Source organism: Coregonus clupeaformis, chromosome 18, assembly GCF_020615455.1.
Source record: "Coregonus clupeaformis isolate EN_2021a chromosome 18, ASM2061545v1, whole genome shotgun sequence".
In the NCBI taxonomy this organism is placed as follows: Eukaryota; Metazoa; Chordata; class Actinopteri; order Salmoniformes; family Salmonidae; genus Coregonus; species Coregonus clupeaformis.
Window position 1 is genome coordinate 12,956,848 of NC_059209.1, and position 144,179 is coordinate 13,101,026.

The 144,179-nt window shown below is 42.9% G+C and overlaps 1 protein-coding gene and 1 long non-coding RNA gene across 3 annotated transcripts; one reads left to right on the forward strand and one right to left on the reverse strand.

Moving 5' to 3' along the window:
• Positions 1–2,112: 2,112 nt before the first annotated feature.
• Positions 2,113–91,780, reverse strand: LOC121587474 (zinc finger MIZ domain-containing protein 2-like). 2 transcript variants are annotated; one of them, XM_041904434.2, is made up of 19 exons: positions 91,346–91,780; positions 75,312–75,407; positions 64,821–64,935; positions 64,259–64,452; positions 61,963–62,143; positions 61,174–61,398; positions 60,465–60,680; positions 60,212–60,295; positions 53,519–53,693; positions 53,201–53,342; positions 50,438–50,648; positions 50,135–50,240; positions 39,910–40,067; positions 39,482–39,549; positions 39,274–39,342; positions 35,036–35,280; positions 17,347–17,522; positions 8,696–8,911; positions 2,113–2,645 (listed from the first exon to the last, which is right to left on the reverse strand). In XM_041904434.2, the coding sequence occupies exons 2-19, from the start codon at positions 75,350–75,352 to the stop codon at positions 2,538–2,540; spliced, it is 2,730 nt and encodes a 909-aa protein (XP_041760368.1). In that variant the 5' UTR covers positions 75,353–75,407; positions 91,346–91,780; the 3' UTR covers positions 2,113–2,537. The 2 variants fall into 2 exon arrangements, with proteins under 2 accessions (XP_041760368.1, XP_041760369.1); XM_041904435.2 differs by having other exon boundaries at positions 17,356–17,522; positions 91,346–91,779.
• Positions 91,781–96,805: 5,025 nt separating this feature from the next.
• Positions 96,806–100,920, forward strand: LOC121587239. Its single transcript, XR_006004020.2, has 5 exons — positions 96,806–96,992; positions 99,821–99,852; positions 100,325–100,393; positions 100,502–100,626; positions 100,751–100,920. It is a non-coding gene; the product is annotated as an uncharacterized LOC121587239 (long non-coding RNA).
• The last annotated feature ends 43,259 nt before the right edge of the window (positions 100,921–144,179 follow it).

Sequence of the window (144,179 nt, forward strand, 5' to 3'; positions counted from 1 at the left end):
AGGTTGTTAACCATTGTAATGAATATAATGTCAAACATGTATGCAAAAACACGTTAATTTAGAATAGATAAAGACTGAGTTATTGTTTGTGTGCCGGTGCGCTAAATGATCATATCTTGGAATGGTTAAGTAAATGTGGAAATGACATTGCTGTTTTGTGAAGTTATACTGTGCATTGATAAATCACAGTAAAATCGTATATATTTTCTCGTTTTTCGTTTACACACATAGGGCATCATCAGTGTTTTCATCTTCCATTTATTACATTAAAAGGTGTTATTTAATCATACTGTGATGGACATTTCAAACTCACCAAATTCAGTTGGACATAAGCTTGCATCACAACCGCATTGACTAAGAAAATGTGCATTCGGAAAGTATTCAGACCCCTTCAATTTTTCCACATTTTGCTACGTTACAGCCTTATTCTATAATGGATTAAAACACATTTTTCCCTCATCAATCTACACACAATACCCCATGATGACAAAGCAAAAAAAGGTTTTTAGGAATGTGTGCACACTTATTAAAAATAAGAAATTGAAATATCACATTTACATAAGTATTCTGACCCTTTACTCAGTACTTTGTTTAAGCACCTTTGGCAGCGATTACAGCCTTGAGTATTCTTGGGTATGACACTACAAGATTGGCAAACCTGTATTTGGGGAGTTTCTCCCATTCTTCTCTGTAGATCCTCTCAAGCTTTGTCAGGTTGGATGGGGAGCGTAACTGCACAGCTGTTTTCAGGTCTCTCCAGAGATGTTCGATCGGGTTCAAGTCCGGGCTTTGGCTGGGCCACTCAAGGACATTCAGAGACATGTCCCGAAGCCACTCCTGCATTGTCTTGGCTGTATGCTTAGGGTCGTTGTCATGTTGGAAGGTGAACCTTCGCCACAGTCTGAGGTCCTGAGCGCTCTGGAGCAGGTTTTCAGCAAGGATCTCTCTGTACTTTGTTCCGTTAATCTTTCCCTCGATACTGACTAGTCTCCCAGTCTCTGGCACTGAAAAAAAAACCCACAGCATGATGCTGCCACCACCATGCTTCACCGTAGGGATGGTATTGGCCAGGTGATGAACGTTGCCTGGTTTCCTCCAGACGTGATGCTTGGCATTCAGGCTAAAGAGTTCAACCTTGGTTTCATCAGACCAGAGAATCTTGTTTCTCATGGTCAGAGTCCTTTAGGTGCCTTTTGGCAAACTCCAAGCGGGCTGTCGTGCCTTTTACTGAGAAGTGGCTTCCGTCTGGCCACTCTACTATATAGGGCTGATTGGTGGAGTGCTGCAGAAATGGTTGTCCTTCTGGAAGGTCCTTGGCCCTCCCGCAGAGTCCTCCCCTCTCCACAGAGGAACTCTGGAGCTCTGTCAGAGTGACCATTGGGTTCTTGTTCACCTCCCTGATCAAGGCCCTTCTCCCCCGATTGCTCAGTTTGGCCGAGCAGCCAGCTCTAGGAAGAGTCTTGGTGGTTCCAAACTTCTTCCATTTAAGAATGATGGAGGGCACTTTGTTCTTAGGGAACTTCAATGCTGTAGACATTTTTTGGTACTCTTCCCCAGATCTGTGCCTTGACACAATCCTATCTCGGAGCTCTACAGACAATTCCTTCAACCTCATGGCTTATTTTTTGAAGAAGGCACAGTGATGCCGAAACGTTGGTGGTTGCTTACCCAATAAATTACTGGGAGTTTATACATAGAGTGTGCGACTCTCTTTATTTGTTTTTATAGCTTACAGTTTATTCACCATTAGTCAGCACCTCTACACTAAATAATGTTCTCTGGGTGTGCACCAGCTCATGCTTTTTATAGTTTTTTGCTCTGACATGCACTTTCAACTATGGGACCTTATATAGACAGGTGTGTGCCTTTCCAAATCATGTCCAATCAATTGAATTTACCACAGGTGGATTCCAATCAAGTTGTAGAAACATCTCAAGGATGATCAATGGAAGCAGGATGCACCTGAGCTCAATCTCGAGTCTCATAGCAAAGGGTCAGAATACTTATGTAAATAAGGTTTTTATTTTCTTTAATACACTTGCAGAAATGTCTAAAAACCTGTTTTCGCTTTGTCATTATGGGGTATTGTGTGTAGATTGATGAGGGAAATGTTTTATTTATTCCATTTTAGAACAAGCCCGTCACGTAACAAAATGTGGAAAAAGTGAAGGGGTCTGAATCCCTTCCAAATGACATACAATGAATGTGATTCTAATAAGGAAGCACTTAAGTACAATTTGATCACTTGGGCAAGAAAGGTAGCAACAAGGGAATGGATGAGGCAATAGTTTAAAGATATAAATCAAAATATGTTACCAAAGTTCATAGTCAGACAAAGGACATCAAATAATGACTTTCCTCATATTCAAAAGTATTCTTGACATCCCATCTGCTGAAGCCCATTTTCGGCTCAAGGAGAGCTCTTATATTACAATACGTATTTTTTTATACCCACATTGTCATTGGGATACTTATTTTTTGTAGTTTATGTGTTGCAGGGAACAGTGGGAGACCGGAGAGGAGAGAAGCACCGGGACTCAGTTGTTCTCAAAGAGAGAGAGTAGGTCATCATTGCTGTTGTTCGGTAAATCAGGGGGGCCAAGATATAACAGCAGCTCATCAGGATTTGTCAATTCAGGAAGTAACTGCAGAGGAGAGAGAGAGAGAATTGTGAATCCCAAACGATTAGGTACAGCTAGTACTGTGTCATGAATACATTTTGCCTCACTCAATCATTCACAACACAAATATAGTCATTATCATTCACATATGAGCCTGTAGCTATAGTTTTTTTGTAGCTATAGTTTGTTCTTTGGTCTGCATAAAACGTACATCTGTTTGTGACCACTCGTGTGCAGATTTCCTTGTTGAAGTAAGTCATTTGCATTTTACATTTTAGTCATTTAGCAGACGCTCTTATCCAGAGCAACTTACAGTTAGTGCATTCATCTTAAGATAGCTAGGTGGGACAACCACATATCACAGGCATAGAAAGTACATTTTTCCTCAATAACGTAGCTATCAGTAGAGTCAGAGCTAGAAGTGGTGGTGGGGTGGGTTCAAGTGCAAGTGCAGTTTTTTTTTGGGGGGGGTCGAGGTGAGGAGGAGGATTATTTAAGATACTGTTTGAAGAGGTAGGGTTTCAGATGTTTTCGGAAGATGGGCAGGGACTCTGCGGGAGGGCCAAGAGACCTGAGGTGGCATAACGGAGTGCTCAGGTTAGGGTGTAGGGTTTGAGCACAGCCTGAAGGTAGGGAGGGGCAGGTCCTCTTGCTGTTCCGTAGGAAAGCACCATGGTCTTGTAGTGGATGCGAGCTTCTCCTGGAAGCCAGTGGTGTGTGCGGAGGAGCAGGTTGACCTGAGAGAAATTGGGAAGGTTGAAAACCAGGCGGGCTGCTGCGTTCTGGATAAATTGCAGGGGTTTGATGGCACAAGCGGGGAGCCCAGCCAACAGCGAGTTACAGTAGTCCAGATGGGAGAGGACAAGTGCCTGGATTAGGACCTGCACCGCTTCCTGTGTGAGGTAGGGTCATACACTACGGATGTTGTAGAGCATGAACCTGCAGGAGCGGGTCACTGCTTTGATGTTTGCAGAGAACGACAGTATGTTGTCCAGGGTCACGCCAAGGTTCTTTGCACTCTGGGAGGGCGACACTGTGGAGTTGTCAACCGTGATGGAGAGGTCTTTGAGTGGGCAGGCCTTCCCCGGGTGGAAGAGCAGTTCCGTCTTGTCGAGGTTGAGCTTGAGGTGGTAGTGAGAGATGCGTGTCGCCACCTGGGTGTCAGAAGGAGGAAGGGGAAAAGTAGTTGAGTGTCATTCGCATATTAATGATAGGAGGGACCATGTCAGGATATGACAGAGCCGAGTGACTTGGTGTATAGGGAGAAGAGGAGAGGGCCTAGAACCGAGCCCTGGGGTACACCAGTAGTGAGAGTACGTGGTGCAAACACAGATCCTCTCTACGTCACCTGGTAGGCGCGGCCTGCCAGGTAGGATGCAATCCAAGAGTGTGCATAGCCTGAGACGCCCAGCCTTGAGAGAGTGGACAGGAGTATCTGATGGTTCACGGTGTCAAAGTCAGCAAAAAGGTCTAGTAGGATGAGAACAGAGGAGAGAGTCAGCTTTGACAGTGCGGAGAGCCTCCGTGACACAGAGAAGACCAGTCTCGTTTGAGTGACCCGTCTTGAAGCCAGACTGGTTAGGGTCAAAAAGATAGTTCTGAGAGAGATAACAAGAAAGTTTATCAGACAGCACGCTCAAGTGTTTTGGAAAGAAAATAAAGAAGGGATACAGGTCTAAAGTTTCTGACGTCAGATGAGTCGATTGTTGGTTTCTTGAGGAGGGGCACAACTCGGGCCATTTTGAAGTCAGAGGGGATGCAGCCAGTGGTCAGGGATGAGTTGATGAGGGAAGTGAGGAATGGGAGAAGGTCTCCAGAGATGGTCTGGAGAAGGGAGGAGGGGATGGGGTCGAGTGGGCAGGTTGTCGGGCGGCCAGACCTCACTAGTCGCAGGATGTCATCTGGAGAGAGAGGGGAGAAAGAGGTCAAGGCGTAGGGTAGTTCTGTGTGAGTGAGACCAGTGGACTCAATAGGCTGAGTGAATGAGAAGCGGATGTCATCAACCTTTTTTCAAAGTGACTGACAATGTCGTCCGCAGAGAGGGAGGAGGGAGGGGGTGGAGGATTAAGGACGGAGGAGAAGGTGGAAAAGAGTTTCCTAGGGTTAGAGGCAGAAGCTTGAAATTTAGAGTGGTAGAAAGTGGCTTTAGCAGCGGATACAGAGGATGAGAAGGTAGAGAGGAGGGAGTGAAAGGATGATAGGTCCTCCGGGAGTTTAGTTTTCCTCCATTTTCGCTCAGCTGCCCGCAGCCCTGTTCTGTAAGCTCGCAATGAGTCACTCAGCTACGTAGCAGGAGGGGAGGGCCGAGCCGGCTGGGAGGAAAGGGGACAGTGCAAGTCATAAGATGCGGAAAGGGAGGAGAGTAGGGTCGAAGAGGCAGAAGGGAGAAGGATTTAGCAGAAGGGACAGATGATGGGATAGAAGATGAGAGAGTAGTGGGAGAGAGAGAGCAAAGATTGCGACAGCGCATGACAATCTAGGTAGGGGCTGATTGGTTATGGTTGGAGGAAAGGGAGACAGAAAAGGAAACAAAGTAGTGATCAGAGACCTGGAGGGGGGTTGCATTGCGATTAGTAAGCGAGCAGCCTCTAGTAAAGATGAGGGCAAGCGTGTTGCCTGCCTTGTCAGTTGGAGGGCACGGAGGGGAAAGAGAGAGTTGGAAAGAAATTAATCGAAGGCAGACGGCGGGAGGTTGAAGTCGCCAAGTACGAAGAGCGGTGGAGCCATCATCAGGAAATTAGCTTATCAAGGTGTCAAGCTCATTGAGGAACTCTCCAAGGGCACCTGGTGGACGATAGATGACAATAATGTTAAGCTTGAGTGGACAAGTGACAGTGACAGCATGGAATTCAAATGAGGAGATGGACAGGTGAGAGCGGGAGAAAATAGAAAATCTCCACTTAGGAGAAATGAGTAGACCTGTGCCACCACTGTGATGACCAGATGCTCTCAGACTATGAGAGAAAACATAGTCAGATGAAGAAAGAGCAGCTGGAGTAGCAGTGTTCTCTGGGGTGATCCAAGTCTCCATCAGGGCCAAAAGGTAAAGAGACTGAATGGCAGCATAGGCTGAGATGAACTCAGCATTCTTCACCGCAGATCGGCAGTTCCAAACATTGCCATAGTCCCGGAATTCCACATGGGTTGTGCGCGCAGGGTTCACTAAATTGGCAGGGTTGCAGCCAAGGGGTGGGGAGCATCTGTAAAGCCTACAGGGTGAGGTGCGAACAGGTATAGAAAACACACACACAGTTGCCAAAACTACAAAAGAGCCTTCCTCAAATAACTCTGCAGAACAACTCTGCAGAACCGTCTTTGCTTCGGCGACGGTCTTAGTTTTGCGACAAAACCACCACTGACACGACCGCCGCTTACAGCTGCCACTGAGAAACCAGGGAGACTGAATAACTAACAATTGCCTAGCAGAGGTGGAGTGCACACCTCCCTGTACTAATTGCTGATTGCCTAGGAGAGGTGAAACCACTCACCCTCAATACAGCCACTGATTACCAAAACAAGTCACAAATTGCCCTGCCCCTTGATCCTGGTTGATGTGTCAACAACTATCTGCAAATGATGAGCAGTCAGCAGTTCACACACCAAGTAGGCCACAGGGAAGACAGGCAGCACTTAAAGTAGATGGCCCTAGCTAGCAAAAAGACAGTACTAGACCACAACAGATAAAGACAAAAACAAGTTATACTTATCACTCCTGGAGATATCAGGAGTCCTCTAGCTATAGATTGAAGCATTAACCTCTTAAGGATCGGACCCTTTTTTTCCAATTTTTGCCTAAAATGACATACCCAAATCTAACTGCCTATAGCTCAGGACCTGAAGCAAGGATATGCATATTATTGATACCATTTAAAAGGAAACACTTTGAAGTTTGTGGAAATGTGAAATTAATGTAGGAGGATATAACACATTAGATCTGGTAAAAGATAACACAAAAAAAAAAAATATGTTTACGTTTTTTTTGTTCCATCATCTTTGAAATGCAAGAGAAAGGCCACAATATAATATTGCAGTTTATGCGCAATTTAGATTTTGGCCACTAGATGGCAGCAGTGTGTGTGCAAAGTTTCAGATTGATCCAATGAAGCATTGCAAATGTGCCGAATTGGTCAATTGATACATTTTCAAGTACATAACTATAGAGCGGCAGGTAGCTTAGTGGTTAAGAGCGTTGTGCCAGTAACCGAAAGGTTGCTGGTTCTAATCCACGAGCCGACTAGGTGAAAAATCTGTCGATGTGCCCTTGAGCAAGGCACTTAACCCTAATTGCTCATGTAAGTCGCTCTGGATAAGAGCGTCTGCTAAATGACTAAAATGTAAATGATAGAGAACATACAACAATTATATGGTAATACAAAATGTAAGTTTCCACACACAAAATGTAAGTTTACAAACCAAGTTCCTACATTTGAATATAAAAATTGATTTTATAAAAAAAAAACTAAGCTACATTTTATCTCTGGGACCCTCAGGATGACAAATCAGAGCAAGATTACTGAAGGTAAGTACATTATTTACCTTCAGAGGTGAATGCACCAAACCAGTTGCCGTGATAAGTTTTTTGTTGTTGTGCACTCTCCTAAAACAACAGCATGGTATTTTTTCACTATAATAGCTACTGTAAACTGGACAGTGCAGTTAGATTAACAATAATTTAAGCTTTCTGCCCATATAAGACATGTCAATGTCCTGGAAAGTTTGCTGTTACTTACAACAGTCATGCTAATCACATTAGTGCACGTTAGCTCAACCGTCCCACATACGGGACACCAATCCCGTAGAGGTTAAACTTATGTGGGTTTTGCAAATGGGTTTTTCATAAGAGCAAATACAGTGCCTTCAGAATGTATTCATACCCCTTTACTTATTCCACATTTTGTTGCGTTACAGCCTGAATTCAAAATGGATTAAATCAATGTTTTGTATGTCTCTGCATGCAGGTTGAAGGAAGTTGCTAACTAGTGCAATTGCTAACTAGCGTTAGCGCAATGACTGGATGTCTATGGGTATCTGATAGCATGCTAGCAGATACCCATAGACATCCAGTCATTAAGCTAAAACTAGTTAGCATTGGCTTGTCAAACTATACTGAACAAAAATATAAATGCAACATGTAAAGTGTTGGTCCCATGTTTCATGAGCTGAAATAAAAGATCCCAGACATTTTCCATATGCACAAAACGCTTATTTCTCTCAAATTTTGTGCAGAAATTTGTTTACATCCCTGTTAGTGAGCATTTCTCATTTGCCAAGATAATCTATCCACCTGACAGGTGTGGCATATCAACAAACTGATTAAACAGCATGATCATTACACAGGTGCACCTTGTGCTGGGGACAATAAAAGGTCACCCTAAAATGTGCAGTTTTGTCACATAACACAATGCCACAGATGTCTCAAGTTTTGAGGGAGCATGCATTTGGCATGCTGACTGCAGGAATGTCCCCCAGAGCTGTTGCCAGAGAATGTAATGTTCATTTCTCTACCATAAGCCACCTCCAATGTGGTTTTAGAGAATTTGGCACACATGCACGGCCACGTGTAACCACGCCAGCCCACATCCGGCTTCTTCGCCTGCAGGATCGTCTGAGACAAGCCACCTGGACTGCTGATGAAACTGAGGAGTATTTCTGTCTGTAATAAAGCCCTTTTGTGGGGAAAAACGTATTCTGATTGGCTGGGCCTGGCTCCCCAGTGGGTGGGCCTGGCTCCCTAGTGGGTGGGCCTATACCCTCCCAGGCCCACCCATGGCTGCGCCCCTGCCCAGTCATGTGAAATCCATATATTAGGGCATAATGAATTCATTTAAATGGACTGATTTCCTTATATGAACTGTAACTCAGTAAAATCATTGAAATTGTTACATGTTGCGTTCATATTTTTGTTCGGTATACAGTACTTCTAACTTCCTTCATACTGGACACAGATACATAAAAATGGTATCCACAAGTTAATCTGACTCTGGGGAAGTGGATAAAGGGCCTCATTGCCAAAATACCTAAGTATCCCTTTAATAAAGAGAGTGAATTAAGTGAATTAAGATGTTGCTACTCACATCTAAGGAAGGCTCTGGCACCTCAGAGCCAGCGGAACCCCCTAACCCAAAGGAGCGTTCTGTGTGTAGTCTGGTGTTTTGGGAGGGATTGCGAGGCTGCATCATTGGTGCTCCTGGTCCCCTGAGGTGCGAGTTGCCATCGAGGCCTGGATGCTTCTGATGCTGTTGCTGTTGGAGAGAACTGTGGGAGGAGTCCATGCAGCCCGAATGGGGAATCTGATTTGAAAAGAGGGTAACAGGAATATTAGCTCCTGTAATACACGTCTGTGCCATATCGACGTCTATTATGCTTAAATTTAACAATCCAATTCAACTCAAATTCAACTACTATTCCAAAGTGTCACGCTCCTTTCAATTAGAACTCATCATCAATTCTTTACATACTTTATGACTTTGATGGCACCTGTGATTTGTAGAAGGGTCAAGACAACAAAGCAATAAATTATACCATCTTTACCCACACTTAACCTTGAGATATTGCTTATAGTTCAACTTTATCAAACAATTTGTTCAACTTTATATGGTTCTTTCATTCAGATGACATTATGAATTTTATGGATAACTTATGATGAGACACGTCATTATAATAACACTGATAAGTAAACCAGGTTGCACATACAAAAGAGAAAGACCAAGTCTAAAACATGAATAGAACAACACTCCATAGTTTGTTCTCTTAACGAACAAGGGGACATCAACTTTGTCACTTAGCTGGCTACATGACAATTGAACGATAATGCACAAACATGATTATTTTCAGGAATGGGGTGGATTCGTTCATCAAGGCTGCAGACCATTGAGAACAGTAAGGACAAATCACTCAGCAGCGTAGAGGTACAGTGCCTTTTCCACATTTTGTTGTGTTACAGACTATATTTAAAATTGAGATTTTTTTGTCACTGGCCTACACATAATACCCCATAATGTCAAAGTGGAATTATCTTTTTTGAATTATTTTACAAATTAATTACAAATGAAAAGCTGAAATGTATTTATTTGTATTTGTATTTATTAGGGATCCCCATTAGCTGCTGCCAAGGCAGCAGCCACTCTTCCTGGGGTCCAAACATATTAAAACACTTATTTTACATATAAAACAAAATATAAAACAGTACATCATGTGACATTATTACACCACTACATATCTACAATACAAAATGTTTAATACCACCATACAACAATATCACAATGTGTGCGTATGCATGTGTCTATAGACTTGTGTGTGTCTCTTCACAGTCCCCGTTGTTCCATAAGGTGTATTTTTACCTGTTTTTTAAATCTGATTCTACTGCTTGCATCAGTTACCTGATGTGGTATAGAGTTCCATGTAGTCATGGCTCTATGTAGTACTGTGCGCCTCCCATAGTCTGTTCTGGACTTGGGGACTGTGAAGAAACCTCTGGTGGCATGTCTTGTGGGGTATGCATGGGTGTACGAGCTGTGTGGCAGTATTCCAAACAGACAGTTCGGTAAATTAAGCTTGTCAACACCTCTTACAAAAACAAGCAGTAATGAAGTCAATCTCTCTTCCACGCTGAGCCAGGAGAGACTAACATGCATGTCATTAATGTTAGGTCTCTGTGTACTTTTAAGGGCCAGCCGTGCTGCCCTGTTTTGAGCCAACTGCATTTTTCCCAAGTCCCTCTTTGTGGCACCTGACCACATTACTGAACAATAGTCTAGGTGCGACAAAACTAGGGCCTGTAGGACCTGCCTTGTTGATAGTGTTGTTAAGAAGGCAGAGCAGCGCTTAATTATGGACATACTTTTCCCCATCTTAGCTACTGTTGTCTCAATATGCTTTGACCATGACAGTCTACAATCCAGGGTTACACAAAGCAGTTTAGTCACCTCAACTTGCACAATTTCCACATTATTCATTACGAGATGTAGTTGGGGTTTAGGGTTTAGTGAATGACTTGACCCAAATACAATGCTTTTAGTTTTGGAAATATTCAGGACTAACTTATTCCTTGCCACCCATTCCAAAACTAACTGCAAGACTTTAAGTGTTGCAGTTATTTCAGTTGCTGTAGTAGCTGACGTGTATAATGTTGAGTCATCCACATATATAGACACACTGGCTTTACTCAAAGATGGAAAGATGGAAAAAAGCAAGGGGGCCTAGACAGCTGCCATGGGGAATTGCTGATTCTACCTGGATTATGTTTGAGAGGCTTCCATTAAAGAACACCCTCCTCTGTGTTCTGTTAGACAAGTAACTCTTTATCCACATTATAGCAGGGGGTGTAAAGCCATAACACATAAGTTTTTCCAGCAGCAGACTACGATCGATAATGTCAAAAGCCGCACTGAAGTCTAACAAAACGGCCCCCACAATATTTTTATCATCAATTTCTCTCAGCCAATCATCAGTCATTTGTGTAAGTGTTGTGCTTGTTGAATGGTGTAAGTGTTGTGCTTGTTGAATGTTCTTCTCTATAAGCATGCTGAAAGTTTGCTGTCACTTTGTTTACAGTAAAATAGCATTGTATCTGGTCAAATACACTTTTTTTCCAATAGTTTACTAAGGGTTGGTAACAGGCTAATTGGTTGGCTATTTGAGCCAGTAAAGGGGGCTTTACTATTCTTAGGTAACGGAATGACTTTAGCTTCCCTCCAAGCCTGGGGAAGCTACATTCTAGTAGGCTTAAATTGAAAATATGGCAAATAGGAGTGGCAATATCTTCCGCTATTATCCTCATCAATTTTCTATCGAAGTTGTCAGATCCCGGTGGCTTGTCATTGTTAATAGACAACAATAATTTTTTCACTTTACAGAATTCTAAATTACAATGCTTTTCTTTCAGAATTTGGTCAGATATACAGTGAGGGAAAAAAGTATTTGATCCCCTGCGGATTTTGTACGTTTGCCCACTGACAAAGAAATGATCAGTCTATAATTAAAATGGTAGGTTTATTTGAACAGTGAGAGACAGAATAATAACAAAAAAATCCAGAAAAACGCATGTCAAAAATGTTATAAATTGATTTGCATTTGAATGAGGGAAATAAGTATTTGACCCCCTCTCAATCAGAAATATTTCTGGCTTCCAGGTGTCTTTTATACAGGTAACGAGCTGAGATTAGGAGCACACTCTTAAAGGGAGTGCTCCTAATCTCAGTTTGTTACCTGTATAAAAGACACCTGTCCACAGAAGCAATCAATCAATCAGATTCCAAACTCTCCACCATGGCCAAGACCAAAGAGCTCTCCAAGGATGTCAGGGACAAGATTGTAGACCTACACAAGGCTGGAATGGGCTACAAGACCATCGCCAAGCAGCTTGGTGAGAAGGTGACAACAGTTGGCGCGATTATTCGCAAATGGAAGAAACACAAAAGAACTGTCAATCTCCCTCGGCCTGGGGCTCAATGCAAGATCTCACCTCGTGGAGTTGCAATGATCATGAGAACGGTGAGGAATCAGCCCAGAACTACACGGGAGGATCTTGTCAATGATCTCAAGGCAGCTGGGACCATAGTCACCAAGAAAACAATTGGTAACACACTACGCCGTGAAGGACTGAAATCCTGCAGCGCCCGCAAGGTCCCCCTGCTTAAGAAAGCACATATACAGGCCCGTCTGAAGTTTGCCAATGAACATCTGAATGATTCAGAGGAGAACTGGGTGAAAGTGTTGTGGTCAGATGAGAGCAAAATCGAGCTCTTTGGCATAAACTCAACTCGCCGTGTTTGGAGGAGGAGGAATGCTGCCTATGACCCCAAGAACACCATCCCCACTGTTAAACATGGAGGTGGAAACATTATGCTTTGGGGGTGTTTTTCTGCTAAGGGGACAGGACATCTTCACCGCATCAAAGGGACGATGGACGGGGCCATGTGCCGTCAAATCTTGGGTGAGAACCTCCTTCCCTCAGCCAGGGCATTGAAAATGGGTCGTGGATGGGTATTCCAGCATGACAATGACCCAAAACACACGGTCAAGGCAACAAAGGAGTGGCTCAAGAAGAAGAACATTAACGTCTTGGAGTGGCCTAGCCAGTCTCCAGACCTTAATCCCATAGAAAATCTGTGGAGGGAGCTGAAGGTTTGAGTTGCCAAACGTCAGCCTCGAAACCTTAATGACTTGGAGAAGATCTGCAAAGAGGAGTGGGACAAAATCCCTCCTGAGATGTGTGCAAACCTGGTGGCCAACTACAAGAAACGTCTGACCTCTGTGATTGCCAACAAGGGTTTTGCCACCAAGTACTAAGTCATGTTTTGCAGAGGGGTCAAACACTTATTTCCCTCATTAAAATGCAAATCAATTTATAACATTTTTGACATGCGTTTTTCTGGATTTTTGTTGTTGTTATTCTGTCTCTCACTGTTCAAATAAACCTACCATTAAAATGATAGACTGATCATGTCTTTGTCAGTGGGCAAACATACAAAATCAGCAGGGGATCAAATACTTTTTTCCCTCACTGTACTTGGATGTGTAGTGTCAGCAATTGTTGCTGGCATGTCATGCCTAAATTTGCTAATCTTGCCAATGAAAACATGATTAAAGTAGTTGGCAATATCAGTTGGTTGTGTGATGAATGAGCCATCTGATTCAATGAATGATGGAGCTGAGTTTGCCTTTTTTCCCAAGATTTCATTTAAGGTGCTCCAAACCTTTTTACTATCATTCTTTATGTCATTTATCCTTGTTTCATAGTGTTGTTTCTTCTTATTTTTATTCAGTTTAGTCACATGATTTCTCAATTTGCAATACGTTTGCCAATCGGTTGTGCAGCCAGACTTATTTGCCATTCCTTTTGCCTCATCCCTCTAAACCATACACATTTTCAATTCCTCATCAATTCACGGGGATTTAACAGTTTTTACAGTCATTTTCTTAATGGGTGCATGCTTATTAGTAACTGGAATAAGCAATTTCATAAATGTGTCAAGTGCAGTGTCTGTTTGCTCCTCATTACACACCATGGACCAACATATATTCTTTACATCAACAACATAGGAATCACTGCAAAACGTATTGTATGACCTCTTATACACAATATTAGGCCCAGCCTTTGGAACTTTGGTTTTCCTAGATATGGCTCCTACATCCAATGAATTTGGATACTGCTTTCAAACAAATCTCTGCAGCATTAGTAAAGATATAATCAATACATGTTGATGATTTAATTCCTGTACTGTTTGTAACCACCCTGGTAGGATGATTGATAACCTGAACCAGGTTGCAGGCACTGGTTACAGTTTGACGCTTTCTCTTGAGTGGGCAGCCTGATGAAAGCCAGTCAATATTTAAAATCACCCTGAAAGTTTACCTCTCTATTGATATCACATACATTATCAAGCATTTCACAAGTTATCCAGATACTGACTGTTAGCACTTGGTGGTCCATAGCAGCTTCCCACCAGAATTGGCTTTAGGTGAGGCAGATTAACCTGTAGCCATATTACTTTAACAGTATTTAACATGAGATCCTCTCTAATCTTCACAGGAATGTGGTTCTGAATATAAACAGCAACACCTCCACCATTGGCATTTCTATATTTTCTGTAAATGTTATAACCTTGTATTGCTACCACTGTATCATCAAAGGTATTATCTAAGTGAGTTTCAGAGATATTCAGAATATGAATGTCATCTGTTACTAGCAAATTATTGATTTCATGAACCTTCTTAAGCTACATATGTTAATGTGGGCTATTTTCAGCACTTTTCTTCTGGGATGCTTACTTGTTTTTATTGCTTTACTGGGAAGCTTAGCAGCAGCAGATGTGCTCATGTTCTTTATGTTAGTGCAGGGTGAGCTGCACACAGTGGACTGCCTCCTCGGGCACACCGTTTCAGTGCTAATAGCATAAATCTGGTTCTTAGGCACATGATTACAGCACACAATAGCTGTATGATCAGCAGAGGCATTCAGGGCAGTTAGACCGACATAAATTAGGTTACTTATATCTACCGACGTCACTGATGTAATGTACATTTGCTGAAGCATTTTGACAATTCTGCGTCACAATGGTAGGGATTAGCTGAGCTGGGCTTGGGTCATTGCTAAGTCATTGTCTCAACGCAGCCTTATAATGCTGTGAAAGGATCCAGGATCCCAAATGATTTAGGTGGATCCCATCCTCCTTATAAAACGTGTTTTGTTTCCAAAAGGTATCGAAATTGTCAACAAAAGTTACACCCATTGAGCTGCAATAATCACGTAGCCAGTTATGAAGAGCAAGAATCCTGCTAAATCGTTCAATGCCACGATTCAGAGAGGGCGCAGGGCCAGATATGATGGGTTTTTTGTTAGTGTCTAGCAGAGAGTCAATCAGTTCTTTAAAATCCAGTTTCAACTGTTCAGAGCTGCCCTTCATAATGTCATTAAAACCCACATGGACTACGATAGAATCGATTTCCATGTCCTGACGTAGCACATTCGGGAGCAGCTTAGTAATGTCATTTACTCGAGGTCCGGGATAGGACATTGTTTTTCCACCAGGAATGGTCACATTTCTTACCATGGAGCTGCCCAAAAACATGGCTGGTGAGAAGGACGAGGAAATCCGCCCACTCCCACGCTTCACAGGATGCAGGCCTCCGACAGATGGAGAAGCCCTGCTCGATCCAGAGCAGGAACGGAAGGTTGCTGACGTCGACTTTGAAATCATAGTAGTAGGCACTGCGGCCGCAGACACAGGCACCCCCAGCGATGAAGGTGCAGGAAGATCAGGCTCCAGGACGGCGAAACTATTCATTGTTTGTATCCGCTCCGGGGCTCTCGTTGGGAGTGTAGACTGCTTTGCGGGAGGTCGCTGTCTTCGGCTTCCATGGCTTGTGACATGAGACTACCGTTGATTGCCTTTCTCCTCATGCTGTGCTCCTTCGATGAAGGAACTCCGGCCAACACCGGCCAGTCAGATAACAACAAACGACAAGGCGGAGATGCATCCAACAAGCGCGAACGCCGTCCAGCCACCGGCGTAGAAAATTTCAACATTCCACTCCTCGTTTTCCCCAGTTTCTTACGTAGGCTGGCGACCTGCGTGATCAAGGAAGCCACCTCAAGCCTATAATCCTTGGCAAGTAAACAATTTCCGCATTGGAACTCAGAGTGACCCGGTTTGTCCCGAAACAAAGCGTAATAGATACAGCTCGTACAGCGCTGGAACCGTTCATTTAGTTCTCCAGACAAAGAGGGCTCCATTGCAGAACTCATCTGGTACCAACTTCGTTAGCCTGATGGCTAGCAGCTTAGTGTCTCTGTCAAGCAGGCTTCAACCTGTCTCTTAAGCGGGATTCCGGGACAAGAAATAGCGGTCCTAGCTGTTAAAAGCTAACCGCGTTGTGGAATCCATGCAAAAACAAGTTCTGTATGTCATGAGTCAATAAGTATTCAACCCCTTTGTTATGGCAAGCCTAAATACATTCAGAGTAAAAATGTGCTTAACAAGTCACACCTACCTCATCTCTGTACCCCACACATATAATAATCTGTAAGGTCCCTCAGTCGAGCGGAGAATTTCAAAAACAGATTCAACCACAAAGACCAAGGAGGTTTTTCAATGCCTCGCAAAGAAGGGGACCTATTGGTAGATGGGTAAAAAAAAAGCAGACAATGAATATCCCTTTTAGCATGGTGAAGTTATTAATTACACTTTGGATGGTGTATCAATACACCCAGTCACTACAAAGATACAGGCGTCCTTCCTAACTCAGTTGCTGGAGAGGAAGGAAACCGCTTAGAAATGAGGCCAATGGTGACTTTAAAACAGTTACAAAGTTTAATGGCTGTGATAGGAGAAAACTGAGGATGGAACAAAAATATTGTAGTTACTCCACAATACTAACCTAATTGACAGAGTAAAAAGAAGGAAGCCTGTACAGAATAAAAAATATTCCAAAACATGCGTCCTGTTTGCAACAAGGCACTAAAGTAATACCACAAAACATGTGTGAAAGCAATTCACTTTTTGTCCTGAATACAAAGTGTTATGTTTGGGGCAAATCCAATACAACACATTACTGACCACTGTACCACTCTCCATATTTTCAAGCTTAATGGTGGGATGCATCACGGGTATGCTTGTAATCATTAAGGACTTTAGATTTTTTCAGGATAAAAAAAGAAACGGAATTGAGCTAAGCACAGGCAAAATCCTAGAGAAAAACCTGGTTCAGTTTGCTTCCCACCAGACACTGGGAGATGAATTCACCTTTCAGCAGGACAATAACCTAAAACACAAGGTCAAATCTATACTGCAGTTGCTAACCAAGAAGACAGTGAATGTTCCTGAGTGGCCGAGTTACAGTTTTGACTTAAATCTGCTTGAAAATCTATGGTGAGACTTGAAAATGGTTGTCTAGCAATGATTAACAACCAATGGGCAAATATTGTACAATCCAGGTGTGCAAATCTTTTAAGACTTAGCCAGAAAGACTCACAGCTTTAATCGCTGCCACAGGTGATTCTAACATGTATTGACTCAGGGGCGTGAATACTTATGTAAATGAGATATTTTTGTATTTCATTTTCAATAAATTTGCAAAAAAATCTAAAAACATGTTTTCACTTTGTCATTATTGGGTATTGTGTGTAGATGCGTGAGATTTTTTATTTATTTAATCCATTTTGAATTCAGGCTGTAACAAAATGTGGAATAATTCAAGAGGTATGAATACTTTCTGAACGCACTGTAAGTACCTGGGATGACATGGTATGTCCCAAGGGCTTGTCTGGAGTGAGGAGTCCACTTGGCAGGTCAGCCTGGTAGGAGAGGGGGAGTCGTCCCGAGGAGAACTCCCCAACATTAGGGGTGCCAGGGGCATTTGGGAAGACTGAGAACCCATGCTGGTTAGGGTATCCCGATCCTGGACAGAAACAGACAGAGACACAGACACTCTTGTTACTCCAAAATGTTTACTATCAATTTACATGACAAGAAAGTTTGTTTTTTTGCAAAGAGAGCATTTGCTAATTCAGCTATTTCTAATTCTTGACTATCCAATACTTTAATTGCAACTTGTAAATAATAAGAGTAATGCTTTAGCAGGTAACTGCTATGAAATGTGATTTAGCTATTGGCCAACCAGTCAAAAACCTTTTTTATATTTTCTAGGGCTGTCAAAGTTAATGAGTTACTTATAGTTAACGTTTGACATTTTTAAAGCCATATATTTTTTGGACGGAGTTAATCGCATCTCCACTTCTCTACGTGTAGCTTATTTGATCAAATAGAAAATACAGAAATCTGGCCCGTATGATTCATTTTTAAAACGCAGAATCATATGATGCAAAAGCCATCTTACGAGACAGATTTCTGAATTTTGAATGTTACATAGATTGAAAACTTGATTGCTGACATGCAAACATTTTGGGACTATATCAACAATGGACTAATGAAACAAATACCAAAATATAGTTTTTGGTTGGAGTTTTCCTTTAAATTAAGGCCAAAAAGCACATTTTAGTTTTTATGATTTTTTATGATATAGCCAATTTTTACTTTGTGGCTGTGGCAACTAGTGGAAACTGTCGTGCCTGTTGTTCACATGCGTATTTGCCCTCTCAATGGTCCCACCTGATCTTGCCTCCAACCGACTGCCTTCCATTTTGAAGATATTTATTTTCATTAGCTAGGTTTCCATTCAGTTGGCGACAGATTTTCATGCGAATATTAAAAAATCTGCATAAAGAAAATATGTGCATTTTCCCGCCAGTGGTGTTTCCACCAAACTGACTTGTTGCAGATAAAAATATGTGTGTGATGACATAGTGCACACAACATTTACTTTTTCACTTAACTTTTCATGTATGGAATACAAAATCTAAAGTTCAATGTGTATCAATCCAATTTTCAACTCTACCGATAGTCTTGTCACAACAACTGTTGCGTTAAATAGCAAATGTGCCTACTCTGGTCTTGGCACGTATGCTCTAGACAACAGCTCGCAGAGTGTGGGTATGTGCAGGTAGGCTAGTCTACATGATAACATTATTATGGATAAGAGTGAGAATATATATTTTTGTCAAACGGCAGTCAAGCATCGATCATCATGTCACAAGAATAAGACCCTCGATATTTATTGTAAAGGAGCATCAAAGCTCATCACCGTGCACTTTCACCACCCAGTGAAGTTCATCATAATTTATTTAATCTGTAGCCTAATAAACTGCATGATTTCCTGAGTCCTATTGGGAGGACAACACACCATATTATCGCATGATTAAACGTTTACTTCAATATGATGGTTATTATATCAATATTTGCGCATAGAGGCGTTTCCACTGCCATTTCTAGCATAATTAAATTTTACAGACAAAAAGATCCCACCATGTTGACCGAACAAATTGTACTGAAACTTCCTGTTTCCATAACAGCTTTCGTTAAAAAAAAATGTATACGGTATGACTTTACTGGCATAAAAACTTTGGATGGAAACGTGGTTGGTGTTAGAGCGATCTGATCAATATAATGGATAATCTGTGGCTGTGTGCTCTCGGTCTGGGCAGTCTAGCAGCTAGTGCTTAAACATCCACTTGTGCGCAGCTTTGAGCAAAAACATTGAAGGAAAACGTACAGAAAGTTCAACCATAAAAACATTCCCAGGCATTTCTTTAAATAACCACAAAAAACGTTATTTGCACAGAAGTATCTAGATAGTTATGCTAACGTTAGCTAGCTAGCTAACCAAATGAGAATGTTTACAATGCCATGGCAGAATGCCTCTTGATAGGTAGGGCAAACCCGTTTAGGTGATTTCTGGTATATCATTGAAATAAATCAAATCGCAGAACGTTTTTGGACTCATTCAGCAGTTTTTACCTGATTAAGTACAATACCATTGGAAATTGATGTTGAAAGTTCAATTTATATTCATAAAACGGAAGACATTTTTAATGTGTCCAAATCAATAACCAGAAACAGTTTGTAATATATTAAAACCTAAAACGTACTATCTGAACATACATGTGCAACAATAGTAATGATATTACTTCTATTTAATTTAAACAAGCATCTTATAAACCGTACACACACCAAAAACCCTGTTTTGACAAGTGGCAATAAATAACCATTATCGTTTAGGGGTAAATCAGGTTGCACGTATTGTTAAAACTAATACAGCTCAAAAAACACACGGAATCTGGGAATAATGTGTACATCACTGGTTAGAGGACAATTTGTAGAAGACAGCTAGATATATTTTGAAGTGCAACACTTTTTTGGTTAATCACTTCCATCAATATCACGCTGAAATCAATAGAACAGAGGGCAAATGTTTGGGGTGTAGAGCGGTTTAAACTAACACTATTCAAAGAACGCACGGAATTAAATGAAAATGCCCTCGAAGCCGGTGTTTGGAGGATATATTAGTGTGACAGGTTAAAGGACATATTCATAGCCTGTTATACACTAAAAAGTATTAGTAAGTTCATGGTATGTAAGGATCTTAAAATATCTAAGGTTAAAAAGATCATGCATCCAGTACTAGTTCATAGAGATTGATAAAATTCATAAATGTGTTAAAATCCGTCAAGTGTAAAAGGGTAAATATTGTAAGAGGAATGTGTAAATGTTATATTGACTACTTTACTTTGTGGTGCCTAATTTAAAGGGTAAAAGTGTTAATCTGTGATCTACTAAATGCTCTTAATCTATGAGCCTGAGATCGATTGCTCTGGTCTCCACCCAACTTTCTGGGGAAATCGCGGTCTTTTTTCCTCATTATACTAAAGTTTTCAGTGAGGAAACAACTGCATCACTCTCGTGATTATTTCTCCCCTTTTTCAGGTACGTTATTGATATAAAACGAGTTAATTTGAATGTAATAACTTGCTAACATGTCAAGAGAGTTTAAGGTATGTGTTAGTAACATCTTGAGTAAGTTAGAGTTAAGTTGAAGAGAGTTATTAGGTGCGTGTGTGAGTGAAATCTGCTTGGTTGCAGCGAAGATTAGCTTCGTACTGAGAGTAGCTGCCATTTTATGCTAATTGTGAATGAACATGTGCGCTGTTAATAATATATTTGGGGTTATTTGTATAATGTGTTTCGAATACTTTGTTGACATGGTTGATAAATGTAGTTATGGGTTACGGAGCTAAAGCTACTTTGTGTTCGACAGTTACATTGAAACATTTGTATATGTTTTAGTGAATTACAGTTTATGCTGTTGTGACTTGAATAAGCTTTGTACCCTACAAAACTCTGGTTCCTGTAGATCTGTTGTTCTGTAAAATGTGGTATTTTTGTAAAAGCATTATACTAAAGTTTTCAGTGAGGAAACAACTGCGTCACTCTCGTGATTATTTCTCCCCTTTTTCAGGGGCGTAACATTTTGGAGGCACCGCTGAGATTGCTGCTCAGATGTCCGGCTTCCACATCCTGGTCGCTGAATTCTGAGCCAGCTAAATCCCTACATAACAACCCAGGCAGGCTGCAGTGAGGAAAGTGTTGCTGTTCGAGGGGAGTTGGAAGTTGGGGGTTAAGTACGTGTCAACTGAGGCCGTTGAGAGACCATCAGAGACAGTAAGGACCATCTAATTCAGAGTCAACTCCTGCACAGTAAAGGTTCCTCCTGTCCTGTCAACATGACAACCGCCTTGGAAGAACTACAGGAAGAGGTAGTAGGAGAATTGCACACCCTGACTAAAGACAAGTTACTAGACGTATGTGATTTCCTTGACATATCAGGCGAACAGAGAAGAGTTATTCAAGACAAATCCCGCATATCATTGATGACTCACATTATGATGTTCCTTGAAAGAGAGGAAGTTGCAGAGTTAGAAGATGGCGGCATGTCGGAATTATTGCTACTTAAAGACAAAATGACAGAGATGATCAGTGGCATAGATAGCAAGACAGGGAAAACTGACCATGATATTGAAACAGCCAGAACACATCACATAATAGAGGGACTGAGAACTGTAACCCCACAACAAGGGGTGGGAAATGAGCAGAGTACTGCAGACAAAGCCAGTGATTCCCCTGCCCATCTTCAGAGGAGCATGCAGCTCTCACCCAGTGCACAGCCCGGCTCATACTGGCGCAAAGAGTTAAAAATGTCTGGTCAGATAGGTGAACCGGGCCAGAAAGATAAACTGACTTTTTCCAGCCTTGCCCATCAGATTGAGAATGGACTTAACAGAGGCTATCCTGAGGTAGAAATAGTAGACGCAGTAATCAGGGCTATTTCTCCAGGCTCACAGCTACGCAGCTACTTGGAAGGTAAACCCCAGCTAACTCTTCCCACACTTAGATGCATCCTGCGTTCCCACTTCCAAGAGAAGAGTGCAACAGAGCTTTACAAACAGCTAGCTTCAGAAGCACAGCATAGCAAGGGAGACCCCTCAAAGCTTCCTGATGCGCGTCTTAGATTTGAGGCAGAAAGTACTATTTGCGTCCCAGGAGTCAGAATCAGGGCTTAAGTATGACCCTGCTCTAGTCCAGCGCATGTGTTTACACACAGTCCTTACAGGTCTCCAGAGTGACAGTATCAGGATAGACATGCAGCCTCTCCTGCTTGATAGCGAAACATCAGATGAGGTTTTGCTAGAGAAGCTTAACATTGCTTGTGCTAATGAGATAGAAAGACGAAACAAAAAGCGTTTTAATGCCCCACAGCCTGCTACAACCGTAAGTGTAGTCCAGTTAGAAGATACGCCATCTGCAAAGTGTCCTGTGAAGGAAGCAAAAGCTAAGATACCCGCAGAACTGTTAACAGAGTTAGCTGAACTTAAGACAGGTGTAGCTTCCCTAAAAGGTCTCAGTGCAGAGATTGCTCAGATTAAGGAGACATTACAGCAGCCTATGTTTCAGTCATCGCCTTATGCCCATGCCCCGCTTCCAGTTAGGAGGCCAGATAGGGACCCCCAGCCACCTGTTTCCCAGCAGCAGTATTACAGCAACTACAGTCAGCCCCAATTCCAAAGGATGTCAAAACCAACATTGGACTAAACATAAGGAAAAATGCACTCACCTGAAAATTGACTCTACCTGTGAAAAGCTTTCCTGTACAGAAGAAAATGCCCACTCTTTACCATCCCTAGCTCAAGGTTGCCACCCCCATAAGGTCACCTCGCTAGTCGGTAGACAGTGCCTTGTTGAGTGTCACCTGAATCGCCACCACCTCCAAGCTCTATGGGACACAGGCTCTCAGGTATCGGTCATTGATGAACGATGGAAAGCGGAATCTCTCCCAAACGCAAGGCTGAGGGATGTTTCAGAAATTCTGGACTCACCTGATGATCTAAGATTGACGGCAGCAAATGGGACTGAAATGTCGTACCTGGGATGGATTGAAACAACTTTTCGGCTAGCCTCTGAAACTGACCAAACGAAGGAACTGATCATCCCAGTGCTGGTAATGAAAGGCTGTCACCTATCTCATCCCATCATAGGTTTCAATGTTATTGAGCACATCCTGACAAGGACCGAAAAGACTAAACGGTACAGTACAGTGAAAAAAGCTTTCCCAAGCCTCAAAATAAATAAGGTGAGGGCTTTTATACAGGCTGTTAGCACAGAACAGACAGATGAATACGCAGTGAAAACCAAGAAAGAGAAGGTTGCTGTACCAAAACACAGTAGCATTCAGATTGAGTGCCGTGTAGCTTCCCAGCCTTTCAAAGATGACATGACAATGCTTTTCCAGCCAGACCTGAACCCGCAGTGGCCAGATGAACTTGAGTTCTTTGACAGACTAGTCAGAGTTAGGAAAGGTGTTTTTCCAGTTATCATGCTTGATGTCTCTAACCCCACTGACCACGACATTGCCCTGCTAGGACGCACCATAATCGGTACAGTACAAACCATTATGACTGTGTTACCTGCCCAAGTCTTTGAAAAAGCTGTCACCCCAGCCACAGTGAATCACACTAGTGTTCAAACTCCATGTACTGCTACTGAACAGTGGGATCCACCAGTAGGTTTAAGTCACCTAACCGAAGAACAGAGAGAGGTTGTTAGGAAAATGCTTAGAGAAGAGTGTCACTCCTTCTCCAGATCAGACAATGACATTGGCTGCATTGAACGATTGAAAATGACTATTTCTCTAAAGGACTCTGAACCAGTCAAGCGCACATACATGTCAGTGCCCAGGCCACTGTATCAGGAGATGAAGGGTTACCTTCATGACCTCATAGCCCAGGGTTGGGTTAGGAAGTCAAACTCTTCATATTCTTCACCTGTCGTTTGCGTTAGGAAGAAGGACGGGACCCTCCGGTTGTGTATAGATTACAGAGACCTGAACAGAAAGACACATCCCGACCGCCAGCCCATCCCTCAGGTCCAGGACATCATGGACAGTTTAGGTGGTAATTCCTGGTTCTCCCTTTTAGATCAGGGAAAAGCATATCACCAAGGGTTCATCTCTGAAGAAAGCAGATCACTGACAGCATTTGTGACCCCATGGGGACTCTGTGAGTGGATACGTATGCCATTCGGCCTCATGAACGCTCCTGCAGCTTTTCAGCGTTGTATGGAGGAATGTTTGGAAGGGCTCCGGGACAACATCTGCATTCCTTATCTGGACGACACGCTAGTTTTCAGTAAAACTTTCGACAGCCATGTGAATGATGTGCAAAAGGTTTTGCAGCGTCTCAGAGAGTATGGCATCAAACTCAAGCCAAGTAAGTGTGATCTCTTTAAACCCCAGGTCCGTTATTTGGGCAGAATAGTGTCTGCAGACGGCAGCAAAGTTGACCCAGCCGATTTTGAAGCAGTAAGAGCATTGAAAGAGATCAGACCACAGACTGTGGGCCAGCTCATAAAAATGCTTGGTTTACTCACTTACTACAGACAGTACATCAAAGACTTTTCTAGGAGGGCCAGCTGTCTGTATGACCTCCTGAAAGCAGATTCAGAGAAATTACCTGACCACCCACGGAAAGCAAAAACAAAGAAAGTAAGTCATGTGGTGCCCTCAAACAAGCCAATCCTGTGGACTGACCAGCATCAACAGGCACTTGAACAGCTGATTGAGTGTCTGCTTCACCCACCAGTCTTAGGTTTCCCTGACTTCACTCAGCCATTTGTTGTACACACTGATGCGTCACACCAAGGCTTGGGAGCAGTTCTTTATCAAGAGCAAGATGGGAAACTTAGGGTCATTGCTTATGGCTCTCGAACCTTAACAGCAGCTGAGAAGAACTATCACTACCACTCTGGCAAGCTAGAATTTCTAGCTCTAAAATGGGCAATCACTGATAAGTTCCATGATTATTTGTACTATGCTCCGACCTTCACTGTATACAGTGATAACAACCCGCTCAGCTACATTCTGTCTACTGCAAAACTGAACGCAACCACTTCCAGGTGGGTTGCAGAATTGGCTGATTTCCACTTTACAATAAAGTACAGGCCAGGCAGAGAGAACAGTGATGCAGATGCTTTGTCGAGGATGCCACTGGATGTAGAGTCACTGATGAGAGAATGTTCTGAGGAGCTTCCACCAGACACCATTGCCGCCACGATACAAGCAGTAGAGGTACAGAAAGAGCCTTTTGTGCCTTGGTCAATTTCAGCTGCATCTATGTCAGTATCAGCTGAAGGTGAGACAACTACAGCAACAATCAGCTCGATCCCAAAAGAGGGGATAAGAGAGGCACAAGAGTCTGATCCGGTCATCCGTCCTGTGCTCGATTTCAAGCTGTCTGGTTCCAAACCGCCAGTTAAAGAGCAAAAGGAATTCAGTCCAAAGACAAAATGCCTATTCAGAGAATGGGACAAATTGACAATCGACAGTGATGGTATTCTTTACAGAATCACTACAGCCCGCAAGCAGTTAGTTCTACCAGAGCAGTACAAAAGTAAAGTGATGGAAGAGTTGCACAATAACATGGGACACCAAGGTACTGACCGCACTGTATCACTAGTACGTGACCGCTTCTTCTGGCCTTATATGCAATCTGACATTGAGCACTATGTGACTAAAACTTGTAGCTGTGTCAAGCAGAAAAAGCCAGGCCATGAAACAAGAGCTCCTCTGACAAACATTGTGACAACACAGCCATTTGAACTGGTATGTATAGATTTCCTCCATCTCGACAGATGCAAAGGGGGGATATGAGTACATCCTCGTGATTGTTGATCATTTTACACGTTTCACTCAAGCCTACGCCACCACATCAAAGTCAGGAAAAACTGCTGCAAATCTCATCTTCAATGACTTTGCCCTGAAGTTTGGGTTCCCCTCCCGCATCCACCATGACCAAGGGGGAGAATTCGAAAATCAGTTGTTCCATCAGTTAAAGAAACTCAGTGGCATGGCGGGGTCCAGAACAACACCCTACCACCCGATGGGGAACGGTCAAGTGGAACGAATGAACAGAACATTGTTGCAAATGCTAAAGACACTAACTGAGACACAAAAGTCAAACTGGAAGGAGTCTCTAAACAAACTGGTTTATGCCTATAACTGCACCCGTTGCGAAGTGACTGGCTATTCACCATTTTATCTTCTGTTTGGGAGATCACCCAGGCTTCCAGTTGATATGTTCTTTGGATTGTGCACAGAGGCAGGTTCCAGTAACCAGCGAGACTACGTGGAGAACTGGAAACGAGGAATGGAAGAAGCATACGCCATTGCAAATGAAAATGCTCAGAAAGCTGCTGAAAGAAGTAAGAAGTACTATGACACTAAAGTTAGGAGTTCAAAGCTACAGCCTGGCGAGCGAGTTCTGATTAAAAACCTGACACCAAGAGGAGGACCAGGCAAACTCCGTAACTATTGGGAAGATCAAATTCACACAGTAGTGAGACAAATGGGTTCAGACCTGCCGATTTATGAGTTGAGACCAGAAAAGGGTAGGGGACGCTCCCGGGTCCTGCACAGAAACCTGCTCATGTCCTGTGACCACTTACCTTTTGAGAGACAACCAGAAATGACTAAAGATGACAAAAGTAAGAAAAAGAGACATCAGCCTGGATCACAGCCTCTAGATTCTGATGAAGACAGCGGGGATGAATATGACCTTCATCATGAGCCGCTACAGGTCCCCACATCTCCTACAGTACCTGAGAGGTATGCTGAACCAGCGAGAGAGTCGGAAAACAGGCCCCCACCAGTGAAACAGACAGTTGCGGTGCCAGTTCCTGATACGCTACCAGCACAGCCTCTTGTTGAAAATCAGCTGGAGGAGAAAACAACAGTTAAAGAACTGCCTGCTGAGGAGATGAACTTGCCTGCTGAAAATGTGCCTGATGATCGTCCACTAAGTGCCTTTCCTTCATTAACTGCTGCTGCTGAACCTGAGGAACCAGCTTACCAGCTGCCACAAAGAGAGAGACACCCTCCAAGACGTATCACCTATGATCAGCTTGGTATCCCTTCCTGCTACAGTATCCAGCCACAGCCACAGTTGTTCCCTGTCTACCCTGCACCAGGACTGGTTCCATGGCTGCCATCACTACAGCGATATTACCTTCAGCCACCCTACATGTATGGACTTCAGCAAACTTGAGGCTACAGAGTTGACATGTTTGACCATGGACTACTGACTGATTTCACAGACTTTCACGAGACAATTAGCAGACTATGCATATAGATCATTAAAACTGATGGACTGTTGACAATAGTATGAGAAAAGACTGCTTATGGACTGTTTATACAGCTGGTCAACAGATATGGACTGTGAATATAACTTCTTGGTTCTATTTGAACTGTGAACTTTGACCTCTGCTCAAGGACTAGCTTACAGAAGAGGATTTTCTACGTCCAGTGCTTATAGACTGTTTAAGAAGACAATGTTGGTAATGTTGGGACAACATTTATTTTGTCGGGGAGAGTGTGACAGGTTAAAGGACATATTCATAGCCTGTTATACACTAAAAAGTATTAGTAAGTTCATGGTATGTAAGGATCTTAAAATATCTAAGGTTAAAAAGATCATGCATCCAGTACTAGTTCATAGAGATTGATAAAATTCATAAATGTGTTAAAATCCGTCAAGTGTAAAAGGGTAAATATTGTAAGAGGAATGTGTAAACGTTATATTGACTACTTTACTTTGTGGTGCCTAATTTAAGGGTAAAAGTGTTAATCTGTGATCTACTAAATGCTCTTAATCTATGAGCCTGAGATCGATTGCTCTGGTCTCCACCCAACTTTCTGGGGAAATCGCGGTCTTTTTTCCTCATTATACTAAAGTTTTCAGTGAGGCAACTACTGCGTCACTCTCGTGATTATTTCTCCCCTTTTTCAGGGGCGTAACATTAGCACGGGTGTTGTTTATGAATTTATTCATACAATTTCATCCTTCCACAAGATATAGTCCCGACACAAATCTAGGGTTGCTACCCAAGCCGGCTGGTCGTTCATTCTATCGGTTCCGTTGCCAGAGACGCGACCCAGTCATTCAGTCTTTCGTTGTAAATGTTCCATTGCCATTCTGGCTGGCAACGTTCTCATCCCTTGCTTGCTAGCTAGCCAACTACGGCTAACTTACAGTCACATCAAAAAGTGCAGCCAGAATAACAACAGTAGCATCATTTGTATTTGTTTAAGCTGTTTTCTAGTGACATTTATTTGGATACATCCATAACAATGAGCTAATGAGGCGCGATTTCGCCTGGCATAGAAAATGTGCTCACTCGTCAGAACACTGTTGGTCAGAGGAGCAAGCCAATAACACAGCTAACAACACAATCACTTAAAATTGAAGGTGGAAAGACTGCAAACTAGCTGCACTTCATTTCGTTTGACCTTTTTTCAATTGACATTTCTTTGTACAGTAAGGGAAAAAAGTATTTGATCCCCTGCTGATTTTGTACGTTTGCCCACTGACAAAGAAATGATCAGTCTATAATTTTAATGGTAGGTTTTTGTGAACAGTGAGAGACAGAATAACAACAAAAAAATCCAGAAAAACGCATGTCAAAAATGTTATAAATTGATTTGCATTTTAATGAAGGAAATAAGTATTTGACCCCCTCTCAATCAGAAAGATTTCTGGCTCCCAGGTGTCTTTTATACAGGTAACGAGCTGAGATTAGGAGCACACTCTTAAAAGGAGTGCTCCTAATCTCAGCTTGTTACCTGTATAAAAGACACCTGTCCACAGAAGCAATCAATCAATCAGATTCCAAACTCTCCACCATGGCCAAGACCAAAGAGCTCTCCAAGGATGTCAGGGACAAGATTGTAGACCTACACAAGGCTGGAATGGGCTACAAGACCATCGCCAAGCAGCTTGGTGAGAAGGTGACAACAGTTGGTGCGATTATTCGCAAATGGAAGAAACACAAAAGAACTGTCAATCTCCCTCGGCCTGGGGCTCCATGCAAGATCTCACCTCGTGGAGTTGCAATGATCATGAGAACGGTGAGGAATCGGCCCAGAACTACACGGGAAGATCTTGTCAATGATCTCAAGGCAGCTGGGACCATAGTCACCAAGAAAACAATTTGTAACACACTACGCCGTGAAGGACTGAAATCCTGCAGCGCCCGCAAGGTCCCTCTGCTCAAGAAAGCACATATACAGGCCCGTCTGAAGTTTGCCAATGAACATCTGAATGATTCAGTGGAGAACTGGGTGAAAGTGTTGTGGTCAGATGAGACCAAAATCGAGCTCTTTGACATCAACTCAACTCGCCGTGTTTGGAGGAGGAGGAATGCTGCCTATGACCCCAAGAACACCATCCCCACCATCAAACAGACCTCCTGTAGCTCAGTTGGTAGAGCATGGCTCTGGCAACACCAGGGTTTTGGGTTCGATTCCCACGGGGGGCCAGTATGAAAAATTTATGCACTCACTAACTGTAAGTCGCTCTGGATAAGAGTGTCTGCTAAATGAGTAAAATGTAAAAAATGTCAAAATGTCAAACATGGAGGTAGAAACATTATCCTTTGGGGGTGTTCTGCTAAGGGGACAGGACAACTTCACCGCATCAAAGGGACGATGGACGGGGCCATGTACCGTCAAATCTTGGGTGAGAACCTCCTTCCCTCAGCCAGGGCATTGAAAATGGGTTGTGGATGGGTATTCCAGCATGACAATGACCCAAAACACATGGCCAAGGCAACAAAGGAGTGGCTCAAGAAGAAGCACATTAAGGTCCTGGAGTGGCCTAGCCAGTCTCCAGACCTTAATCCCATAGAACATCTGTGGAGGGAGCTGAAGGTTCGGGTTGCCAAACGTCAGCCTCGAAACCTTAATGATTTGGAGAAGATCTGCAAAGAGGAGTGGGACAAAATCCCTCCTGAGATGTGTGCAAACCTGGTGGCCAACTACAAGAAACGTCTGACCTCTGTGATTGCCAACAAGGGTTTTGCCACCAAGTACTAAGTCATGTTTTGCAGATGGGTCAAATACTTATTTCCCTCATTAAAATGCAAATCAATTCATAACATTTTTTACATGATTTTTTTGTTGTTATTCTGTCTCTCACTGTTCAAATAAACCTACCATTAAAATTATAGACTGATAATTTCTTTGTCAGTGGGCAAACGTACAAAATCAGCAGGGGATCAAATACTTTTTTCCCTCACTGTAAATATCCATAAACATGATGCCAGCTGATTCATGATTTCGACTGGCTAAGAAACGCTGCCTGCCTGTCTGTCTCGTTCCGACACGTTCATTACTATGGGACACCTGGAGATCAGATTTGAATATTGAAACACTGTTGCAAATGTCGGAGACAGACAGCAAGGTTGATACAAATCTCTGCTGTTGAAAACTAAATGTTAGTCTAAAAGAAATGTGAGATCATGTCTAGATGCTTTTTATAGTGGAGATCAAGTTTATTAATTGCTTGCCTGGGCTGATGAAACAGTGGATTGCAGGATGGAACAGAGTAAATAGGCATTTTAACGTCATAGATTTAGCCAGAGGTAACTTGTGGAATAGACACCGTCTGGAATGCAGTTTTAACCAATCAGCATGGTTAGATGAGAACTTGAAGTAGGCTTTTATCTATATTTTGGAATGTCGGATGTTGATTTCGGGAGTGTGCCATCACGGAACACCACTTTTTCTGTTAACTTACACAAATCACGATGCGGCATAGGATATCAACAGCTATTTAAGTGATAGTTTGACTGTCAAAATCCATGTATTGGTGTGTGACCAGCGACTTTTATAGAGAGATCGCCCCGAGTTTTCCCTGCCATTTAATTAACTCTGCGTTCTAAGTGGTTCTAATTCCAGAGCGTGTTACAAAATCAACGGTACAAAAAAAGATATTCATCTGTTTTAAGCAATCATCATTGTGATGACTATAAACGTATCGAGGTAAAAACGACGTGTAATTCCACTCAATTTTATGGGATGAAAACGCAAGCTTGTGTAAGGTAGTAACAAACTGTCCACATTAGGGAAATTAGCACAATATACAATAATTTAAAATGACAAAATAATTAAACATGTCAATTTAAGATGATAGTATATGTTGCCCACTCACAAACTATTGCAACAATGACATCTATTTATCACTAATTTAACCATTTAGAGAGTTAAAAAATTAAATGCTCTCAAACATATTATACCTACAACCCAATGTGATGTTTTTTTTTATGGAAACATCTTTAATTAGTCCAACTATTTCAAAAAAGGTGATTAATCGAGTTATTCGCACACAAAAAAAAACATGCAATTAACTCAATAATATAATCTATACAGTCGTGGTCAAATGTTTTGAGAATGACAGAAACACTAATTTTCACAAAGTCTGCTGCCTCAGTTTTGATGATGGCAATTTGCATATACTCCAGAATGTCATGAAGAGTGATCAGATGAATTGCAATTCATTGCAAAGTCCCTCTTTGCCATGAAAATGAACTTAATCCCAAAATAAACATTTCCACTGCATTTCAGCCCTGCCACAAAAGGACCAGGTGCCATCATGTCAGTGATTCTCTCGTTAACACAGGTGAGAGTGTTGACGAGGACAAGGCTGGAGATCACTCTGTCATGCTGATTGAGTTAGAATAACAGACTGGAAGCTTTAAATGGAGGGTGGTGCTTAAAATCATTGTTCTTCCTCTGTTAACCATGGTTACCTGCAAGGAAACACGTGCCGTCATCATTGCTTTGCACAAAAAGGGCTTCACAGGCAAGGATATTGCTGCTAGTAAGATTGCACCTAAATCAACCATTTATCGGATCATCAAGAACTTCAAGGAGAGAGATTCAATTGTTGTGAAGAAGGCATCAGGGCGCCCAAGAAAGTCCAGCAAAGTGCCAGGACCGTCTCCTAAAGTTGATTCAGCTGCGGGATTGGGGCACCACCAGTGCAGAGCTTGCTCAGGAATGGCAGCAGGCAGGTGTGAGTGTATCTGCACCCACAGGGAGGCGAAGACTTTTGGAGGATGGCCAGGGGTCAAGAAATGGCAGCAAAGAAGCCACTTATCTCCAGGAAAAACATCAGGGACAGACTGATATTCTTCAAAAGGTACAGGGCTAAAGGGTAGAGCTGCCGCTTTCAAGGAGCGGGACTCTAACCCGGACGCTTATAAGAAATCCCGCTATGCCCTCCGACGAACCATCAAACAGGCAAAGAGTCAATACAGGACTAAGTTTGTATCGTACTACACCGGCTCTGACGCTCGTTGGATGTGGCAGGGCTTGAAAACTATTACAGACTACAAAGGGAAGCACAGCCGCGAGCTGCCCAGTGACACAAGACTTCCAGACGAGCTAAACCACTTCTATGCTCGCTTCTAGGCAAACAACACTGAAGCATGCATGAGAGCACCAGCTGTTCCGGATGACTATGTGATCACGCTCTCCGTAGCCAATGTGAGTAAGACTTTTAAGCAGGTCAACATTCACAAGGCCGCAGGGCCAGACGGATTACCAGGACGTGTACTCCGAGCATGTGCTGACCAACTGGCAAGTGTCTTCACTGACATTTTCAACATGTCCCTGACTGAGTCTGTAATGCCAACATGTTTCAAGTAGACCACCATAGTCCCCGTGCCTAAGGACCCTAAGATAACCTGCCTAAATGACAACCGACCCGTAGCACTGACGTCTGTAGCCGTGCTTTGAAAGGCTGGTCATGGCTCACATCAACACCATTATCCCAGAAACCCTAGACCCACTCCAATTTGCATACCGCCCCAACAGATCCACAGATGATGCAATCTCTATTGCACTCCACACTGCCCTTTCCCACCTGGACAAGAGGAACACCTACGTGAGAATGCTATTCATTGACTACATAGTGCCCTCAAAGCTCATCACTAAGCTAAGGATCCTGGGACTAAACACCTCCCTCTGCAACTGGATCCTGGACTTCCTGACGGGCCGCCCCCAGGTGGTAAGAGTAGGTAACAACACATCTGCCATACTGATCCTCAACATGGGGGCCCCTCAGGGGTGCGTGCTCAGTCCCCTCCTGTACTCCCTGTTCACCCATGACTGCATGGCCAGGCACGACTCCAACACCATCATTAAGTTTGCAGACGATACAACAGTGGTAGGCCTGATCACCGACAACGATGAGACAGCCTATAGGGAGGAGGTCAGAGACCTGGCCGTGTGGTGCCAGGATAACAACCTCTCCCTCAACGTGACCAAGACAAAGGAGATGATTGTGGACTACAGGAAAAAAAAGAGGACTGAGCACACCCCCATTCTCATCGACGGGGCTGTAGTGGAACAGGTTGAGAGCTTCAAGTTCCTTGGTGTCCACATCACCAACAAACTATCATGGTCCAAACACACCAAGACAGTCGTGAAGAGGGCACGACAAAGCCTATTCCTCCTCAGGAGACTGAAAAGATTTGGCATGGGTCCTCAGATCCTCAAAAGATTCTAAGGTTGCACCATCGAGAGCATCCTGACTGGTTGCATCACCGCCTGGTATGGCAACTGCTCGGCCTCCGACCGCAAGGCACTACAGAGGGTAGTGCGTACGGCCCAGTACATCACTGGGGCCAAGCTTCCTGCCATCCAGGACCTCTATACCAGGCGGTGTCAGAGGAAGGCCCTCAAAATTGTCAAAGACTCCAGCCACCCTAGTCATAGACTGTTCTCTCTGCTACCGCACGGCAAGCGGTACCGGAGTGCCAAGTCTAGGTCCAAAAGACTTCTCAACAGCTTCTACCCCCAAGCCACAAGACTCCTGAACAGCTAATCATGGCTACCCGGACTATTTGCACTGCCCCCCCACCCCCACCCCATCTTTTTACGCTGCTGCTACTCTGTTAATTATTTATGCATAGTCACTTTAACTCTACCCACATGTACATATTACCTCAACTAGCTGGTGCCCCCGCACATTGACTCTGCACCGGTACCCCCCCTACTGTTATTTTATTTTACTTCTGCTCTTTTTTTCTCAACACTTTTTTGTTGTTCTTGTTTTATTTTACTTTTTTATTAAAACAATTAATGCATTGTTGGTTAAGGGCTGTAAGTAAGCATTTCACTGTAATGTCTACACCTGTTGTATTCGGTGAATGTGGCCAATAAAACTTGATTTGATTTGAACAGTTTTGTGACGAACAATGCCTTTTTCAGCATGATGGAGCTCCTTGCCATAAGGCAAAAGTGATAACTAAGTGGCTCGGGGAACAAAACATCGACTTTTTGGGTCCATGTCCAGGAAACTCCCCAGACCTTAATCCCATTGAAAACCTGTGGTCGATCCTCATGAGGCGGGTGGACAAACAAAAACCCACAAATTCTGACAAACTCCAAGCATTGATTATGCAAGAATGGGCTGCCTTCAGTCAGGATGTGGCCCAGAAGTTAATTGACAGCATGCCAGGGCGGATTGCAGAGGTCTTGAAAAAGAAGGGTCAACACTGCAAATACTGACTCTTTGCATTAACTTAATGCAATTGTCAATAAAAGCCTTTGACACTTATGGAATGCTTGTAATTATACTTCAGTATACCATAGTAACATCTGACAAAAATATCTCATAACACTGAAGCAGCGAACTATGTGAAGACCAATACTTGTGTCATTCTCAAAACTTTTGACCACGACTGTACACTACGGGAAAGACGGCAGAACTGTTCTCTAGTGAATAAACTCTAGGTTGTGTTCATTTATTTTCTTCCATTTCATGCCTACTGGACACGACCCTGGTTTGTGGGTTGTTGTTGGCTGGGAAAGTGACGTCTATTTCCACCTCCACTTCCGTATCCAGTCCATACTGTCCATATATAATAAAATTCATGAAAATGCAGTCATTTAAGATACTGTCTATATAAAATTACTTTTATTGTGGATCAATTGACTTCTACCCAATGCCTTTGATGAAGGTTTTAGATTGTGATTTTGTGCTTGAAGTAGCCTCGGTATACCAGTCTCTTTGTGCCAACTTGCCACTCCTTGTCATGCAAAACAGGTTTGGCAATGACACAGAGTACAAGGAGTGGAATGTTGGCACCAAACATATTTAGAATGAGAGGAGCTAGTGAGTCTACCTTGGCTGGGGTAGTCCGGAGTGCTGCCATTTACCCCTGCTGGCATGGAGGGGTAGGGCGACGAGGCTCGGCCCAGGGTGGCGATCATCTCCATGACACTAGGCAGGATCATGTGACTGGGGCTCAGGGTGCGGCAGCGCTTCAGTGCTGGCCCATCCGGCTCCTCTTTGATGTGAAGGTCGGGTTTGATGGGAATGGGCTTCCAGCTGCACACCGGGTCAATAGAGATCTCCTCATATTCCGAGCTGCGTGTACAATTCAGAAGTGAACGTTTTAGATACATGGCTGCGTATGAAATAGCACCGTATTCCCTATATAGCGCACTACTTTTGACCAGGGCCCTATGGGCTTTGGTAAAAAGTGCAGTGCATCATATAGGGAATAGGATGCCATTTGGGATGCAACTGTGGTGTGGTGTTTTGTGAGAGATTTACAGTGGGGTCCGAAATTGAAACTCTTGATGAAAATGAGCAATAATGACTGAATAAAATAAATACACTGAACAAAAATAAATGCAACATGCAACAATTTCAAAGATTTTACTGAGTTACAGTTCATATAATGAAATCAGTCAATTGAAATAAACTCATTAGGCCCTAATCTATGTATTTCACGACTGGGAATACAGATATGCATCTATTGGTAACAGATACCTTTAAAAAACTTAGGGGCGTCGTGGATCAGAAAACCAGTCAGTATCTGGTGTGACCATAATTTGCCTCATGCAGCGCGACACATCTCCTTCGCATAGAGGTGATCAGGCTGTTGATTGTGGCCAGTGGAATGTTGTCCCACTCCTCTTCAATGGCTGTGCGAAGTTGCTGGATATTGGTGGCAACTGGAACACACTGTCGTACACGTTGATCCAAAGCATCCCAAACATGCTCAATCTGTGACATGTCTGGTGAGTATGCAGCCCATGGAAGAACTGGGACATTTTCAGCTTTCAGGAATTGTGTACAGATCCTTGCGACATGGGGCCGTGCATTATCATTCTGAAACATGAGGTGATGGCGGCGGATGAATGGCACGACAATGGGCCTCAGGATCTCGTCACGGTATCTCTGTGCATTCAAATTGCCATCGATAAAATGCAATTGTGTTCGTTGTCCGTAGCTTATGCCTGCCCATACCATAACCCCACCGCCACCATGGGGCACTCCCTTCACAATGTTGATATCAGCAAACCGCTCACCCACATGACGCCATACATGCGGTCTGCCATCGGCCTGGTACAATCGAAACCGGGATTCATCCGTGAAGAGCACACTTCTCCAGCGTGCCAGTGGCCATCGAAGGTGAGCATTTGCTCACTGAAGTCGGTTACGACGCCGAACTGCAGTCAGGTCAAGTCCCTGGTGAGGACGCCAACCATGTAGATGAGCTTCAATGAGACGGTTTCAGTTTGTGCAGAAATTCTTTGGTTGTGCAAATCCACAGTTTCATCAGCTGTCCAGGTGGCTGGTCTCAGACGATCCCGCAGGTGAAGAAGCCGGATGTAGAGGTCCTGGGCTGGCGTGGTTACACGTGGTCTGCGCTTGTGAGGCCGGTTGGACGTATTGCCAAATTCTCTAAAACAACGTCGGAGGCAGCTGATGGTAGAGAAATGTACCGTATTTTCCGCACTATAAGGCGCACTTAAAAGCCTTTAATTTTCTCCAAAAACGACAGTGCGCCTTATAATCCGGAGCGCCTTATATATGGATCAATTGGTTAATTGGTTGATCCATGCTGGTTGTACACGCCGCTCAAGGCGCTCTGTCAAAATGTTTCAGTATGAAAAACCAATAAAAACAATTTAATAATAATGAAATGTTTCAGTACGACTGGTACACTACAAAGCCGCACCGCTTGCAGCATTACGGCTACCGTTGTCAGTAAACACTGGTACTGTGCTTACTCACAGTCCCACACCACTTGTCTGTGTATAAAGACCCCAAAATGGCAGCTTTCAAGACACACGCTTACGACGCAGAGTTCAAGCTCAAGGCTGTCGGTCACGCAGTAGAATATGGGAATAGAGCAGCAGCGAGAGAATTCAACATTAATGAATCAATGGGCTGATATATCAGTCTCAACTGTGGTCCAAGCTTTCACGAAGGCAGGAATAATCTCTAAACTGCCAGGCAACAGCAGCGACACTGACTCGGATAATGACGAGAGGGAGCCGGGCAGGTTGGATGCCGTAGTCGCCCAACTGTTCAATTCGGACACTGAAGAAGAAGAATTCGAGGGATTCGTGGACGGGGAATGAACTGAAAAAGTGAGCTTTACGTGTTATACGTAACTGAACAATGTTGAGTTATGCACTAACGTTTGATTTAGTGGTATCAGACTGTTTCTTTTACTATGTGTTTACTGAATCAGGGAAAAGTTCCCCTCCACGTTTGGGAGAAGAGTGAGCAAGGCTGGGAGATATTGTTAATATGCACATTAACGTTTGAACAACGTTACCATGGGAGTGAACGGAGTTGTCAGAACGCTTAATCCAGGCTCTGTCGTAGCTGGCCGCGACCGGGAGACCCATGGGGCGGCGCACAATTGGCCCAGCGTCGTCCAGGGTAGGGGAGGGAATGGCCGGCAGGGATGTAGCTCAGTTGGTAGAGCATGGTGTTTGCAACACCAGGGCTGTGGGTTCAATTCCCACGGGGGGGTATACAAAATAATGTATGCACTAACTGTAAGTCGCTCTGGATAAGAGCGTCTGCTAAATGACTAAAATGTAAAATGTAAATGTTAATAAAGTTTAACTTTATCTGACTGTTTTGTTGACATTCCCTTTAGCACAGCTCCATCTAGTGGATGCATAACGCAACCCCAGTCAATCGTTTCACTATCTTCTATTCTATGCGCCTTATAATCCGGTGCGCCCTATATATGAAAACAGTTCTAAAATAAGCCAGTCATTGAAGGTGCGCCTTATAATCCGGTGCGCCTTATAGTGCGGAAAATACGGTACATTCAATTCTCTGGCAACAACTCTGGTGGACAATCCTGCAGTCAGCAGGCCAATTGCACGCTCCCTCAAAACCGGAAGCATCTGTGGCATTGTGTTGTGTGACAAAACTGCACATTTTAGAGTGGCCTTTTATTGTCCCCAGCACAAGGTGCACCTGTGTAATGATCATGCTGTTTAATCAGCTTCTTGATATGCCACACCTGTCAGGTGTATGGATTATCTTGGCAAAGGAGAAATGCTCACTAACAGGGATGTAAACAAATTTGTGCATAACATTTTAGAGAAATACGCTTTTTGTGCGTATTGAAAATTGCTGGGATCTTTTATTTCTGCTCATGTTGTGTTTATATTTTTGTTCAGTGTAATAAACATTTATATGCGATCAAAAAGATCATACCCCCAAGACATGCTAACCTGTCACCATGAACAATAAAAGAGGAGGTTAGCATGTCTTGGGGGTATGATCTTTGACCCTCTAACTTTTTACTACTTTATAAAAATCTTTAGCGGTGTCAATAGTTTTGACCCCTACCTTTTCTATAAAAAAATAATATTACTTGTTGAGCAATTGTGTTAGTATAAAATAATATAATTACTCACATTTTAGAGGGTCAAAGATCATAGACATGCTAACCTCCCCTGTTAATGTTAATGGTGAGAGGTTAGCATGTCTTGGGCATTTGATGAATCATGGTAACATCCACATTAATGTAGAAGTGTTTAGAAACATATTATATTCTTATTTACAATAAAAGTGACTCCAAAATGACACGCTACATTATTTACCATTAATTTCAATTGGTAACAAAATCATCTTTAAAAAAATAAAAACAAACTGCAAAATCATTCAACAAGTTTGCAGCGTCACAACCTTGATGTAGTCATTACGTGCTAGGAATATGGGACCAAATACTAAACTTGACTACTTTATTTCTAAGAATAATTTTGACCCCTACCTTTTTGATAACATATTACTTGTTAAACAAAATATTTTTCTCTGAGCAATTGTATTAGTTTAAAAAATAATAATAAACAATAAATGTAAAATGATATAATTTCCCAAAAAGTATTTTGTATACAGCTCAGTATTTGAATTATTTATTTTATACAGCCATTATTGCTCATCTTTATCAAGGATGTCAATAGTTTCGGACCCCCCATAAGTGAGAGGATTGGGGGGGAAAGAATAATAGAGAAAGGGAGAGTAATATGGGAAAAGGAATATAAAGCACAATTGATCAGCTACAAGTCAGCATGACATGGGGGAGTTGTTTCTTACTTCTGAATATAGATAAGAATCCCCAACATGTACTGGTCCACCTCTAGCCCCTCCAGTAGAGCTGTCTTACTGCAAGGGGGAAAGGACAGATTTGATTTGATTCAACATAGTAGTAGTGAGCTTACATTTTCCTGAACCCTGCAAGGTTTATTCCCCATCTCATTACAGATCTCAGGGCATAGTGGAGTAGTCTAGTATTCTAACTTACTTGCACACAGGACAGCGCCAGGTCCCCCTCTCACAGTTCAGCTGCAGGTAGGACTCAAGGTCGAAACACTACAACCAGGTCGAGAGAGAGAGAGAGATAGTAGCTTTAGCTGGAAAATCTTTAGCTTCATCGTCATCACCATCCTGATACGGCAACATAATATTGATCCGTCTCTCACAACCCCTCACACCTCATGTGTAGAGCTCTGACATGTGACTTCCTCAGCACTCAAGCGCTGGATAGCCTACCTCCCTACCTCCAGGGAACGGGGGGGGGATCAACACTGGCTGCTTCTGAAATTACACCCTGGTCAAAAGTAGTGCACTATATAGGGAATAGGGTGCCATTTCAGATGCAACAACTATGTTGTTTTTCCATTCGGAGGGGGCAGTGTTAGTGGAGCCGAGCTGTGTCCTGCGAGTACTGACCTGTATGTGCCTGCAGTAGTGGCCCCGCGCTGGCAGCTGAATGCGGCGGAAGGTGATGGGGCACTTGAGGGACACCCTGATGGCCGTCTGCTCCACCCCATCTTCCCCGTTCAGCCCCGGCGTCCCTGGGATGGTGCCACTGCTGAAGGTCCTCTTGACTGCAATGGGGAAGGGAGAGACAGTGAATTTAGAGACCCAGAGGCTATGCGGCATGATTATTATAGTAAACTAAAACTAATCACGAAAAAACGATTTAGCAAACTGAAATAAAATAATTAACAAACCCGTTTGAAAAACAAAAGCTATACTTTGACTCCAAAACGAACTAAAATAAAAACCATCATGAACTATTTTCAGTTTTAGTTTTCTTTCTAAACTTAGGGGGGGTTTCAAGCTACTGAATCTGGCAGGTAAATGCTGCCAGGAGATGGCGATGTTTCAAACAGGCCTAGTTTGTGTATCACTATCACTAGCTAACAGGGGAAGAAATCTTCTAGGAAGCTAACTTGATTCTTCTTACATGTAATACTAAAGTTAACAAGTTTTGGATTGATGTAAACATGGGCGAGAGAGAGTTTCCTTCCACCATATTTTTTGTACCAGACTCAGTGCTATTCCTTTTAAATCAAAGTCACATTGAGATTGACTTTATCATTTAAACCTAACCTATGACCTGACCTTACGTATTAATGCCCCCCAGTTGCAAGAAGTGACAGCTGGTAAACGGTGGTACCAGCTGTCAGAGACACACACACACACACCACTCTCTCTTTCTCTCACACTCACTCACACACACTGCTCCCAAAAGTTAGGCACCAAACTGAATTTAAGGAACACCAGAAGAAAAAAATAGATATCTGATTCAGATATAGCTTAGAATTACATTGATTAGGAATATGCATCCTACCCTTGAAGCATCTCTTGAGTAGGCTATCTATTCCTTTTCCGTTTTTCCTATGCCATCCAAATTTGTGCATAGCTAAGTTACCAGGTTGTTAGCTAGCTAGGTAACAAACATGACTAAACAAGATTGTTTGTTATCAAACCAAACATTTGCGGCCCGCGAGTAGTTTAAAACAGCCTGCGAGATGAACGTACTAGAGATGAACGTACTTTGGTGCGAAATGTCAATCCCAGAACAACTGCAAAGGACCTTGTAAAGATGCTGGAGGAAACAGGTACAAAAGTATCTATATCCACAGTAAAACAAGTCCTATATCAACATAACCTGAAAGGCCGCTCAGCAAGGAAGAAGCCACTGCTCCAAAACCGCCATACAAAAGCCAGACTACGGTTTGCAACTGCACATGGGGACAAATATCGTACTTTTTGGAGAAATGTCGTCTGGTCTGATGAAACAAAAATAGAACTATTTGGCCATAATGACCATCGTTATGTTTGGAGGAAAAAAGGGGAAGCTTGCATGCTCCCTCAAAACTTGAGACATCTGTGGCATTGTGTTGTGTGACAAACTGCACATTTTAGAGTGGCCTTTTATTGTCCCAGCACAAGGTGCACCTGTGTAATGATCATGCTGATTAGCTTCTTGATATGCCACACCTGTCAGGTGGATGGATTATCTTGGCTGCTCACTAACAGGGATTTACACAAATTTGTGGCCAAAATGTGAGCGAAAAAAGCTTTTTGTGCGTATAGAACATTTCTTGGATCTTTTATTTCAGCTCATGAAGAATGGGACCAACACTTTACATGTTGCGTTTATATTTTTGTTCAGTGTAGTTATTATTATTAATGGGACTTGAAAAGCAAACGTCCCATTCTAAATCTTTGACTCTTCTTCTGCTTGTATACAACTTTTTTATATATTTTATACTTTTGATGTTATAAATTTTTTTGTCCTAATTTTTTTCCTCCATCCACTTACATGGGATTTCCTCAAGATTCTAAAAGGCCCCATTGTGACATTACTTCCAATTTCCATTCACTGTAAATGCAATCATGCAACTTTTGACACAAATCAGCTACTTTGCCCACTTTGCAACAACTTAAACACAAAAAGCCAGAGCGTTTACATCTTCTACCTTTCTGCTACTCAAATCAGGCGTTTGAACAAAACATTGTATTCTGATCAAAAGTTACAGCTGTTTAGTAACCGCATCAACAACATTTTCTGTAACTTTTTTGCAAACAACTGCCGTTTTGTCCACTGCTCCAACAAGTTCGACAAAAAGTTAGAGCGTATGAAATCTTCTTCTACTTCTCTGCTATTGAAATCTGTTTGCTGATCCAAAATGTCCACTATGGATCTAACAATACAGCTGTTTTACTAACTGCAGTACCACATTTTCCTAACCTTTTCCCCTACTTCTCCGCTTTTCAAATCCGAAAACGGATTAGGAATAGCGTCTACCAACCAGTAGATAGAGCGGTTTTAGTAACCCATCAACTGCTCTCTTTCTAGCAGCATTAAGTCATGTCAGAAGCTGGCAGATTAATTATTTACCAACAACAGCTGCAAATTCCAATAAAACTACATAATGTTTTGTCTAACAACACTATCATGAATCTAACAAATACGTTTTGTGGGTCAGAGTGCAGTATTTAGTTACTACTAAAGCACAAATGTACTGTATGTTACCATGTTTTTCACACTTGCTTTAGCCATAAGGGAGCTGTGACTCGCGGGAGAGAATGTCTTCATAGCTCCACAAATTCCCATGATTTGTGAATCTGTTTCAGATTGAACAGCTAGCGCTAAGATTTTGAATGCTTCCCCAGTCTGGCGACCTAGAATGATAAAGAGAAGATTTCTAATACTCACTAGCTTCATCCTCCTTCTCAGGATTATGCTCCGTGCTCTAAATAACTCAACTGGCTAGTTTCTCTGTCTCTAAAGAGGAGGGCGGGCTGTAACCCTCTGATTGGATAGAGCAGATTAGGAATAGCTTCTACCAATAAAAAGTTACAGCTGTTTGTCGGACTTTAGAGTGACAACAAGTGGCTAGCTAACGTCTACGAACAGCTCTCTGTGTCATTATTTAGCAGCCCAAACAGATATGGACACACACAGACTCGGGGGGCAAAAATTATGACGAGGGTGAAGAGTGACCACAATTACTGACCACAACCACACAAATATTGATCACACAAGAACTGAACCACACAACTACAGACCACAACCACACAACTACTGACCACAATTACTGACCACAACCACACAACTACTGACCACAACCACACATCATCTGACCACACAACTACTGACCACAACCACACAACTGCTGACCACATCTAGTGACCACAACCACACAACTACTGACCACAACCACACAACATCTGACCACACAACTACTGACCACACATCTAATCAATATAACTACTGACCACAACTACCTGGCCACAACTACTGACCACAACCACAGAACTTGTGACCACAACCAAACAACTACTGACCACACAACTACTGAACCACAGCTACCGACCACAAAACTACTGACCACTACTGACCACAACTACTTAACATTACTACTGATCACAACCACACAGCTACTGACCACACACCTACTGACCTAACCTATTGACCTAACCTACTGACCACAACCACACAACTACTAAACCACACACCTACTTACCAAAACTACTGACCACAACTAAACAACTACTGAGCACAGCTACTGACCAGACAACAACTGAACCACACAACTACACAATTACTGACCACAGCCACACAACTGCTGACCACACAATTACTGACCATAACCACAAAACTACTGAACATAACCACAATTACTGACCACAACCACACAATTACTGACCACAACCACACAATTACTGACCACAACCACACAATTACTGACCACACTACTACTGACCACAACCACACAAATATTGACCACACAACTACTGAACCACACAACTATAGACCACAACCACGCAACTACCGATCACAACTACTGACCACAATTACTGACCACAACCACACAACTACCGACCACAACTACTGTCCACAACCACACAACTTCTGACCACAACCACTGAACCAAACTACTGACCACAACTACTGACCATAACCACACAACTACTGACCACAAAATTACTTATTATTATGATTTCGCACGCTACTCCTCTTACACCATTTAAGATAGACACGCTATTCAAACGTTATAACGTGTAGACTGTTCTGGGTTAGGTTGCTTGAGATTTTTTTTGTTGAAATAATTTATTATTTTTGTACTACAACAATATTTAAATGAGCTCTCTATGAATATCAATGGCAATAAAAGTGCCATAGACTTACAAGCGGGAAATGTGTAAATGTATCTCCTCCTACATAATTTAGGCTATCAACGCCAAACTAACGTTGAGATGTTCACAATAACCCAATTAAAAAAGATTGCATTCAAAATTTTGACAACATTTATACTTTTTGAACTATAACCATTTTAGTTGTTAATAAAAAAGCTCCATAGGCTTGAATAAGAAGTGTTTACATTCACCATTGTTCTTACACTGTTTAAGCTATGAACGCCAAACAAACGTTCAGACTGACCCAACTTAGATTGCTTGCATTCAGATTTGTTATACTTTTAGAATTATAACCATTTTACATTTGCATAAATTAACATGGGTTTGAATTAGAACCACAGTAATACAGTGGTGGTTATTTTAAATGGTCCTGCTCCTTTGCCAATTAAGCTATAAGACCAACTTTAAAACATTCAGGCTATCCTAACTTCAGATTATTTACAACTTGTATCAACTATAACTATATGAATGTGCTTAAATTAGCCCACCAACAGTAAAATAACCCACCAACAGTAACTCTTGAACCGTTCAATCTACATACACCAAACAATCTTTCACATGTTCAGGCAATCCTAACTTCAAGTTATTATTTTTAAATCAACTGTATAAATTAGCATAATATAGCTCATCAAACATACATTCTTGAACCATTCAAGCTAAAGACAACAAACCAACTTTCACATGTCCCGCTATCCTAACTTGAAATTCTATTTAAAAAAAGATCAACTAGAACTGTATAAACTAGCATAACTTTGCATAAACTTTGCATAATATAACTTACTTTCATATGTTCAGGCTTTTCGAACTTTTCATCTCCCTATTTTTTCAACTACAACCAGTGTCCACCATTACTACTGCAGACACTACCACTACTATAACGTTTTTCAAAACAATACATACTTTAAAGCTGCTTTGATTTAAATAGTATAACTTCTACCACAAAAATTATTTTAAAGAGTTAAAGCAAGTCCCATCAATTGTACTACATGTGCAAATACCATCTAGTTATTATTATTATTTGGAACGCTATTCCTCCTACACCGTTTCAGCTAGAAACTTTATTCAAACTTTAAAACATGCAAATTGGTCCAGAATAGTCTCACTTTTGACACAAATCAGCTACTTTGACCACTTGGCCAACAACTTAGACAAAAAGTTAGAGCGTATGAAATCTTCATCTACTTCTCTGCTATTCAAATATGTTTGCAGAACCAAAATATATTGTACAGATCTAATGATACAGCTGTTTTAGTAACTGCATACACAAGTTTCCGTCTCAACCTTTACAAACAACTGCTGTTTTGACCACTTTCCAAACAAGTTAGACAAAAGTTTTAAATCTAAACAGAAATATATACTACCAATAAAAAGTTACAGCTGTTTGTCTGAGTTTAGAGTGTCAAAAAGTAGCTACAGTGAGGGAAAAAGTATTTGATCCCCTGCTGATTTTGTATGTTTTCCCACTGACAAAGACATGATCAGACTATAATTTTAATTGTAGGTTTATTTGTACAGTGAGAGACAGAATAACAACAACAAAATCCAGAAAAACGCATGTCAAATATGTTATAAATTGATTTGCATTTTAACGAGGGAAATAAGTATTTGACCCCTCTGCAAAACATGACTTAGTACTTGGTGGCAAAACCCTTGTTGGCAATCACAGAGGTCAGACGTTTCTTGTAGTTGGCCACCAGGTTTGCACACATCTCAGGAGGGATTTTGTCCCACTCCTCTTTGCAGATCTTCTCCAAGTCATTAAGGTTTCGAGGCTGACGTTTGGCAACTCGAACCTTCAGCTCCCTCCACAGATGTTCTATGGGATTAAGGTCTGGAGACTGGCTAGGCCACTCCAGGACCTTAATGTGCTTCTTCTTGAGCCACTCCTTTGTTGCCTTGGCCGTGTGTTTTGGGTCATTGTCATGCTGGAATACCCAACCACGACCCATTTTCAATGCCCTGGCTGAGGGAAGGAGGTTCTCACCCAAGATTTGACGGTACATGGCCCCGTCCATCGTCCCTTTGATGCGGTGAAGTTGTCCTGTTCCCTTAGCAGAGAAAACCCCCAAAAGCATAATGTTTCCACCTCCATGTTTGACGGTGGGGATGCTGTTCTTGGGGTCATGACAGCATTCCTCCTCCTCCAAACACAGCGAGTTGAGTTGATGCCAAAGAGCTCGATTTTGGTCTCATCTGACCACAACACTTTCACCCAGTTCTCCTCTGAATCATTCAGATGTTCATTGGCAAACTTCAGATGGCCCTGTATATGTGCTTTCTTGAGCAGGGGGACCTTGCGGGCGCTGCAGGATTTCAGTCCTTCACGGCGTAGTGTGTTACCAATTGTTTTCTTGGTGACTATGGTCCCAGCTGCCATTGACAAGATCCTCCCGTGTAGTTCTGGGCTGATTCCTCACCGTTCTCATGATCATTGCAACTCCACGAGGTGAGATCTTGCATGGAACCCCAGGCCGAGGGAGATTGACAGTTATTTTGTGTTTCTTCCATTTGCGAATAATCGCACCAACTGTTGTCACCTTCTCACCAAGCTGCTTGGTAATGGTCTTGTAGCCCATTCCAGCCTTGTGTAGGTCTACAATCTTGTCCCTGACATCCTTGGAGAGCTCTTTGGTCTTGGCCATGGTGGAGAGTTTGGAATCTGATTGATTGATTGCTTCTGTGGACAGGTGTCTTTTATACAGGTAACAAACTGAGATTAGGAGCACTCCCTTTAAGAGTGTGCTCCTAATCTCAGCTCGTTACCTGTATAAAAGACACCTGGGAGCCAGAAATCTTTCTGATTGAGAGGGGGTCAAATACTTATTTCTCTCATTAAAATGCAAATCAATTTATAACATTTTTGACATGCGTTTTTCTGGATTTTTCTGTTGTTATTCTGTCTCTCACTGTTCAAATAAACCTACCATTAAAATTATAGACTGATCATGTCTTTGTCAGTGGCAAACGTACAAAATCAGCAGTAGCTCTCTCATGTCTCATCATTGAGCAGCCCAAACGGAACCGTTGCTATGTATACTCACAGACACAGAGGAGCACGTGGCATTTTAGGCAAAAATGTTGACGAGGGTGAAGAGTAACCACAATTAATGACCATAACCACACATCTACTGACCACAACCACACAACTACTGAACCACACACCTACTTACCAAAACTACTGACCACAACTACTGACCACAACCACTGAGAGAAAAAAACTACTGACCACACAACTAACGACCACAACCACACAACTGCTGATCACTACTGACCACAACTACCGACCGCAGCTACTGAATACAACCACACACCAACTAACCACAGCTATTGACCACAACTAGGGGTGCGAAGGTGAACGGAAAGGCACTGGAGCGACAAACCGCCCTTGCTGTCTCTGCCTGGCCGGTACCCATCTCTCCATTGGGATTCTCTGACTCTGACCCTATTACGGGGGCTGAGTGACTGGCTTACTGGTGCTTTCCATGCCATCCCTAGGAGGGGTGCGTCACTTGACTGGGTTGAGTCACTGACGTTGTCTTCTTGTCCGCTTTATCGCCCCCTCAGGCTCGTGCAGTGGAGGAGATCTTCGTGGGCTATACTCAGCCTTATCTCAGGGTAGTAGGTTGGTGGTCTGTTGCTATCCCTCTGGTGGTTTAGGGGCTGTGCTTTGGCAAAGTGGGTGGGGTTATATCCTGCCTGGTTGGCCCTGTCCGGGGGTATAGTTGGACGGGGCCACAGTGTGTCCCGACCCCCCCTCTCTCAGCCTCCAGTATCTATGCTGCAATAGTCCATGTGCAGGGGGGCTAGGGTCAGTCTATTTTTTCTGGTGTTATTCTCCTGTCTTATCCGGTGTCCTGTGTGAATTTAAGTATGCTCCCTCTAATTCTCTCACTCTCGCTCTCTCCCTCCCCTCCCGGACGACCTGAGCCCTAGGACCATGCCTCAGGACTACCTGGCCTGATGAATCCTTGCTGTCCCCAGTCCACCTGGTTGTGCTGCTGCTCCAGTTTCAACTCTTCTGCCTGCGGCCTGGTTAACCGGACGTGCTACCTTGTCCCAGACCTGCTGTTTTCAACTCTCTCTCTCTACCGCACCGGCTATTTCAACCTCTAAATGCCCGGCTATGAAAAGCCAAGTGACATTTACTCCTGATGTACTGACCTGTTGCAACCTCTACAACCACTGTGATTATTATTTTATCCTGCAGGTCATCTATGAATGTTTGACATCTTGGAGAAAATTCTGGCCTTAATGGCTAAGTACTGTTATAACCTCCACCCGGCACAGCCAGAAGGGGACTGGTTCCTCTCTAGGTTTCTGCCTTTTCTTATGAGTTTTTCCTAGCCACCGTGCTTCTACATCTGCATTGCTTGCTGTTTGGGGTTTTAGGCTGGGTTTCTGTATAGCACTTTGTTACATCTGCTGATGTTAAAATGGCTTTATAAATACATTTGATTGATTGATTAATTGTTGGTAGGAATTATGCTAATGTATGCATTTTTAAGTAGTTATAATTTATAGCACAGACCAGAGCTAGACCATAGTTAGTGCGAGACAGAGATAGCTATTTACACCCAGGACCAGAGCTAGTGCAGACCAGAGCAGTAGTTGTGGTCAGCAGTTGTGGTCAGTAGTTGTGGTATGTAGTTGTTTGGTTCAGTAGTTATGGTCAGTAGTTGTGTGGTTGTGATCAGTAGTGGTGGTTTAGTAGTTGTGGTCAGTAGTTGTGTGGTTGTATTCAGTAGCTGTGGTTGGTAGTTGTGGTCAGTAGTGATCACCAGTTGTGTGGTTGTGGTCATTAGTTGAACGTGATTAAGTTTTATTGGAATTTGCAGCGGTTGTTGGTAAATAATGTATCTGCTAGCTGACATGACATGACTTACTGCATCTATGAAGAGAGCATTTGATGGGTTACTAAAACAGCTCTATCTATTGATTGGTAGAAGCTATTCATATTTGAAAACCAATGAAGTAGAGGAAGATTTCATACGCTCTAAGTTTTTGTCTGACTTGTTGGGGTAGTGGTCAAAATGGCAGTGGTTTGGAAAAAGTAGGAAGAAATGTGTTAATGCAGTTACTAAAAGAGCTGTATCGTTAGATCCATTACATATACTATCGTTCGGCGAACAAATTTGAATAGCAGAGAAGTAGAGGAAGATTTCATATACTCTAACTTTTGTCAAGGTTTTTGTCAAAGTGGTAAAAGTAGCTGATTTGTGTCAAAAGTTGCATTGTTGCATTTACAGTGAATGGAATGCTGGAAGTGACTTCACAATAGGGAGATTTAGAATGTTGAAACAAAGTCCCATGAAAGTAAATGAAGACAGGCAAAAAGGACAAAAAGTTGATTCGTTTAAAAAGTATACAAGATATAAAAAGGTTGAATGCAAGCAACTTGGTCCAGATCAGTCTACACGTTTTAAAGTTTGAACAGCATTTCTAGCTTAAATGGTGTAAGAGGAGATGAGTGCTAAAGAATAAGACACGCAGTTTCCAACGATGTAAAAGCGCAAGCATGACAGTCACTATGCTCAATTATTCCTATGGCAGGCAGTGGCACTCACAGGCTGCGTGACAGCGAAGCCTAGTCAGACTGGCCTGTGGTATGTTCTTACAGGCTAAATTAAAATATACAATCTATCCACTACGCTCGCGCTGCGAGCTGCTCCAATAATTAAACAAATGTAACAGAAGCCCAATCACTCTCTGCACACCACAGCTCGCCATTACGTAGAGAAGCAGCTGAGTAGGCTATTGGCTGGTTAGGGCATGCAGCTGGCTGATCACTGCAGTCACACGTGACATTGGATAAAGCACTCCTTCTGATATGACATCACGCTCTGAAGTGACGAGTTTGCATCCCTGAGTGGTAGTCCTAGTTCCAACGGCAAAAAGAGATGATATAGCTCAATGGGTCTGGTAAAATAAAGGTTCAATACATAAATGCTCCACTACTCACTCTTAGTAACACAGTGTTCCGCTGGCAACAGCCTCTTCTTCATCAAACCCTGCAGCACTGAGTGCACTGACGGCTGGTGGACCAGCTGGAGCACAAACAGGTGAGACTGCAGGTAGAGAGGGGGAGGGAGGTAGAGAGAAGGAGAAAAAGAGATGGAAAGATGTTTAGGATTAGAAATTACCATTGCAATAGTGAACACTTGTCTGTATATAGAGGGCTACAGGTTTGATGTGACGGTTACAATGGTGAGACTCCATTCAACGGAGGTGTGTGTGTGCGCGAGCGTGGTTGCAGGACACTCACACAGCAGCAGGCGGTGACAGTGATCTGTATGGTGTTCCTCCCAGGCTGGCACACTTGCTTCAGGTACAGGGGCTTGTGGGAAGTCTTATTGTCGCCGCGCTGGATGGTGAGGGGCGTGGCGTTGACGCTCACTTGCACTGACACTGGCCAGTTGGTGTTCATCTGAAGGTCCTCGTGGTGGTAACACTTAAACTGGAGCTCCAGGTCAGGCCTGCGTATAGTTACACACACATCAGGGTTTCCGTTAGGAAAATGTGGCACCAGACAGAATGACAGAAATCACGGTAATTCATATAAACAGAACATGAAAGTCGAGGATGCAACAATGTGCGGTCCTTCTTACCAAATTCTGATCCGCACTTTGAAGATGTTAACTGTCCACATTTACTTTTCCTCAGCCAACTAGACGAGTAACAAACAGCAAAATCACTAGCCTATGTCAATCTATTATCCCCCATATTACAAAAGTTTACCTAATCTATTGATCAACTTATCAAGAAAGAAATTGCCTATTCCAAACAGACTCTGGGACAGTTGTGGGACAATAGATCCCGAATTCATACAACCACTAGGCTACATAAAAAAAAACTGTTAAAAAGCAATGAGGCTGACGCAACAGATCAGGACGTTTAGCATAAAATGTTGATAAACTATTATTTATTCACGTTATAAGCGCAGCAATGTGCACAAGGCAGCAGGCTACGTGCAAATGTTTTTTCCATAATGCACTTAGTGGGAAAACACAGTTTTCATGTGCCAGAGATAAAATATCCATTAGAAATTTAGATAGAGGAAAGACCTAATATGCAACACCTAGCATTGGTTAGCTTATGACTAGGATTGTGCCTTTGGCTACTGAACAATGAAAGAAAGTTGATATTAAATACACTGCATGGCCAAAAGTGTGTGGACTGAACATCTCATTCCAAAATCATTGGGCAATAATATGGAGTTGGTCCCTTCTTTGCTGCTATAACAGCCTCCAATCTTCTGGGAAGGCTTTCCATTAGATATTGGAACATTGCTGCGGGGACTCGCTTCCATTCAGCCACAAGAGCATTAGTGAGGTTGGGTACTGATGTTGGGCGATTAGGCCTGGCTCGCAGTCGGCGTTCCAATTCATCCCAAAGGTGTTCGATGGGGTTGAGGTCAGGGCTCGGTGCAGGCCAGTCAAGTTCTTCCACACCAATCTCGACAAACCATTTCTGTATGGACCTCGCTTTGTGCACAGGGGCATTGTCATGCTGAAACAGGAAAGGGCTTTCCCCAAGCTGTTGCCACAAAGTTGGAAGCACAGAATCATCTCGAATGTCATTGTATGCTGTAGTGTTAAGATTTCCCTTCACTGGAACTAAGGGGCCTAGCCCGAACCATTATCCTCCTCCCCCTAACTCTACAGTTGGCACTATGCATTTGGGCAGGTAGCGTTCTCCTGGCATCCGCCAAAACCCATATTCGTCCGTCGGACTGCCAGATGGTGAAGCGTGATTCATCACTCCAGAAAACACGTTTCCACTGCTCCAGAGTCCAATGGCGGCGAACTTTACACCACTCCAGCCGATGTTTGGCATTGCGCATGGTGATCTTAGGCTTGAGTGCGGCTGCTCGGCCATGGAAACCCATTTCATGAAGCTCCCAACGAACAGTTATTGTGCTGACGTTGCTTCCAGAGGCAGTTTGGAACTCGGTAGTGAGTGTTGCAACCAAGGACAGACAATTTGTACACGCTACGCGCTTCAGCACTCGGCGGTCCTGTTCTGTGTAGCCTACCACTTCGCTGCTGAGCCGTTGTTGCTCCTAGATGTTTCCACTTCACAGTAACATCACTTACAGTTGACCGGGGCAGCTGTAGCATGGCAGAAATTTGACAAACTGACTTGTTGGAAAGGTGGCATCCTATGAAGGTGCCACATTAAAAAGTCACTTGGCTCTTCAGTACGGGCCATTCTACTGCCAATGTTTGTCTGTGGAGATTGCATGGCTGTGCGCTTGATTTTATACACCTGTCAGCAATGGATGTGGCTGAAATAGCTGAATACACTAATTTGAAGGGGTGTCCACATCCATCAATCAATCAATCAATCAATCAAATGTATTTATAAAGCCCTTTTTACATCAGCAGAAGTCACATCCTTTTGGCCATTGCCTCCATGGATATGGTCTGATTTTGGCTAGGATACTTTGAAGCAAGGTAAGACATGCCTCATAATATGTAGTAAAACGTTTAGGTTTCAAACAATTAAGTATATGTTTTCAAAATGCATACTGCCTCCAGCTCATTACAAAGTGAGCTGAAGCCTGCCTTCCGTTGTCTATGCATCTGCTGTTTGAGATGCTGTAGCAGCAGCTCTCGTGCCGTCTGACAGATTTTCCACGTAAAGGTTCTGTATCTGTATGGTGTACGCGTGTGATAAATAAGATGCATAACGAATATACTGTACACGCGCACCAATCGAATTCCACTAAAATATGCAAATTAACCTATAGACTGATAAGAATGACCAGTCAAATATAGGTTATTTAAATCAAATGGTATTTCCATCAATGAATAGGCTCAAAAGCATTATTTCGCAATGGGATTTTTTCTTCTTCTCCTGGACAATTGGCCGGCGCTAATTAAATATTTTCCTCTGACAAAAGCTGGCTATTACCGGCTAACGGAAACCCTCACACACACACGAGCCAAATAATCTCTATAGTAGTTTAGTACAGCATAGCATAGTACATTACAGTATATTAAATGCAGGGCAGAGGAGCTTGGACCTCATCATGAGGGTCTTGTAAACAGAGTCGCGCAGCTGGAAGACGTGGTTGCTAACGGCCAAGTTGTGCTCCAGGCGGAAAGGCTCCAGCACCACGCCGTCTCGTACAGGGAAGGTCAGCCGCAGGTCATTGCTAGGGTTACCTGTGGAGTGCCAGGCGCAATCAATCAGTCATCATGTCTCATTGTTAGACCGTCCAAACACACAACACTGGTCTCTGTTTTCTGGAGATAAAACTGTGAAACCAAAGACTACACTGAGAGACAGGGAATTTCCAAAGCAAAATATGTGTGTGTGCATGAGTCATGTTTGGGTTTACCTGTGGGGGGTGGTGGCGGTAGGGAGTTCATGTTTGGTTTGATGTCAGGCAGGAAGGAGGGCTTGACGTCATGGCCAGGGGATATGTAGGGGGGCACTGCACTCCCCGGGGTTATGGGAGGGGTTGGGTTTCCAGGAAGGGGAGAGCTTGGATAACCAGGCATTGGCCTGCCAAGCTGGCACACAAAGACAAGGAGAGCAGGGTTAGGAATAGGTCAACATCTCTACACCCAAAGATGAGTCTAGTCAAATCAAATCAAATTTGCCACATGCGCCGAATACAACAGGTGTAGACCTTACAGTGAAATGCTTACTTACAAGCCCTTAACCAACAATGCAGTTTTAAGAAAATACAAAATAAAATGTTAAGTAAAAAATATGTTACAGACTCAGTCAGGGACATGTCAGTGAAGACACTTGCAAGTTGGTCAGCGCATGCTCGGAGTACACGTCCTGGTAATTCGTCTGGCCCTGCGGCCTTGTGAATGTTGACCTGCTTAAAAGTCTTACTCATATCGGCTACGGAGAGCGTGATCACATAGTCATCCGGAACAGCTGATGCTCTCATGCATGCTTCAGTGTTGCTTGCCTCGACGCGAGCATAGAAGTGATTTAGCTCGTCTGGTAGGCTTGCGTCACTGGGCAGCTCGCGGCTGTGCTTCCCTTTGGAGTCTGTAATAGTTTTCAAGCCCTGCCACATCCGACCAGCATCGGAGCCGGGGTAGTACGATTCAATCTTAATCCTGTATTGACTCTTTGCCTGTTTGATGGTTCGTCAGAGGGCATAGCGGGATTTCTTATACGCGTTCGGGTTAGAGTCCTGCTCCTTGAAAGCAGCAGCTCTACCCTTTAGCTCAGTGTGGATGTTGCCTGTAATCCATGGCTTCTGGTTGGGGTATGTACGTACGGTCACTGTGGGGCCGACGTCATCGATGCACTTATTGATGAAGCCAGTGACTGATGTGGTGTACTCCTCAATGCTATCGGAAGAATGCCGGAACATATTCCAGTCTGTGCTAGCAAAACAGTCCTGTAGCTTAGCATCTGCGTCATCTGACCACTTCCTTATTAACCAAGTCACTGGTGCTTCCTGCTTTAGTTTTTGCTTATAAGCAGGAATCAGGAGGATAGAGTTTTTTATCCTCTGGTTGCACATTTAACATGCTGGTAGAAATGAGGTAGAACTGATTTAAGTTTCCCTGCATTAAAGTCCCCGGCCACTAGGAGCGCTGCCTCTGGATGAGCATTTTCCTGTTTGCTTATGGCCTTACAGCTCATTGAGTGCAATCTTAGTGCCAGCATCGGTTTGTGGTGGTAAATAGACAGCTACGAAAAATATAGATGATAAATTGTGTGGTCTACAGCTTATCATGAGATACTCTACCTCAGGCGTGCAAAACCTCGAGACTTCCTTAGTATTAGATTTTATGCAGCAGCTGTTGTTTACAAATATGCACAGACCGCCACCCCTTGTCTTACCGGAGTCAGCTGTTCTATCCAGCAAATGTAGCGTATATCCCGCCAGCTGTATGTTGTCCATGTCGTCGTTCAGCCACGACTCGGTGAAACATAAGATATTACAGTTTTTTATGTCCCGTTGGTAGGACAAGCTGGCAAATGATTGAACATTGGCTAATAGGATTGATGGAAGAGGCAGTTTACTCGCTCGCCGTCGGTTCCTTACAAGGCACCCAGACCTACAGTTGAAGTCGGAAGTTTACATACACTTAGGTTAGAGTCATTAAAACTAGTTTTTCAACCACTCCACAAATGTCTTGTTAACAAACTAGTAATTTTTCCAACAATTGTTTACAGACAGATTATTTCACTTATAATTCACTGTATCACAATTCCAGTGGGTCAGAATTTTACATACACTAAGTACACTGTGCCTTTAAACAGCTGGGAAAATTCCAGAAAACGATGTCATGGCTTTAGAAGCTTCTGATAGGCTAATTGACATCATTTGAGTCAATTGGAGGTGTACCTGTGGATGTATTTCAAGGCCTACCTTCAAACTCAGTGCCTCTTTGCTTGACATCATGGGAAAATCAAAATAATATCAGCCAAGACCTCAAAAAGAAAATTGTAGACCTCCACAAGTCTGTTTCATCCTTGGGAGCAATTTCCAAACGCCTGAAGGTACCACGTTCATCTGTACAAACAATAGTACGCAAGTATAAACACCATGTGACCACGCAGCCATCATACCGCTCAGGAAGGACACGCGTTCTGTCTCCTAGAGATGAACGTACTTTGGTGCGAAAAGTTCAAATCAATCCCAGAACAACAGCAAAGGACCTTGTGAAGATGCTGGAGGAAACAGGTACACATGTATCTACAGTGGGGAGAACAAGTATTTGATACACTGCCGATTTTGCAGGTTTTCCTACTTACAAAGCATGTAAAGATCTGTAATTTTTATCATAGGTACACTTCAACTGTGAGAGGCGGAATCTAAAACAAAAATCCAGAAAATCACATTGTATGATTTTTAAGTAATTAATTTGCATTTTATTGCATGACATAAGTATTTGATCACCTACCAACCAGTAAGAATTCCGGCTCTCACAGACCTGTTCGTTTTTTTCTTTAAGAAGCCCTCCTGTTCTCCACTCATTACCTGTATTAACTGCACCTGTTTGAACTCGTTACCTGTATAAAAGACACCTGTCCACACACTCAATCAAACAGACTCCAACCTCTCCACAATGGCCAAGACCAGAGAGCTGAGTAAGGACATCAGGGATAAAATTGTAGACCTGCACAAGGCTGGGATGGGCTACAGGACAATAGGCAAGCAGCTTGGTGAGAAGGCAACAACTGTTGGCGTAATTATTAGAAAATGGAAGAAGTTCAAGATGACAGTCAATCAACCTCGGTCTGGGGCTCCATGCAAGATCTCACCTCGTGGGGCATCAATGATCATGAGGAAGGTGAGGGATCAGCCCAGAACTACACGGCAGGACCTGGTCAATGACCGGAAGAGAGCTGGGACCACAGTCTCAAAGAAAACCATTAGTAACACACTACGCCGTCATGGATTAAAATCCTGCAGCGCACGCAAGGTCCCCCTGCTCAAGCCAGCGCATGTCCAGGCCCGTCTGAAGTTTGCCAATGACCATCTGGATGATCCAGAGGATGAATGTGAGAAGGTCATGTGGTCTGATGAGACAAAAATATAACTTTTTGGTCTAAACTCCACTCGCCGTGTTTGGAGGAAAAAGAAGGATGAGTACAACCCCAAGAACACCATCCAAACCGTGAAGCATGGAGGTGGAAACATCATTCTTTGGGGATACTTTTCTGCAAAGGGGACAGGACGACTGCACCATATTGAGGGGAGGATGGTTGGGGCCATGTATTGCGAGATCTTGGCCAACAACCTCCTTCCCTCAGTAAGAGCATTGAAGATGGGTCGTGGCTGGGTCTTCCAGCATGACAACGACCCGAAACACACAGCCAGGGCAACTAAGGAGTGGCTCCGTAAGAAGCATCTCAAGGTCCTGGAGTGGCCTAGCCAGTCTCCAGACCTGAACCCAATAGAAAATCTTAGGAGGGAGCTGAAAGTCCGTATTGCCCAGCGACAGCCCCGAAACCTGAAGGATCTGGAGAAAGTCTGTATGGAGGAGTGGGCCAAAATCCCTGCTGCAATGTGTGCACACCTGGTCAAGACCTACAGGAAACGTATGATCTCTGTAATTGCAAACAAAGGTTTCTGTACCAAATATTAAGTTCTGCTTTTCTGATGTATCAAATACTTATGTCATGCAATAAAATGCAAATTAATTACTTAAAAATCATACAATGTGATTTTCTGGATTTTTGTTTTAGATTCCATCTCTCACAGTTGAAGTGTACCTATGATAACAATTACAGACCTCTACATGCTTTGTACAGTGGGGGGAAAAAGTATTTAGTCAGCCACCAATTGTGAACGTTCTCCCACTTAAAAAGATGAGAGAGGCCTGTAATTTTCATCATAGGTACACGTCAACTATGACAGACAAAATAAGAAAAAAAATCCAGAAAATCACATTGTAGGATTTTTAATGAATTTATTTGCAAATTATGGTGGAAAATAAGTATTTGGTCAATAACAAAAGTTTCTCAATACTTTGTTATATACCCTTTGTTGGCAATGACACAGGTCAAACGTTTTCTGTAAGTCTTCACAAGGTTTTCACACACTTGATGGTATTTTGGCCCATTCCTCCGTGCAGATCTCCTCTAGAGCAGTGATGTTTTGGGGCTGTCGCTGGGCAACACGGACTTTCAACTCCCTCCAAAGATTTTCTATGGGGTTGAGATCTGGAGACTGGCTAGGCCACTCCAGGACCTTGAAATGCTTCTTACGAAGCCACTCCTTCGTTGCCCGGGCGGTGTGTTTGGGATCATTGTCATGCTGAAAGACCCAGCCACGTTTCATCTTCAATGCCCTTGCTGATGGAAGGAGGTTTTCACTCAAAATCTCACGATACATGGCCCCCTTCATTCTTTCCTTTACACGGATCAGTCGTCCTGGTCCCTTTGCAGAAAAACAGCCCCAAAGCATGATGTTTCCACCCCCATGCTTCACAGTAGGTATGGTGTTCTTTGGATGCAACTCAGCATTCTTTGTCCTCCAAACACTACGAGTTGAGTTTTTACCAAAAAGTTCTATTTTGGTTTCATCTGACCATATGACATTCTCCCAATCCTCGTCTGGATCATCCAAATGCACTCTAGCAAACTTCAGACGGGCCTGGACATGTACTGGCTTAAGCAGGGGGACACGTCTGGCACTGCAGGATTTGAGTCCCTGGCGGCGTAGTGTGTTACTGATGGTAGGCTTTGTTACTTTGGTCCCAGCTCTCTGCAGGTCATTCACTAGGTCCCCCCGTGTGGTCCTGGGATTTTTGCTCACCGTTCTTGTGATCATTTTGACCCCACGGGGTGAGATCTTGCGTGGAGCCCCAGATCGAGGGAGATTATCAGTGGTCTTGTATGTCTTCCATTTCCTAATAATTGCTCCCACAGTTGACTTCTTCAAACCAAGCTGCTTACCTATTGCAGATTCAGTCTTCCCAGCCTGGTGCAGGTCTACAATTTTGTTTCTGGTGTCCTTTGACAGCTCTTTGGTCTTGGCCATAGTGGAGTTTGGAGTGTGACTGTTTGAGGTTGTGTACAGGTGTCTTTTATACTGATAACAAGTTCAAACAGGTGCCATTAATACAGCTAACGAGTGGAGGAAAGAGGAGCCTCTTAAAGAAGAAGTTACAGGTCTGTGAGAGCCAGAAATCTTGCTTGTTTGTAGGTGACCAAATATTTATTTTCCACCATAATTTGCAAATAAATTCATTAAAAATCCTACAATGTGATTTTCTGGATATTTTTTTCTCAATTTGTCTATCATAGTTGACGTGTACCTATGATGAAAATTACAGGCCTCTCTCATCTTTTTAAGTGGGAGAACTTGCACAATTGGTGGCTGACTAAATACTTTTTCCCCCCACTGTAAGTAGGAAAACCTGCAAAATCGGCAGTGTATCAAATACTTGTCCTCCCCACTGTATATCCACAGTAAAACGAGTCCTATATCGACATAACCTGAAAGGCTGCTTAGCAAGGAAGAAGCCACTGCTCCAAAACTGCCATAAAAAGCCAGACTACGATTTGCAACTGCACATGGGGACAAAGATCATACTTTTTGGAGAAATTTCCTCTGGTCTGATGAAACAAAAATAGAACTGTTTGGCCATAATGACCATTGTTATGTTTGGAGGAAAAAAGGTGAAGCTTGCAAGCCGAAGAACACCATCCCAACCGTGAAGCACGGGGGTGGCAGCATCATGCTATGGGGGTGCTTTGCTGCAAGAGGGACTGGTGCACTTCACAAAATAGATGGCATCATGAGGAAGGAAAATTATGTGGATATATTGAAGCAACATCTCAAGACATCAGTCAGGAAGTTAAATCTTGGTCGCAAATGGGTCTTCCAAATGGACAATGACCCCAAGCATACTTCCAAAGTTGTGGCAAAATGGCTTAAGGACAACAAAGTCAAGGTATTGGAGTGGCCATCACAAAGCCCTGACCTCAATCCTATGGAAAATTTGTGGGCAGAACTGAAAAAGCGTGTGCGAGCAAGGAGGCCTACAAACCTGAGTCAGTTACACCAGCTCTGTCAGGAGGAATGGGCCAAAATTCACCCAACTTATTGTGGGAAGCTTGTGGAAGGCTACCCGAAACATTTGTCCCAAGTTAAACAATTTAAAGGCAATGCTACCAAATACTAATTGAGTGTATGTAAACTTCTGACCCACTGGGAATGTGATGAAATAAATAAAAGTTGAAATAAATAATTCTCTCTACTATTATTCTGACATTTCAATTTTTTTAAAATAAAGTGGTGGTCCTAACTGACCTAAGACAGGGAATCTTTACTAGGATTAAATGTCAGGAATTGTGAAAAACTGAGTTTAAATGTATTTGGCTAAGATGTATATAAACGTCCGACTTCAACTGTATGTCCACGATATCTCCGCAGATCTGTTTGTGATGTCTTGCCAACTCCTATGGTCATTGGAGAGTCTGCACAACCAGATCTGACACCAGGTTACACAAATACATGATGAATGTAGAATGAGCTGTGTGTGTGTGTGTGTGTGTGTGTGTGTGTGTGTGTGTGTGTGTATGTGTGTATTTCTCTCACCCTATTGACTGCAGCCTGGTTGAAGGTGTTGTAAGCTCCCCCGTTCGCATTCAGAGTGTTGCCCTGTCCGTTGAACTGTTCCGACTGAATGGCAAAGCACACAACAAGACTGATTTGTCCTCAGGACTCCAGTTAACATCAATACACACACATAGTGAGTGTGCATACAGCACAGGCCACCAGGCTGTGAAACAGACAGACAGGAATAGGGGGTCAACAGATGGTGAACACTGGACAGCGTAGGAAGCGTTACCTTGTTCTCCTGTCCTGGGTTGGCTGGTCCCGAAGGGTACTGGCCCATGTTGCCCTGCTGGATTGGCATCTTGTGGCCTTGGTAGGATGGGGAGGTGTCTGGGCGCTGGGGCCCTGGACCGCCGTGGTACTGCATGGGCTGCCCAGGATAGGGGCTCTGACCAGGAGCGGGGCCAGGGCCCACCATGCCTGGACCATACTGCTTCCCGGGAAACCCCTGAGGGAGGGACACAGAGAGTGCAAAATTGGAAACATATATGTTGACCTCAAAACAAATCTGGGCACACAAATACATTTGTGGTATGATAAGGATACAAACAAATTAAAGCTATAACATTACTGAGCTAAACCTCACCAAATAAGAAAGTTGAGCTTACTTGAGTTTTAGGCTCGTGAAATTAGGCTACACTTAATATCCAGCGTTTATTAGAGACTAGCGATTACTAAAAATGTGAAGGAATACCTTGCTATTATAAGAGAATGGCCCATGTTGGTCATGTTGGATAGTGTAACCACAAACTACATTAAGGCAAAGTCAATATTAACACAAGCTCAAGCTCAATAAAATGAAATGAAATATTACTATGGATGTACTATGTAGGTGTTAACATAGTTTTATAATTCACACGGTATATTTTCAACTTATGGCTGTCAGTCTACAAAAGGTTTGCATTAAAAGTAGGTGAGGTCCTTCGCCGGGAGATACTCACCTCAGCGCTGTATGGGCGTTTGAGTCCCTGCTGCGGCCTGGGGGGTCCCTGCTGAGCCCCGGTGTAGCCTGGATGCTGAGGCATCCTCTGGACCTGAGGGGCCCCGTACATGGGCCCCATGGACGGGGGACGAGCGGGACCCATACCTGCCGGAGACATGCCAAGGGGACCCCTGGTGCCCAGGTGTTGCATGAACTGGCTGTTGTAGCCCACACCACCACCCATCTGAAAAGTACTCTAGGTTAGTGTGGGCATGACATGGGGGATGTCAAGTTTGAGATGTCACAAACAGTTGTCACTTCGATGTTCTCTGTTCTATGTTTTCTCTTGGTTACATGGTTATAATAATGTATAAATACAGTCCATGTTGAGTGATGTCCCTAATAAAGGAGCAGTGTTGCAAAGTCAAATAACTTCCCTCAGTTTAACATGACAAAAGCCACTAACACCTACCACCAGCAGGGGGTGCAGTATCCACACTGACCCACAGAGAGGCCACCATTTTCGTAGGATTATTTAGCACAATACATGGGTCTGGCAGGCAACTCCCTTAAGGCGTATGTGTCTCAAACCCTGGCTTGTGGTCATCCTGAGAAGATAATGTCCTACTACAAACAGTATGCACTACGGTGTAGGGTGAAGTTGCCCCTAGATGCTGATCTTGGGTCAGTGTTGCATTTCCCCCAATAATGGTTACGGTCAGGATTTGGGGGAAGCTGATCCTAAATCTGTACCTAGGGGAAACTTCACCCTAGAGCATGTACTAACATGGCTGCCCTCCCTCCTTACCTGGCCATAATTCATCTCCTGGTTCTGCTTCTCCTGGATGGCAGCAACTGTTGCCGTGGCAGTGGCCGTTGCTGTGGCAGCCGCTGTGGCCACTGCTGCCACCGCCGCCTGTGTGAAGTCGGTTTGAGGGTGGATGCTGTGAGGGGGCATGCCCATAGACCCCCCTCCGTTATTGGGGTAACTGAGGGGGCAGAGAAAAGGTTGCTTCAAAATAGGGCAAGCTGAAAATACAGTATTTCACAAACAGGTACATTTTCCCCCTGTAAAACAATAAGCTGTTGCATGCAAACAGAAACCATCATCGTCTTCACTATTTAAAAATCAAATTGAATTGCGACTCCACTTTGTCTCTGTCTTTAAAACCTATCCTATAGTCTCTGTACTGACGTTTTGCCTGTTTGATTGCCTTACGGAGGGCATAACTGGACTGGTTAAATGCGGTGATTCGCGCTTTCAGTTCTGCGCGAATGCTGCCATCTATCCACGGTTTTTGGTTTTGGATAGGTTTTAATCGTCACAGTGGGAACAACATTCCCTATACACTTCCTGATGAACTCAGTCACTGTGTCAGTGTATAGGTCAATGTTATTCTCAGAGGCAACCCGGAACATATCCCAGTCCGCGTGATCAAAACAAAAACTATTGGAGGACTACTATACAACATTTACAGTACCAGTCAAAAGTTTGGACACGCCTACTCATTCAAGGGTTTTTCATTATTTTGACTATTTTTTACATTGTAGAATAATTGTGAAGACATCGAAACTATGAAATAACACATGGAATCATGTAGCAACCAAAAAAGTGTTACACAAATCAAAAAATATTTTATATTTGAGATTCTTCAAATAGCCTCCCTTTGCCTTGATGATAGCTTTGCACATTCTTGGCATTCTCTCAACCAGCTTCATGAGGTAGTCCCATGGAATGCATTTCAATTAACAGGTGTGCCTTCTTAAAAGTTAATTTGTGAAATGTATTTCCTTCTTAATCCGTTTGAGCCAATCAGTTGTGTTGTGACAAGGTTGGGGGGGTATACAGAAGATAGACCAAGTCCATATTATGACAAGAACCGCTCAAATAAGCAAAGAGAAATGACAGTCCATCATTACTTTAAGACATGAAGGTCAGTCAATCCGGAAAATTTCAAGAACTTTGAAAGTTTCTTCAAGTGCAGTCGCAAAACCATCAAGCGCTATGTTGAAACTGGCTCTCATGAGGTCCGCCACAGGAAAGGAAGACCCAGAGTTACCTCTGCTGCAGAGGATAAGTTCATTAGAGTTACCAGCCTCAGAAATTGCAGCCCAAATAAATGCTTCAGAGTTCAACTAACAGACACATCTCAACATGAACTGTTCAGAGGGGACTGTGTGAATCAGGCCTTCATGTTCGAATTGTTGCAAAGAAACCACTACTAAAGGACACCAATAAGAAGAAGAGACCTGCTTGGGCCAAGAAACACGAGCAATGGACATTAGACCGGTGGAAATTTGTCCTTTGGTCTGGAGTCCAAATTTGAGATTTTTGGTTCAAACCTCTGTTTTTGTGAGACGTGGTGTGGGTGAACGGATGATCTCCGCATATGTATTTCCCACCATAAAGCATTAAGGGCTGGAGGTGTTATGGTGTGGGGGTGCTTTGCTGGTGACACTGTCAGTGATTTATTTAGAATTCAATTTAGAATTTTCAACAGGACAATGACCCAACACACCTCCAGGCTGTGTAAGGGCTATTTTACTAAGAAGTAAAGTGATGGAGTGCTGCATCAGATGACCTGGCCCCCACAATCCCCCGACCTCAACCAAATTGAGATGGTTTGGGATGAGTCGGACAGCAGAGTGAAGGAAAAGCAGCCAACAAATGCTCAGCATATGTGGGAACTCCTTCAAGACTGTTGGAAAAGCATTCAGGTGAAGCTGGTTGAGAGAATTGCCAAGAGTGTGCAAAGCTGTCATCAAGGCAAAGGGTGGCTATTTGAAGAATCTCAAATATAACATAATTTTGATTTGTTTAACACTTTTTTGGTTACTACATGATTCCATGTGTTATTTCATAGTTTTGATGTCTTCACTATTATTCTACAATGTAAAAAATAGTAAAAATAAAGAAAAACCCATGAATGAGTAGGTGTGTCCAAACTTTTGACTGGTAGTGTATGACTGACAGCCAATTCATTCTGTTTTGGTATGTACTCATGTCCCTGTGCTCAAAGGGAATGGTTCCAGCTATTCAAAAAAGTATGGTGCATAGTGATTACAGTGTCACCGGGGGCTGTGTCTGCCTGTCTGATGCTTACCTTCCCCCGTAGCCAGGTCCAGCTGGGTAGCCCCCGTTGCCCCTGCCGTACATGCCCTGATGCATGTAGGCCTTGTTGGGCTCTGGGTATCCCTGTTGACTCATAAACTGCTGGCCCATCCCAGGGATGTTGCCGCGAATCATGTGGCCCCTGCCAGAGTTCCCACCTGGACCCATCGGGTTCCCACCCAGGCCCTGAGAGGGGGAGGAGAAACAAACAGACGAGTGTTATGAGTTGAATCACTATTAACCTAGTTACAATACAGGATAATTATTGTATTGGAATATTGATCTATCGCCCTGTGGTGGAAGCGGAGGAAAGATAGGGTGACATTGTATTGCAGCTGTAGCACGCGTCCCAAATGGCACCCTATTCCCTATGTAGTGCACTACTTTTGATCAGGGCCTTTGGCAAAAGTAGTGCTCTACATAGGAAATAGGGTGCCCTTTGGGTAGTGCACCACATAGGGAATAGGGTGCTATGGGCCCTGGTCAAAAGAAGTGCACTACATTGAGATGCAACCATAATGTTTGCTTTCATGGAGTCACGGGTCCATTCATACCTGGCTGGGTGAAGGATTGGTCACCCCCCACACAGTAGTTACCACAGACAAGGAGCCTGCCGGCTGATTGCTGCCTTGCTGCCAGGACACAGGGTCATAAGGGTAGGAGCCTTCACTGAGGAATACGAGGAAAGATAGATATAGATTACTGACTGGAGAACTGGGTCGTGGCTAACCCTTCCTCTACGGCCCTTCGGGGACCTCATCTATGGATGGTGGATAAGACGGTGGAGCTTTGACGGGGTGCTGGACCTTTGCTGTGTCAGGAGAGAAACATTGACACGTTTTTATACACATCGTGCCTGGGGATTCTGGCTTTGCCATACCACTTGCATATTTAAAATCTGTGCTGGGCTTGTGTGCTTTACTCTGTGGATATGCCTTGTTGCCTGTCAGTCACATGATCACACGGCACTGCACTATTCTTCCATGGAGACAATGCAATCACTTAGATACGGGTAAAAGCAGCAGTGCCAAGACAGAATTTACGTGTGTGTGTGTGCGTCATCATACTGGAAGAAACAGGACTGCTCTAGTTATTCCTGTTTGCTTTACATAATTAGCCTTGCAGCGCACATCTTGTTGAGTCTGACACGGTGGTCCACCATGCTAGCAGTGGAGTCTGCACTCAACCATGCACAGATTCAAAACCCAGGCATTGGAATTTTGCACAGATTCAAAACTCAGACATTTGAACTATATTGGGAGGAAGAATGTTTATCATGCTTTTTACATTTGTATCACAAACCATTATTATTTATTTTTTTATCATGATGACATTTTTAGACCTAGACATGCCTCTTGTAAGACCTTACGATCTGTGAACCGTACATGATACAGACAACATATTGGTGACATACTCCTTATAGTGTGTTCTAACATATGAAGTATGTCTAGATTCTGAAATACAAATGTTCACATCAATTTATTCAACATAAAAAATATGAATATGAATATTGCAAAACTACCCTTTTTGATTTTGTTAATTTAAAGAAATATTGTTTGGTTCAATTTCAAATAAAATAAAATAAAATTGTATTGGTCACACACATATTTAGCAGATATTATTGCGGGTGTAGCGAAATGCTTGTGTTCCTAGCTCCAACAGTGCAGTAGTATCTAACAATTCACAACAATATACACAAATCTAAAAGTAAAAGAATGGAATTAAGAAATATAGTAATATAAATATTAGGACAAGCAATTTCGGAGTGGCATTGACTAAATACAGTAGAATAGAATACAGTATATACATATGAGATGTGTAAAGCAGTATGTAAACATTATTAAAGTGACTAGTGTTACATTATTTAAAGTAGCCAGTGATTCCAAGTCTATGTATATAGGGCAGCAGCCTCTAAATTGGTACCCGGCTAGTGATGGCTATTTAACAGTCTGATGGCCTTGAGATAGAACTGTTTTTCAGTCTCTCGTCTCAGCTTTGATGCACCTGTATTGACCTCGCCTTCTGGATGATAGCAGGGTGAACAGGCCGTGGCTCGGGTAGTTGATGTCCTTGATGATCTTTTTGGCCTTCATGTGACATCAGGTGCTGTAGGTGTCCTGGAGGGCAGGCAGTGTGCCCCCGGTGATCCGTTGGGCAGACCGTACCACCCTCTGGAGAGCCCTGCGGTTGCGGGCGGTGCAGATGCCGTACCAGGCGGTGATACAGCCCGACAGGATGCTCTCAATTGTGCATCTGTAAAAGTTTCTGAGGGTCTTAGGGGCCAAGCCGAATTTCTTCAGCCTCCTGAGGTTGAAGAGGCGCTGTTGCGCCTTCTTCACCACACTGTCTGTGTGGGTGGACCATTTCAGATTGTCAGTGATGTGTACGCCGAGGAACTTGAACCTTTCCACCTTCTCCACTGCGGTTCCGTTGATGTGGATAAGGGCGTGCTCCGTCTGCTGTTTCCTGAAGTCCACAATCAGCTCCTTCATTTTGTTGACGTTGAGAGAGAGGTTATTTTCCTGGTCCCACTCTGCCAGGGCCCTCACCTCCTCCCTGTAGGCTGTCTCGTTATTGTTGGTAATCAGGCCTACAACTGTTGTGTCGTCTGCAAACTTGATGATTGAGTTGGAGGCGTGCTTGGCCACGCAGTCATGGGTGAACAGGGAGTACAGGAGGTGGCTAAGCACGCACTCGTGGGGGCCCTGTGTTGAGGATCCGCGTAGTGGAGGTGTTGTTTCCTACCTTCACCACTTGGGGGCGGCCAGTCAGGAAGTCCAGGACCCAGGTGCACAGGGCGGGGTTCAGACCCAGGGCCTCGAGCTTAATGATGAGCTTGGAGGGTACTATGGGGTTGAAGGCTGAGCTATAGTCAATGAACAGCATTCTGATGTAGGTATTCCTCTTGTCCAGATGGGATAGGGCAGTGTGCAGTGCGATGTCAATTGAAGTGGGTCTAGGGTGTCAGGTAAGGTAAGGGTGATATGATCCTTAACTAGCCTCTCAAAGCACTTCATGATGACAGAACTGAGTGCTATGGGGCGATGGTCATTTAGTTCAGTCACCTTTGCTTTCTTGGGTACAGGAACAATGGTGGACATCTTGAAGGAAGTGGGGACAACAGACTGGGATAGGGAGAGATTTAATATGTCCGTAAACACTCCAGCCAGCTGGTCTGCGCATGCTCTGAGGACGCGGCTAGGGATGCCGTCTGGGCCGGCAGCCTTCGAGGGTTAACACGCTTAAATGTTTTACTCACGTCGGCCACGGAGAACGAGAGCCCACAGTCCTTGGGAGCGGGCCGCGTCGGTGGCATTGTGTTATCCTCAAAGCGGGCGAAGAAGGTGCTTAGCTTGTCTGGGAGCAATACGTCGGTATCCGCGACGTGACTGGTTTTGCCTTTGTAATACGTGATTGCCTGTAGACCCTGCCACATACGTCTCGTGTCTGAGCCGTTGAATTGCGACTCCACTTTGTCTCTGTACTGACATTTTGCCTGTTTGATTGCCTTACGGAGGGAATAACTGCACTGTTTGTATTCAACCAATTTCCCAGTCACCTTGCCATGGTTAAATGCGGTGGTTCGCTCATTCAGTTTTCGCGAATGCTGCCATCTATCCACGGTTTCTGGTTTGGGTAGGTTTTAATAGTCACCTTTGGAACAACATCCCCTATACACTTCCTGATGAACTCAGTCTCCGTGTCCGTGTAAGCGTCAATGTTATTCTCAGAGGCTACCCGGAACAAATCCCAGTCCGCGTGATCAAAACAATCTTGAAGCATGGATACGATTGGTCAGACCAGCGTTGAATAGACCTTAACACGGGTACTTCCTGTTTGAGTTTCTGCCTATAGGAAGGGAGGAGCAAAATGGAGTCTTGATCTGATTTGCCGAAGGGAGGGTGGGGGAGGGCCTTGTAGGCATCTCAAAAAGGTGAGTAGCAGTGATCTCCCTAAACAAGTACCACAGTCAATGTGTTGATAGACCTTTGGTAGCGTTTTCCTCAAATTTCCTTTGTTAAAATCCCCAGCTACAATAAATGTGGCCTCAGGATATGTGGTTTCTAGTTTGCATAAAGTCCAGTGTAGTTCCTTGAGGGCCATTGTGGTATCGGCTTGAGGGGGAAAATACACGGCTGTGACTATAACCAAAGAGAATTCTCTTGGGAGGTAATTTGGTCGGCATTTGATTGTGAGGTATTCTAGGTTGGGTGAACAAAAGGACTTGAGTTTCTGTATGTTATGACAATCACACCATGAGTAGTTAATCATGAAGCATACACCACCGCCTTTCTTCTTCCCGGAGAGTTCTTTATTCCTGTTTGCGCGATGAACTGAGAACCCAGCTGGCTGTATGGACAGGGACAGTATATCCCGAAAGAGCCATGATTCAGTGAAACAGAGTATGTTATAGTCCCTGATGTCTCTCTGGAAAGAGATCCTCGCCCTGAGCTCGTCTACTTTATTGTCTAGAGACTGAACATTAGCGAGTAATATACTCTGAAGCAGTGGATGGTGTGCACGCCCCAGGAGTCGGACTAGAAGTCCACTCCAAATACCTCTTCTCCGCCGGCGGCGATTTGGAGCAGCCTCTGGGATAATTTCAATTGCCCTGTGGGTTACGAACAAAGGATCCAATTCAGGAAAGTCGTATTCCTGATCGTAATGCTGGTGAGTTAACGCCGCTCTGATATCCAAAAGTTATTTCCGGCTGTATGTAATAACACAAAAAAACATTCTGGGCTAATAATGTAAGAAATAATACACAAAAAAACTAAATACTGCAAAGTTGCTTAGGAGCTAGAAGCAGAGCTGCCATGTCTGTCGGCGCCATCTTGCTCATAGGCCTACTCTACAAGTACAACAAATTTCCAGTGGGCTCTCTTCTATTTCTGAATTGATAATCAATTTTATGAGCACCACCAACACAGTGAATGGTAAATAGATTCAAAGGGAACTCCTTCTGCTGGTGATATGCTGAATGTGCTGTTTGAGAGTAGGTCTGAAGCCTAATCAACCCATCCAATGTAAGTACATCTGTTCTTGAAGTACAGTAGATCAATAAAGCTACAGTACTCTAGCAGTAATCAAGCTGCTTATGCTGAAAAGCCTTGTTAGTGCATAGGTCAAATTAGCTTTTGAATTTCCAGTTTTTTTCGGCTTCAGATAAAAACGTATATTTCACATAAAACATTGTTTTTGGTATTCATTTCCAGGGTTTTTCCCCGGAAGGTATGATAATAGCACAAGTCCTGCCACCAAACATTATTACTGTGCATGATAACATTTTGAAATTGCATAAAACAACATGGCTATCAATGGCAGCCTAAAGCGGTTGGTTTTATAAATGGTACAGCTCTTTAACAGTTTAAGCTACAGACCAACTGTAAAAGGGTCTTACAATTACATAACTAGTTTATGAACTATAAATAGTGCATTTGGAAAGTATTCAGACCCCTTGACTTTTTCCAGATTTTGTTATGTTACAGCCTTATACTAAAATTGATTAAAATGTTTGTTTTTTCCTCATCAATCAAAAACTGAAATATTACATTTACATAAGTATTTAGACCATTTACTCAGTACTCTGTTGAAGCACAGCACCTTTGGCAGCGAATACAGCCTCGAGAGTGTCACTGAACAGCTATTTTCAGGTCTCTCCAGAGATGTTAGATCGGGATCAAGTCCGGGCTCTGGCTGGGCCACTCAAGGACATTCAGAGACTTGTCCCGAAGCCAGTCCTGCGTTGTCTTGGCTGTGTGCTTAGGGTTGTTGTCCTGTTGGAAGGTGAACCTTCGCCCCAGTTTGAGTTCCTGAGCGCTCTGGAGCAGGTATTAATCAAGTATCTCTCTGTACTTTGCTCAGTTCATCTTTCCCTCAATCCTGACTAGTCTCCCAGCCCCTGCCGCTGAAAAACATCCCCACAGCATGATGCTTCCACCACCATGCTTCACCTTAGGGTCGTTGTCCTGTTGGAAGGTGAACCTTTGCCCCTGTTTGAGGTCCTGAGCGCTCTGGAGCAGGTATTCATCAAGTATCTCTCTGTACTTTGCTCAGTTCATCTTTCCCTCAATCCTGACTAGTCTCCCAGCCCCTGCCACTGAAAAACATCCCCACAGCATGATGCTGCCACCACCATGCTTCACCGTAAGGACAGTGCCAGATTTCCTCCAGACGCAACACTTGGCATTCAGGCCAAAGAGTTCAATCTTGGTTTCATCAGACCAGAGAATCTTGTTTCTCATGGTCTGAGAGTCTTTAGGTGCCTTTTGGCAAACTCCAAGCGGGCTGTCGTGTGCCTTTTACTGAGGAGTGGCTTCCGTCTGGCCATTCTACCATGAAGGCCTGATTGATGGAGTGCTGTAGGGACGGTTGTCCTTCTGGAAGGTTCTCCCATCTCCACAGAGGAACTCTGGAGCTCTGTCAGAATGACCATCGGGTTCTTGGTCACCTCCCTGACCAAGGCCCTTCTCCCCCGATTGCTCAGTTTGGCCGGGTGGCCAGCTCTTGGAAGTGTCTTGGTGGTTCCAAATGTCTTCCATTTAAGAATGATGGAGGCCACTGTGTTCTTGGGGACCTTCAATGCTGCAGAAATATTTTGGTACCCTTCCCCAGAGCTGTGCCTCGACACAATCCTGTCTCGGAGCTCTACGGATATTTCCTTTGACTTCATGGCTTGGTTCTTGCTCTGACATGCACTGTCAACTGTGGGACCTTATTTAGATAGGTGTGTGCCTTTCCAAATCATGTTCAATCAATTGAATTTACCACAGGAGGAACTCCAATCAAGTTTTAGAAACATCTCAAGGATGTTCAAATGAAACAGGATGCAGCTGAGCTCAATTTTGAGTCTCATAGCAAAGGGTCTGAATACTTATGTATATATGGTATTTCTGTTTTTTATTTGTAATAAATTAGCAAAATATTCTAAAAAATTGTTTTCGCTTTGTCGATATGGGGTATGTGTGTAGATTGATGAGGAGGAAAATTATTTGAATCAATTTTAGAATAAGGCTGTAACATAACAAAATGTGGAAAAAGTCAAGGGGTCTGAATACTTTCCAAATGCACTGTATGCTATAATGATTTAAATGTGCATACATTTACATGAAATTAATACATTTACCACAGTACCTAACTTCTCCCATGATGGAATTTCTGAATATCGCATTGGGCCAAACAACGCCATTTACCTGTTTATTTGTTTATTTGGATCCCCAATAGCTTTTACAGAAGCAGCAGCTACTCTTCCTGGGGTCCACAAAAAACATGACAAGTAACAAAACACTAATAGACAAGGACAGTCACACAAATAAAAAATACAACATACAAACAATACAAGAAAAAAATCAACCCCCCCGTGGCCTTCTAGTTGGGTAACCCTGATACACAGTCAAGTTTGTTCAGACAGTTTGACCATGAGAGGTAGTTGAGGCAAAATGTAAGATTACAGCCATTATGACATACAGTACGAGTCAAAAGTTTGGACACACCTACTCATTCCAGGGTTTTTCATCATTTTTTAAAACTATTTTCTACATTGTAGAATAATAGTGAAGATATCAAAACTATGAAATAACACATATGGAATCATGTTGTAACCAAAAAAGTGTTAAACAAATCAAAATATATTTTGGATTTTAGATTCTTCAAAGTAGCCACCCTTTGCCTTGGAATTCTCTCAACCAGCTTCAGCTGGAATGCATTTCAATTAACAGGTGTGCCTTGTTAAAAGTTAATTTGCGTTTGAGCCAATCAGTTGTGTTGTGACAAGGTAGGGTTGGTATACAGAAGATAGCGCTATTTGGTAAAACACCAAGTCCATATTATGGCAAGAACAGCTCAGATAAGCAAAGAGACACGACAGTCCATTATTACTTTAATAGGTCAGTCAATCCGGAAAATTCCAAGAACTTTGAAAGTTTCTTCAATTGCAGTCGCAAAAACCATCAAGCGCTATGATGAAACTGGCTCTCATGAGAACCGCCACAAGAAAGGAAGACCCAGATTTATCTCTGCTGCTGAGGAAGCTATGAAGGAAAAATACTGTTTTGGTGCAGGTACAGCCAACTAGCGCAAACATAATATTGCGATATTGTCAAAATGATATGATATATCATCAAATAAAATCCCGATATGTAACTCTATTGTTATTTTATTTTACTACTGCTCTTTAATTATTATTTTATTTATTTGTTTAACTTTTTTCTTAAAACAGCATTGTTGTTTAAGGACTTGTAAGTAAGCACTTCACTGGAAGGTCTACACCTATTGTATTCGGCGCATGTGGCAAATAACATTTTATTTTATTTGTATTGATTTCGTCCCCCCCATCACATTGCGAAGAAGGGCTTTGTGACCTTCAAGGCCTGTATTCACGCGTCTCAGAGTAGGAGTTCTGATCTCTTATTAATTATGACTTAAAATGCGAAACAGGTCCTATATCAGCAGTCATACTCTGAGATGCTTTGTGAATACGGGCCCAGAAATACATCACATTTGTGGATTTCTATCAAGGAAGCAAGGGAGAGTCGAGGGGAACTGATGTCAGGCTAAACGTGGGAGTTGAGAGAATGATTTTCAAATTGGTAGGGTTTCTCTTGTCGGTAGAAATACTCAGATATCAGTTAAATTAGCCTACCTTTTAAAAATGAATATTATAGCCGTATCAAGTGTAGGCTATTGTTATTTCATCTTGGTCATCTGGTAATGCGCATTTGCGACATTCGTTCTTCCATTACGCTACTTTACGACAGGATTTCACTTAGTTACTATAGTATAGCCTACTTTAGCTAAATCAGAAAAAAACGATGGCTGACTTGGTGGGAAAGAAAAGCATGTCTTTGCCTGTTTGGCAGTTCTTCCGTTTCAGGCTGAATGATAAAGGTGAACAAACAGACTGAAGTCACTTGCAGAATATGCAAAAAGATTATCAGGGCAAAGGATGGACAGACTACAACCCTGAGTCTAGGGATGGGCACGGTTATTCGAGTATCCGAACATTAGTATTTGATTACTTGGGAGAGTTCATTTTTGAAAAAAATTATACAAAATAGGCCTATTTTCATTTTTGGGCTTTGTCCAGAAATTGTAATTAATCTATGTGACATTGCTACATAGCCTACAAAGATAGACCATTTACGTTATAATTTTTTTATAAAATAGTTTTTTTTAGAGTGCACCCCATAAAAAAAGATGCACCGGTAGCCTTCACACGTGTAGCTTGTTGTTATTGTCGGTCAATCAAGCGGCGCTACAGTCAGAGGCTCCATGTGTAGCAGGTGAAGTGGGAGATTTCTAATCAATGGAAAATTTAATTTAAATTGAGGAATTAAGTCGGCTAAATGAGAAGTAGTAGGCTACAATGATCAACCAACAGGTAAGGCTTGCTAATTTAGCTAGCTACACAGCTGATGCCTGCTGGACTGTTCCTTTACACAGTACCCCAACCTGTTTATCTGTCCTGTTTATCTGTTTAGCCTCAGCCCAATCTTTCGTCGCCATTACCAGTTGTTGTCTTAGCTCTCTCGAATAACACCTGTGATTGCTTTATGCCTCTCTCCCATGTCAATATGCCTTGCCTATTGCTGTTTCGGTCAGTTCTTATTATACAATTTCACTGTAGAGCCCCCAGTCCCGCTCAACCTGCCTCAGATAGCTCCTTTGTCCCACCCCCCACACACGCGGAGACCGGCTCAATCGGTGCCTCCAGTGATGCTCTCTTTCATCGTTACCCAACGCTTAGGTTTACCTCCACTGTACTCATATCCTTCCATATCCTTGTCTGTACATAATGCCCTGAATCTATTCTACAACGCCCGAAAATCTGCCCCTTTTATTCTCTGTACCCAACACACTAGAAGACCAGTTCTTAAAGCCTTTAGCCATATCCTTATTCTACTCCTCCTCTGTTCCTCTGGTGATGTAGAGGTTAACCCAGGCCCCGTAGCCCCCAGTATCACTCCTACTCCCCAGGCGCTATCATTTGTTTACTTCTGTAACAGTAAAAGCCTTGGTTTCTTGCATGTTAACATCAGAAGCCTCCTCCCTAAATTTGAGTTATTCACTGCGTTAGCACACTCCGCCAACCCTGATGTTCTAGCAGTGTCTGAATCCTGGCTTAGGAAGGCCACCAACAACTCTGAAATGTCCATCCCCAACTACAAAGTTTTCCATCTAGATAGAACTGCCAAAGGGGGCAGAGTGTGCTACTGTAGAGATAGCCTGCAGAGCTCTATCATACTATCCAGGTCTGTGCCCAAACAGTTTGAGCTTCTACTTCTAAAAATCCACCTTTTCAGAAATAAGTCTCTCACTGTTGCCACTTGCTACAGACCCCCCTCAGCCCCCAGCTGCGCCCTGGACACCATATGTGAATTGATTGCCCCCCATCTATCCTCAGAGTTCGTACTGCTTGGTGACCTAAACTGGGATATGCTTAACACCCCAGCCGTCCTACAATCTAAACCAGATGCCCTCAATCTCACACAAATTATCAAGGAACCTACCAGGTACAACCCTAAATCCGTAAACATGGGCACCCTCATAGATATCATCCTGACTAATTTACCCTCTACATGATTCCATATGTGTCTTATTATGATGTCTTCACTACTATTCTACAATGTAGAAAATATTAAAAATAAAGAAAAACCCCTGAATGAGTAGTTGTGTCCAAACTTTTGACTGGTACTGTATGGTGAGCAATATTTTTACATCGAAACGCAATAAAATCATAGTATCATATACATTTTAGTCATTTAACGACTTACAGTAGTGAGTGCATACATTTTCATACTTTGCTCATACTAGTCCCCCGTGGGAATCGAACCCACAACCCTTGCGTTGCAAGCGCCATGCTCTACCAACTGAGCTACATGGGACTATCGAATAGCAATACATATCGTATCGGCACCTAAGTATCATGATAATATCGTACTGTGAGGTCCCTGGCAATGCTCAGCCCTTTATGGAACCATCCATATCAAATGGAGAGGGAGGAGAGATAGGCTGGATGTCTGGCTGGGTGGGTAGTGGGTACACACCTGTGTGGATTAGGAGAAAGGCCAATTTTCACTGAGTTCATTGGAGGGACGTTGGGGTCAGCAGGGAGCCCCAAAACTCCTCAACCAGCAGGGAGCCTGAAAACAAATAACACGTTATTAGACATGAGGCCAACTATTAAGACATCAGTCTACTGTACCATGTTGGAGAATAGACGGGCGGCAGGTAGCTTAGTGGTTAAGAGCATTGTGCCAGTAACCGAAAGGTCGCTGGTTCTAATCCCTGAGCCAACTAGGTGAAAAATCTGTCGGTGTGCCCTTGAGCAAGGCACTTAACCCTAATTGCTCCTGTAAATCGCTCTGGATAAGAGTGTCTGCAAAAAAAACAAAGAGAAAAAAAACAAACAGACATGACAAAAGTTCCTGCGAAGTTGCTCTCATTTGCATATTCTGAAAGACTATTTATAAGAGGAGAAACTACAGAAACAATGATCGGCAGATGAGCGCAGCATTCCGCAGCTACTAGAGGGGCACTACTGAGAAAATCAACATCTAGGATTACACCACAATGTTGTTGTTACGTATAGCAAGACAGTAGACAGACACATGATCTATTTCAGCATCAGGCAGATCAGATCAAGAGGAGATTTGTCCACGATCAAAGTCATGATGTACATCATCAGGCCAAACCAAAACTTCCTTGGAGGCGGGAGGGGGGGGTATGGTATAGAGCTTAGTTGTTGGAAAACTGGTCGTTTACTGAATTGATGGGCAGCCAGGAAGTGAGTGAGATGGTATCAAGAGGAGACAAGGCTGCCTGTTAATTGTCTGGGGTGTCTTCATTTGTGCACACTGTAGCAAACCAAACAACAAAAATAAGACAAATTCAGGTTGGTCCCTCCCAGTCTCTGCCCGTTTGCTTCCGTTTGGTTCCTAGTGAATACACCTTTGAGCATGACAAGCCTTGAAGGAATTTGAGGTGTGGACAGAACTGGGTTGAACTAATGCAGTGCAAAAACATGTCAGTAACCTAAGATGACTGAAACAGCACATTGGAAAGGCTGTCTTAGTAACCCATATTATTTTATGAGGTGGTGGTGGGGTTATGTCGCTCTGGTCAGCATTCCTGCAGGTAAGAAGAATCTCAAACTGAGATTAATCCTTTTAGACAGATAGCCTGACACAAAAGGATATGTGGATCTTGCCCAAATCCCAACATAAGCACATGTAATTTTCCTCATGCAGCCCAAACAAACTATCAAAGCAGTGGGCTATGTTAGAGTCCTGCACGGGTCAGTTTTTTGGTGCCGCACCCGCCCCACGCGGCCACATCAATTCCGAGCCCCACCTGATATCCGACATCAGGACAGATTTTTCTCTGCAACCCGACCCACCCGCATAGAATTGTTCCAAGAGCTGATCTGTGACCCGCCAAATAACATCAATTTGTTTATTGTTTTTATGCAGTCTTGTGTTCGAGACCACATAAAGCGAGACCGGAGCAAATCGAGTCCAGTCAGTTAAGACTGAGACCGGGAGGGGGGCGAGTGGCCGAGACCAACAGAACAATGCGAGTCCAATTCAAGACCATGATTGTAATTGTGTCAAATCGCCACCATAATATGAGTTCAAAATGTCCAGTATTTCTGTGTTCATATTTCAGAAAAACATATCGATTCTTTAGACATTCAGAATGGTGAAGAAAATGCATGCTGAGGGAAAATATAGAACCACTCTACAAATTATCACTAACCCAAACGGGTCTTTAAATAATACAGTGAGGGAAAAAAGTATTTGATCCCCTGCTGATTTTGTACATTTGCCCACTGACAAAGAAATGATCAGTCTATAATTTTAATGGTAGGTTTATTTGAACAGTGAGAGACAGAATAACAAGAAAAAAATCCAGAAAAACGCATGTCAAAAATGGTATAAATTGATTTGCATTTTAATGAGGGAAATAAGTATTTGACCCCTCTGCAAAACATGACTTAGTACTTGGTGGCAAAACCCTTGTTGGCAATCAAAGAGGTCAGACGTTTCTTGTAGTTGGCCACCAGGTTTGCACACATCTCAGGAGGGATTTTGTCCCACTCCTCTTTGCAGATCTTCTCCAAGTCATTAAGGTCTCGAGGCTGACGTTTGGCAACTCGAAACTTCAGCTCCCTCCACAGATTTTCTATGGGATTAAGGTCTGGAGACTGGCTAGGCCACTCCAGGACCTTAATGTGCTTCTTCTTGAGCCACTCCTTTGTTGCCTTGGCCGTGTGTTTTAGGTCATTGTCATGCTGGAATACCCATCCACGACCCATTTTCAATGCCCTGGCTGAGGGAAGGAGGTTCTCACCCAAGATTTGACGGTACATGGCCCCGTCCATCGTCCCTTTGATGCGGTGAAGTTGTCCTGTCCCCTTAGCAGAAAAACACCCCCAAAGCATAATGTTTCCACCTCCATGTTTGACGCTGGGGATGGTGTTCTTGGGGTCATAGGCAGCATTCCTCCTCCTCCAAACACCGCGAGTTGAGTTGATGCCAAAGAGCTCGATTTTGGTCTCATCTGACCACAACACTTTCACCCAGTTCTCCTCTGAATCATTCAGATGTTCATTGGCAAACTTCAGACGGGCCTGTATATGTGCTTTCTTGAGCACACTGCAGGATTTCAGTCCTTCACGGCGTAGTGTGTTACCAATTGTTTTCTTGGTGACTATGGTCCCAGCTGCCTTGAGATCATTGACAAGATCCTCCCGTGTAGTTCTGGGCTGATTCCTCACCATTCTCATGATTATTGCAACTCCACGAGGTGAGATCTTGCATGGAGCCCCAGGCCGAGGGAGATTGACAGTTCTTTTGTGTTTCTTCCATTTGCGAATTATCACACCAACTGTTGTCACCTTCTCACCAAGCTGCTTGGCGATGGTCTTGTAGCCCATTCCAGCCTTGTGTAGGTCTACAATCTTGTCCCTGACATCCTTGGAGAGCTCTTTGGTCTTGGCCATGGTGGTGAGTTTGGAATCTGATTGATTGATTGCTTCTGTGGACAGTTGTCTTTTATACAGGTAACAAGCTGAGATTAGGAGCACTCCTTTTAAGAGTGTGCTCCTAATCTCAGCTCGTTACCTGTATAAAAGACCCCTGGGAGCCAGAAATCGTTCTGATTTAGAGGGGGTCAAATACTTATTTCCCTCATTAAAATGCAAATCAATTTATAACATTTTTGACATGCGTTTTTCTGGATTTTTTTGTTGTTATTCTGTCTCTCACTGTGCAAATAAACCTACCATTAAAATTATAGACTGATCATATCTTTGTCAGTGGGCAAACGTACAAAATCAGCAGGGGATCAAATACTTTTTTCCCTCACTGTAGATATAGGCAAAATATGTTACAACTTCCTTGGTCTCCCCTTACTAATAGTGAGCGTGCAACTTTCAAACAATTTCCCCCACACTTCCCTGTTAGTGGAGCAAGGAAATTCTGACGAGCGAGACAAGGTTTGAGGATATTTTTCAACAAAAGTGAAGGACAGTAATGTTACGAGTAAAGTAGGAAGCCCAGGTTTCAATAGGCGATAAGATATTAATGTATCATGAAAGGAGTGTGAATATTTGGCCTGGCAAAGCACTTTTACACGCTGACTGAATGGGAGCTGATAATTATGAGTTTTTTACTCCACTGGTCTCGAGAAGAATTTACGAGTCCTCATTGTCCGAGACCAAGTCAAGACTGACTTAAAATGTATCCGACACAGACAAGACTGAGACACTCAATATGGGTGTCGAGTAGGGATGCAGCGATATCAAATTTTTGGCTGATACCGATATCTGAGATTTTCCTTGCCAAAAAAACAGATACCGATCACCGATATTAAACATTTTAGCAGCCTTTTAAGCATTCTAGACAGTTAAATAGTTTAAACAAAATGTAATATGTTAATTTGTTCAGTTAGGAACAGATTGTTTAATAACTTGTAAATGAGAAAAATTACAAATCCATGAATGTATTTTATCACACAACAGATAGTCATGACACAAATATTTTAGCTTCCCCGCGTTACAAAGATGGTTCAGTTGTTGGTGGCTCTTCTTACTATCCAACCTTGACTGTATGGAGAAATGTAAAAATGCTTTGAAATAAATATTGGTTTAAACTAAAATGCAGTTAATCATTTTAGCTTTAACTGCCTGAAGAAACTACTGTCTCTAGGCTATGTCATAAACTGCTATAAATGGCACAACTTAAACTTTTCAAATGTGCTTAACTAACTTGAGTAGTAAAATGCGAGTAAATTTACAACACATCATCTCATCTTTCATTTAGGAAATTATTTTTTTATACAAAAAGAACAAAACTGCTTTGTTTTAAATTATATGAAAATCTTGACCTATACCAGCCATGAATAAACAACAGAAAAGCCATTGGGCTTAATAATTATTTTCCATTGACTCTAGATGGCTGGGTTACAATATGACTGCCCATTTACAATTTTAACATTTGGGGGAGGTTTTTCTTCACAAAGAGGACCTGCTCGGCTTTGTCACAAGAGTGTCCGTTTCTTTTTTTGTCTACAATGTGTGAAGCTGCACTGAAAAGGCGCTCAATGTCCACACTAGTACAGGGAGCACCAACATACTTGCGCGCAGCTTTAGCTAGGATGGGGAAACGGTGCTTGTTACTTCTCCAGTATCCAAGTGCATCTTCATTCCTGGGAATAGTAGGTTCTGTCAGGTATGCAGTAACAGAAAATGAAAATGCAACGTGTGTCTCTCTCTCACAGAGATATACAGTCGTGGTCAAAAGAGAATGACACAAATACTAATTTTCACAAAGTCTGCTGCCTCAGTTTTGATGATGGCAATTTGCATATACTCCAGAATGTCATGAAGAGTGATCAGATGAATTGCAATTAATTGCAAAGTCCCTCTTTGCCATGAAAATGAACTTAATCCCAGAAAAACATTTTCACTGCATTTCAGCCCTGCCAAAAGGACCAGCTGCCATCATGTCAGTGATTCTCTCGTTAACACAGGTGAGAGTGTTGACGAGGACAAGGCTGGAGATCACTCTGTCATGGTGATTGAGTTAGAATAACAGACTGGAAGCTTTAAAAGGAGGGTGGTGCTTGAAATCATTCTTCTTCCTCTGTTAACCATGGTTACCTGCAAGGAAACATGTGCCGTCATCATTGCTTTGCACAATAAGGGCTTCACAGGCAAGGATATTGCTGCTAGTAATCAGGGCGCCCAAGAAAGTCAAGCAAGCACCAGGACCATCTCCTAAAGTTGATTCAGCTGCGGGATCGGGGCACCACCAGTGCAGAGCTTGCTCAGGAATGGCAGCAGGCAGGTGTGAGTGCATCTGCACGCACAGTGAGGCGAAGACTTTTGGAGGATGTCCAGGAAACTCCACAGACCTTAATCCCATTGAGAACTTGTGGTCGATCCTCAAAAGGCGGGTGGACAAACAAAAACCCACAAATTCTGACAAACTCCAAGCATTGATTATGCAAGAATGGGCTGTCATCAGTCAGGATTTGGCACAGAAGTTAATTGACAGCATGCCAGGGCGGATTGCAGAGGTCTTGAAAAAGAAGGGTCAACACTGCAAATATTGACTCTTTGCATAAACTTAATGTAATTGTCAATAAAAGCCTTTGACATTTATGAAATGCTTGTAATTATACTTCAGTATACCATAGTAACATCTGACAAAAATATCTCATAACACTGAAGCAGCAAACTTTGTGAAGACCAATACTTTTGACCACGACTGTGTACACACACACACACACACACACACACACACACACACACACACACACACACACACACACACACACACTGACCAAAAAGTTATTTTGTTGGCATTTACGTATGTCCCCATTACCAGTAAAACATAATCAAAACCTATTTTTTTCACTTACTTGCTGTGCTGTTTCGTTGTTCATTTCTTCAGTCGTTCCATTCTCAACCAGGATTTCATCATACATGTCAAGCAGTGAAGTTTCAGCTCTGTCTGTCCGTGGCCTCTTCTGTCGTAGGTCCTCTTCCTCTGTGTCCGTTTCCATCTTGTCCAGCTGTGTCTGTAACATTTCACGTAAACCCTGTTTCTTGTCTGCATTGAAGTAGCGGTCCTTGTACCTAGCATCGAGCATGGTGGCGACACAGTAAAGAGGCTCAGAAAGAATGCCACCGAATCGCTTGTTCACAGCCTCTAGTAGAGTACTTTTGCACGTTTTAACCCCACGGTCTGTGTCGGCAGTTTTGTTGAGCAGGCGTTTCAATGCCATGACAGAGGGTATCACGACTGCTGCAGACGCAGTTGATTAGCTTATTTCTCGAGTCAGTTGTTCGAATGGAGCTAGGAGTGTGTTCATGTTTTCAATGAGAGTCCACTGGTTTGTACTGATTGTTGCAGGTAACTCATAGTCGGCTGCGTACACACCAAGCACTCGTTTCTGTTCCAGCAGGCTCTCCATCATGTAAAAAGTACTGTTCCATCTGGTGGAAACGTTTTGCTTAAGCCTTTTCATTTACACTCCAAGCTGCTCCTGTATTGCTTGCAGGCGGCTGTATGCCAGTTGTGAGTGTTTAAAATGACCCACTATCTTCCTACCTGTCGCCACTGTGTCAGATATACTTTGTTTGTGACAAAACACATTCGTGCAATTTCTGAGGCTGGTGACTCTAATGAACTTATCCTCTGCAGCAGAGGTAACTCTGGGTCTTCCTTTCCTGTGGCGCTCCATAGAAAGTACATTGTAATTACACATATAGGTGCTGTAACAACAGTTATTCTACATTTAAGTGTATTTTCCCAATGATTGTAATAAGAAGGTTTACCCTTCTGTGTTTCACTTTACTTTATATACTGCTCAAAAAAATTAAGGGAACACTTAAACAACACAATGTAACTCCAAGTCAATCACACTTCTGTGAAATAAAACTGTCCACTTAGGAAGCAACACTGATTGACAATACATGTCACATGCTGTTGTGCAAATGGAATAGACAACAGGTGGAAATTATAGGCAATTAGCAAGACACCCCCAATAAAGGAATGGTTCTGCAGGTGGTGACCACAGACCACTTCTCAGTTCCTATGCTTCCTGGCTGATGTTTTGGTCACTTTTGAATGCTGGCGGTGCTTTCACTCTAGTGGTAGCATGAGACGGAGTCTACAACCCACACAAGTGGCTCAGGTAGTGCAGCTCATCCAGGATGGCACATCAATGCAAGCTGTGGCAAGAAGGTTTGCTGTGTCTGTCAGCGTAGTGTCCAGAGCATGGAGGCGCTACCAGGAGACAGGCCAGTACATCAGGAGACGTGGAGGAAAACAACCCAGCAGCAGGACCGCTACCTCCGCCTTTGTGCAAGGAGGAGCAGGAGGAGCACTGCCAGAGCCCTGCAAAATGACCTCCAGCAGGCCACAAATGTGCATGTGTCGGCTCAAACGGTCAGAAACAGACTCCATGAGGGTGGTATGAGGGCCCGACGTCCACAGGTGGGGGTTGTGCTTACAGCCCAACACCGTGCAGGACGTTTGGAATTTGCCAGAGATTGCCAAGATTGGCAAATTCGCCACTGGCGCCCTGTGCTCTTCACAGATGAAAGCAGGTTCACACTGAGCACATGTGACAGACGTGACAGTCTGGAGACGCCGTGGAGAACGTTCTGCTGCCTGCAACATCCTCCAGCATGACCGGTTTGACGGTGGGTCAGTCATGGTGTGGGGTGGCATTTCTTTGGGGGGCCTCCATGTACTCGCCAGAGGTAGCCTGACTGCCAATAGGTACCGAGATGAGATCCTCAGACCCCTTGTGAGACCATATGCTGGTGCGGTTGGCCCTGGGTTCCTCCTAATGCAAGACAATGCTAGACCTCATGTGGCTGGAGTGTGTCAGCAGTTCCTGCAAGAGGAAGGCATTGATGCTATGGACTGGCCCGCCCGTTCCCCAGACCTGAATCCAACTGAGCACATCTGGGACATCATGTCTCGCTCCATCCACCAACGCCACGTTGCACCACAGACTGTCCAGGAGTTGGCGGATGCTTTAGTCCAGGTCTGGGAGGAGATCCCTCAGGAGACCATCCGCCACCTCATCAGGAGCATGCCCAGCCGTTGTAGGGAGGTCATACAGGCACGTGGAGGCCACACACACTACTGAGCCTCATTTTGACTTGTTTTAAGGACATTACATCAAAGTTGGATCAGCCTGTAGTGTGGTTTTCCACTTTAATTTTGAGGGTGACTCCAAATCCAGCCCTCCATGGGTTGATAAATTTGATTCCCATTAATAATTTGTGTGATTTTGTTGTCAGCACATTCAACTATGTAAAGAAAAAAGTATTGAATAAGATTATTTCATTCATTCAGATCTAGGATGTGTTATTTTAGTGTTCCCTTTATTTTTTTGAGCAGTGTATTATTTTGTACAACATTTCACTTACATTACACCTTTGAAGCCAGATAAATAAACCCTTACATCCCTTTTCAAAGGCAGGTACATAGTATTCACAAAGGTTATACCATAATGTGGTTCACTTTACATTAGGTTGCTTGCTCCTGGGTAGGTACGTTATAGTTACATACATATCCATTGTAAATACATTGCTCTTACATATAATTCAGTACATCCTTTAAGCCAAATAATATGGAAATAAGATAACTGAAGCTGTAGTTAATTATAGGGCGTGCAGCTGACGGAGTGCTAGCCTACCTTATTTTTGTGGCAGTGATTTATGTAGTTACATGTAACAAGGTTACATAACAGGATGCATTGTTAACATGGTGCGACACAGGACACCGCAAAAGTGTAATTAGAGAACACGTTAGTTACATTTGGAACAAGACATCTTGTAATGACATATACACAAATCATGAGTAATTACACGTGGAATAACTTCCGACAAGCTGATTTGTAATTACATATCCTTGTTCCACTTGTGTAATTACCTATTGCTAAACCCTTATTACAGTGTAACTACTATGTTATAAATACATTTATTACTATTTAGTTACATATTCATTAATATACACTTGCGGTAAAGTGTTACCAGTTTTTCCTGTCAGCAAACACAAAGTTATGTTAGCTAACTAGACAGTTATTTAGCCAGCTAGCTAGCTATTTATAGCTATGACTATACATTGGCTTTCACCTAGCTAGTTAATGTTATCAACCAGAGAGACATTCAGGTCTTAGCTACGATTCCTAGCTAGTTGACTAACTCCAGCTGTAAAAACAGTTGAGTTGAATTCTTATTTGAAAAGGCCTTGAGTAGAATAACTAGCTAGCTAGCTAACATTAGTATTTGAAACCATCCAGTCTTATAATTACATTTACATGTTAGTGTTTTAGCAGACGCCCTTATCCAGAGCAACTTACAGTTAGTGAGTGCTTACATTTTTTCATACTGGCCCCCCGTGGGAAACGAACCCACAACCCTGGCGTTGCAAGCGCCATGCTCTACCAACTGAGCTTCAGGGGACTATTAATTAAATGTCATTTATCATTCAATATCATTTCTAAAAATCTAAACTTTATTTGTTTCTGGCAGTGTAGATCTGATGTTTTCTTTTAAAATAATTTTCTAGACCAATGATCCACCTGTAATCTGCCAACACATTTGAAAATACAGTACAACCCCAATCAAAGTACAGAATATATATTTTTTGTACATTTACCCTTTTCTCGATATTGTAAAATTGTAATACCATGTTGTTCTACTGGAAACATGCCTTTATCTATGTACGTGGGTGTGTGTAATGATGTGTACATCTCCCGCCAATGCGACACCCCCAGGTGTAAGCCCGCTTTGAGAAGATTCTGGAGGAGGTGACCCACTACGCCCCTCGCTACATAGAGTCTATCTTTGACCAATCACAGGAGGAAGAGGATCACCAATAACGAGAGGTACGCTACACCTGCAATCAGACTATTACTAGAAGGGTGTGTGTAGTTTTTCTTTGGGAAAGGGAAAGAGGATACCTAGTCAGTTGCACAACTGAGTCAGTTGCACAACGTCCTTTCGGTTCCTGGCCCAACGCTCTTAACCACTAGGCTACCTGCCGCTCTACTCAGCTCTCACTGTTAATATGTATGTCATGATCTCTCAATCCCCCTCTACCGCTTTCCCTCCATTTCTCTTTCCCCTTTTTCTTCCTCGCTCTCCTAGTGTGAAGGCTGTGTCTAATGAGCTCCACAACACTCATTGCCATCAATGACCAGGACAAACTGCGCTGGTGGAAGAACACCACAAACCGGGCATGCCCACTGACCGGCCTCAGCTCCAGGTGCAACACACACACACACACACACACACACACACAGCGGGCTAATGGAAGTTAATGGGGCTTAATTGAGTGTACTCTAATATGGGATGATGTAAACTTTAGCCCCTTTGTTTTTGTCAGCGTTAGTCTAATGTAGTGAACAGTGTACAAGCTAATGTAGCAGACTGTTTAATTGATAATGCCAGAGAAGCTGGTGTTTGGAGGATATATTCACACGGCAAACCGTGCCAATATATCCTCCAAAACACTTGCTTCGAGGGCATTATCACTTTTATACAACGGGTTACCAACATATTAAAATAATGATTTACATATTTTCATTAACATTATTTTGATGAATTTATTCAAAACTATTTCATCCTTCCACAAGATATTGTCCCGTCACAAATCTAGGGTTGCTACCTAAGCCGGCTGGTCGTTAATTCTATCGGTTCGGTTGCCAGAGACGCGACCCAGTCGTTTAGTCTTTTTGTTCTGTATCTATGGACGCAACCCAGTCGTTCGTTGTAAATGTTCCATTGCCATACTGGCTGCCAACGTTCTTATCCCTTGCTTGCTAGCCAGCCAACTACGGATAACTTACAGTCACGTCAAACAGTGCAGCCAGAATAACAACAGTAGCTGCAATTGTTTAAGCTGTTTTCAAGTGACATTTATTTGGACACATCCATAACAATGAGCTAATGAGGCGCGATTTCACCTGGCATAGAAAATGTGCTCACTTGTCAGGACACTGCTGTTCAGATGAACTAGCCAAAAACACAGCTAACATAAACACCTTTTTTCAATTGACATTTCGTTGTATATACCCATAAAAATGATGCCAGCTGAATCATGATTTCGACAGGCTGACAAACGCTGCCTGCCCATCTGCCTCTTCCCGACACGTTCATTACTATGGGACAGCTGGAGATCGAATTTGAATATTGAAATAATGTTGCCAATGTCGAAGAAAAACAGCAAAGTTTATACAAATCTCCGCAGTTGAAAACGAAATGTTAGTCTAAAAGAAATGTGAGATGATGTCTAGATGCTTTTTATAGTAGAGATAAAGTTTATAAATTGCCTGGCTGGGCTGATGAGACAGTGGATTGCGCAGTCAGATGGAACAGAGTAAATAGGCATTTTAACGTCATAGATTTAGCTGGTGGTAACTTGTGGAATAGACACCGACTGGAATGCGGTTTTAACCAATCAGCATTCAGGATTAGACCCACCCGTTGTGTAAAACAGTGTATGGTCCAACAATGCAACCATTATTAGAAACTGCTGGAGGGTAATATACTGGACCGGTCTGCCTTGTTGTTCAAAGGAGTCTAATGAAACATCTCTTTCAGGAGTGGGCACCAGAAAATAAAATAAAAAAAGGGAAGAAAGAGGTAGAGGCACAGCAAGGCACAATAGAGGTAAGCATGTCTCCATCTGTCTTTATGACCTCCTGCACCAAAGACAGCACTTCTAAAAGCCTATTTCACACCATCAGGGCCTAAAACTAAATGTTTTGTATACCAGCCAGTGTGGCAAATAGATTTAAAAAATCTACCAACCACTCCACATTTTTACCAGCAACATAATTTGTATTGTTTTACAACAAATGAGCATGCTTAAAGTTTCTAATACAATAAATGTATTACTTATGGTATATTGCTCAATTTAATTTAATACTCTGTGACCGGAGTCAAAATATCAGAGACAAAAATGTTCAGCTGCCCCTTTAAGGTTACATTGGTAACAGGGCTACTCCCAGTTGTCATGTGTGCCTGTAAGAATCTCACTAATAGAGGCTGACAATGTCTCTTTTTGCTAGCAGTGGAAGCAAACTCAAACATTGAAAAGTCTTACTTTAGTAGGCTTGAGTAAATTAGACCAACTTTTATACCTGTGCGCATTGCTTTTAAAAACAAATCTTTCATTATAGACTCAGACAGGGAGAGGTTGAAAATGTCAGTGAAGACACTTGCCAGTTGGTCAGCGCATGCTCGGAGTACACGTCCTGGTAATCCGTCTGGCCCTGCAGCCTTGTGAATGTTGACCTGTTTAAAGGTCTTACTCACATCGGCTACGGAGAGCGTGATCACACAGTCTGATGCTCTCATGCATGTTTCAGTGTTACTTGCCTCGAAACGTGCATAGAAGTAATTTAGCTTGTCTGGTAGGCTCGTGTCACTGGGCAGCTCGCGGCTGTGCTTCCCTTTGTAGTCTGTAATAGTTTGCAATCCCTGCCACATCTGATGAGCATCGGAGCCGGTGTAGTACGATTCGAAGCCGGTGTAGTACGATTCGACACCATTACATCATTTAAAATAAAGTGAATAATCTCTGTTACATATTGTTGTTTGTTTGTGTTTAGGAGGTCCAGTAGGTTAATATGAATGGTACTGATGACTATTACAATCATGATGATAAGGTTGACTTGAGTGCAATATTATGTTTATGTTTTGATATTGTAATAATTTACTTTCTGTAACTGGTCTCATCACTTGCTGCTTGCATTTCAATAGCTAAGATGTTTATGATTTACATAATTGTCAAAAAGTGAGGATAAATCAGGCTAAGATGATGCAACATCAGTCAACAGCCATCTTAGTGCAGAACAACATTGCCTGCACACATACAGTGCATTCGGAAAGTATTCAGACCCCTTGACTTTTTCCACATTTTGTTACGTTTCAGCCTTATTCAAAAATGAATTAAACTGTTTTTTTCCCCTCAATCTACACACAATGCCCCATAATGACAAGGTGAACAGGTTTTTTGAAATTTTTGCAAATCCTTTACTCAGTACTTTGTTGAAGCACCTTTGGCAGCATTTACAGCCTTGAGTCTTCTGGGGTTTGACGCTACAAGCTTGGCAAACCTGTATTTGGAGAGTTTCTCCCATTCTTCTCTGCAGATCCTCTCAAGCTCTGTGAGGTTGGATGGGGAGCGTCGCTGCACAGCTATTTTCAGGTCTCTCCAGAGATGTTCGTTCGTGTTCAAGTCCGGGCTATGGCTGGGCCACTCAAGGACATGCAGAGACTTGTCCCGAAGCCACTCCTGCGTTGTCTTGGCTGTGTCCTTAGGGTCGATGTCCTGTTGGAAGGTGAACCTTCGCCCCAGTCGGAGGTCCTGAGCGCTCTGGAGCAGGTTTTCATCAAGGATCCCTCTGTACTTTGCTCCGTTCATCTTTCTCTTGATCCTGACTAGTCTCCCAGTCCCTGATTTTCTAAAATGGTCACTCATTACTTTACAGTTAGCTGGCCTCTTTTGGGAGAGCAAAAAATTGTAACTATAGCAGGTATTGATCCCCGACCAAATAATCACTAACCTCAACCCTAGTATACATGTATTATAAAATCATCTTACATTTTACATTTTAGTCATTTAGCAGACGCTCTTATCCAGAGTGACTTACAGTTAGTGAGTGCATACATTTTCATACTGGCCCCCCGTGGGAAACGAACCCACAAACGCGTTGCAAGCGCCATGCTCTACCAACTGAGCTACAATAATAACTCATATGACAGTGAGAGTAAACAGCCTCGGAATAGAAAAGACAAAAGAGTGGATCTTCCACAGCCCGCCAATAAATTACATCATGCAACCCTCGTGGTTATTACATTTACTTCAGGGGCCTCCCGAGTGGCGCAGCGGTCTAAGGCGTCACTACAGACCCGGGTTCTATCCCAGGCTGTGTCACAACTGGCCATGATCAGGAGTTTCATAGGGCGGCGCACAATTGGCCCAACGTCGTCCGGGTTAGGGGAGGGTTTGGCCGGGGGGCTTTACTTGGCTCGTCGTGCTCTAGTGACTCCTTGTGGCAGGCCAGGCACCTGCAGGCTGACTTCGGTTGTCAGTTGAACGTTGTTTCAGCCGACACATTGGTGCAGCTGGCTTCCGGGTTAAGCGGGCGGGTGTTAAGGAGCACGGTTTGGCGGGTCATGTTTCGGAGGACACATGATTCAACCTTTGCATCTACTGAGCTTGTTGGGGAGTTGCAGCGATGAGACAAGATCGAAATTGGAAGAAAAAGTAAAATAAATATTAAATGTTTTACCTCAAGGCAGAGTTGCCACTACCGGCACAAGCTTTTGGCGGGGCTTGTTGAGTTGGCTACTTGTGCGAGAGAGCAGCTGGATGCTGGTTGATGAATTTGACAATGAATGTACTAGGAAAATACAGTTTTCTTGACCAGAGGTGACTGAATTCATTTTCAGGATTATTGATAATCGTTATTGAAATAGTAATCAAGTATAACTTCAAAACATGAGCATAAAAACAGGTAATAATAAATATGAATCATCATTATAGTAATTCACAATAATCTGTTAAAATTATGTATCAGTCCTTCCTCTTGCGTCAACAGTTTGGAAAGGGACAGAAAGGAAGGGTGGGGGGGGGTGTACCCAGGGAAGACTCATCTTCAGAAATGTCATTCACGGTCTTATGCTGCCATCTATTGGAAATATTTAGCAGTACCATAAACAATGTGTTGATCATACCATCAACAACTTTTTATAGCCAAGGTCACCGATTTAAGTGTATAGTAATCCTTAAAAACTTTCTTAAGATGGGTAACTTTATCTGCCAAAGTAACTCCCCCTTAAAGCGGCAATCAGCAGTTTGAAACAATAACAAAGTGGGCTCCCGACACTGTTTTGGTAAAAAGCTGGGATGGGGCTGTAGAAATGTAACCACAAAAATGTATAGACAGGGTTATGGATGCAAGGACTGATCATCCATGGTATAAAAATGAGCTTTAACCATGTTTTGAGGCTTTAGAGTGTTGTTGTTTTTTTACAAACAAGCTTGTATTTATGGTTCTGATAGAGAATGACAGTTCAACTCAGCTCATGATCTTAAGAGCCTTTGCTTTGCTGAGCAGTTCATTTTCAGAAGTTTGCTGCCTGCCATGCCATGCTATGCTATCAGTGAATTAGACCTGTGAATAATGAAAAGTGAAGTTTATAGGGGAAATAGGGGTATGACTGTCTATTTCGCCAAATATCTCACAATGTGTATATTTTGATTTTTTTCAAGTCGGACACCATTTTAATCAGGAGAATCTCCTTTTTGTAATGATGTAAATCTGGGCAGCAATCTCGGTTGTCATCAAATGCTAGCCCCAAAATACTTTTTGCCATTGGAACCCTGAGCTCCGCCCATTGTTTTCCTATAGATTCACATGCCGGTTTATTTCGCCAAATATCTCACAATGTGTATATTTTGATTTTTTTAAGTCGGACACCATTTTAAATCAGGAGAATCTCCTCTTTGTAATTATATAAGTCTGGGCAGCGAGCTCTGCAGTCATCGATCACTAGACCAGAAATTGTCAGAAGTTTACATTTTTTCCCCTACTGCCTCATTACGCAGATGTAACGTTAAGCACAGTATACATCATCGAGGTGCGGATGTTTACTTTCTACACGAGTTGTTCTTTTTCAGTTTCGTCCTAAGAACAGATTGTAGTGATAAAATAATAAATTTTTTGGATACATTTTTTGGTGCCATTTAGCATTTAGGGGAAATTGAATTCTAGGCATCACTCCACTCCAGTCAGAAGAGGCTCAGCGAAGGTTCGTTTCAATTTATTTGCTATTGCCTCGTGCTAGTGTTCCAGCTCAATCAACATTCTTTGGCCGTTGTTCAGCTTGGGTGAAATTTGACTCGTTCTATTGTCCAGCCTAGCATTGATTGTGAAGCCTGCTCCCTGGTTAGCTACATGCTAGCTAGCAGGCTTGTTAACGTTAGCTAAGTGACAATGGAGTGACGTGAAGTGACTGCTGCCGGTGCTGGCTTACCTTCAACTTCAACTGCCTGGGGTTAGTCTGCGTGGCTGCAGTCTGAGCTCCACGGCAGTAATGCGCAAACACACCAGTTTTCTGGAAGCTTGGGACCCGGTTTCATTAAGATAAATTGTATTGATAAAATAAATTAGCTTCCTAGATTGCAGGATAAATTGTCTAGGTAGCTAAATGTCTAAAGGTTGTCCTGGCTGGTCTATCCAGTAAACGTGTTTAGGCTAACCAGCTACCTTCTGCAGCGCTCTGCACCATTCGTGCTATTTAAATAAAGTACAGCTTTTATTCGATTAGTTTTAAAAGCGTGTAACATTGTCCATCTCCCAAGCTTGCTAGTTTGATGGAGAACCCTGCCCTAGCCTCTCACTAACGTTGCTTACTGGCTTCATAATGTCGAGTTCAGAACAACTGGGAAGTCGGAAATCTCCGACTTCAGTGCGTGCGTTCAAGACAACTGGGAAGTCGGGAAAAAACGAGCTCCGACTGGGAAAAATATTTTGAACGGTCATCCAACTAGGAATTCCAAGCCGGAAATCGGGCCTCTTTCTAGAGCTCCGTCTATCCGACCTGAATATCACTGACGTCATGATTTGATCTCGTTTTTTCCCGACTTCCCAGTTGTCGTGAAAGCACCATAACTGAGGGCAGCGTAGTCGGCTTGCCTGCTTCTTCTTCTTCTTTGTGTGAATTTCCGGCAGACTAGACGCTGTATTGCATATTGCTGCCTTTCGCAGGTCGGAGTGCAGATTGCACATTTTGGTGACAAGAAATGGCAAAAGGGGAGGGGGAAATGTTTTAATTGCACCACCATCTAACCTTGCACCTATTTACGAATGGACAATCTGACAACGCTCTGAATTTACAACCCAGTCTCTCATGAATTATGTACTATATGTACATAGTTAATGAGAGACTGGTTGCAATTTACGAACGGCCCAGAGCACACTCTTCTTCTTCTATGGTATATTGGCGATGGCACAATTTAATGTGAATTGCCAACCACCTACTGCGCGGGATGGAAACTGGATTCCCCAAAATGGAACAAAATACCCCCAAAAAAGGACTATACTACCCAAATAAATCAAAATAAACTAAACTAAATCAAACAACTTTTATGTACAAAAATATATACAAAAATATCTGATCCCTACACAGGCTCAAGGGGAACCTGGGAGGGCGGGTCTTCCGGCGCCAGTACTCCTTGCAAGTCTTCAGATGTAATATCCTTCAGTCTCAAAAACTTTTCTGCTGCAGCCACAATGATGTCCAGTTTCTTATACTTCTTTAAGACTTGTGCCATACAGTTTATAATAAAATATACATTTTTAACACACTGTTGACTAGCAGCAAACATTTACTACAGGCTGTGGTGCGTCTACTACCATATCTTCACTAGCATCACTTGGGATGGTGTTCTCGGGGTGATGAGAGGTGCTGGGTTTGCGCCAGACATAGTGCTTTCCTTGATGGCCAAAAAGCTCAATTTTAGTCTCATTTGACCAGAGTACCTTCTTCCATATGTTTGGGGAGTCTCCCACATGCCTTTTGGCGAACACCAAACGTGTTTGCTTATTCTGTTCTTTAAGCAATGGCTTTTTTCTGGCCACTCTATCGTAAAGCCCAGCTCTGTGGACTGTACGGCTTAAAGTGGTCCTATGGACAGATACTCCAATCTCAGCTGTGGAGCTTTGCAGCTCCTTCAGGGTTATCTTTGGTCTCTTTGTTGCCTCTCTGATTAATGCCCTCCTTGCCTGGTCTGTGATTTTTGGTGAGCGGCCCTCTCTTGGCAGGTTTGTTGTGGTGCCATATTCTTTCAATTTTTTTATTTTTTTATTTATTTTTAATAATGGATTTAATGGTGCTCCGTGGGATGTTCAAAGTTTCTGATAGTTTTTTATAACCCAACCCTGATCTGAACTTCTCCACAACTTTTTCCCTGACCTGTTTGGAGAGCTCCTTGGTCTTCATGGTGCCGCTTGCTTGGTGGTCCCTCTTGCTTAGTGGTGTTGCAGACTCTGGGGCCTTTCAGAACAGGTGTATACAGTTGAAGTCGGAAGTTTACATACACTTAGATTGGAGTCATTAAAACTCGTTTTTCAACCACTCCACACATTTCTTTTTAACAAACTATAGTTTTGGCAAGTCAGTTAGGACATCTACTTTGTGCATGACACACGTAATTTTTCCAACAATTGTTTACAGACAGATTATTTCACTTATAATTCACTGTATCACAATTCCAGTGGGTCAGAAGTTTACATACACTAAGTAGACTGTGCCTTTAAACAGCTGGGAAAATTCCAGAAAATGATGTCATGGCTTTAGAAGCTTCTGGTAGGCTAATTGACATAATTTGAGTCAATTGGAGGTTTACCTGTGGATGTATTTCAAGGCCTATCTTCAAACTCAGTGCCTCTTTGCTTGACATCATGGGAAAATCAAAAGAAATCAGCCAAGACCTCAAAAAGAAAATTGTAGACCTCCACAAGTCTGGTTCATCCTTGGGAGTAATTTCCAAACACCTGAAGGTACCACGTTCATCTGTACAAACAATAGTACGCAAGTATAAACACCATGGGACCACGCAGCCGTCATACCGCTCAGTATGGAGACGCGTTCTGTCTCCTAGAAATTAACATACTTAGGTGCAAATAGTGCAAATCAATCCCAGAACAACAGCAAATGACCTTGTGAAGATTCTGGAGGAAACAGGTACAAAAGTATCCACAGTAAAACGAGTCCTATATTGACATAACCTGAAAGGCCGCTCAGCAAGGAAGAAGCCATTGCTCCAAAACCGCAATAAAAAAGCCAGACTATGGTTGCAGTTGCAAACATCGTACTTTTTGGAGAAATGTCCTCTGGTCTGATGAAACAAAAATAGAACTGTTTGGCCATAATGACCATCGTTATGTTTGGAGGAAAAAGGGGTCCGCTTGCAAGCCGAAGAACACCATCCCAACCGTGAAGCACGGGGGTGGCAGCATCATGCTGTGGGGGTGCTTTGCTGCAGGAGGGACTGGTGCACTTCACAAAATAGATGGCATTTGAGGAAGGAAAATTATTTGGATATATTGAAGCGACATCTCAAGACATCAGTCAGGAAGCTAAAGCTTGGTCGCAAATGGGTCTTCCAAATGGACAATGACCCCAAGCATACTTCCAAAGTCAAGGTATTGGAGTGGCCATCACGAAGCCCTGACCTCAATCCTATAGAAAATGTGTGGGCAGAACTGAAAAGGCGTGTGCGAGCAAGGAGGCCTACAAACCTGAGTCAGTTACACCAGCTCTGTCAGGAGGAATGGGCCAAAATTCACCCAACTTATTGTGGGAAACTTGTGGAAGGCTACCCGAAACGTTTGACCCAAGTTAAACAATTTAAAGGCAATGATACCAAATACTATTTGAGTGTTTGTAAACTTCTGACCCACTGGGAATGTGATGAAAGAAATAAAAGCTTAAATAAATCATTCTCTCGACTATTATTCTGACATTTCACATTCTTAAAATAAAGTGGTGATCCTAACTGACCTAAGACAGGGAATTTGTACTCGGATTAAATGTCAGGAATTGTGAAAAACTGAGTTTAAATGTATTTGGCTAAGGTGTATGTAAACTTCCGACTTCAACTGTATATATACTGAGATCATGTGACAGATCGTGTGACACTTAGATTGCACACAGGTTAACTTTATTTAACTAATTATGTGACTTCTGAAGGTAATTGGTTGCACCAGATCTTATTTAGGGGCTTCATAGCAAAGGGGGTGAATACATATGCATGCACTGCTTTTCTGTTATTTATTTTTTCAAATTTTTTGAAACAAGTAATTTTTTTCATTTCACTTCACCAATTTGGACTATTTTGTGTATGTCCATTACATGAAATCCCAATATAAATCAATTTAAATTACAGGTTGTAATGCAGCAAAATAGGAAAAACGGCAAGGGGGATGAATACTTTTGCAAGGCACTGTATGTGAGCAGAGTTGAGCGGTTGGAAATCCCGCTCATCACGCACCGCTCCGGTGCTCCATGTCCTTTCCTACCACTCCCCTAAAAACTGCTCCACACTCACAGGAAAAAAAAAACTCCCGCTCCAAATTTGCTCCATTCATTAAAATCACAATTTTGTGACTACCTGGACCTACCAATTGGTTTTAAAGTGTTGAAACCAAACCATTTGGATTTTAATTAAAAGTATTTGAATAAACATGAAAAGGTGAATGTAAGAAGCGAACAGCATTTCAAATAGGATACATGTCATATTAAACAGCATATAAACACTCTAAATAGGTCAGGAGCCAGACAGGGAGCCTAAGGAACGAAAATTAATTATTTAGGCTATATTATTTCAATTATTTCAAGGCTATAGCCTACATAGAAATACATTGTGAAGCATTTGCGAGTGCGACACAATAGCCGGTAGCGACATAAAGTGTGCAGCATTTAATCAACATTTCGTTGTATTAAATCATTATAGTCTATAAATTGCGCATATAGGCTGTGATTTACTTAGAATTAAATACAAATTAAATGAAAATTACTTATTAGTGCCTTTTAATTCATTTTTAGAATTCATTTTTAGAAACACTAGTTTGGCCAGTCTGTGGCTTCAGGCTCATTCGATGGTGCCTGGAGAGCAGGCCAGCAGCGGAGAATATCCTCTCCACACTTGCAGAGCCACTGGGGATGCTAAACGCCCTTTTGGCCAGGCTGGGCAGAGATGCAGAGTTTTTTGTTTTTTTCTATAGGTAGGCCTAAAGGTTTTTAGGCAAAATAACCCAATCAAAACTGAAAGTTTCTTGAACGAGGGAATATGCCAGGCCTATTTGGCCAAAATCAATTATGGCCTATTGTATAGATAATAGAACAAAAATGAACGAAACACTTTGCTACGATGACACACTTAGTTATCTACCCACCTCATTCCTTTCTTTTAGCATGTGCACGTAGTAAGTACACCATCATACCATCTTATTTGGGATAAGTGTATTTTCCAATTCCACAAGGATTCTTTAGTTGTGGATGTTTCATGTAGCCAGCGTGTAACAACTGCCATGTCCCGCACGTAGAACAATGGCATCCGGTCTATACCAGCAGGTGGCATCCAAGCCTTACACATAACAGTGGACACTACATCACCACACTCCCTCTCTTGCTCTTGGTCCTCATCTTTGTAAGTCACCTTGATTTAGCACCTCTGTGTTTTATCATTTTCTTTATGAAAATATTTAGTGAACTCCATGACAGTAGCTAAAGCAAGGGGCTATTAGCAGCACACAAGTAGACTACAAATGCATGCTGGGGTGGGCATGCCCTGAGCTCCCGAAGTGAGCGCTACTGTAATGAAACTGGAGTGGGCGAGAAGGCCGATGCTCCAGCCTTTGGGAATCTCGCTCCACACTCCAGTCAAATTGGGCACGCTCCGCTCCTAGCTCTGCTGCAGCTCCGCTCCTAGTTCTGCTTCAGCTCCGCTCCGCTCACATACTCGGCACTGGAGGGAATTTATGAACGCCCTAACGTTACTGCGCAAGTGCTAGTGGGACAAAAGACTGAGCAAGCCATTCAGGCCATTTGCTCCTCTAGCGACCACACAGCACAGTGCCGACTTTCAAAAGGTTGAGGACAAGCGAGAGTGGGAACTGTAAGTACACATGTTTTGTCAGAATACTTTTCTAAACATTCTGTAATCTGTATAGGTCGCAAACTATTATTTTCTCTAGCAGGCTAACTACCTTGCTTTGGCTAGGTACAAGGCGGGAAAGCATAGCTAACTTAACTGATTTGCTAACTATCTAACTTGCTGTATGGGTTAACTAGCTATCTACAGTAACTAGCTATCAGAGTTTGTGAGAGAGGGGCATTAATAAGCCACTAAGAAGGGGAGATGAGGACAATGATTTGGCCAAATGTAGCTACATCATTAGCTAGCTACTGCTGGTGATTAGCTAGTCATTGGTGTGTGCACGTGTAACTAACTAACTAACGTTAGTTATGTAGCTAGCTAGCTAACATAACAAAAAATCACTAGCAGCTAACGTTAACGTTAGTTACTCAGGGTAAAGTTAGCTACCTGCAGTCAGATGCTAAGTTACCTAGCTAGTAAACAAGACAGGAAAGCATAACTAGCTGGTTTGCTAACTAGCTTGCTGTAGTTATCCAATGATCATACAGTAGTTAGCAAGCTAACTTGTAAGAGGAGCTTAATATGGCGCTAGGGGAATGAGGTTGGCAAAATGTACCTACTGTTGATGTGCCAGCACGCACTTTTCTGCCGTGATACATTTGAATACTGCACCATTTGTATTAGTTTGTTAGTCAAACCTGTTTTAATCGTGCAAAATCATGAATCAGGTCCACATTTTGTTTAAACTTTCACGCCCTCTGTGTGTGCATGTGTCTGTGCGCACTCTCGCTGACAAATGCAGTTAAACAATGAGTGAGATGTGCATTTGTTAGGCTGTGATTTTTTTTATTTTTTTTTAAATTTTATTTCACCTTTATTTAACCAGGTAAACCAGTTGAGAACAAGTTCTCATTTACAACTGCGACCTGGCCAAGATAAAGCAAAGCAGTGCGATAAAAACAACAACACAGAGTTACATATGGGGTAAAACAAAACAAAGTCAAAAATACAACAGAAATACATATATATACAGTGTGTGCAAATGTAGCAAGTTATGGAGGTAAGCCAATAAATAGGCTATAGTGCAAAATAATTACAATTAGTATTAACACTGGAATGATAGATGTGCAAGAGATGATGTGCAAATAGAGATACTGGGGTACAAATGAGCAAAAATAAATAACAATATAGGGATGAGGTAGTTGGGAGGGCTAATTTCAGATGGGCTGTGTACAGGTGCAGTGATCGGGTAAGGTGCTCTGACAACTGATGCTTAAAGTTAGTGAGGGAGATAAGTGTCTCCAGCTTCAGAGATTTTTGCAATTTGTTCCAGTCATTGGCAGCAGAGAATTGGAAGGAATTGCGGCCAAAGGAGGTGTTGGCTTTGGGGATGACCAGTGAGATATACCTGCTGGAGCGCAGACTACGGGTGGGTGTTGCTATGGTGACCAATGAGCTAAGATAAGGCGGGGATTTGCCTAGCAGTGATTTATAGATGGCCTGGAGCCAGTGGGTTTGGCGACGAATATGTAGTGAGGACCAGCCAACAAGAGCGTACAGGTCACAGTGGTGGGTATTATATGGGGCTTTGGAGACAAAACAGATGGCACTGTGATAGACTACATCCAATTTGCTGAGTAGAGTGTTGGAGGCTATTTTGTAAATGACATCGCCGAAGTCAAGGATCGGTAGGATAGTCAGTTTTACGAGGGCATGTTTGGCAGCATGAGTGAAGGAGGCTTTGTTGCGAAATAGGAAACCGATTCTAGATTTAACTTTGGATTGGAGATTCTTAATGTGAGTCTGGAAGGAGAGTTTACAGTCTAACCAGACACCTAGATATTTGTAGTTGTCCACATACTCTAGGTCAGACCCGTCGAGAGTAGTGATTCTAGTCGGGTGGGCGGGTGCAAGCAGCGTTCGGTTGAAGAGCATGCATTTAGTTTTACTAGTGTTTAAGAGCAGTTGGAGGCTACTGAAGGAGTGTTGTATGGCATTGAAGCTCGTTTGGAGGTTTGTTAACACAGTGTCCAATGAAGGGCCAGATGTATACAAAATGGTGTCGTCTGCGTAGAGGTGGATCTGAGAGTCACCAGCAGCAAGAGCGACGTCATTGATATACACAGAGAAAAGAGTCGGCCCAAGAATTGAACCCTGTGGCACCCCCATAGAGACTGCCATAGGTCCAGACAACAGGCCCTCCGATTTGACACATTGAACTCTATCTGAGAAGTAGTTGGTGAACCAGGCGAGGCAGTCATTTGAGAAACCAAGGCTATTTAGTCTGCCAATAAGAATGCGGTGGTTGACAGAGTCGAAAGCCTTGGCCAGGTCAATGAAAACGGCTGCACAGTACTGTCTATTATCGATCGCGGTTATAATATCGTTTAGGACCTTGAGCGTGGCTGAAGTGCACCCATGACCAGCTCGGAAACCGGATTGCATAGCGGAGAAGGTACGGTGGGATTCGAAATGGTCGTTGATCTGTTTGTTGACTTGGCTTTCAAAAACTTTTGAAAGGCAGGGCAGGATGGATATGGGTCTGTAACAGTTTGGATCTAGAGTGTCACCCCCTTTGAAGAGGGGGATGACCGCGGCAGCTTTCCAATCTCTGGGGATCTCAGACGTTACGAAAGAGAGGTTGAACAGGCTAGTAATAGCTGTGATGCACATAACAGGCTGTGATGCACTTCACTTTATTGCTGAGTGACAACTGTAATAGTTAGCTAGTGATATTATTGTCATACCAGTGGCATAACTGTTAACTGTCATGGTAGGATAATATCAACAGAACAGTTTTTACAATATGTTGCCATGCCAAGGCTCATTTTTGCTTTTTTTCACAGATCAGCATGGTGTTTGTGGGCTGTTACACAAGGTATGTCATGTAATAGTTGGGTTTTTGCATAGCTGATGTTAAAACATAAAATAAATTACAATAATTTCCCTTCCAAAACGCTATATATCCACTAGGGGGTATCTTTCCCTTTCAGGACAATCCGATACATATGCAGATACGATACAAGAGTGATACATGTTTATACTGGGGAAAACGATTCAATATGGTTATATTTCACTGACAAGCTCTTAACTTTGCCATTATACGTGTTTGATTATGGGGAGGGGGGACTAAGCATTTAATTGGCTTTTATAAGCTTCCTTAGACTGCACTGGCGAGAACCTGTCAGGCTCAGAGGTTTGTATGTCCATGAGGAAGATAGTAATTATTTAATGCAGTATAGTACATTCTGATTAAGGGCCTATTTATGGCTGTTTTCACTTTCACTGTCTACATCGAACATGTATGTTATTATGTGTCACTCACTGTCAATACACTGTGTTGTTACCAGATGGAAAAGACTGCTTCTTGATTTTTGTGGCCCATGCACTGGGGAATGCTTGTGTTCAGGGACACAATGGTAAGCAAGGCTACATTCAACATGTGTTCCTCCTGCATTGATGATTGTCAACTGCAATACTTTTCCATTCATCAGAAGAGTTACATAATTGATTCACTCTTTCTGCAGGGTTAGTGTTTGAGGTGCTGGCTCCTCGCTTCTCCTCCTGCATGATCTCAGACATAGTGTGGCAGAGGGTGTGCTGGAAGCTGCTGGAGAACATCCTGGAGTGCTGGCTGGAGAGTGCTCACTGGGTTGGTGCAGGCTGTCAACTGGGAAGGGAAGGGGAGATGGCTAGAGGTTATAAAAAGGTGTCAAACTGTCTGCGTCTTTGTCCCATTTCTTTCTCTCGTAATGTAAGTGTTATTTTTCCTGTAGGCCTGTCAGAGGTCCAGGATCATGGGGAACCTGGTGTTCAAGAACAAAAAAGCCCAGTTTGACATCACCCATAAACTGCTTCTGCTCCAATACAAGTATGAGGTGAGACGGTGAACTGATGGTGAACTGATGGTGAACTGATGGTGAACTGATGGTGAACTGATGGTGAACTGATGGTGAACTGATGGTGAACTGATGGTGAACTGATGGTGAACTGATAGTGAACTGATGGTGAACTGATGGTGAACTGGGCAGTCAGTCATTCATTCTGTACTATGCTTTTATTCAATCTATCATTGTTGGAATTGAAAAAGCTTCCGTGATAGCTGTTTTGAGGACGTGTTTTGAGGTGTTAGTTTCTGAACAAACAGAGTAAAAACTCAAACGGATGACTAAAAAAAGCTCAAACCAAGTTTATTCACCCACTGGGTCATACAGCTGCAAAGACAAAGCATGATTATACAAGCACATATATTTATAACTTCCTACTAGGCGGGGTCAACTCCTTACACATCTAGACAGCCAATACATCTCTGTTGCTAGGCAGGAACTTAATTGGTTCCTCTCACTGGTGTGGTCATAGCCCTGCCTGATGCTAGAACCTTTGTGGGCGTGGAAGTGTATGTGTGTGAGATAGGACTGTAGTAGGAGGGTCGTTGTGTTGGGCCCCTCTGGCCCCCCTCCCAGAGGTTTCTTCTCACTTCATCTGTTGACTTGACCTCAAGCCGAATTCCTCGCTCTTCCCTTGTTCCGCAGCTGGCCTGCCTTATCAGAGACAAACTATTGCCTTCACCTCCCTCCTTAGAAACATGGAACAGAATATGAACTTTCTGCACTGCCCCTTGTCTTTCTCAGTAACTTTCCATACACCAAGTTCCTATTCACCCTTCATTGACCCCAACATATACAGTGCATTCGGAAAGTATTCAGACCACTTCACTTTTTCCACATTTTGTTACGTTACAGCTTTATTCTAAAATGGATGAAATCGTTTTTTCCGCCCTCATCGATCTATACACAATACCCCATAATGACAAAGCAAAAACAGGTTTATAGCGATTTTAGCAAATTTATTAAAAATATAAAACGTAAATATCATATTTACATAAGTATTCAGACCCTTTACTCAGTTATTTGTTGAAGCACCTTTGACAGCGATTACAGCCTTGAGTCTTCTTGGGTATGACGCTACAAGCTTGGCACACCTGTATTTGGGTAGTTTCTCCCATTCTTCTCTGCAGATCCTCTCAAGCTCTGTCAGGTTGGATGGGGAGCGTCGCTCCACAGCTTTTTTCAGGTCTCTCCAGAGATGTTAGATTGGGTTCAAGTCCGGGCTCTGGCTGGGCCACTCAAGGACATTTAGAGACTTGTCCCAAAGCCACTCATGCGTTGTCTTGGCTGTGTGCTTAGGGTCTTTGTCCTGTTGGAAGGTGAACCTTCGCCCCAGTCTGAGGTCCTGAGTGCTCTGCAGGAGGTTTTCATCAAGAATATTTCTGTACTTTGCTCCGTTCATCTTTCCCTCAATCCTGACTAGTCTCCCAGTCCCTGCCGCTGAAAAACATCCCCACATCATGATGCTGCCACCACCTTGCTTCACCGTAGGGAGGGTGTTGGCCAGGTGATGAGCTGTGCCTGGTTTTCTCCAGACGTGACGCATGGCATTCAGGCAAAATAGTTCAATCTTGGTTTCAAGTCCTTTAGGTGCCTTTTGGCAAACTCCAAGTGGGCTGTCATGTGCGTTTTACTGATGAGTGGCTTCTGTCTGGCAACTCTACCATACAGGCCTGATTGGTGGAGTGCTGCAGAGATGGTTGTCCTTCTGGAAGGTTCTCCCATCTCCACAGAGGAACTCTGGAGCTCTGTCAGAGTGACCATCAAGTTCTTGGCCACCTCCCTGACTAAGGCCCTTCTCCCCCGATTTCTCAGTTTGGCCGGACGGCCAGCTCTAGGAGGAGTCTTGCTGGTTCCTAACTTCTTCCATTTAAGAATGATGGAGGCCACCGTGTTCTTGGGGACCTTCAATGCTGCAGACATTTGTTGGTACCCTTCCCCAGATCTGTGCCTCGACACAATCCTGTCTCGGAGCTCTACGGACAATTCCTTCGACCTCATGGCTTGGTTTATGCTCTGACATGCACTGTCAACTGTGGGATGTTATATAGACAGGTATGTGCCTTTCCAAATCATGTCCAATCAATTGAATATACCACAGGTGGACTCCAATCAAGTTGTAGAAACATCTCAAGGATGATCAATGGAAACAGAATGCATCTGAGCTCAATTTCGAGTCTCCTAGCAAATGTTCTGAATACTTATGTAAATAAGGTATTTCTGTTTTTTTGTGTTAAAACATTTGCAAAAACCTGTTTACGCTTTGTCATTATAGGGTATTGTGTGTAGATTGATGAGGATTTTTATTTAATCCATTTTAGAATAAGGCTGTAACTTAACAACATTTGGAAAAAGTGAAGGGGTCTGAATACTTTCCGAATGCACATTCCTTATACATGTCAAGTAATTAATACATTCTAGTATGGTACCATTAATAAGTATATTTGAGGCTAGAATCCAACAGTCCCTCCGTTTTGAATAGCAACTCCATACTGTTCAACATAATACAAACTTTGAAATTACTTATAAATGAACAGAAAATAAAACATAATTAATATTCTCAGTTGATTTGTATGTTTACACCTCCGAGACTTATGGCCTGTGACTATGTAATCTGCTTCCATGGCATAAAACCCTGGCCTCAAACCTATAATCACACTATGCATACTCTTCTGCCTGGTTGCTGATAATGGGCCTTTGTACGCTATGTAGATATTCCATAAAAAAATCAGCCATTTCCAGCTACAATAGCCATTTACAACATTAACAATGTCTACACTGTATTTCTGATCAATTTGATGTTATTTTAATGGACAAAAAATGTGCTTTTCTTTCGAAAACAAGGACATTTCTAAGTGACCCTAAACTTTTGAACGGTAGTGTATGTTGCTTTTTCACATTTGTTCATTGGTTTTGCAAAAGTTGGTTGTTTGTCGGTTCATTGGTTTTCCAAAAGAGTAACAATAGGATGCAATGTCCAACCCAAAATATACAATTTTACTCAGTTGGTTGCATAAATAATTATGATTACTAAATGTTACATACAATGTAAATATGAAATATGAAAACCGAATGGAAACACTTTTGTTAATGTGTTGCCAGTAATTTACTTAATGGTGAGACATGGAATAATAAAAAATGTATATTTTGTCACACTGGATGTTTGAAATATGAGTAGGTGATTTGAGTCATGCTTCTTCAGCAGTGGAATAAAGATCATTAGCACTTGAATGTTGTAAATAAATACTGTGTGTAAATACTGGAGTGATGTATGATTGGTAATAAAATTGTTCATAGACCCATTTTTGATACTGTGTCTGTGTATGCAAGTACGTTGAAATTATGTTGTTTTCAAGTCGTTGAAACACCGACCTGAAAAATACGTATTGTCTTTCAACCAAAACCAAACGTCGATTGGACGTCCGGCATAGTCGTCTTTTCAACAACATTTTGCTAGATGGGCTGCTGAGGGCAGGACAGCTCATAATGGCTGATTTGGAGCAAATGGAATGGCATCAAACAAATAGAAACCATGTGTTTAATACCACTTATTCCGCTCCAGCCATTACCACAAGCCATCCTCCACAATTAAGCTACCGCCAACCTTCTGTGCTCTACACTCAACGCCACCACACTGATCACTCCTTTGAGTGGCGCCTTGCTCCGCAACGTCGCGATACTTCCGGGATCGCGTCACGAAGCAGACTCTACAGACCGGTTTGGGGTTTGGCATGTCAATGGGAGAAATAAAAAATGTGTCCTTAGTTGATAATTTTCTAGAATTCTAAAGGCAAAACTTAAGTAGCTCAACCTCTCATTACTACAACCACGTGAAAGTGACAAACTGACACGTTGTAATTTTTGTCAGAAACAACTTTATATCGAAGGAATGCCTTTCATTTGACAACCATGACATGCACAATACGACCATTTGACCAGATGACATGTTTCTGCTCATGAGCTATGCTAGCTAACATCACCATGACATCGCCTACAAGTGTGATTAGGGATTTATATTGGAGAAGCAGTTTCTGCATATCTTCATACTGTACTGTCTTTGACTACAGTGTGTTCTAGTCACCACAGTTCAGCCAGCTTCGTCATTCCTGGTCTGTCCCTAGGAAATATCACTTCTTATTTATGTCACGCCCTGGTTCTGGGGACTCTAGTATGTTGAGCCAGGGTGTGAGTTTTCATTTGTGTTACATTCTGGTATTGTTGTTCTATGTTGGCCAGTGTGGTTCTCAATCAGAGGCAACGTGATTCAGCTGTTGCTTGTTGTCTCTGATTGAGAACCATACTTTAGCAGCCTGTTTCCCCACAGAGTTTGTGGGATCTTGTTTCATGTCTGTTGTGTTAGACCGTGAACTGTCACGTTTTCGTTTTTTTGTTTTTTTTAATCGTGTCTCTAATAAAGAGTATGTTTGCCTGCAACGCTGCGCCTTGGTCCTCATCTGTTCTGTCACGATCGTCTAGAACAGATGAGGACCAAGGCGCAGCGTTGCAGGCAAACATACTCTTTATTAGAGACACGATCAAAAACAACAAAACGAAAACGTGACAGTTCACGGTCTAACACAACAGACTTGAAACAAGATCCCACAAACTCTGTGGGGAAACAGGCTGCTAAAGTATGGTTCTCAATCAGAGACAACAAGCAACAGCTGAATCACGTTGCCTCTGATTGAGAACCACACTGGCCAACATAGAACAACAATACCAGAATGTAACACAAATGAAAACTCACACCCTGGCTCAACATACTAGAGTCCCCAGAACCAGGGCGTGACAGTTTAGTGTAAAATGTGGATTCCAAAATGCTTTAAATATAAGGTCAGGTGTACTTTACCTTAAAAACACAAAAATATGGATCTTGAAATATGGTTCTTGAATTATAGTAAGCGACAACAAAAACGAATCATAAAAAAACAATTTAGTAAACTTGAATAAAATAATTAACAAACCCGTTTGGAAAAAACGAAAACTATACTGAAACTATCTTTGATTCCAAAACTAACTAAAATAAAATCCATCATGAATTATGTTCAGTTGTAGTTTTTTTTTTTTTTTTTTACTTTGGTCAAAAATGTTATAGGGTTTTCTAGCTTTTGGGGAGTTTTCAAGCTACTGAATCTGGCGTGTAAATGCTGCTAGGAGATGGCAATGTTTCAAATAGGCCTAGTTTGTGCATCACTATCACTACCCACTGGGCTCAAACAGATTGAATCAAAGTTGTTTAAGTGTAATTTGTGAACATATTGTGACGTGGAATCTATGTGTAAAATACATAAGATTAGCAAAAAGTCATGAACGTAAACAGTTTTTTTTGGGGGGGTTAAATTTCAATGACAGGTGTTGACCAGGGTCACGCCAAGGTTCTTTGCACTCTGGGAGGGGGACACCATGAAGTTGTCAACCGTGACGGAGAGGTCTTGGAGCAGGAAGGCCTTCCCTGGGAGGAAGAGCAGCTCCATCTTGTTGAGCTTGAGCTTGAGGTGGTGGGTCAACATCCAAGCTGAGATATCTTCCAGGCACGCAGAGATGCGTGTTGCCACCTGGGTGTCAGAAGGGGGGGAAGGAGAAAGGTAGTTGAGTGTAATCCACATTGCAATGATAGGAGAGTCCATGTGAGGATATGACAGAGCCGAGTGACTTGGTGTAAAGAGAAAAGAGGAGGGGGCCTAGAACCAAGCTCTGGTACACCAGTAGTGAGAGTACGTGGTGCAGACACAGATTCTCTCCACACCACCTTGTAGGAGCGACCCTTGACAGATAGGATGGATTCCAGGAGTGTGCGTAGCCTGAGACATCCAGCCCTGTGAGGGTGGAGAGAAGGATCTGATGGTTCACAGTGTTGAAGGCAGTGGATAGATCTAGGAGGATAAGAACAGAGGAGATAGAGTCAGTTTTGGCAGAGTAGAGAGCCTCTGTGACAGAGGAGAGCATTCTCAGTTGAGTGAGCCGCCTTGAAGCCTTACTGGTAAGGGTCAAGAAGAGAGTTGGTCATACACAGCACACTCAAGTGTTTTGGAAAGAAAAGACAGAAGGGATACTGGTCTGTAGTTTTTGACGTCAGAGAGGTCGAGTTTTGGTTTCTTGTGGAGGGGAGGGACTCTTGCCATCTTGAAGTCAGAGGGGACGCAGCCAGTGGTCAGGAGTGAGTTGATGAGGGAAGTGAGGAATGGTAGAATGTCTCCAGAGATGGTCTGGAGAAGGGAGGAGGGGATGGGGTCGAGTGGGCAGGTTGTCGGGCGGCCGGACATCACTAGTCGAGGATTTCAGGGGGAGAAAGAGGTCAAGGCGTAGGGTAGTTTTGTCTGAGTGGGACCAGTGGACTCAGCAGAAGCAGGTGTAGTCAACCTTTTTTTCAAAGTGGTTGACAAAGTCGTCCGCAGAGAGGGGGAGGGAGTGGGAGGAGGGGGAGGGTTAAGGAGAGAGGAGAAGGTGGAGGTTTGAAATTTAGAGTGATAGAAAGCGGCTTTAGCAGATCAGCTGCCCACAGCCCTGTTCTGTGAGCACGCAGTGAGTCGCTCAGCCATGGAGCTGGAGGGGAGGGCCAAGTCGGCCGGGAGGAAAAGGGGACAGTGAGTCCAAGGATGTGGAAATGACTCAGGAGACAGGAGGGAGAATAATTTAGCAGAAGAGAGAGATGATAGGATAGAAGAGGAGAGAGTAGTGTGAGAGAAGGAGCAAAGATTGTGATGGCGCATGACCATCTGGGTAGGGTCTATGTGAGTAGGTTTGGAAGAGAAATGGAGAGAAAAGCAAACAAAATAGTGATCAGAGACATCGAGAGGGGTTACAATGAGGTTAGTAGGCAAAGAGCCTCAAGTAAAGATGAGGTCAAGTGTCTTCCCTGCCTTATGAGTGGGAGGGGACTGGGAGAGGTTGTGGTCAAAAGAGGAAAGGAGTGGAAAGAAATGAATCGAAGTCAGGCGTCAGGAGTTTGAAGTCGCCAAGTACGATGAGTGGTGAGCCATCATTGGGAAATGAGCTTATCAAGGTGTCAAGCTCACTGAAGAATTCTCAGAGGGCACCTGGTGGGCGATAGATGACAACAATGTTAAGCTTGAGTGTACAAGTGACAGTGAGCGCATTAAATTCAAATGAGGAGATAGACAGGTGAGAGAGAGGGGAAAAGAGACAACCTCCACTATGGAGAAATAAGTAACCCTGTGCCACCACCGCGACGACCAGATTCTCTCAGACTATGAGAAAACACATTGTCAGATGATGAGAGAGTAGCTGGAGTAGCAGTGTTCTCTTGGGTAATCCATGTCTCCGTCAGGGCCGAAAAAGTGTAAGGATGAACTCAGCCTTCTTGACCGCAGATCGACAGTTCCAAACGCTGCCGGAGACTAGGAATTCCAGATGGGTAGTCGCACAGGGTACACTAAATTAGAAGGGTTCCAGCCAAGGGGTGGGGAGCGTCTGTGAAACCTACAAGGAGATGAGCAAAAAGGGATAGGAAACACACACATACTTGACAAAGCTACAAAAGAGCAAAATGAGATCATCAGAAGATAACTAGGTAAGATACTCAATTGAGAGAGTGGTGTGGAGCCTTGCTCTCTTTCCTTCCTCGAATATCTTGGCAGAAAAACTTGGCAGAACGTCTTTGTTTCGGCGACAACACCGCCACTTGTAAAGACCGCCGCTGAAAAAAGAAGGGGAGTGTCACGCCCTGACTCAGGGGACGCTTATATGTTGAGTCAGGGTGTGTATATTCCTTGTTGTGCATGTTCTATGTATGAGGATCTAGTATGTCTAGTTCTATGTTGGCCGGTGTGGTTCCCAATCAGAGGCAGCTGTCGCTCGTTGTCTCTGATTGGGGACCATACTTAAGCAGCCTATTGGCACTGTCTAGTTGTGGGATCTTGTTCCTTGTAAGGTATGTTGTGTGTTCTACCTTGGACTTCACGTTTCATTTCCTTTGTTGTTTTGTCGTGTGTTTAAAGTTTAATAAACATGTACGCATATCACGCTGCGCCTTGGTCTGACCCGTCATTCACCGAACGTGACAGGGAGACTGAAGTACTAACACTAATTGCTGTTTGCCTAACAGAGGTGAAGAAAACACCCCCTAAAACACAACAAGCCTACGAATTAGCAAGACAATTACACAAATAGGCCTGAAACTAATCCAAGTCCACAGCAACAGTCACAAGTACTGAGCAATCAGACAGTTCAAACAGCAATTATTAAGTAGGCTATTATAATATAATAATAATATAATATGCCATTTAGCTGACGCTTTTATCCAAAGCGACAGAGCATTTAAATTAAATTGCCATAGCAAGACAATACCAACAGCAACTTATTGAATCAAAAACAGATACTTGCTACTCTTGTAGGATTTTATATCCTTCCAAACTAGTGATGAGCTAACAAGGCTGCATACTGCTGTGAGTCCCCTCCAGGAGTATGTAGGTGTCCTATGATGATAATGACATACACAGCTATGGGATTAAAACACTGCAAGAGCTCAATTATAGTCACAGGAGGAACTCCGGGCAGAGCAACTCAACACAGTACTGTGGTCTGTCATGAGTATCTATCAACAAAACAAGTGTCCTAATTTTAACAAGATTTGTGGACCCTGGATCATAAGACTCCACTGATGACCATAATGTAGACATTGAACTATAACATACAGTATGAAGGGGGTCAATTGTTTTGATTTTAACTATGGTATATCATTTCATCCTACCCATACATGCTCTGTACATTACTCCCAGTATGCAAAATGGCATTGAAAATACATATTTTAAACATCTTAAGCACAAATTAAGCATTTTAGTTTCTGAATGAAAGGTGAAAATATGTATTTTCCGGAAATTGGAAATACATATTTTCCGGGCAGAAAAATAAGTCTTATACGGATGTTGAAAATACATATTTTCTGGAGGTCGAAAATACATCTTATATGGACATCAAAAATACGTATTTTCCAGACATAAAAAATATGTCTTATACGGACGTCAAAAATACATTGTTTATGGACGTTGAAAATACTTCCTTTATGGATGTTAGAAAGACATAATTTAATGATGTTGAAAAGAAGTCTGTTACGGACGTTGAAAAGACATTCTTCACGGATGTTGAAAAGACGTCCTTCATGGACATTGAAAAGATGTTGAAAAGTGAAAAAAGGAAAAGGGATTCAATTATTTAATTTTTATTCAGGAATGTTCTAAATCAAATAGGCACATTTCACATGCATGTTATGTAACGGTTTCTAATACTGCAATGTCACCTTGGTTCAAATACTATTTAGGGTATTTCAATTACATTTGGAAGTAAGTATTTAGACATTCTTTATTTGAAAAACAGAAGTAGTTTAATATTGGAATGTATTTGGAAATACACTTGGAAAATATTGGCATGCATTTGAAAATACTCAAATACACAGAATTTTCAAATACAAATAGAATCCCATGCAAATTGCCCCCAGGTCCGTTGGTATTTCAAATAACGTATTTGGAATTAAGCATTTAAAAATACTTTCAAATAGTAGGATTTGAAAGGGAATAATTTCTAAATACCTACAATAGATGTAGTTGATTCTGGGCACTTTCTTTAAATATGTTCAAATAAACAGAAAGTATTAAAGTATTTGATAACAAAAAATGGTATACAGTAGCATGTGTATTTTCAGCAGCCACTCAATTTCTATGGTAGCCAGTGACTCCAGTTCTTGCTGGCGTATGTTTTAAGTGCTCTGCCATGGCACCCTTAATGTCTATCTCAAGGGCCTTCGGGTCCCACTTCTTTACTGCACCTGCAGCGTTAACAGGAAAGTATACCCTCATGAGTGTAGAAATGTTGGTGTTTAAGAAGGGTATCTTCGACTTTTAAGCAGGTCAACATTCACAAGGCCGCAGGGCCAGACGGATTACCAGGACGTGTACTCCGAGCATGTGCTGACCAACTGGCAAGTGTCTTCATTGACATTTTCTACATGTCCGTGACTGAGTCTGTAATACCAACATGTTTCAAGCAGACCACCATAGTCCCCGTTCCCAAGGACACTAAGATAACCTGCCTAAATGACTACCGACCCGTAGCACTGACGTCTGTAGCCATGAAGTGCTTTGAAAGGCTGGTCATGGCTCACATCAACACCATTATCCCAGAAACCCTAGACCCCACTCCAATTTGCATACCGCCCCAACAGATCCACAGATGATGCAATCTCTATTGCACTCCACACTGCCCTTTCCCACCTGGACAAGAGGAACACCTATGTGAGAATGCTATTCATTGACTACAGCTCAGCATTCAACACCATAGTGCCCTCAAAGCTCATCACTAAGCTAAGGATCCTGGGACAAAACACCTCCCTCTGCAACTGGATCCTGGACTTCCTGACGGGCCGCCCCCAGGTGTTAAGGGTAGGTAACAACACATCTGCCACACTGATCCTCAACACGGGGGCCCCTCAGGGGTGCATGCTCAGTCCCCTCCTCTACTCCCTGTTCACCCATGACTGCATGGCCAGGCACGACTCCAACACCATCATTAAGTTTTCCGACGACACAACAGTGGTACCGACAACGATGAGACAGCCTATAGGGAGGAGGTCAGAGACCTGGCCGTGTGGTGCCAGGATAACAACCTCTCCCTCAACGTGACCAAGACAAAGGAGATGATTGTGGACTACAGGAAAAGAGGACTGAGCACGCCCCCATTCTCATCGACGGGGCTGTAGTGGAACAGGTTGAGAGCTTCAAGTTCCTTGGTGTCCACATCACCAACGAACTATCATGGTCCAAACACACCAAGACAGTCGTGAAGAGGGCACGACAAACCCTATTCCCCCTCAGGAGACCGAAAGATTTGGCATGGGTCCTCAGATCCTCAAAAAAATTGACCCTATGGGGTCTTAGGCAGCATTCCTCCTCCTCCAAACACGGCGAGTTGAGTTGATGCCAAAGAGCACGATTTTGGTCTCATCTGAACACAACACTTTTACCCAGTTCTCCTCTGAATCATTCAGATGTTCATTGTCAAACTTCAGACGGCCCTGTATACAGCGGGGAGAACAAGTATTTGATACACTGCCGATTTTGCAGGTTTTCCTACTTACAAAGCATGTAGAGGTCTGTAGTTTTTATCATAGGTACACTTCAACTGTGAGAGACGGAATCAAAAATCCAGAAAATCACATTGTATGATTTTTAAGTAATTAATTTGCATTTTATTGCATGACATAAGTATTTGATACATCAGAAAAGCAGAACTTAATATTTGGTACAGAAACCTTTATTTGCAATTACAGAGATCATACGTTTCCTGTAGGTCTTGACCAGGTTTGCACACACTGCAGCAGGGATTTTGGCCCACTCCTCCATACAGACCTTCTCCAGATCCTTCAGGTTTCGGGGCTGTCGCTGGGCAATACGGACTTTCAGCTCCCTCCAAAGATGTTCTATTGGATTCAGGTCTACAGTGGCTAGGCCACTCCAGGACCTTGAGATGCTTCTTACGGAGCCACTCCTTAGTTGCCCTGGCTGTGTGTTTCGGGTCGTTTTCATGCTGGAAGACCCAGCCACAACCTATCTTCAATGCTCTTACTGAGGGAAGGAGGTTGTTGGCCAAGATCTCGCAAGACATGGCCCCATCCATCCTCCCCTCAATACGGTGCAGTCGTCCAGTCCCCTTTGCAGAAAAGCATCCCCAAAGAATGATGTTTCCACCTCCATGCTTCACGGTTGGGATGGTGTTCTTGGGGTTGTACTCATCCTTCTTCTTCCTCCAAACACGGCGAGTGGAGTTTAGACCAAAAAGCTCTATTTTTGTCTCATCAGACCACATGACCTTCTCCCATTCCTCCTCTGGATCATCCAGATGGTCATTGGCAAACTTCAGACGGGCCTGGACATGCGCTGGCTTGAGCAGGGGGACCTTGCGTGCGCTGCAGGATTTTAATCCATGACGGCATAGTGTGATACTAATGGTTTTCTTTGAGACTGTGGTCCCAGCTCTCTTCAGGTCATTGACCAGGTCCTGTCGTGTAGTTTTGGGCTGATCTCTCACCTTCCTCATGATCATTGATGCCCCACGAGGTGAGATCTTGCATGGAGCCCCAGACCGAGGGTGATTGACCGTCATCTTGAACTTCTTCCATTTTCTAATAATTGTGCCAACAGTTGTTGCCTTCTCACCAAGCTGCTTGCCTATTGTCCTGTAGCCCATCCCAGCCTTGTGCAGGTCTACAATTTTATCCCTGATGTCCTTACACAGCTCTCTGGTCTTGGCCATTGTGGAGAGGTTGGAGTCTGTTTGATTGAGTGTGTGGACAGGTGTCTTTTATACAGGTAACGAGTTCAAACAGGTGCAGTTAATACAGGTAATGGGTGGAGAACAGGAGGGCTTCTTAAAGAAAAACTAACAAGTCTGTGAGAGCCGGAATTCTTACTGGTTGGTAGGTGATCAAATACTTATGTCATGCAATAAAATGCAAATTAATTACTTAAAAATCATACAATGTGATTTTCTGGATTTTTGTTTTAGATTCCGTCTCTCACAGTTGAAGTGTACCTATGATACAAATTACAGACCTCTACATGCTTTGTAAGTAGGAAAACCTGCAAAATCGGCATTGTATCAAATACTTGTTCTCCCCACTGTATGTGCTTTCTTGAGCAGGGGGAGCTTGCGGGCGCTGCAGGATTTCAGTCCTTCACGGCGTAGTGTGTTACCAATAGTTTTCTTGGTGACTATGGTCCCAGCTGCCTTGAGATCACTGACAAGATCCTCCCGTGTAGTTCTGGGCTGATTCCTCACCGTTCTCATGATCATTGCAACTCCACGAGGTGAGATCTTGCATGGAGCCTCAGGCCTAGGGAGATTGACAGTTATTTTGTGTTTCTTCCATTTGCGAATAATCGCACCAACTGTTGTCACCTTCTCACCAAGCTGCTTGGTGATGGTTTTGTAGCCCATTTCAGCCTTTTGTAGGTCTACAATCTTGTCCCTGACATCCTTGGAGAGCTCTTTGGTCTTGGCCATGGTGGAGAGTTTGGAATCTGATTGATTAATTGCTTCTGTGGACAGGTGTCTTTTATACAGGTAACAAACTGAGATTAGGAGCACTCCTTTTAAGAGTGTGCTCCTAATCTCAGTTCGTTACCTGTATAAAAGACACCTGGGAGCCAGAAATCTTTCTGATTGAGAGGGGGTCAAATACGTATTTCCCTCATTAAAATGCAAATCAATTTATAACATTTTTGACATCCTTTTTTCTGGATTTTGTTGTTGTTATTCTGTCTCTCACTGTTCAAATAAACCTACCATTAAAATGATAGACTGATAATTTCTTTGTCTGTGGGCAAACGTACAAAATCAGCAGGGGATCAAATACTTTTTTCCCTCAATGTACATACTGTCTATATATGGTCCCCTGTTTGTAAATGTACATTCTAACCGTGTCGGTGTGTGCTAAGTTGAGGGTCTTGAATTTGAGTGATAGTCTCAACGTGAAGCACTAAGGACTGTCATTCTAAATTTGGGTTGGATAATTTATCAATTGTTTTAATTATGATTCGGAAAGGAGAGAAGGAGAGAGAGAGCACTGCCCTAAGCTGTGAGGAGAGCACAAAGTGAGGGGAGGGTGCACTGCTCAAATTTATTGAGTCTAGGGAGGGTTTCCTCCCAGGAAACCTTATCTTTTGGTGTCCTCCGAGAGGGAGGTTATTAGAGAACCCACTAGATGATAGCTTGGGCTAACCATGAAGGGGTTTCGTTTACCATGTCACCAGACTCCTAATGTGAAGTTCATTAATACATATGGCTTGCTGGATGATACAGTACAATTAATTACGTACAACGCTCATAGTCTGTGTCTTGCTTTGACACCTGAGGATGAGGATGAAGGAGATTGGCATGGAGACTTGCCCCAATCTCACTTTCATCAAGGGTGGTGTGAAATTATTAGACATTTATTTTCTCTCTTCCCTGTTCAATATGTTTTCTTGGTGGTGTGGAACATTTGAGTGATCATTGTTCCAGGTGAGGGACTGTTGGAAACTGACTAATTTACTTGAGCATGTTTTAGTATGTTTATAGCTATATAAGTGTCACGATCGTCAGGGAGAGACCAATGCGCAGCGTGTTGAACGAACATGTTTAGACTTTATTATCTATAGTGATAACAGAACAACAATGAACAAAACAATAAACGACTCGTAACGTCCAACGGTAACAATGACCGACACGGAACAAAAACCCACAAACACAAAGGGAAAAACATACAGTTTAAATATGGCTCCCAATCAGAGACAACCAGCCAACAGCTGACACTCGTTGCCTCTGATTGGGAGCCACTCAGGCAAACATAGAAATCAACAAACTAGAACCCCCAACATAGACATATAACACATAGATCTACACACCCTGGCTCAACATAACAGTGTCCCCAGAGCCAGGGCGTGACAGTACCCCCCCCTAAAGGCGCGGACTCCGACCGCGTCAACCAAATACCACAGGGGAGGGACCGGGTGGGCACTCCGCCTGGCTGGCGGATCTGGCTCGGGCCTGATCCCCGCTCCCTCTCCAAACCCCCAAAGTACCCCTGGTCCGGTCTGGCCCCGCTGGCCGGAGCTGGACTGCACACTGATGGAGCGGATTGCTCTAGCTCCGGCGTAAAACATCTGACCAGTGCCAAACCAGGCACCAGTGGAACAGGCACGGGCCGTGCCGGACTGACGACGCCCACCACTGGCTTGGTGTGGAGAACAGGCACGGGCCGTGCTGGACTGACGACGCACACCACTGGCTTGGTGTGAGGAGCAGGAGCGGACCGAACCGGGCTGACGATGCGCACCCCTGACTTGGTGCGTGGAGCAGGAACGGACCGGACCGGGCTGACGATGCGCACCCCTGGCTTAGTGCATGGAGCAGCAACGGGCCGGACCGGGCTGACGATACGCACCCCTGGCTTGGTGCGTGGAGCAGGAACGGGCTGGACCGGGCTGACGATACGCACCCCTGGCTTGGTGCGAGTGGCAGGAACGGGCTGGACCGGGCTGACGATACGCACCCCTGGCTTGGTGCGAGTGGCAGGAACAGGCCGGACCGGGCTGGCGACGCGCACCATAGGCTTGGTGCGGGGAGCAGGAGCGGGCCGAACCGGGCTGACGAAACGCACCACTGACTTGGTGCGGGGAGCAGGAACGGGCCGAGCCGGGCTGTCGAAGCGCACCACTGACTTGGTGCGGGGAGCAGGAACGGGCCGAGCCGGGCTGACGAAGCGCACCATTGACTTGGTGCGGGGAGCCAGAACGGGCCGAGCCGGGCTGACGAAGCGCACCACTGACTTGGGGCGGGGAGCAGGAACGGGCCGAGCCGGGCTGACGAAGCGCACCACTGACTTGGTGCGGGGAGCAGGAACGGGCCGAGCCGGGCTGACGAAGCGCACCACTGACTTGGTGTGGGGAGTAGGAACAGGCTGAACCGTACTGGGGACACACACCACTGGTCCTACGCAGGGATCTGGAATGGGCCGGACCGGACTGGTAACACACCCCAGTACCTCTCGCCTTGCCTCTACACCTTCCACCCCCTCTTCGACCAGTGGCCCCCGTAACCTGGCGGCCTCCTCTGCCAATCCGCTGGGCCGCTCTGCCGCGGTCTCCTGCTGGCCCGTCGTCCACGGCGTTAGCACCCCCCTAAAAATGTTCTGGCCGTCTCTCCTACCCGTGGACCAGGTCTCCATGTCCCTCGCCAGCCTTTCGCCCTTCTGCCACAATGTCAAGCCCTTCTCTTCCTCACTCGGCTTGACCCAGTCGAGGAGGCGAAGGAGATCTGCTAGAGATCTCCCTGGCGATGGCTCCTGGACACGCTGCTTGGTCAAATCTTGGTGGGTTTTTCTGTCACGATCGTCAGGGAGAGACCAATGCGCAGCGTGTTGAACGAACATGTTTAGACTATATTATCTATAGTGATAACAGAACAACAATGAACAAAACAATAAACGACTCGTAACGTCCAACGGTAACAATGACCGACACGGAACAAAAACCCACAAACACAAAGGGAAAAACATACAGTTTAAATATGGCTCCCAATCAGAGACAACCAGCCAACAGCTGACACTCGTTGCCTCTGATTGGGAGTCACTCAGGCAAACATAGAAATCAACAAACTAGAACCCCCAACATAGACATATAACACATAGATCTACACACCCTGGCTCAACATAACAGTGTCCCCAGAGCCAGGGCGTGACAATAAGTGGACTAGCAGTAGTGACTAATGTGTTATGGGTTAGGTGGAATCATTTATGTGCAAATGTATTTGTGGCCGGAGGAAAGTACATAAGGGGCATGTGTTTGAGACAGAATGTTTGCATAAGGGTGTTAGTTGCAGATTCTGGCAGGACCGATATAACTGTATTCTATGGAGTCCCAAAAACCAAGGCGTTAACGTTACAGGGAATTGTGAAAGTGGAATTTAATATGACTGGGGCAGAGATTTGTGTGGCTGATAAATTAAGGAAGTGGGTAATAGAGTCTCTGGGGAACAATACCTCTCCTCTGTGTATAGTGATACAGGGGATAGCTCATAGGAGAGGAAGGACGGCTAACTGTGCACAATATAGAGACTACTATGAAGTCGAGTTGAACGTCACACATACCCAGATCATGGTAGGAGTAGCAGAAAGTGTTGTCATTTCAGACACTATTGTCAACTTTCAGTGAGGGGTTCGTCGAAGAAGGTACAACACTTGAAAGAATAGTCACATATCCCTGTATACAGGAGGCCACCTCACCGGAAGGGAAATTCTCTGTAGTAGTTGCATCACATCTCCTGCAGAGTGTGATTAGGAAACGTGACTCATAGTTTTGTAAGGTTGAATACTCTTCCAACGCCACTAATCTCTCCCCCAACAGCCAGCAAACACTTGACATATCTCCCAGAAGATTGGGGCCGAGTGACAGTAAATGGAAAGAGTCAGAAGGTGGCTGCTTATCAACTGTTGGGACCCAAAGTTTACACCATAATGAGGGTGTTCACAAAGGGGTGGGGTGTAGATCGGCCTTGGGATGAGTGATGTGTACCTAACCTGAGCACAGGGAAGTATTATCCACAGGTACCGACTGTAGCAGAACATAGATCATTGGAGATGTTGGTGGCTAGAAAAACGGGTACGAGTTGGGAGACAGGTAGGGAGTATCTGAAAGATTCAGTCCTAGATCTATCAGTGAACGACAAAGGCAATAGGAGATCAGGAGCAGGAGACAGATTCCATGCAATAGCTATTCTCACGGCAGTCGCTGTAGGTAGTAGTGGTAAAGGATGCTATAATAACAGCATGGAACTGGACTAGGGCGCAAATGAGGGGTATTTTGAAGTATGCATCATGGCAGTGTTAATGGTAGCAGGGTTACCTTGGTAGCATTGTTGGGATATCATCTTCTGAGGGCATTGATGTTGAAACGTATATACAGTGCTGAATTACCTCAGGATGAGGTAAAGTTGATTAGGGCCACTGCACGTGTATATCGGGTGGCCATGGAGGAAGAAGGAGATGGGGAGCGAAGTGAAAATGACCTGGCCTGGGAACACCTCTTGTAACCTGTGGCCTGACAGGGGCAAGACTGGGTGAAAGCATGAGGAGGTTTTTTAGGGCCTTCATTTTTGTGGAACCCAGCAGAAAATGATCCCGAAGGCATAGAGTCAGGCGAAGTGGGAAAGACAGTGGGAATCGTCATGTTATCAAACTTCTGTTTTTTTGCATTTATAATTATGCATAGCTTAACGCATTATTCATACTTGTTATGTTTTGTGTTTTCTTTTGCTTTTCAAGTCTTGTGCTATCACTCTCAATTGGTAGAGTATGGCGCTTGTAACACAAGGGTAGTGGGTTCGATCCCCGGGACCACCCATATGTAAAAATTTATGCACACATGACTGTAAGTCGCGTTGGATAAAAGTGTCTGCTAAATGGCATATTATTATTATTATTATTACTCTCTTCGGAACCCGGAGGAGGAAATGTTGACAGTCAAAAGCTCCAGCTGAAATGGAGAAAGTCAAAAGCTCCAGCTGAAATGTCATTATCAGTTGTCCCACCAGAGATGGAAATAAGAGTGTGCATAGCGTAATCATAGATCAGAGGCCATAAGTCTCTGTAAGTATACAAATCAACTGTGAATGTTAATCAGGTTGTATTTTTTGTTCATTATTTATTTTTAAGTAATTTCAAAGTTTATGTGATGTTGAACAGTATGGAATTACTACTCAAAAAGGAGGGACTGTTGGGTTGTAATTTGAAATACTTGCTATACTAGACGTTAATGTCACGGTTTCGGCCGAGGCTGCTCCTCCTCCTTGCTCGGGCAGGTTTCGGCGGTCGTCGTCCCCGGAGTACTAGCTGCCACCGTTGTATGTTTCATGTTCGTTTGGTTTTGTCTTGATGTTGTACACCTGTTTCTAGTTAGTGCTCATTAGTGTCCTATTTAGTTCTCGTTGTGTGTGTCAGGTGTTGTGTGTGATTACGCTTCTGTTTGGTGTTCTGTACTACGTGTTTCCCTCCGTTGTTTTGGAGAGGTTTTCGCACGTTAGTGCGCCTTTTGTTTGACGCCTGTGTGCGCCTTTATTTCACCTCCGGGCTTGTTGTGCTCGTGTACTACGTGAATATTTCACTAAAGTCTTTTGGACGTAGTTTCTGCGTCCTGCGCTTGATTCCTGCACCACACCCACCTTCAGCACCCCTGACAGTTAATGGGTACATGTATGAGGAATGTATATGGTGGTGGTCAATGGAGGTTGGATAAGATGTATGTGTCTGGAAAGTTACTAAGTATAAAAATGTATGCACTCACTAACTGTAAGTCGCTCTGGATAAGAGCGTCTGCTAAATGACTAAAATGTAAAATGTAAATGTAAGTGAGGGAAAAGGCAATCAATTGGTTGCAGTCACGGATAAGGTTGAATAGCTGTGGATTAGTGAGGAATGTGGGCCGAGGTCAGGTCAGATGAAGGGAGATTGAACAGTTTTATTACACACATCACTTAACTTCCTGCCTAGCAACAAATACATAGTGTTTAGAGGTGCAAGCAGGAGACTCTGCCAAAAGGAGGGTATAAACACTTGTGCTGGTGGAAACATGTCTTTGTCTTATGCAGCTGTGTGACCCAGAGGATGAATAAACTTGGTTTGAGCTTTTCCTAGTCGTCCGTGAGTTTTACTCTGTTTATTTAGAACCTAACAATTCCTAGTTATACAGTTGAAGTCGGAAGTTTACATACACTTAGGTTGGAGATATTAAAACTTGTTTTTCAACCACTCCACAAATTTCTTGTTAACAACCTATACTTTGTGCATGACACAAGTAATTTTTCCAACAATTGTTTACAGACAGATTATTTCACTTATAATTCGCTGTATCAAAATTCCAGTGGGTCAGAAGTTACACTAAGTTGACTGTTCCTTTAAACAGCTTGGAAAATTCCAGAAAAGGATGTCATGGCTTTAGAAGCTTCTGATAGGCTAATTGACATCATTTGAGTCAATTGGAGGTGTACCTGTGGATGTATTTCAAGGCCTACCTTCAAACTCAGTGCCTCTTTGCTTGACATCATGGGGAAATCAAAAGAAATCAGCCAAGACCTCAGAAAAAAATGGTAGACCTCCACAAGTCTGGTTCATCCTTGGGAGCAATTTCCAAATGCCTGAAGGTACCACGTTCATCTGTACAAACAATAGTACGCAAGCATAAACACCATGGGACCACGCAGCCATCATACCGCTCAGGAAGGAGATGTGTTCTGTCTCCTAAAGATTAACATACTTTGGTGCAAATCAATCCCAGAACAACAGCAAAAGACCTTGTGAAGATGCTGGAGGAAACAGGTACAAACGTATCTATATCCACAGTAAAATGAGTCCTATATCGACATAACCTGAAAGGCCGCTCAGGAAGGAAGAAGCCTCTTATCCAAAACCACCATAAAAAAGCCAGACTACGGTTTGCAACTGCACATGGGGACGAAGATCGTACTTTTTGGAGAAATGTCCTCTGGTCTGATTAAACAAAAATAGAACTGTTTGGCAATAATGACCATCGTTATGTTTGGAGAAAAACGGGGGAAGCTTGCAAGCCGAAGAACACCATCCCAACCGTGAAGCATGGGGGTGGCAGCATCATGCTGTGGGTGTGCTTTGCTGCAGGAGGGACTGGTGCACTTCACAAAATAGATGGCATCATGAAGAAGGAAAATTATGTGGATATATTGAAGCAACATCTCCAGACATCAGTCTGGAAGTTAAAGCTTCGTCGCAAATGGGTCTTCCAAATGGACAATGACCCCAAGCATACTTCCAAAGTTGTGGCAAAATGGCTTAAGGACAACAAAGTCAAGGTATTGGTGGCCATCACAAAACCCTGACCTCAATCCTATAGAACATTTGTGGGCAGAACTGAAAAAGCGTGTGCGAGCAAGGAGGCCTACAAACCTGACTCAGTTACACCAGCTCTGAAATAAATAAATAATTCTCTCTACTATTATTCTGACATTTCACATTCTTAAAATAAAGTGGTGACCCTAACTGACCTAAGATATGGAATTTTTACTAGGATTAAATGTCAGGAATTGTGAAAAACTGAGTTTAAATGTATTTGGCTAAGGTGTATGTAAACTTCTGACTTCAACTGTATGTACAGATTTCTGTTGTATTGGTTAGTATTGGATTACGCTATTGACTGCAAGTACCAGAATGCCAAGAACAACACCCTGTCATTCTCAGCAAACATCAAAGCAGTGACTCGCTCCTGCAGGTTCATGCCCTACAACATCCGTAGAGTACGACCTTTCCTCACACAGGAAGCGGCGCATGTACTAATCCAGGCAATTGTCATCTCCCTCTAGACTACTGCAACTCTCTGTTGGCTGGGCTCCCCACTTTTGCCAATAAACCCCTGCAACTTATCCAGAAGGCAGCAGCACGCCTGGTGTTCAACCTTCCCAAGTTCTCCGATGTCACCCCACTCCTCTGCACACTCCACTGGCTTACAGTTGAAGCTTGCATCATCTTCAAGACCCTGGTGCTTGCCTACAGAGCAGCAAGGGGAACTGCCCCTCCCTATCTTCAGGCTATGGTCAAACCCTACACCCCAACCTGAGCACTCCATTCTGCCACCTCTGTTCTCTTGGCCCTCCCACACCTACGGGACTGCAGCTCCCACTCAGTCCAGTCAAAGCTCTTCTCTGTCCTGTCATGCCCCTAATGTCAGGACAACTGAGTCTCTGCCGATCTTCCGAAAATGTCTGAAAGCCTACCTCTTTAACCCTTGGCCTACAATGGTCGCCCCACCGCGGAAATCTAATTAACTTAATAAAAAAATCCCCATCAAATCTGTCTGTTTAAGCTAGAGACGTGTTTATTTCCAATACACCGCATCCGCTGATATCGCCTTTCCACATCTGCGGTGAAAGATGGCAGAGCTAGAGCGGTTTTTGTCAGACCATTAAACATCCAGAAAATCGGTCTTCTCATGAAAATATCTATAGCGTCCAAACGGTTTGTTTATTATGATGGAAGTACAGTGCATTCGGAAAGTATTCAGACCCCTTCACTTTTTCCACATTTTGTTACGTTACAGCCTTATTCTAAAATAAATTCAATTGTTGTTTCCCCTCATCAATCTACACACAATACCCCATAATGACAAAGCAAAAACAGGTTATTAGAAATGTTTGCAAATGTACACTACCGGTCAAAAGTTTTAGAACACCTACTCATTCAAGGGTTTTTCTTTATTTTTATTATTTTCTACATTGCAGAATAATAGTGAAGACATCAAAACTATGAATCATGTAGTAACCAAAAAAGTGTTAATCAAATCTATTTGAGATTCTTCAAATAGCCACCCTTTCCTTGATGACAGCTTTGCATACTCTTGGCATTCTCTCAACCAGCTTCACCTGGAATGCTTTTCCAACAGTCTTGAAGGAGTTCCCACATTTGCTGAGCACTTGTTGGCTGCTTTTCCTTCACTCTGTGGTCCGACTCATCCCAAACCATCTCAATTGGGTTGAGGTCGGGGGATTGTGGAGGCCAGGTCATCTGATGCAGCACTCCATCACTCTCCTTCTTGGTAAAAAAGCCCTTACTCAGCCTGGAGGTGTGTTGGGTCATTGTCCTGTTGAAAAACAAATGATAGTCCCACTAAGCCCAAACCAGATTGGATGGCGTATCGCTGCAGAATGCTGTTGTAGCCATGCTGGTTAAGTGTGCCTTGAATTCTAAAAAAATCACAGACAGTGTCACTAGCAAAACATGTATTTTACAATTTCAATAGCATTAATGAAAATTAATTTCACAATATAATTTCAAGTACATGTGATGGTGAATGCATATTATAAAGATTTACACCAAGTGTGATGTGACATTTAAAAATATATATGTTATGTTCAGATAACCAGGGTCACACTCCAACTCTCAGACATCATTTTCAAACAAAGCATTTGTGTTTAGTGAGTCCGCCAGGTCAGAGGCAGTAGGGATGACCAGGGATGTTCTCTTGATAAGTGTGCGAATTGGGCAATTTTCTGTCCTGCTAAGCACTCAAAATATAACGAGTACTTTTGGGTGTCAGGGAAAATGTATGGAGTAAAAAGTACATGATTTTCTTTAGGAATGTAGTGAAGTAAAAGTAAATGTTGTCAAAAATATAAATAGTAAAGTAAAGTACAGATACCCCAAAAAAACTACTTAAGTAGTACTTTAAAGTATTTTTACTTAAGTACTTTACACCACTGCTCTTTATGCCAATGACAAGGGGGAGCTAAAAACAGGAGATTCTGGGTTAGCCAAAGCTAACTATCTAGCTAGTTAGCAACTGTGGTGTCCAAGCAATTTATGACTTTGCTAACGTTTGCAAATGGTATCATAGAGGATGTTGATTCAGCTTAGGGAAGCATCTGGAGAGTAGTTCTATAGGGGCACCCTAAAACAGAGGTAGTCTGTTGTGTGGAGGCATGGGATTGGTCTGTAGGGGAAACCACCCATATCATGTTAAAGATTATAAATACTTGGTGGGGACAAAGGAGGACAGAATAACATATTACAGATTGGGTCCGTTGTTCTCCAGATGCCTGCAGATGTCTGTAAATGTACGCTGAAATCTTTTGAAATAATAAACCTTTATAATCAAAGTACAGTGTAAGCGGACTCCTTGTTCTCACAGCATAATTAGCATCATTATTTAGATACCACAGAATGGCGACGAGGTAGTTGGGACGTGCTGCGTCTCTCCAGTGTTCCATTCATGAGCTACGAAGTGACTCCCGCTCAAGACGCCGGCTCATAAGGTGGGATTTCTCACAATTTTGTGCGCTGGTCGGTTCGCTTGCTTATGTGTGTGTGTGTGCTGGGGAGATGTACCGTTTGAAAGACTTATGTGTGCATTTTGCTGTTATTTGCTGTGGGATGAGAGTCCGTTCTAAATTTCTAAATTTGTTTGCGTTGAAAGCAACACATTTTGGTGACAGAAAAACAGGTGACAGAAAAACTAATGACAGAAGTCAGTACACCTTTCTCACATACGGATTCAGCAAAAAGACCCCCACCTTATGAGAAAGAAGTAGAGTTTAAGGACGTCTATCCTCAGCTTCCAGTGATCATTCAGGAGGGTGATTATTGCATCAGAGATGAAGATGAACGAATAATAGAGAGAGGACAAGCAGAAATGACCATAAAGATGAATCCAAACTCCAAAAGTAAGAAGAAAACGAGATGTCTGGAAACTAAGGGTGGAGTAAGGTTCAGGAGGATGGAACTTGAAGATGATGATGATGATGATCAGAGTGATTCAGAAGAGATCATGGGTGGATATGACCCTGTGATCAGATGGAGGTTGGCCAGAGCAGAAAGAAGGGGTGATGGATGTTTGAAGAAGAAGAATACAAGATATTCTAGTTCTGATGAAAGCGAAGATGAAGACAGCGATAAAGATTTGGAGATTAAAGGTGCTTCATATTCAAGAGGATTTTATCCTACAATGACTAGCACAGAATAAATAGAAAGAGATATAGACCGATGCGTATCATGCCTGGATAAAGCGAATAATTTAGAAGAAGTAAGAGAACTGGAAGAACAACTCAAGAAGCTAAAGATACAGAAGAAAAAACTGCTGAGAAAGGATCCCAATAATTGGAGAAGAAGTATACATTGAGGCCAAGGAAAGAGGGCACCAGTAAGAAGATGATGCCAGTGATCATTCGAGGACAAAACCTAGAATATAAGCCTTTGCAAAATACTGATATGTCAGATATACTTGAGAAGCTGCCTACTCTTCAAGATGGAGCATATCCTTGGATTTCAAAATTGGAAGAAATTACGGTGGGAACACAGTCTGCCAAAGGAGACATTAAGAGACTTTTGGCTAATCTCCTTGGGATTCCAGATATGGAAGACATTTTTCAGAGAGCTGGACTTAATAGATATGTGGGGACTGCAGTGAATGACCCTGAATTGTTGGCTGCAAGTAGAAATCGGCTGTGGAGAGCACTGAAAGATATGTTTCCAACAAATGTGCATCCTGACAACATTCTGATTGACCCACTAGGACAACAAGAAAATCTGAGAGCCTATGTGTCAAGAGTTTATCAAGTGTGGAGAAATATTACCGGAAATTATCCAGATGTGAGTCAAATTGAGCAGTCAATTTTGAGAGCTAAACTGCAGATGGGACTGCCCTCACCAGTAAGGAGCAAACTGGCAGAGGTGGTTGGACTTGGAAGCATGACAAAAGGTGTCTATACAGATCATATAGCCCATCAAGTGGATCTGTACAGGAAAAAGGAACACAACCAGAAAGAACAGGACCAAGAAACTCTCAGAAAACTCAATCAAATACAACTGGTGGAGAATAAGAAGGAGAAGAAACAAGCTTTGGTTATGCAGAATCAGTGTGCACCAAATCAACAATCACTGCCGCAGCTTCAACCGGACCAGTTCCAACCGCAATTGTACCAGCCACCAATAGCGGTACCAGTTGTTTCATATCCACAGCCAGTTTCTGGACAGACACAGAATTGGAGAGGAAGAGGACGAGAAGGCTTAGAAAGAGGAAGAGGAGGAAGATTTAAGCCATACTTCCAGCAATCTTCAGAAGTGTGTTATAGTTGTGGACAGGTTGGTGACTTTGCTGTGAGTGCAATGGGCCAGAAGGAAACACAAGAGGGAATTTCAGAGGAATATACAGGGGCAAGTCAAGATCATCTGGAGGACAGGTGAACCCTTATAGGGACAAGGAGCAAGGATTCTAGGGGTGCCCAGAAGATCCGAAAGGGGGGTGTCAGCTGGTAGCATCAGGACCGGAAAAAGATCCAACAATTGAGGTGAAAATAAACAACCGACCATTGGAAGTGATGGCGGATAGCGGAGCTGCTTTTACCTGCGTTTGGCCTGAAGATGCTACACATCTCCCTATGTCCAATCAACTAATTAGGACAATCGGATTTGAGGGAGTAAAACAGCTGATTCCTCTTACGGAACCAATTGAGCTCTGCTATAAAAATCAGAAAATTACAATACCCATACTAGTATCTGAACATACACCTATTGCATTGTTGGGAAGAGATGCATAGTGTAAGTTGAACTGTACAATAAGATGTACACCAGACGGCTGTCTGGTAGAAGTGCCAAAGGAAAAGGTTTACCAATTGTTGATGATGACAGAGATGGATTCGTCTTCAGTATTCTGGATTGGAAATCTCAGTGAAGATTTTTTAAAGCAGGCTAAGATATGGGAGAAATTTATTGTGGCAAATATGCCAGATGCGAGGCTTCCGGAATATACATTTCATTGTACGCTCAAGTATTTCAAGAATGCTGCCCAATCGAACTCAGGGGAATGGTTGAGTCATCAACCAAAGAAAGTTCAACTCAGCTCATGTTGCATTATTTTAGGACCACAAGGAGCAGCTATGAAGATAAACACAGACGATTATCTGAATAAAGAATTTGAGATTGAGAAGAGTGTGCCACATGTGACCTTGTCGGTTTCTGAAGGCTATGAGCAGAAGCAAATAGGAGAAATGATGACACAAGCAGAGAAAGCTGTTTTCGTACCGATGAAAGAGAATTTGGCGATTTGGAGGAGTGAAGATCAGCGATTTCTCAAAATAATGATTTCGGCTCAAGGACAAGGAGAGCCACAAGCTGTACGGATGACACATGAATCTATTTGCACTGTGCAGATGAATTCAGACCCTATGAAAGAGAAGATGTTGGAACAAGTTCCAGAATGTTTGTGGTCTCAACACAGTACCGATATTGGACTTGTGAAATCAGCCCAACCTGTGAAAGTTGAACTTCGACCAGGAGCCAGACCTCCTTGGAAGAATCAGTATCCATTGAAAGATGAAGCAATCCAAGGGATTGAACCACAAATTGAAGGACTTTCAAAAGCAGGTGTTTTAAGGACAACAAAAAACCCTCAGAGTAACACGCCTTTGTTGCCTGTGAAAAAACCAGATGAAACTTATCGTGTGGTTCATGATTTGAGAGCAGTGAATGAGGTAGTGACTGACTTTCCAACAGAAGTGCCAGACCTGCATACCTTGTTAGCCCAAATTCCTCCTGATGCGACACATTTTATGGTGTTAGACTTATGTGGTGCATTTTTTAGTGTTCCACTTAGTGTAGAAAGTCAGGGTTTATTTGGGTTCACATATAAGGGACAATTCTATGAGTACAGTCGTTTGTCACAGGGGTACAAGCATAGTCCTCATATTTTCAATAAAGTACTGAAGGATAATTTGGTAGGGATAGATCAGATATTGCAAAGCACTGTCATTCAGTACGTAGATGATATAATTATTTGCTCACAGAATAAGGAAACGAAATTAAATTGCTACAGGTATTGGCAGAAAAGGGGCATAAGGTTTCACAGAAAAAGTTGCAATATTTCCAGGAGAGGGTTGTTTATTTGGGTCAGAAAATAACGCATGGCCACAGAGGCATTTCGGACAGTCAATTGGAAGCTATTCGTAAGGCTCCGAAGCCTAGAACTGTCAGAGAGATGATGACATTTCTTGGTATTGCTGGTTATTCCTCAGCTTGGGTGGAGAGCTATACTAGTTTGATGGGACCTTTGAGAGCTATGGTTAAGGATACTGGAAGTGGTCAACTCCATAGCAATCTTTCCTGGACACAGGAAGGCCATGTGGCATTTGAAACGATCAAACAGAGGTTGCAGGAGGCACCTGCACTTACACTACCAGACTACTCTAAGAACTTTTTGCTATATGTGTCTACTTCTACTGGAGGTAGATATGCATGTGCAGTTCTTTGTCAGCCGACAGGCACAGGGACGAATCCTCAGCCTATTTCCTACTACTCTACTGCCTATTCAGAAGTAGAACTAGGGCTACCACTGTGCTACAGAGCAATGGTGGGAGTATATTCAATGTATGACAAAGCATCATCGGTTACGATGGGTTACCCAGTAGCAATTCTTACCCATCATGGTCTCAGAAATCTTCTGAACTATGGGAAATATACATTGACTATGCCTAGGCTCAGAGACTATCATAGGCTCTTAGAGCAGGAAGATGTCACCCTAGTGAGGTGTGATACGGTAAATCCAGCCGAGAATTTGCCAACTTCAGAGGATGGTGAGCCACATGATTGTGTCCAAGAAGCAGAGAAATACTCGAGGCGTAGATCAGATTTGCAAGCCTTTCCATTACGTGAGTCAGACCTGGAGTATTGGACTGATGGGTCTTGTTATCGTGTGGGAGATAAATTGTGTGCTGGCTATGCAGTAGTTAAAGCCCAAGGAACTGGATTTGTTGTTGAAAAGGCTGAAGTAATACCACAGCCTGCGTCTGCACAACTTGCTGAACTTGTGGGGCTAACAGAAGCATGTTTGTTAGCAGAAGGAAAGCGAGTGACGATATACACTGATTCAGCATATGCACATAGTGTATGTCATTTGTTTGGGGCAGTATGGAAAGGTCGAGGGTTTAAGGAAACGGATGGTTCTCCGATACAACATCATGCGCAAATAATGAAACTGTTGCATGCTATGATGAAGCCTAAAGAGATAGCGATAGCTAAGTGTGCAGCTCATAAAACAGATGTGTCAAAAGTCACACAAGGGAACAAAGCTGCTGATGAAGCTGCAAAAGCCGTCACAGGAGCGGACAAATTGGGAAAAGTTTTTCTGGTCACTTATGGAGTGGACTTGGAAGAAAAAATTACGCTTAAGGATGTGATTTTGATGCAGGAAGCTGCTTCTATGATCGACAAACAGCTATGGCTAGACCGAGGGGCGGTCAAAGATGCTACTGGTCTTTGGAGAAACCATGAGGGGTTGATAGTAGCGCCTCTAGACCTATAAGGTCTGATGATTCAGGAAGCACATGGGTTAGCTCATGTTGCAAGGGGGGAGGTTAGGAGAAAGATCACAAAGGAGTATGGTTTTTGGGAACCATATTTGCTTGAACAGGTTGACTATGTCATAGGCAGGTGCACAATCTGTCTGAAAAATAATGTTTGCAGGGGTGTGACTGTTATTCTTGGTTACATTCCTACACCAAGAGGTGCATAAGATGTCAAACTAAGCTAAAATATGCTCAATCGTTTGCCAAGTTCTTGTGTAAAGAAGTCATAAGCAGGTGGGGACTTCCCGATCACATATCCTCAAATTAGTGGGAAAGGAATTTGTGGATACATCAGTGAAATGTTTTTTGAAAAATTAGGGGAAAAAGTCAGACTAAAAAGTTAAGAAAACTAGGGTTGAAGTAACTCTAGGACGGTCAGCTCAGCTCCCATGTAAGTGCACGAGAGAGAACAGTGGTGAAGGGAAATTTAGAGTTCAGTGGGAAGATAGATATGGCAGGAGTTTAGATCTGTTAGGAGCAGTTGCATTGAGAAAGTATGCGTTGCTGAATGATAAGAGAAGACTGAAGAATGAGGGTGATTGCAGTATCTATATTTACAATTCCCAGCAGGAAGATCAAGGTGATTATAAATGTATTTTTTATAATCAACAGTTTGAAAGTGAGGGATTAGAGTTGGGACTGAGAGTTAATGTAGTGACACTAGTGGTGATAGATGGAAATACAAGTAAAGAGTTCAAAGCTTTAGGGAAAATAGATGAATCAACAACAATGACATCAACACTTCAGCCTGTTACAAAAACAGTGAGAAGCAATTCAACTCTTTCAACATTGACAGTTATTAAAGCTATAAATATATCACATTTGATTACAAGGGAGCCAATAATGTCGTTGTCGAAGCATTTGTTTAGGCCTAGTTTAAAGTGTTCTTGGTTAAATGAATTAACCTATGTGAATTTGTTAGATGGGAAGGAAAATCAGTTAACAGCGATTCCTGAAGCATTGGAGGTGAAACCAGTGAGGGCTAAAAGCTGTTTTTGTTCTAATAAAACATATGATGGAAAGGGTATGTTTATGGGAATATCAGATTGTGATGATTATATGATGACTTTGGGTAAGCATGAACATAAGGTTAATAATGAGAAATATAATGTAACTTTTTATGTTCCAGTTAGTAAGAAGAGCAGGACTATGATGGTGAAAGATCAGCTTTTGCCTGGTAATGTGACTATTGGGAATTTTAGAGATATTTGGTGGGGTTTGTGGTGATAAAGCGTATATATTCTTACCCTATGGATGGACAGGATGTTGTTACATGTCGATGTTGAAGCTTCCATATGAGGTTTTTACCATTAAAAGAGGGGAAGCACCGGACACAGATAATTCTGAGTCTAGGTTTGGAAATAGGGTGAAAAGGGACATAGCGAAATTTCATAGTCTGGAAGCCTACCATTGGAGGATAAGTCTAGGAGAGAAGTGGGGACTTTTTCCATGGTATGGTGTAAAATTTTTGGAAGATCACATTGATAATATTACCTATACTTTGCAGGGTTTTGCAAATGAAACGATAAGAGGGTTTAACCTACTGTCGAATACTCAAAGAAGTCACAGACTGACGCTGTTGAAACATGACATGGCTCTTGACTATATTTTAGCAAAACAAGGTGGCTTATGTTTGGCTATGAATTTGACGGGGGATGATTGTTATATTTTGATCCCAGATAGTTCCGATAATATCACTAGTGTTATAGTTGCATTGAAGAATATAAGGGATGCGTTTGGTAGATCTGAAGGAGCTGGATGGTCAGCGAAGGCTTGCTTGCAAGATCAGTTAGGCCCAGTGGGAGCAGTGATAGTTCAGATTTTAGTAGCAGCTCTGATAGCGCTGTGTGTGATGTTTTGCTTTTGTACTTTGTTATTAACTTTTGCGAAGGCTACGATATTGAGATGGGTTGGAGTTGTGATGCCTGGAGAAAACACTCAGATGCCGTTGTTAACTGTAACTGATCTAGATGAAGATGAACAAGTGGGACTGGATGGAGTATTGATGGATAGATATCCATTTTGAATATCCGATAATTTTTCACGTTTTTAAATATTAGTGTGATTTTAGTATTTTGTGATGAATCAAAGGGGGGAAATGGAATGTGATTCATTTTATATATATAATTTTATGATGATATTGATGTTTTAATTTGAATGTGTTGTTTTGCAAAAGATACTGTTTGGTCTTTTCTTTTCTTCCAGAAGCATATGGGGGAATGTGTAGAGGGGATTCAAATACTCAAACATGGACAATATGAATGGACTGGAGGAAGTGGAACAAGGAAGGTGTGGAAATGTTCAGATTCCATCATCGACGTTGAATTGGAAGTCGACACTACTGAGGAGATGAAGTGTAGTGGACTACATTCCAGTGTCTGCAATGATATATAGACATATTTGCATGTGTAATACATAATTTGTGTCATATTCTTTCTGTATTAATTTTTGAAGAATGATATTTGCTGTTATTGGGTACATGTGGGGATTTCAGATGTTTTTGTTTATTTCGTGGATGCTTAGGGATATTGGGTCTAGGCAGGGACAGAGAGAATCCACAGGAGGGTCCGATGGGTCGACCAGCCTGAATGTGGACATTTTTGATTGTATTTTGTTTGCTGAGGCTTTCATGTGTATTCAAATTGCATCATAGTTTAAAATGCATTGATAAAGATTTATGAATTGATCTGGAGTACTTAGGTGGTTGCCTGGGGCAGAGGGGCCGTGAGAGAATTTTACTGTCTTGATTGATTGATGGATATTTGGAAAGAAAGCTGCCAGACAGGTTTTTCGCTCTCACACTCCATAAAGATTTGTTCATATTTCATAGAAATGTATTTACACTCCATAGAAAAATGTGTTTTTGGTTTATTGTTAAAGATACTCAATAAGAGAAATTGTTATTTGTCATAATCCTATTTTTTTTGTTTTCGAGACTTAATTAGTCTCGAAGGGGGGAAATATGTGGTGTCTAAGCAATTTATGACTTTGCTAACGTTTGCAAATGGTATCTTAGAGGATGTTGATTCAGCTTAGGGAAGCATCTGGAGAGTAGTTCTATAGGGGCACCCTAAAACAGAGGAAGTCTGTTGTGTGGAGTCATGGGATTGGTCTGTAGGGGAAACCACCCATATCATGTTAAAGATTATAAATACTTGGTGGGGACAAAGGAGGACAGAATAACATATTACAGATTGGGTCCGTTGTTCTCCAGATGCCTGCAGATATCTGTAAATTTACGCTGAAATCTTTTGAAATAATAAACCTTTATAATCAAAGTACAGTGTAAGCGGACTCCTTGTTCTCACAGCATAATTAGCATCATTATTTAGATACCACACAACCTAGCCATTTGATTTGCACTCGCCCTAAAAAAACACAATTTCAACAGCAGAATTGCATCTGAGAAATACTTATCTTACTCCAGAAATATGTAATATTACAAAGGCAGAAAGTAATAAAGTGCAACTTATCTCTGATCGTGTCTGGCTAAGAACCCACAAACAAAAATGTCCTCGGGAGTGAAGACATGCGCTTCACTTCAAAAGCCGTGGTGGAGTAACGGGGTTTGAATGACAACTTTGAGAGCCAATTGTCATGCCCTGACATAGAGATCTCTAGTTGGTTTGGTCAGGGTGTGAATATCTTTGTGAATATCTATGTTGACATTCTATGTTATCTATTTCTATGTTGGCCGGGTGTGGTTCCCAATCAGAGGCAGCTGTCGATCGTTGTCTCTGATTGGGGATCATATTTAGGTAGCCATTTTGCCTACCTACAGTGAGGGAAAAAAAGTATTTGATCCCCTGCTGATTTTGTACGTTTGCCCACTGACAAAGAAATGATCAGTCCATAATTTTAATGGTCGGTTTATTTGAACAGTGAGAGACAGAAGAGATAAGGGAACAAAGAAAAATAAGAATATAATATCGAAGCACAGGAAAGCGAGTGCGTTATCTTAATGGGAAGTGAAGCAAGGGGACAAAGAGAATAAAAAGAGTATTAAAAACACAAGGGATATAAACACATTTTTTGGAAAGAAGCATAGTATGAAGATTAGGGAGAAAGATACCATTAATATAAAAACTTTTAGCTGAGATCATAAAATAAATATTACTGACCCAACATCCTAACAGAGACACTGAACCAAACCATGAAGCTACAACAGCAATCTAGGATTGTGAAAGTTGTAAAGTAAATTTTTAACCCTACGATAACCATACGCTGTTTGAGAATGGGTTTTATTTGTCTTCTAGTAAGAATAGAAGAGTTTCCATGTTTTAGTCTGCGGGTGTTAGCGACTGGGGCTCGCTGAACTCGAGGGGGCTGTAAGGGACTGTTACGATCCCTGTGGCTTTAAAAGTCTAGGGTGGATGAAAAAGAGACCCGTAACATAACTCATGTGAATTAGAATATTGACAAGGAACAGTGAGAACAAAATACACTGACAACCATATGCTACCGTCAAACACAAAATGTTTATTATAAACACACGGTAAACGGTTCGGGGAAAAGGGGCTGAGCTGGACCCAAGGAATGAAACAATAAAGTCAAAAAACCCTAAACTGATCTTGCCGGCCTCAAGAACCGCTAGGCTTACTGCTAACCATACAAAAATACAGTGGGTGGTCCGCTCAGGTCTAACTAGTGTGTTTAGACAAGGTTTTCCTACGGGTAGTGTATGCCCAAAGGTGACTTGCTAAACCCCCCTTTTCCCAGGCACAAATAAACAACATAGGTACAATATGGACTAAACAGCAAACGAGTGAGTACACAAAGTGAAGACACCACAGTATACATACTCACAAAGAAAAAATTGTATTGGGCAGAAAACACAACTGACTGACTTTTTAAAACCAGGGTATGTGTGATGTGATATGGCAATGAAAAACCAGAAACAGGTGGTGCAATACGGAGGAGTGTCCACCGATTGGTCCACCTCAGCAATCAGCAGACGAACGGATGTCGGACAGGTGGGACACACCAACGACCACCAATCAGGAAAACAAGGGACACCTGTGATTAGGGCAGAAGGAGAGGAAAAACAAATACACATACAGGATACCTGTATCCGTAACACTCCCACCCTTAAAAGAGCAAACCTATAATGGTTTGCGACTCAAGTACTATCACAACACAAAACAAATTCAAAGAGCAAAGGCATCCTCACGGGATAGAAAATAAATCATATATCTCTAAACACGAGACAAAGAATCTGCCATCATATTATCCGAACCCTTTTTATGGCGGATTTCCAAATTATAATTGTGCACAACAAGTGCCCAACGCATAAGGCGTTGGTTCTGGTTGTACATACGGTGGAGAAAAACTAAGGGGTTTTGGTCAGTATACACTATCACTGGTAGTGCACTGGAACCAACATAGTCTTCGAAGTACAATATGTCTCCTGTAGCTCAGTTGGTAGAGCATGGCGCTTGCAACGCCAGGGTTGTGGGTTTGATTCCCACGGGGGGCCAGTATGAAAAATGTATTCACTCACTAACTGTAAGTCGCTCTGGATAAGAGCGTCTGCTAAATTACAAAAAAATTAAAAAATGAAGTACTGCAGAGCTAACAACAAAGCTAGAGCTTCTTGTTGAATAGTTAGTTTGACATTTGTTAAATTTCCGCAAAAAATAACAGACAGGATGGTCCACTCCACTCTGGTCCGGCTGCAGTAGAACAGCACCAGCACCTCTGGCACTTGCATCTACCTCAACTTTAAACGGGCGTTCAAAATCTGGAGCAGCAAGAACAGGGGTACTACAGAGTGCTTTAGCAGTGTTGAAAGCAGTGTGACAATCCGCAGACCATACACATTTTCTCGCAGGACTGAGCAAATCCGTTAATGGAGCAACTACCGCAGAGACATTTTTACAGAAACGACGGTAGTAGCCAACCATCCCTAAAAAGCGGCGTAGCTCTCTTCTGGTGGTAGGTGCGGGAAATGCAGTTATAGCCGAGACCTTGGCATCAACAGGGTGCACCTGACCATGGCCGACCTGTTTGACGAGATAAGTAATAGTGGCCTTCCCAAACTCGCACTTTGCTAAGTTCAGGGTTAGAGTGTTAATATGATCTGACCACTCAGTTGAATAAGTTACCAGATCATCAAGGTAGGTACTACAATTAGGAACTCCAGCCAATACGATGTTAACCAGGCATTGGAAAGTGGCTGGTGCGTTCCGCATCCCAAATGCCATGACAGCATATTGTAGGAAGTTGTCTGGGGTCTCAAAGGCAGAGATGTCGGAGGCACGTGAGGTTAACAGCACCTGCCAGTAACCTTTTAGAAGATCTAGCTTGGTTACATAAGTAGCAGCACCAACAGTGTCAATACAGTCATCCAGTCTGTGTAACGGGAACGAGTCGGGCACTGTGACAGAATTTACCTTTCGATAGTCCGTACATAACCTGGATATCCCATCAGGTTTGGGAACCAGAATGCACAGAGAACTCCAAGGACTTGAACTTGGCATAGCCAGGTTATTCTCCAGCAAATAACCGACCTCATCCCTCATTATCTTTCTTTTAGAGACGTTGACACGATAAGCATGTTGCTTGATAGGTGCAGCGTTTCCAACATTAATGTCATGCTCTTACACATTTGTGCGTGTAGGAACATCATTAAAAAGACATGGAAAGCTGTGTAATAGCCTCACAATATCATCTGTCTGTCCGTCCGTTAAATGAATCAGGCTTGACGGGAGAGACAGCAGCATCTCTGAATTGGGCAATCTAGCACACTGCTGCTGAGTATTGCGCAACTCCAAACCATCTCCGTCCACATCATTAACATGACCTCCCACTACAGCCGCAGCAGCAATAGAGACAGCCGTTTCAGCCAGTTTCTCTGGACTGTCTATCTGGGTGATGGGTCTGGTGTGGTATGTCTTCAACATGTTAATGTGGCACACACGAGATTGGCGTTTTCTATCGGGAGTCTGTATCACGTAATCAGTTTCACTTAGTTTATTTTCAATTACATAAGGACCAGAGAAACGTGCTGACAATAACACTCCTGGTACAGGCAACAATACAAGAACTTGGTCACCCGGTTGCAGCGAAAAAGAAACAGCCTGGTTTCATAGTGCCGTTTCAAACGTCTCTGTGATGGGTTAAGTTTGGTGTAGTGGATCACTGGTTGCTGCGGAAAAGGAGGTTGTCAAAGGGGGGTGAGTGTAACCGGTGTGAAATGGCTAGCTAGTTAGTGGTGCGCGCTAGTAGCGTTTCAATCGGTGACGTCACTCACTCTGAGACCTCTAAGTATTTGTTTCCCTTGCTCTGCAATGGCCGCAACCTTTGTGGAGCGATGGGTAACAGCGCTTCGAGGGTGACTGTTTTTGATTTCTGCAGAGGGTCCCTGGTTCAAGGCCAGGTAGGGTTGGAAGCAGATCTGTTACATTGATGCTGTTGACCCGGATCACTGGTTGCAAGGATTAGATTATCCGAAAGGGATTGTCCTACCAACCCATGGCGGCCTAGGATAACATAGTAATTAAAGTGGCCTCCCTGTGAATAGATGTTTTGTTTGTTTTGACTATCATTTAAAAATAATTGGTCACTTGGTAAAGTAACGTTGGACAGAAAGACAGAGGTAGAGGATGATAAAGATTGTAGAGGGCTTTCTGGGTTCAAAGGAAAGTAGGTTAATTGGGAAATTAAGTGTTGAATTGAATTGTTTGAGTAGACTGGAATTAAAATAATGCCTTCTAGTAATGTGAATGCAAATATGTTATTAGTTATTGGTGGCTTGTGGATAGACTTTACTAATGCCATGATTGAGTCTGTGGGTGAAAGAGAGTCGTGCTCACTGGGCTATGTAGAGATGTAAGATACGCAGTGGGATATTTGAAGCAGAGGTCTGAATAGGTGAATCGGAAAAGTTATTTGACAATTTCTAATTATTATTACTCAATTCTATAGTTTGCGTAACACCAGTAATCTATGCAAACAGTTAAGGAATTTTAAAATGATAATCTGTTTCTGTTATGTTCAACAGTGGATGGCAAGTAGTTTTGACCATTACGCTGATGGGGCAGCACCAACTTTTTGAAGGTTCTAGATTTGTTCATCAACAGGTTTATATTTTTTACTAAATCAATGCAACAGGCTGCGAGGATTAGATTACCGGAAAGGGGTTATGGGTTTGTTAGTTTAGAAGGTGTATATTCCACTTAATGGAACACGGTATTATATGATGTGTTTTGAGTGAGGGGCTCTTTTCCAGGATTGATGGAAGTCCCCTATAGTATGTATGTTAAGGGAAAAGTAGGAGATCACGTCTCAAACAACTTTTGTAATAAATGCCTGGGATTAAATATCAATGATTCCTTACACGGAGTAATTGATTATATTGGCGACTGAATAAAATATGACATTTGGAGGGGTGACAGGAACAATATAAGGGGAAATAGCTATTTCCTATGTCGTTGATCAAGTAACAATACCACTATCATTTGACATGGGAGCAAATGGAGCCAATTATGGGGTTGAATGATCCTTGTATGAATTACAGACAGTGGAGTCTAAAGGGTACTCAATTAAAAATACTAATTGCAAACTCAGAGAACTTTGGTTGGTTTTCATCTTGTGAGAGATTTAAGGTCATCTTATTCTGGAGTAGTCACAAGGAATTGGTTTAAACAAGCGATTATTGATGTGATGTATCACATTAGAATTATCTGCATCATGTTTTGTGTGTAATTACTATTTTTGGATTGCTGATTATAACTGAATGTTAACAAGTCAACTTTCTGTTCCAGGAGAAGGGGGTTTCATTATCTTTTTCAGATGTTCCCGAGTATGTGGTCTTGGGGAGAGATGTTAGTTAAATTAGGCACTTTTATAAGTATTAAGATATCCGGAGTAGGCAGTGAAGGGAGCTACCAAATTAAATAAGGCCATTTTTATTTGGTTTTCACACAACCCACCTAATATGAAATGTTAGTAGGATAGGGTTTTTATTTATATTTTAGGGGGTTTTCGCAGGTTAGAAATGAGGTATCTTAAAGGGGCACACACATGGAATTTTCTGAGGTTTTTATTTTCTGAGTGAGTTTTAAGTAAACACGTGATTTCTTTTGAAAATAACTGTACTAAGGACTGATTGTACACTTGGGATACAACATTTATGAAATGTTTTGACTGTTGTTAAAGGATTAGTCACCTATAGAATGAAACACTTATTGGAAGGATTTGAATGACCTCTAACCTCTGTCCTGACTTTCTAGTGTGATCTGATCACCCACACTGGAAAGCCAAGAGACATTAAATTATGAATTTATTATATCGAGTTGAGGATCATTTTTAATACTGATAATTACGAAGACATTTTTTATAGTTCATAGTCGTATATATGAGTCGGACCATGACAAGGACAGAGAGCGCTAGCCCTGAATGAGGGAAATGTGTCGCTAGTCAATTTTACTATTTCTTGAATTACCTAATGGGATACAATTAAGTTAAGATATTATCAAAGGTTGTCATTCTAATTTCATTTATTATTTTGGTGTAAACAGGCAATGTTGTTGTTTTATTTTTTTGAACACATCTGTCCAAAGGGGGGAATTACTGGTCCCCTGGGGCCTTTTGGTAAATATGCAAATTCTATTAAGAATATGAGCAGTAGTAATTAATGTGTTATGGGTTAGATGGAATGTTTTATGTGCAAGTGTATTTGTGGTAGGAGGCAGGGTGTAGAGGGGACCTGTCTATGAAACTAGTGGACTGCAATGAGCTGCAAGTATGTGCACTTCCTAATCTCAAGGCTTCTCCTGACTGATAAGAAGACATGGTACAGTAGCATACTGTGTCTCACCTAACAATGTTCTTAAGACTTTCTTCCCATGGGTGAAGGCAACTCTGCCCAACCGAGCAGGAGAATCTGAAGAGGAAGAGGGCCCCGCCATTGGGTAGCATTGTTTTCTTTTGTGTCTGTCTGTGTCCGTGTGTCTTTGCAGTAGTGACTCCGAGCTTCCCTATTGGTACGCTGCCAGAAGGACACTCTCCGCAGACCGATGTCGATAGATTGAGAGGGACTCTGCCTGATCCGGAGACCCTAGTGACGGAAGAAGGTCCCGAGCCAAAGAGACCATACATCATCACCCAGGCTGCACCGACGGCTGTACGGATAGAGGGGAGCTCGACCTGGTATCATCTAAACCACTGTACCAGAGTACCACAAGGAAACCAATGACCTAGAGATGAGGGAGCTGAGGATGCTGGAGCTGGCCAGAATCAGGAGATGGGGGAGGATGGCAATGGGAATGCTACTGATGAGCTGCGTGCTCTTACTGATTCCCTCAGTGGAGGGACAGGAGGGACAGACCTCCAAGAACATCCAAGAACTTCAAGATCTTCCAGACCTTCAAGAATCACCTGACTTCCCCACCATTGATTTATCTGTCTTTGTCTATTTCCCCTAACAGAAATTGAGATATAACTTGCTGATCCTGTGACTCTGCAGTGAAGTCGACAGGGTGATAAGGGGAGTATAATAGAAATTGGTATTAAGAATAATTGGTAGAACATAATAATTTGTCATATAGTCAATGCTTATATGGATTTTTTGGATTGGAAATTAACTCAACTAAACTGTTATGATCTGTCCTCGCTCGAGGTTACTACGGATGGTGTTTTGATGCATAGCAGAGATAAATCGGTCAAGAACGGTGTGAACCTCAATAAAAACTTTTTTAAAAACTCTACCCGGCTGAAGAGGAGCAACAAAGGCGTTGAATAGGGTCCTGTCCAGCACCACTTCTACCAAGAGACCTGAATCAGAACCAGCATCCAATCGAAGCTATCAACTGCCTTTTCTCTTATGACTTTTCTCTCAGGAGTGTGACAGGAGTCCATGTGGAGTGGGCATGAAGAGAGATCTGTTCAAATACAACATTTTGCTGGTATACTTGTTGGCAAATGGACAAAACATAATGGGGGTAGAGGTGGTGGCGGCTCAGGTGAGACATTGAAATTGGGACATTGTCATGGGCAATCCAAGTTGAACTATGAAGCTATCTGAAGAACATAATGAAGAGACGCCAGAAGATTGAGTGCCGGGGAAGGAAGGCGTTGTTATTTGGGGTATCAGGTTGATTAAGGAGGTCTACACACTGCTAAATGTATATTAATTTAGACTAAGAATGCATTGAGATACTGATCTGTAGTTATTCTCCTTATGAGGAAGCTAATACTAGAAATATGGAAAATTATACTGTATGTTAATATAAATGTACATTCTGCCAGTGGTAATGGGTGCTAAGGTGAGGGTTTTAACTTTGAGTGATGGGACCAAGGTGAATCACTAAGAATTGTCATTCTAAATTTGTTTTGGAAATGATTATGAGTTGTAAGCTGACTGATTGATTTGAATAAGTTAATTACTAAAGATGTTGACACTGCAATTCATGTATTAGATATTAATTATTTTGATTGTTATACTACTTGTGATATTGGTAAAGAAGTTATGTGAGCTAAAGATGTTGACACTATTCTCAACATACCCTAGATATTATGGTTAAAACAACGCTATGTTAATTTTAATGTGTTAGGATACACATATATGGTTTATTTCGAGTATAACCTGTTGAATCTTACTGTTTGAAAAATATAATGTTAATGAATGGATTGTGCCTTATATCATGAACATGTTGATTTTTATGTCACAGTGTTCATATAATACAAATATATTACACATTTGAAGTATTTGGATGTATTGATATGGGACTATTGAGTCCCAAGGGGGGGATATGATGAGGATTTTTCAGTAAACTATGAGCTAAACAAAGTTAATCACAAACATGACGAACATGGAGCCAGGGTTAAACATGTAACATCGCTGTTGCTAGGCAATCATTTAATTGGTTCCTCTCACTGGGTTTGTGTGTGTGTGAAATGGGGATCTGACCTCGGGTCGAATTCCTGACTCTTACCTAATCCACGGCTGTCCTACCTTATCAGAGACTGAAACCAGACTGTTGCCTTTTGCCTCTCTCCTCAGACAAAGTCCTGAAAATGGAGCCAGAGTTGAACAGAGTTCAGACTAATCATGAATAATTACAGCATGACGGGAGGGGAGAGAGGCGTTGGGTTAGGGTATGTTTGAGAGATTGAGTGTGGACCTGCCATGTCCAACAATCAATCTCCAGGTCAAGCCAGGGTGAGCCGGGGTTGAACAAAGTTTAAACTGAACATGATTATTTTTGCATGACAAGGGCTTGATTGATTGTACCACTATTGTTTCCAAACTGAATAGAAGTCAGATTTAGCCACTATCATAGACTAAGGAAGTGGGCGGAGCGGTCGAGAGGGGGAAACTGAAGACAGTGGTGGGAGAACCCAAGAGGGAGGGGTTTTAAGCTAAAATGTATGTAAATAGGACTATATAAACGGAGAGCTGAGAGGTAGAAGGGACATGTTTTGCAAACCACTTATAATATAATATAATATAATAATATAATAAATAATAAGATATAAAGTCTATCTTAATTCTACAAAAACTCTGAAATACTTTGATTCTTTGATCTGTATATGGACGAATTAGCCAAAACACAAGAAGAACATTGCATTGACAAGAGGTCAGAGGAGGGAGCGTACTGAATCAATGCATAAGGTAAAGGCTGTAACCTTAACTAGCTACATTGCTAAACAAGCCAGATTGACTAGTGTATGGAGCTAGCTGTTTGTGGAAGAATGTGGGATAGCTATGTCAACATTGAGTTGTGCCGGTTTATGATCCGTCCATACAGCTAACGTAATGTTAACGTTACAGCCTTGTTGGCTTGTAGCTAGCTAATACCGAGGTAAAGACAAGATTCAGTTTGGATATTCGAGGGATATTCGCCTGTAGTCTACCAACAGCAGTTAGGGACCGTCAACATAGTGACAAATCTAATCTTTCACATTTCATTAGCTCTTTAATCATTACTCCTAAAACTTTCAAAACTGCTTCTAACTAACCTGATGGCATAGACACATTGCGCACACTTTTTTTTGTCGATTTACATCTCGCACTATTTTCAATTATTTATTTAATTTTAGAAATTCAATAGCGCCTTGGTCATATGACCCACACACCTCAAACAAGGTTCATAATGTACACTCAGTGGGCCTACACATTGCACACCCTTTTGTTTGTCCATTTGCATCTCATGAGACTTCATGAGAATTTCTAAAAGTTTCATATTTCAATACGTCCTTGGTCATGTGACCTACAACCCTCAAACTACTTTCAGAACATCCAATCACTAGCCTTATACAGTGGGGAAAAAAAGTATTTAGTCAGCCACCAATTGTGCAAGTTCTCCCACTTAAAAAGATGAGAGAGGCCTGTAATTTTCATCATAGGTACACGTCAACTATGACAGACAAAATGATAAATAAAATTCCAGAAAATCACATAGTAGGATTTTTAATGAATTTATTTGCAAATTATGGTGGAAAATAAGTATTTGGTCAATAACAAAAGTTTCTCAATACTTTGTTATATACCCTTTGTTGGCAATGACACAGGTCAAACGTTTTCTGTAAGTCTTCACAAGGTTTTCACACACTGTTGCTGGTATTTTGGCCCATTCCTCCATGCAGATCTCCTCTAGAGCAGTGATGTTTTGGGGCTGTCGCTGGGCAACACGGACTTTCAACTCCCTCCAAAGATTTTCTATGGGGTTGAGATCTGGAGACTGGCTAGGCCACTCCAGGACCTTGAAATGCTTCTTACGAAGCCACTCCTTCGTTGCCCGGGCGGTGTGTTTGGGATCATTATCATGCTGAAAGACCCAGCCATGTTTCATCTTCAATGCCCTTGCTGATGGAAGGAGGTTTTCACTCAAAATCTCACGATACATGGCCCCATTCATTCTTTCCTTTACACGGATCAGTCGTCCTGGTCCCTTTGCAGAAAAACAGCCCCAAAGCATGATGTTTCCACCCCCATGCTTCACAGTAGGTATGGTGCAACTCAGCATTCTTTGTCCTCCAAACACGACGAGTTGAGTTTTTACCTAAAAGTTCTATTTTGGTTTAATCTGACCATATGACATTCTCCCAATCCTCTTCTGGATCATCCAAATGCACTCTAGCAAACTTTAGACGGGCCTGGACATGTACTGGCTTAAGCAGGGGGACACGTCTCGCACTGCAGGATTTGAGTCCCTGGCGGCGTAGTGTGTTACTGATGGTAGGCTTTGTTACTTTGGTCCCAGCTCTCTGCAGGTCATTCACTAGGTCCCCCCGTGTGGTTCTGGGATTTTTGCTCACCATTCTTGTGATCATTTTGACCCCACGGGGTGAGAACTTGCTTGGAGCCCCAGATCGAGGGAGATTATCAGTGGTCTTCCATTTCCTAATAATTGCTCCCACAGTTGATTTCTTCAAACCAAGCTGCTTACCTATTGCAGATTCAGTCTTCCCAGCCTGGTGCAGGTCTACAATTTTGTTTCTGGTGTCCTTTGACAGCTCTTTGGTCTTGCCATAGTGGAGTTTGGAGTGTGACTGTTTGAGGTTGTGGACAGGTGTCTTTTATACTGATAACAAGTTCAAACAGGTGCCATTAATACAGGTAACAAGTGGAGGACAGAGGAGCCTCTTAAAGAAGAAGTTACAGGTCTGTGAGAGCCAGAAATCTTGCTTGTTTGTAGGTGACCAAATACTTATTTTCCACCATAATTTGCAAATAAATTCATAAAAAATCCTACAATGTGATTTTCTGGATTTTTTTCCCTCAATTTGTCTGTCATAGTTGACGTGCACCTATGATGAAAATTACAGGCCTATCTCATCTTTTTAAGTGGGAGAACTTGTACAATTGGTGGCTGACAAAATACTTTTTTTCCCCACTGTATATTGCACACCCTTGTGTTCGCCCATTTCATCTCAGGTGATTTTACATAAATTTTTCTATCTTTTACAT

What these genes read in the sequence shown, in the direction of transcription:
- LOC121587474 (XM_041904434.2), bottom strand. Translation starts at nt 75,352, where the DNA reads ATGAACTCAGTGAAAATTGGCCTTTCTCCTAATCCACACAG. An exon ending in ACCCAGGACAGGAGAACAAG is followed by an intron (nt 60,296 to 60,464) that starts GTAACGCTTCCT and finishes TTTGCCATTCAG; the next exon opens with TCGGAACAGTTCAACGGACA. An exon ending in CTGTCACCGCCTGCTGCTGT is followed by an intron (nt 50,241 to 50,437) that starts GTGAGTGTCCTG and finishes CTCTACCTGCAG; the next exon opens with TCTCACCTGTTTGTGCTCCA.